A 132685-nucleotide genomic window follows, 5' to 3' on the forward strand; every position below is an offset into this window, starting at 1 on the left:
ACCTCCACCAGAAACTGGTTATCTGGGTCCGGAACAATTAGAACGGGCGCAGCAGTGAAACTTGCCTTTAGTCTGCTGAAGGCCTCCTGGCAGATCCCGGACCACGAGAAAGTGGTGTGTGGAGAGGTGAGCACATCCAGAGGAGCGGCCACGGAACTGAAGTTCCTTATGAACTCCCTATAAAAATTAGCAAATCCCAAAAACCTCTGTACTTCCTTCCTGTTGGCGGGGGTGGGCCAACGCCGCACCGCGTCGACCTTCCCGGGGTCCATGCGCATCTCTCCCTCGGCCAGGAGGAAGCCCAGGAAGGACACTGATGCCCGATGGAACTCACACTTCTCCACATTAACGTACAATTGGTGCTGTAGAAGACGCTGGAGCACTTTCTGACCTGTCGAATGTGAGAGGTTAGATCTGCCGAGAAGATGAGAATGTCATCCAGGTATACAAAGACTGATCAATTCAAAAACTCCCGAAGCACGTCATTAATGAAGTTTTGAAACACAGCCGGGGCGTTGGTCAGTCCGAAGGGCATCACGAGATACTCGTAATGCCCCGTGGGAGTGTTGAAAGCAGTCTTCCATTCGTCACCCTCCCGAATCCGCACCAGATGATACGCGCTGCGCAAGTCCAACTTGGTGAAGATCCAGGCTCATTGAAGGAGTTCGAAGGCTGTAGCTATCAAGGGCAAGGGATACCTGTTCTTGACCGTGATGTCATTCAATCCCCTGTAGTCGATGCAGGGTCGCAAGGTGGAATCCTTCTTCTTAATGAAAAGGAACCCCGCGCCGGCTGGTGAGGATGACGGTCGAATAAGTCCTGTTGCCATGGACTTCTTGATGTACTCCCTCATTGCCTGGTGCTCCGGTCCTGTCAACGAGAACAGTTTCCCTCTGGGGGGTGGGGTACCCGGGAGGAGTTCGATGGCACAGTCGTAAGGCCGATGCGGCGGCAGACCTCGTGCTCTAGACTCCGAGAAAACCTCCCTCAAATCATGATAGCATGAGGGTACTGTGACTAATTCGGCCGCGGTGCTAAGCTCGGCCACTTGGATCGCTCTATCCTCCCCGGCGACGCCACACTGCTTGTGACAGTCCTCACTCCAAGCCCTAATCCGACCCGTGACCCAATCAATGTGCGGATTGTGTCTCTTGAGCCACGGGCTCCCCAAGATTATGTCACAGTTACATGAATTGAAGACGTGGAAACTTATACGCTCTGTGTGCCCCTCCGGAAAGTCCATACGTATAGTTTGCGTGCGGTGTGTTACACGGCAGAGGAACTTGCCGTTGGCGGCGTACGCAACCAGAGGACGCTGCGTGGGGAAGGTTGCCACCCGCAACGCTTCGACTATCCGCGGATGTATGAGGTTCGCCTCCGAACCAGAGTCAATGAACACGGTCACTTCGCAGGAATAAGCCTATGTCCCGACTGTGAGGTGCAACAGTGATCGCTCCGTCTTAGCGCCAGTATACCGCACACTCACCGGCGTCGAGATCCCACTGTTGGAGCGCTTCGGCCGCGTCGGACAGCGGCCGATTAGATGTCCCAAACGACCACAGTAAAAACAGCGTCCCTCTCGTCGCCGACGTAAGCGCTCTTCCGCTGAGCCGCCAAGCCCCTCCACTTGCATGGATTCCGATGAAGCCGACAACACGGGTGGCCGGGAAGCGGAAGCAACCGGACTGAGACTCTCCCTCTCCTCCTCCCTCAGGCCCTCCATCTGCCTCTGCACGGTGAGGCGCTGGTCCACCTTGAGGGCCAATGTGATGAGGGAGTTAAGCGAAGGCGGAAGATCCATGGCAACGAGGTGGCTGCGGATCTGTGGGGACAGTCCCTCGTAAAATGCGTCATGGAGGGCTTCCTCATTCCAACGGCTCTCGGCAGCCTGAATCCGGAACTCAATGGCGTAGTCGGACACGCGGCGACGTCCCTGGCGAATTGTCATGAGCGAGGACGCTGCCTGGCGTTCCGGAGCCGCGTACTGGAACACCTGGGTGAGCGCGCAGACGAAGCTCGCCCATGAGCGGCAGGTCTCCGAGTTACGGCTCCACTCGGCGGTGGCCCATGCCTCCGCCCTCCCTGTCATGTGGGAAATGACGAAGGCGATCCGGGAGCGGTCCGTGGGAAATGCGGACGCTTTCAGCTCAGTGGAGATCGCACTGTGCCAGGAAGGGCTTGACGTTACCGGAGTTGCCTGAGAACCGCTCTGGTCAAGAGAGTGGAGTGATGGCGGCACGGGGAGGCACAGGAGCGGCCGTGCTAGCTTGGGAGGCTAGCCACGGTTCCAGCTGGGTGCAGAGCTCCTGGATCTGGTGAGTCATACCCTGGAGAGCAGCCTCTTGCTCACCCAGGCGTTTGCCCTGCACTTGCAGTGCACGGCGAATGGCTTCAGAGTCGGCAGGGTCCATGTTCTTGGCTAGATCGTTCTGTCACGGACGAGACTCGGGGGTGGACCCAAATGCACGACTCAGGTGAGAGGTAAGCAGTGCGGAATAAGCCTTTATTCGTTCCAATGTCGGTTACCAGGGAGTCAGTCCAAACAAGCAGCAAGATCAGTAACGGCAGGCTTACGGGGTAGGTCGGGAGACAGGCGTTGGTCGGTACACGGGAGGTAGACGTCAGGAGTACGGTAGTGCGGGAACGAGGCATGAGAGGCAACGATCTAGCAGAGTCTCTGTCGTCCCCCGGGTCCTATATGTACTGGGTCTAATCGGAGGTCATGAGGCGCAGGTGTGACCCTTCCGATTAGACGGCCACGCCCAGCCCTGGCTGGAATCCAGCACACGGCGAATGGCTTCAGAGTCGGCTGGGTCCATGTTCTGGCTAGATCGTTCTGTCACGATACGGGGCTCAAGGGTGGACCCAAATGCACGACTCCAGAGACAGCAGACAGTACAGAGGAAACCTTTATTCGGTCCGAGGTCTGAGATCAGGTAGACAGTCCAAACAATCCGAAGTACCAGTACGGATGGGCTTACGAGGGTGGTCAGTGGACAGGCGTGGGTCGGAGCACGGAGATCAGAAGTCAGGCAAGCAGGAGTGCGGGAACGAGGCATCAGGAGCAACGATCTAGCGGAGTATTAGTCGTCCCCCGGGTCCTATATGTACTGGGTCTAATCAGTGGTCATGAGGCGCAGGTGTGCGCCTTCTGATTAGCTGGCCACGCCCAGCCCGGGGTGGAATCCAGGAGCATGACAGTCTCATATAAATGAATTAGCAGTTCTTCGCTTGCATAACATAGCTAAGTGTGAATGATTGTCACACTTGATCTGTGTTGAGCGATATTTTGCGATGATCTGACTGCACAAATGTGTCCCATTGTTCGCGGCTAATTAGCTAAGCTAAACCGGACTAGCAGTCCTAAAAGCCTTCGACGCGCACGGAGACACCAAGACTGAAGGAAGGATGTTTGAGGACACTAAAGTAGTGATCGTCGTACTCGGTCGGGACTTGCGTAGGTTCGGCACTAATTCAAGAATAATTATTGAGGGGACCGCGTGACGTTAAACAAAGAAAACGAGAGAAAGAACTCGTAAATCAAGCCTCACCTTCTTTTCCTTCATACGGTGGTTCACAAACGGCTATACAGATACATATACAGATTCTGCACACAAGTGTGATATGTAACACGAAAATAGGAAACTGTCAATGACGAATTCGTCTTTGGGTTATAATATATTATATTATGTGGCTTCTCGGTCTTCCTCTGACTCCGGAAAGATCTCGTGCTAATATCAATGGTTTCTCCGTCGATATGCATGTAAATACCATTGAAATACCACTCGCTGAAATACTTGAAGCCCTGCTGTATGCTTTTCAACGATATTTCACTGTTAGCTAAGAATGCGAGTGAGAAATCAGCTGGTAAATCGGACAGTTTCGCTCTATTCCTTTCTTGCTGCGCCGATATTTTTCCTAGTTGTTTGTCTGATGTCAGCACACGTGGCGTGACGTCACTTCAGGAGGCGTGGCTAAGTGCCCTGTACGGAGGGGTCAATTAATAAACGTATCTCTAGTATGTACCACTTCACAGAACTGATAACATACCCGTTCCAGTTTTGGGACACTGCCTTAACCATAAACAAAAAAGAAGTGTTATTTCCTTGATTGTGGCCTGTTAGGAGAATTTTATCTCTATAAGGCAAAAAATTGCCACTTTGCCCAAGAATGGGTTAATGTGACAAAACCTAATGTGTTTTTTCAATGAAATTAGCACATTTATGCTGAGTCCATGTTAGAGACTCCCTGTCTATATTGGCCAAATGTGACCCCCTTAAGTTACACACCCTCCTGGCCTGTCTGCTTCCCGTCCACCAGCCTTCACATCACTCTACTTTGTCATACCCAGACAAAACGTGACCCATCAGTAAATTGTTCAATAAAAAATACTTCAAAAACTGTAAAGGAAACTAAGAATAGCCAATATTCAATTATTGCTAAAACAAGTACTTAGTCTTTTGCCGCGTTTGTCATTTTTAACAGATAAATAATTAACTTCATGAAATGAATTTTAATGCAATATTTTGCCCAGGGGTATGAATAGTCACGGCCTATATGCATCATATGCAGTAGGTTGTGGTAGTTGGGGGGCGAGGGCGATTTGTTTCAGTGCACTAGACAGCACCATGCTGTGCGTGTCACAACAATGAGGCAGCTTCCGTCCTGATGCGTGTGCTGCTGTCGGTGGGTTGTGGAAAACATGCTAGACCTTTTTAGGGCACACCCTCAACCATAAGCACCCTTACCCCGTCCCAAGCAGACACCCCCGACATGACCCCCGGGCTCACAGCTTGTAAACACTGAAGTAGTCATAGCCAGACACCAGGAGGAATTGAATTGCACTACAGTAAAAATAACAACACGAGGGGGTCGGTCAGTCTGTGAATAACCTAATTGGACCAACAACACACAAGCTTGCTTGCCTGTAATCACACCACAAACAAGGCGACGGACATTTTACGTATTGCAGTGGTGGGCGGTGCATTCCGGAACTGGGCCTTCGCTCAGCAGACAATGTCACTGCCCCACCCTGACCATGGAAATGACTGAACTGTTTACTGCTACATAACATTATGATTAATTTTTTTCATGTATGTACTTTTTGTTTAAAAAACTTGAGTAGGAATGAAATAAAAAAACATATGGATGCTCCCAACCCCAGCATGGTGAGGTAGTGGTCGGCACATCTGTCTCACAGTTCTGAGGTTCTCGGTTTGTGGTTTGCATTTTATCCCCATGTTTACAGTATGTAGATTTTTGCTGGGTCTGTTCAATATCCCTAAAATATGTTTTTTCTTTAACTGAAGATATTATCCTTTGGCGTGAACAGTTCTTTGACAATACGTGTCCACCGATTGGCCGGCGACCAGTCCAGTGGTTCCCACCTATTGCTCAAATTCAGCTGGGATCGGCTGAAGCCCATAATTCTATAAAAAATGGATGAAGTGCTTCCACACCTGTTTTAGTGAAATAAAATGCAAGTCACATGATGTTTTTTCATCATTCCTCCTCCCTCTTGCTCGGTAGTCATTTTTTTTTTTTTTTTTTGTATTCAAGGACAGAGACACAATGAAGTCCAGAACAAAAGTGTGATGGTGGAAGGAACAAGCCGGTGATGGATCGGTCTGCGGCGTGCGCTCCAGAGTTGGCTGGGAGAGTCAGAATGCATTCAGAGGCAGCAACATGAGGAAATAATTGAACTCTCTTCATCTTTTATACACACCGCAGACGCTCTTTGACTTGCTAGACACGGTACAAACACCAGTAGAGTTTACAGAATTTGTGAAACAATAGATTATAATGTTCATGCTCTGCACAGGGCAACACAATGCATCGATAATAAAAGCCTCAAAGCTTTTATTTTCTCCAGGAAGGCGTAGGTCAGTCACGCACAGCACAGTACAATAAATAGTACCCCATGGCATACTATTGTCGTGTAACATGATATAAGTACTGTATGATGCATTTGAGTCTCCTGTCCATTTATTAGACAAATGCATCTGTTTTTTTTTTTTTCTTCAAAAAAGTAGTGCATCATATCATAAATCTGTAGGCCTGCTAGTTCAAATCTATCCTGGTCTGGGGTTGCTAGTCATAAATCTATTTTTCATAACTCCTCAAATCTGCAAAAGGCCCGAGGACAAATAGTGGCACTGGGTAGTGGAAGGTGTAGATTAGTTGTGTCACTGGCAGAAAGGATTGTTAATCTAAAGACATGGACACCATGTTGATTGAGGGGTTAGCACATTTGCCTCACAGTTGTGGGGTTCTTGGTTTGAATCTCAACTTCCTATTTCACCTTTGCATATTATTTGTGTGTGTGTAGGTTTACTCCGAGTAGTATGGCTACCTCCCCAGGAAGCCTAGTGATTTGAAACAACAACTAAAACAAAACACATTTTTGCTAAGGGATTATATCCCCAAACAAAGATTATCCTACAATTTTACTAGGCAGCAACATTTGTTATAGCACTATCAACACACTGATTTAGGATGAAGTTATTTCTAGCTAAAATGACATACTATTGAGAGGCAGGTTGCATTTGGAGCTGATGATCTCAAGTAAGCACAAATTGTTGGAAACACACAGTGACAGAACTACATCCATTCATCCATTTTCTAAGTCGCTTATCCTCACAAGGGTCATGGGAGTGCTGGAGCCTATCCCAGCTGTCAACGGGCAGGAGGCGGGGTACACCTTGAACTGGTCACCAGCCAATCGCAGGGCACATAGAGACATACAGCCACACTCACAATCACACCTAGGGGCAATTTAGAGTGTCCAATTAATGTTGCATGTTTTTGGGATGTGGGAGGAAACTGGAGTGCCGGGAGGAAACACACGCAGGAACAGGGAGAACATGCAAACTACACCAGGCGGGTCCGGGATTGAACCTGGGACCTCAGAACTGTGAGGCCAACGCTTTACCAGCTGCTCCACCATGCCGCCGACAGACTTACAATTAATAAAAAAAAAGACATGCATAAGTGTTAACTAAAACAAAGAGAGACTTTACAGGACTAGAAGACGAGAGCACCAGGGAGGTTCTGCCACATCACAACAGATGACAGACGTTTGACAATGACCACCAGAGAAGAAGCCAAAGTAAAGCAGACTTTGATGGTTTGGACATGTTCAGAGGCGAGAGAGTGAGTATACTGGTAGAAGGGTGCTGAGGATGGAACTGCCAGGCAAAAGAGCGAAACGAAGTCCAAAGAAAAGGTTGATGGATGTTGTGAGGGAGGACATGAGGACAGTGGGTGTTTGAGAAGAAGATGCACAAGATAGGCTGAGATGGAAAAAGATGACATGCTGTGGCAACCCCTCACGGGACAAGCCGAAAGAAAAAGAAGAAGAAGAAGAACTGTATTTAATACACGTGCAGAATCTACACAGATCTTATACAAGCACTAAATCTAATTTTACAAAGATAATAATGCTGACGTTTGATGAACAGAGGACTGCAATATTCATTTAACAATATGTTTATTATTATGGCGCTAGTTTTCAGCAGTCCAGAATTGCAGTATGACTTGTACATGTACTCTGTCTGTCATTGAGAATGGTTTTGAGCATTTAGATCGACACATTATAAATGTTATTACATAAATAACTCAGTGATTGTCAATCAAAGTGAGCATTATTATCATTGCAAAGGTAGACTTTTGTATATAGCTGTGGCATAAAGTTGTGAAGAACCTCCTAATTAAGTGTCCTTTGATGTAATTTAATGTAAAAAGAGTGTTCTAATTGAGAAGACTAATCTGACCTTTTGTCATAGTAAATTGCATCCACCGTGATGGACGTGATTAAAATTGGAGGTGTGCTACGACAATAGGTTTCTTTTTCTTTTTTTTCTGGCACAAAACCAATAAACAGCCATTTTCCATCCTTTCTATTATGTTTTCCTCCCACAACAACACACTAATGTAATGAAGCATTATTGATCTGGAACCAATTTTCTCCAAAGGGGGATCCATACTTTAATCTCTTTTATTGCTTTGTTTCCATATGCTGGTGTGAGATAATGATCACAAATCAGGTGAGCGCCCATTGAACGCACCGGAATCACCTTGATAGAGTGAAGAGCAGCTAATGTGTGTGAGTGTGTGTGTGTGTGTGTGTGTGTGTGTGTGTGTGTGTGTGGTGTGTGTGTGTGTGTGTGTGTGTGTGTGTGAGGCTGTCAGCAGCCGCCATCGACCTGATGGAACGAGCCGCAGTCCCGACATGCACAAAATGCTGCTGAGTCATGGGTTCTTTTTTTTTTTTTTTTTTTTTATTGTTTATATCAGGAGCTTTGCCAAATCAAGTGGCGAGGTGTCCAGGCTCGTAGGGTGTTGTAAATAATACACAGAAGAGACAGTCGTGATTCTTCACAAAGTCTTGACAAGAGAAATTGGGTCTGGTCCAGTTCATGTTCTCACTCCCTCTTTGACGCCTTTCTAATGGGGCCGCAGCGGATTTAAGTTTCTGCCTTAACTTTCCGCATACTGCCAACCGGAAAATAACCTTTTGGCTCATGCTTGTGCCGGACGACATAATTTTTTCGTCTCATACATGTGAGATAGCAACATTCTAAAGTGCAACCTGTAAAGTAAGATAAAATATGCTCAGAAATGCCTTGGGTTTTGGCCTAGTTGGTCACCAAACACAGTGCACATTAGTTCTGGCTAGCGGACATCTTGATTATTGGCCTGCTTTTGGCAAAATATAAAACATTCGTTCATTTGAAACAGCATGACTAAACTGTCATTTTCGGCATACCATTACTGCACACCCCTAGTGCTTATACATTCATGTAATGCCACCGTTATAACTGAAATCCTGGGATGAAAACAAGTGTGACTCCATTAGATCTAGTAATATTATGAGAATAAAGTTGTAACATTACAAGAAAAAAGGTCACTGAGTCATAATGTAGAAAATGAGGGAGGGGCAAATTACAAGAAACCCACATTATGAGAAAACATTTGTAATGACAGTAAAATTGCAATGCAATACAGTATAACAAACAATTTTTTAGTTATTTTAAACAAATAAAATACAACAAGAGTCACAATCATACTGTGCATATTACATATAAGGTGTTGACTTACAGTACATAAATATTGTATATAGCATAATACAAGCTAATATTAAATTGTAACGTGAGAACATCTCCAACTGTTCTCACACAGATTTACATTCATCCCCTAAGTATCATGACTTTTCAATCAACATTTTTCCCCTTTTCTATGCTTTTCATCACACTCCAATCGTTTTATTATGTAGAAAAGATTCTATAGCCGTGCCTAAACTATTACGGTCATCAAGAATATTTCGGCAAGGTTACAACAAGTCATTTGGATTCACATTTTGAGCGGGTGCCAATGCAGTCAAGGCACACTGGTTGTGCAAAACCAAGTCATGCAGCCGTTGAGTAGTAGCACAGAACTGCACAGGGGTGAGGGCCGATCTTTGGAAGTCTGTGTTGGCCTTTCAAGGGCACGGAAATATATTTGGAAACTTCCAGCAGACAAAATAGTCAATATTACAATAAAGTGCCTCTTAGACGTCTCCATTTCACACACATACAAATGAGATTTTCCATTGAATGTTGTTATCGTATATAAAACTATTACCTACTTAGTATCGTCCTGGTATGGTTGCATATGTTCGGCTACTCATAGTAAGACATTTTCAAGACAATGAATGAGTCTAAGTCACGTCGTTGTTATATTGGCCCTAACACGAATGAAATGGTGCAAAGCGGCTGTGCAGATTTAACGACGTTTATTTTGAAACCACATGCAATTATGTGGAGGGCAACGAAGGGTGTGCAAGTCTCCCATGATATTGTCAAGGCCTCTCTTCTCATGGCTTTGGTATTCCTGTCAAGACCGTCTAGATTTCCTGTGCCAGTTATTGTCATTCTCCCATTGTTTGTTATTAGTTGGACTCAACCTTTGAACGCTCAACACAAGTATATGCATTCCCATCCAAGACAAATAAAAAGAACCAGTTATTTTCCAGTTCACAATAGACCAAGTCCAATTTTTAGCCCTACAATGAATAACTGAACTGCGCACTTTTACAACTGGTGCAGAAGAACATGATTGTGTATGGATTATGAGGTGGATGCAGAAAAAGATGAGAATGACCTTTCATTTAGGTAAAATACAGTTTATTTGTGAATGTACACTGATTAGCGATACTTCTGAAAGCAAACTCCATTAAATTAGCTTTTCCATGAGGGGGTGTTCACAGGTTACAAAGTCGCTTGGCTCATTGTGGCACGCCAGAGCAAACTTTTTGTAAAACAGAATGTGGATTAGGAGGCATTAGTAACGCAAGGTGCAAGGAAACCAAAGTCAAAATGAAGCACATTCAGTTCATCTGGGAGCAATTGGTGCTCATAAAATGCTTAAAGAGCAAATGAAAAAAAAAAGCCATACAAATGCAAGATGTCAAAGGTGAGGGATGCAATAAAGAAAAAATGCTGATGCATGCCGGTGTTCGCTTGTGCAAGAATCACTTCCTCCCTTCTCCTTCTTTCACATGCATGCGCTCCAGCCAGCTGCTGGCCAAAACCAAGAACTGTACTGGACACGACTAAACATGGAGCCGTCCCTCCATATCTACTTGTTTACAATGATGGTTCTGGTGCTAGTACATGTTGCGTCCTGGCAGGGAAGGGGCTAAGGGGAGGGCATCTGACAGATATTACATTTGCCTAAAATGTTGCACGAGGGGGAGTTACAGAGGGATTGAATGTGCACCTGAAAAGCTGCGTTGGAAGGAGTAAAGCAGGGTGCTCTCATTGAGCCTGAGAGCGAGGGCCATGCAGTGATTAGGGGGGGTTCAAAAAGAGGTCCTGTCAGGGTCATTGAAGCCACACTTTGGATCACAACACATTGTCCATAAACAGTACAATATGGCTTTATATCATACACACTCTCACACAAACATATCAACACTATACAAAAGTCAGCCGGACATACTTCTCTCTAGACTGGAGTATTAGGGCCACACTCAACAAGAAAAAAAAAAAAAAAAAAAAAAAAAAGAAGAGTTTGCAGTCTGTGTGGAGTTTGCATGCTCTCCCCGTGCCTGCGTGGGTTTTTGCCGGGCACTCCGGTTTCCTCCCACATTCCAAAAACATGCATTCATTAGACACTCTAAATTGCCCCTAGGTGGGAATGGTGCCCTGCAATTAGCTGGCGACCAGTTCAGGGTGCGCCTGAAGATAGCTGGCATAGGCACCAGCATGCCGGTGACCCTAATGAGGATCAGCAGTATAGAAAATCAATGGGTGGATGAAAAAAAAAACATGAAGGAAGTTGAAATGTACAAGAATAAGATGTTTTTTAGTTTTACAAGAATAGATCTTTTTTATTTGACCAGAATAAAGTTGAATACTATGAGTTGACTTTACAAGTACAGGGAAAAATTATAGTATTTACAAAATGAAGTTTTTCCAGAAAAACTTCACTTTATGACGTCAAAGGTGGGAAAAAAAATCCTCTGACTCAGATCAAGTCAAACATGTAGATCAATTGCACATGATTAAAATGTGTTATGCTAACATACTTGCATATTATTGTATAATTTTTGAGATGAGTGGAAAGTGAGATCATTTTTACACATTTTAATCATCTGCAGCTGATATGAAAAATCAGTACTTTTTTCAGTGCAGGTGAAAAAAAATAAAATTTTCGATGAACTGATTTATTATATGACTTGAAATGTTTTGAACAATTATTAAGTCCTTCCGATGCCAACATTTGTGTGAAAATATGGCCATTTTTCTAAAATTAGAGCTTTTTATCTCCCGTGCATGACCCTAATACTCCTGTTATTCTCAAATCAGCTGGCAACTGCAGAAATGACACATATCAGCACTACACATCCTGTTTTTGAACGTATATTTTTGCTGAGTGCAGAAAGAATTTTGCACATGAAAAGCCTTTGTTTTGTTTTCCTTCATCAAATAATTTCACTTTCTGGGTCTCCACTTGGCTCAGTCGTACAAAGTTTTGCTCTGTTACCTGCTCAATTTTGACCAAATTCGACTTCACAATCTCCCTCACCGGTGAAACCATCCCACACTGCAGCAGAAGGAAAGTGCAGCACAATGAAATAAAAAAATATATAGTTACAAATCTAGAGCTGATATATCCAGTTGTCATATATATCTGTTATATTTATGCACTCTACTTCAGAATATAGCGTGAGCGATCACTTCCCCTCCTAAAAAAAAAACAAAAAAAGGTGCCTGGAAAAGGCTTAGAAACGAGTACAAAAGGAAGTTGAGTAAAAGCACGTTCAATTAAAAAAAAAAAGGTCAAATTTCATGCGATGACTTCAACTACACTAAAAATTCCGGTTTGTCCCAAAAAGTAAGTAGGAAAATGCTACATAAATATACAGTGTCCTGGTGGCTCTGTTGAGATGAAAATGCTAAATGGTGCAGACTCCAGTTTGGTCAGTAAACATATCGTATGTTGGTGATGTCGAAGCGCGAGAACAAGAAGAGGAGTACACAAACGGGTGGGAGCAGCTGTCCAGTGTGACGTCATCTATCATGCAGCCTCTCACCTCAGATGAGATTTCCTCTTTTTTTTTTTTTTTTTTTAAATGTGCAGCTTTGTACTCTCAACCTGGTCATTTCATTTTTTTTTAAACATGAAAAAATGCACGGTACTTTTAAAAGTTCTAATTTCAGCACAGGATAATCCATTTGTTGAGGATGTCGATAAGCCTAGTCGGAAGGGCTGCATCCGTGTTTCACATTAATGCCACCTATTCACCTGCCGAGGAAGATTTTTGTTGTTGTTGTTGTTACATATCAACTCTTTTTTCATTTCTTTTGTATATAAAACTCTGAAAAGGATTATAAACAAAAAAATAAGGAAAACAAGGACAAGAAAAAAGACCAAACTCCTCCCTTTCTATCATCTTGGTGCCCTTCAGGCCTCCATTTTCTCTTTCTTTTTGTTCTTCTTGAGGAAGGACGGCGTGCGGAACTTCTTCTTCTTCTTGGTGCTGGGCGACTTGGAGGGCGAGCTCTCCTGGGACAAGATCTCCTCAATCTTGTCGCCCGAGTGCATCGTGACCGCCACACTCTCTGCGCTGGTGTCCAGCTGGCTGAGCCGCTTGCAGAGCTCGTCGTCCACGTCGCGGTGGTTGTCCTTGCCATTCATCAGGCCCGAGTGGTTGACTGCGGGGAGAAGACGCCACGGCACATTATGTTTCATCCAAATTGATTCAAACGATACAGATCCAAACCTAAACACATTTCTTGTGCAGGAGGCATGGTCAACTTTGGACCACTAATATGTATTTTATTTCCACATATATTTGCTCCACGCTGATACTCAACTTCACTGCCAAGTGCATAGTCTATGAGCACGGAGAATCAGTAAAGCACTGCCTTGCTAAAAACAGGTTACGATAATTCTGGTGCATTGCTTCTCAACTGCTGTCACCCCGGGACCTTCATTTTTTTCCAAACGCTGTAGGTCGTGACCCACTTTTATAGAAGGGAAGAACAACAACAAAAACATCCATCCATCCATTTTCAGAGCCGCTCATCCTCACAAAGGTCCCATGAGTGCTGGAGCCAATCCCAGCAAACTTCTGGGAGGAGGCAGGGTACACCCTGAACTGGATGCCAGCCAATCAGTGGGCACGGATAAACATTAAGAAACTCAGGGTTGACATGAAGTTAATATTTCTGCACTTATCTCTTCTTTTTAGGAAAGTGGAACATCAACAGTTTGTCATTTTTTTAAACAAAGGATGCAGATCAAAGCAACCGTATTATAGCAATAAAAACACCAATGGGATTTTTATGTGAGAGATAGTTTAAATGCCGCTGGAAGTTGTGCTTTCACATACCTGTCAAAATGTAATTTTCTAAATAAAAGGAAAATACCACCTAGGGTGCATATTCACTGCTCCGACCACAGCAAGGCAGCCTGAATTAGTATGCAAATTGGAACAAGTCATGTTCTAACACTAACCTACACTAATGCGATAGTAAAGTCATAGATAGAGTGAAAAAAATATTTTAAAAACAAAGTCAACAGTGTAGAAATAACAGTGTGCCTTCATGTACGATGTTAATACGCATTCCTAAGGTGTCTGTAACCTTGAAATGTTGTCAGTACCATCATATACCAAATATCCCATTTTATCATCCAAACCTAACATAATAATGCGTACAAAAACGATTTGTTATTTAACTGCGAAGAATAAAGTAACTCAAGTTAATTGGCCCCACAGAGGTCAAACGAGGTCACAGGCTCATTAAATCTGACTTCATTAGGATTTACCGTGCATGCTTTTAACAGCGTACACTCCGCTCGTAAAGTAAACGTGTCATTCTGCTGGCTCGGGAACACAAACACCATTTCATGTGTGTGCTGCTCTACATATTTCATAACGTGAGAGTGTAAAACCCATAGACCTGAGAGCCTAAAGAGCTGGCCCTCCTCTCATGTTAACAAACCAAGACTCAGCTCGAAAAAGCGGGCTAGTTCCTCTGTTGACGGAACAGTTAGAGAAAGCACTGCACCAGTATTAGATAACTGTAATGAAACATTATCGCCACTTCTCAAGTTTTCTTGGCATACATACACAAAAAGCAACCAACAAGTTAAGGTCGACCTGAAAATGAACCGTCACAACTGAGCCGATTTCAAGCACAACTGTCTGACCTCACAGCAGCGCCATCATAAAAGATGGCTCCCGTGAGCCTGAGCAGCGCTGCAGGTCAATTGTTACATGGTGCGTCTTTGTGTATCCAGCGGAACCTCCATAAAATGGACCCTGGTATAATGGATAGAGGATAAAACAAATCGTCCGGACTGAACAGCATGGTGTCATGTTCCAGAAGTGGCCGCTGTTGTTTACAGGCACTGTGGCGCAATCCAGGCAGAGAATGGAACTGACACATTTCCAGGTCACACAAATACAATTTAACTCATTACTTTAGTCAAGCTGTTCGCCATTGGTGATAGATTTTGAACGAGGGAGTTTATTAATTCCTCGCAGCTCATTAAAACAACTTGGCTACGGTGAATACTGTTTGGCAACAATGTCACCATGATGACCAAGCAAACCGGCGAGGCAAGTTTAGATCAAATTTGAAACTTGAATATATTCAATTTAAAATCACATTACATTACAGATGTCCCAGTATCCAGCCTGCTATTTACAGTATGTATTTATTACACATGGCAACAAAACAGAAATGAGTGCAGGAGCGCGACTGATAAAATGATTGATACCTTTAGCTGGAGTGTCTTGTGGTGACTGGGTGAGAGACTGAGACTGAGATTGAGAGAGTGTGGAGCCGTCATCTGAGGTTAGCTCCTGTTCACCATCTGCAGGGGGAAAGGGTTGGGATGAGTAGATTGTGGGGTGGTGGAGCAGGTAGGGGGTGGGTGGGGGAGTCAATGGTGGCAAACGGGTCGGGAAAGCGTGCGGGGATTGGGACGAAGGGTCAGCAGGGTAGCCGGGGGGAGGCCAAGTCATGAGATTAGTGACAACACACACAATTTAGGATTCAGACATGGACAGGTGGTCTTCTGAAAACATCGTCATTGGATTCCTTTCAGGCTTTTTTGTTTCTCTTTCTGCGACGTTATTATCTTGACAGGCTCGTACTAAAGGTTCTATCAGGGAGTATGTTCATCGTTATTTTTGAAAAATGTGTTATGAAGGCCAACTCCACTCTTTATTCCGGCTCAAAATTGACTGTCTTCAAAATACTTCATTTTTAGTTTATTCTTAAAAAATAATTTTACAATACTACATTTTTAAATTTACATGATTACAAAGTGGTTAAACTTCATCCATTTTTTGATTATTAAAATATACTATATGGCAAACATTTTTTACCTTATCTATGGGTGGCCTGTCTCATCTGTCCCGATAAAAAAAAAAAAAATCCAACTTGGCCATTAAGTAATCAGTTTTAAAATATAATCACGCCTCAAAGGGCATTTTCATGATTTTCATCTCCTTGGAGTAGTTACGACCATTAAGAATTTTTAAAAACTTGTTAAGCCTACCATAGTTCACAACGCAATATGCAATACAATAAAATGTTTTTCACTCCAGCATTCGTTAGTATCGTTAATGTGCCTTGGGTAATTATTTAACCGTGCACAAAAGACGCTCCAGATTCGCAACGAAACGCTAATTAGAATGTTCAGGGTTCCACATGGAGATGGCTGGGGCCTCACTCACAACACAACAGGCTGTGAAAGCACTAATTTGCTTTTTGTTTGTGTTTATGAATGAATGCCATTTATTGTCATCTTACTCTGTACAATGAAAATGGAGAGCTTCTTTTGTGTCAATGCATACTTAAAAGCATGGTCACAAATAAATAAAATTAGTTGTGTAACATGGATTATGGATAAAATGTATTGCTCAAGGTGTTGAAATCAGTGTGGCGAGAGGAAAGATAAGCGTTCAGGGTGGTGATGTTCCTTAGTCTGTTATGTGCTTCTGGAAAACTTACAAGCATACAAATGAGATTTCAACAGTGCAAATATCTTGCTTTATTTACTCTTTTGACATTTATGGACTGATCATTTTTTTCTTTTTCTGATTGATAACTACGTGGGCCTTGTGTGTGCATGTAGCCATGTCATGTTTTTGGCCAGTCCAGACGGTCTCCAACTGGCATCCAGATTGGTCACTGGGAATTCAACGACCACCGGCCATGAGGTGGTATGAAGACCTGCTGTTTGTTCGTTCTGCCATCTTACACACATTGGCCTCCTGTGCCCCCCGCCCCCCCCCCCCCCCCCCCCCCACACACACTGATACATGCATTAATGTATACTTGTATTAAATCTTTATCTGTTCACTATTAATTTTTCCCAATTCCTTTCAAAAAGGCGCAGACCTAATATGATTAGCATTCGCAGCTGCGTTTGTGCGCACAAAAAAGTTTGTTGGGTGCAAAAAGTCCATGTTGTTCGTGTTTCTGATGACTGATGCTAAGCGACATACCAGAAATACGCAACAACCGGAACCACAAATACAACTGCACAGACATGAGATTTAATGCAAGAAATTAATCAAAAATATTATCGAATAATAGTAATCAGCATGATCACTATTGACAGACAGTTGTAATATAATACTATATAATACAATATAACATTATAGTATTTATTGAATTTTATTATATTGCAATTAGCTGGCGACCAGTTCAGGCTGTACTCTCGCCCAGAATCAGCTGGGAAAGGATCCAGCACACCCGCAATCCATGAGAGGACAAGCGGTATGAAAAAAGATGAATATATTTTGTAATACTGTACAAATAAGGACAGTTATAATAAAACCCTTCGGATTATGTCTCTGGTTTAAATTGTATAAAGACAGAAAATAGAGCTAGAATAATCTACATCTACATGTGCAGAACATTTTCCAACGAGCACGCTGAGTATCTCTTGCATATTGTGTTAGGAAGTCTGTCGAGTGTCTTTAACCATTTGGCATGAATAATTTCAACACGGAATGTCACGGAAAATAAATAGAAGACTGGCAGATACGCGTGGCCGTCCACCACCTACCGAGACCGAGTTGCCTCCTTTCCACATTTTTGCAATACTCCTGCAAGTCTTTCTCTGACAGCTCACTGAAAGGGTTGGGAGGCAGGGGGGCCATCTGGTCCTCCTCTGTGGGCACGTAAGGCTGCAGTGGACACACACAAACACAAATAGACACAGCCACAACAACATTGAATATAAATAGAAACCTAAACACAAAAGAGCATAAAAAACCCAAAACAAAACAGATAAACATCCACTGCAGTCTTATAAAAAATCCTTTATCATAACCACTGGACCAGAGCGGGAAAATTCAAAACTGCCCAGACAAGACACTAAAACAAATGCACATTGGCACTGTGTTTAGTAACATGCATGCACACAAACCATGACACAACATCAGTGTAAAAAAATCCGTCCAAACACACCATCAACATGTAATGAGGAATACTGAATAATGATTTGATGCAAAGATGCAAAATAGAGTTATGTGAATGTGTTTTCGTGATCATTCTAAGACAGTAAAACAGGGCTGTTGTGGTGTGATACAAAACTGTACAAAAGTGAGGTAAAACTGAAAACTCTGTGAACAACCATTCAAAAGTATTTGTGGGTATTTACCAGAAACTGCACTTGCGCCTTCAACACAAAATACCAACCGCACTCAAGTCAGCATCAAAAAGTTGAATGATTCTTTAAATTCACATGTATTTCTTACAAATATTCATCATTGAAGTAACTCTTATCACACTAAATGAACACATTGAAAGATAGAAATGCAAAGAAATTCAACATTGCACTGTGCCGGTTAGTATTTGAAGTGAGACACGGTCACTTGGCTCTCCCTTGTGGCTATGAGGTGTTACTAACTGGCCATGTTTGACAAAATTTTAAAGGACAATTGTCATTTTCAGCCAATTACAGAGTGAATACAATTGGAATATTTAGTCCCACACCTGCCTTATACAGCTATGTGAACCACTGTATGGCCCTTGACAACTTCAAAGTAAAATCTACTTAAGCCTACAGTAAAAAGTCATGTTAATGTGTCTGGTCTTTATTCATACTTCTTAATCATTATACACTGGCATAAATGTTTTTCCTTTCCATCTTACCCGCCGTGGTTGATCAACTGGGATGCCAGCAAGGTGGTGAGAGCGCGGCCCTGATGTCATGACATCACAGCGATTCTGCTCTCTAATCTGTAAAACAACATTATTAATTAAGAACAAATACATCACTGAACTGCTGGGACAATTTTGAGCAGGAGTCTGTCCTCAGTTAAAAGCTAAAGAGGTGCTGTTGAAAAAAAAATCATGTAGTATTGCATGTATTTATTATATTTCATTATTTTGTTGTCTCCAAATGACAGTTAAGAAAATAACATAACAAAAACAATCAAAATATGTCCCAAAATGTATTATTTGACTTTTAAACGTTTCTTAAATTTGTGACATTAAACATCAAATAGAAAATGCTTGTGAATAAGGTGTCCCTCAAATATCTAATTAAAAAAAAAAAGAAATAAGACAGACAACATGATCTACATATTTTGTCTGTGGATATTTTTATTATTGTAAGGACTAGAAAAGCTGACAAAAAGTTGTGCTGTTTGAGATAAGGGTACCCCAAACTCCCCAAAATTTGTGCTGGTTAAATTACAAGGGTTTGTCAAAATAAACACCCCCCCCCCCGAAAAAAAAATGAACGGATGTCAAAACTAGCAGTCATCAACAAAAGTGCATCGATTATTTTGCACTTAATCATCTTGTTGCCAAGTCTTTGAATCTCAGCTGTTAAAAGGTCTCAACATCATAGATGATTGTGCAACATCAGACTCACCTTGTTCCTCTTCTGCAGCACCTCCTTGGGGTCTGTGTTGAGAGGGACAAACTGGTTGGGGTCCTCAATTCGGATCGGCGTTCCAGTCTCCTCTGCTTTCATCCACTGTGAATGGAAATAATCATCGTCATAATCCATCCATCCCCCCATCCATCCATTTTCTGACCCGATTATCCTCATGAGGGACGCAGGAGTGCTGGAGCCTATCCCAGCTGTCAACGGGCAGGAGGTGGGGTATACCCTGAAATGGTTGCTAGCCAATTGCAGGGCACATGGAGACAGACAACAGTTCCACTCACAATTACACCTAGGGGCAATTTAGAGTGTCCAATTAATGTTGCATGTTTTTGGGATGCAGGTGGAAGCCTGGAGAAAACCCATGCAGGCACGGGCTGGGATTTGAACCCTGGTCCTCAGAACTGTGAGGTCAATGCTCTAACTTGTGCCACCTTGCCACCCCAGTAATAAAACAAGTGGAATGAAGCATTTTTTGGGGAAAAAAAAAAAAAACTAATACAAGTAAAGAAACATGCTCTAAAAATGATATAAAACCGTTTGAATATGAAAACGAAAAGTCAAAATGAAATTATGACTGACAATAATGGAAAATCCCAAATTATTATAACCTTGGTGGGCAATGGTGAGTGAGCAGCGAGTCACTGAATGTGAGTGTAAAAGTGGCTGCTGTGAATTCAGAATCGCAGGTGTCTTTAACTGGCTAACTGTGAAGGCCTTTGCAGTGTGCCGTCAACTCACCCACTCATTGTGTTGCACGGCTTGCTGATGGAAGACCGTGTGGTGCAAGGGAAGAAAAAACAAAACTTCACAAAGCAAAGCCAAGATTCAAACCTCTACCTCGTGAGGCTGATAAGAACAGTAATGATTGCATAAAAATAATCAGGGCACCATCGTGGACAACAGGTTAGCACATCAGCTTCACAGTTCTGAGGACTCACAAATCCGGCCTCCCCTAAGTGGAATTTGTATGTTCTCCCTACGACTGCGTGGGTTTTCTCAAAGTACTCCAGATTCCTGCTAAAATCCAAAAACATGCACACTAGGTTAACTGAACACTCTAAATTTCCTAAAAGTGTGAATGTTACTCCCAGTGATTATTTATAAAGTGTGTGCTGTGCAGTTGGCTAGAGATCTGTTCAGGCTGTACCTAGCCCACAGTGAGCTGGGAAAGGCTCGAGCACAACCCTGGTGAGGATAGGCACTACAGATATTGAATAGATGATCATGATAATAATAATAACTTGAATATATATACCATATCTTCTAGACTATAAGCGGGTACTTTTTATGTGCGCGCTGAACCCTGCGGCCTACTTATCGATGCGGCTAAAATCTAGTTGTTTTTCTTCATTAGCGGCTATTAGTTTCAGTCAGACGTAATGCTTAAAACATGACCATACTCCATAAGCACCAGTGTTTGGGTGTGCAGAGATGCCTCCAGCAGTAGAAGAAAAGACGCTACCTCCAGCATGTAGAAGAAGACGGTGTTACCTCCAGCGCGTAGATGAGATGGCGCTAGTTAAAATACAGTAGGCGTCCGGGAGGGTTTTTTTTTTTGGTTGCATATAACAGATTCTGTAAAAACAGCCATTAAGAGATCAAACTCAATTCCAGTTGTGATTCCTACCATCTACCATCACCAATTTCAAAAGGTTGGACTGCTCCGTGAGCAGAACAGCACAACTTCAGTGGTAACTGAGTCTTGAAAATGACACTGAGAGACTGAAATGGTGTGTGCCGGAGACTTTCTGAGGCTCTTCAACTCCAATAATGAAGACAACGACTTGGGTGGTTTCAGTGAACAGGAGGAGGTTAAATAGAAGCAATGACTTTTCTGTTATTCGCGCTGTTTTACTGCCACGTTATGGTCACTGTTTGGTAAAAAGTCATTCTGTGTAAATATCTAATTTCACAACGTAAGTGTATATCCGCAGTGTATAGTCTGGTGGGGTTGTGTAAAAAATTCTCCATAAAGTATATTAGAATCTGATGTGTTCTGTCGTCCGGAAAATGCAATATTGTCATTATAGGGTCCCAAGCAAGCTCAATAGATCCAAGCAAGGTTAATTAAGGTCAGATATTTGAGAATTATTTTTTTAATTCTAAAATTAAATTAGAATTAGGGCAGTAGGGTGGCATTTGCAGGTTTTCACATTCTCCCGCTCGTAAACTATGCCAATTTCCTTCCGCACTCTGAATAAAATGCTTTTCAGATGAACTAAAGATGAAATTATTTGTGAATGTGAACGGTTGAATGTGGATGCTGTACGTGCCCTGTGATTAACTGGTGACCACCAGTGCAAGGGGTGTACAAACATCAGCTGGGATAGACTCCAGCTCACCTGCAAGCCAAATGAAGCTAAGTGGTAGAAAAAAATGAATGGTTGGACAAAATTAAACACAGACAAACTTTGTATAAATAGGGAGCTATAAAACAAACACCCCTAATCCCTTATTCAACCAGCAGGCGGCGTAATAGGATCACAAGAGAGCACCATACTCGGAGCTTGACATCTTATTTATAAAAAATAGATCATAGATGAGGCCCCATAATTATGCGAACTGATACGGTTGTGAACCTTGTGAATATGAAGTCTGCGTGACCCCGAAGCAATCTGTACTCACTGTGGTTGTCCTGTTGTGGTTGTAACGCTCGTCCCCACCCTCCACGTTGACCTTGGTGTAGCTGTTGGGCGAGTTGAGCCAGCGCGTCTTCTCCCGCTGCTGCCGCTGCTGGAGGAACTTGAAGGGAAAGTGCGTGGCGTCCACGTCCTCTTCGAAAGTGAATGCTGTGACGGTGGCGGGGATCTCCACTTCGCTCTTGTGCCTCGGCTTTTCACGCATGATGGGATAGCGATAGGCGTAACCTGTCCTGTAGCCCTGTGAAAGAAACAAAGGTAGGCATAATCAACAATGAAAGCTAAGATAAGAGATAAACAGCATAAAGTAGTACATGGGTGTCATTTGACCCACCAGGTTGTCCAGCATCCTCATCAGAGACTCAAACGCGAGCTCGCCGACTTTCCACTTGTACGGACTGCTCATGTTTTCGGAAAATGTTGAGGCCACGTCGAACACACGTGATTTGCAAGCCTCCTGGTCGAGCACAATCAGGTTGTCGATGCTGCCAGCACAGGAGATGGCGTTCACCTAGACCCAGCCACAAAGTCAGAGGGGAGAAGGACGTAAGCTTATGCAAAACACTTGACAGATGGACTCTCTTTTATTATCAACAAACATCTGCCAAATGAATATTGCCACTAAAATCCTCCGTATGATGAATTTGTGCCAATAGCGTGCAAGCAATGCTCTTTCCTAATCTGCGCAGGGACAAAAATGTCATTGAGCAAAAGACACTGTACTGTACTTCAACAACACTACGGAATAAATCATGCAGAGCACAACAAACATGCTGAAGCGGATTTATTTATAGAAATTAAGCTGGGCTTTGCTGTTGGATTAATGTTCTTTTTTTTTTTTACTTTGACCAAGCATAAATCTGGGAGATTCAGAGACAACGACATCACAAACAAACAAAAACGAAGACTGGAAAAAAGGTGAAAATTTCCAAATTTAAATGCTTTATTATACCTGAATTTCACAGGCAGATTGTGTATTGTAGATGTAGTGAAAGGCCTCTTCCATACTTTCACCCAGAGCGACCATGCCATGATTCCGCAGCACCAAAACCTATGAAAGCAAACACACATTGTTTTGTTATATAGGAGCATTTGGTGGTCGATGAAAGTCAATTCCTGTTTATGTCGCAATACATTGTGCTGAGTTAAACCCACTGCAAAATGCAGATAGGAATGTTAATGTACTTACTCTCTCCAACCACACCTGAATAACCAGCTGTGAGGTTGACGTGTAAAAACCTACTGAATGTTTTTCATCTTGTGGGTCTAATAATACTTTCCCACCTTAGCGGTAGGCCCCAGAGCTTTCTGCAGCTCTCTGCGCTCCGCTGGCTCGTCCAGGCTGCCATGGTAGTTGAAGTAGGCGATGTCACCCAAGATGAGTGCCTCTTGAGAAATGGGCAGGATGCCGCACTTCATAGATGACACCTACAAACAGGTGAGAGAATCAAGCTATAAAGCTGTGATGTGATTCTCTACCGTGCAGTGTAAAAGTGTGCTGTGAGAAGTCGTCAGTTGTGCCATGGAACAGGATCCAATTTTGCTTAGTTGTCGGGAAAAGTATTAGTTACTCACTACAAATAATGTCTTGTTATTCTCCAATATATGCAAACGGGGGTAATGTGGCAAGCAGAATAAATTACACCATCAGATGGCAGAAGGGAACGAAGGGAGCCTGTGTATCCACCTGTTGTCCTTCACATGATAGAATACAGTAAGTCATGGCACTTACTGAGAAAGCTCGTGTGACTAAATTGAGACATGCTTACCGTTATTTCTATCTCCATACCTTTCGAGACATTTGTGTGTCGTGGTGTGTCATGAAGTTTGTCCAAGTTCTACTCTTGCCTTTACTCAATGAAGGTCAGGAAAACCTGACCTAAGGGACACATTACAGCCGTTTCTTTTATTCCGGTTGCAACAGCCAGTGTTGCCAGTTGAAAAAGTATACTACTTTATTGATTACTTGATTTCAAAAGTAACTGAGTTTGAAAAAAAAACAACTTTTTAGTTACTATCAGCAGCTGCCAATGTATGCCAATGTGCTAATGTACTACACACAAGTTACAGAAGGATGTCATCAACGTGAACCCATCATTTAAATGTTAGTGTAGTTGAAGCCACATTAAACAGGCAACCGAGTGCAGACATGATAGGCCAACATAGTACAGTACGTAACCAAACACAAACAAGCACACCAGGCTCAGTACACTTCTCTAAAGACTCTTAATTGATTACATAGCTAGATAGATGCTGATTGTGGTCCATGAAGGCACGTGCGTGAGCGTACGTGTAGGTAAAGGAAAGTGAGTGGCATGGAGGCATGCACCCCTCCACACGTATAAACAAACACAGACACCAACCCACCATCATAATTTTGATCCTAAGAATGAGAAAAGGTGACAAGATTAGGGAACTGTTTAACTAGCAAAGCTATGAGTGATTGATGGGGGGCACTCACATAAGTGATGCCAGCCCTGGAGTGTGCTAAACCAGCTAAGAGTCCGAACTACAGACCAACTTGAAAGTTCTCACTTTTCATTGTAAATATTAATACATAAATATTATTAAAGATAAGTATTGGAATTCATTCAGTGAGTGAGTAATTATTGTATGATGATTTATGACCATGCACTTTGGTAAGAACAACTAACACACAATGCAATGTGCACTGAACACAGTGATAAAACAGTATTCCAGGGTCGCCAAACTCATTTTTCTCCCAGGCCACAATGTTGTTCCAGTTTCCCTCATAGGGCCGTTATGACTGTGCAACAAAAATATTTAATCATATCATTATCAATTTATGAACTAGTTTTGGAATCAGAAATCAAGGGTAATGTGTTATTGAACTATTCATGTTTGGTAACACAAAAATGCTTGTAATATCTCAACTTGATCATTTATGATATATGACAATTTGAAATTTTGGTACAGATTTTTACAAGAATCATGGAAATTGACACTCTAGATCTGGCTTCGCGGATCACATAAAATCATGTGGTGGGCCAGATCTGGCCCCCGGGCCTTTAGTTTGACACCTGTGCTGTATTGGTAATGTTTAAGTTAAATCATTACAACAATCAGATACACTTTTTACTATGGGAAATGTAAAAAATAGTGTGGCAATAGTGAAATCCTATTTAACTTTGCACTTTTTTTGGACTGTACCGTCACTATGCATGGTGTAATAACCAATCACATCCCAATCGATTTCTTCTGATTGATGAGAAACGAGTGGTCTCCTTGAATGGTTGAATGCAATTGAATGGTTGGATTACGGCCTGCATGAATCGCTAGCCATGAATTTGAGATTTTGATGACTCAAAAGGAAGTATTGCTGGTTTGAAAAAGTAACTGTGGTCAAGTTACTTTCCGGGTAAGATTAATATGTTACTTTGCTAGTTACCCAAAAGTGGTGCATTTTCGTGTAACACAATTTTCAAACTGGCATCACTAGCAACTACATGAACAATCACAACCTTGTTCAGCAGGTGCACTATAAACAGTCATGTCAAGTTGAGTATAGGGTCAGTTAAAAAGTGGCACAAAGAAAAAAATCCATTTTTTTTTCTATATACATTCAATTTGAGGATAAGAGCTGGAAACATGGAAAGACCTGTACCAATATAGTGCTTAACTGTTGAGATGTACTGTAGTTTAAGCATCTTTTTCACCATTTGGATTTTCCTGATTTTGTGGTTGTAGTTAAAAAAACAGTGCTATGATGTGTACTTTCTAGCGTGAGTTCCCTTCCTAACTATATAAGGACAAGGTGACATTTCGTTTGGCTGTGCTGCTCAGTTGTGATTTAGCTGTGCCTCGCTTCCATTACAAGGCCTATTTACCTCTCCGCAGTGCAATTAGCAAATTCATTCTTTGTGGATGCCTCAATTTACAGATCAGATAAGTGACGTTTTTTAAGATATAAAAAAAATCTGAAATAAAAACAACTTGACTTTTTGAAGACACACGATGTCAGATCTGGGATGAATATCTATACCATTACCCAACTCTGTAGTGCACATTTTTGTGATGTTTTTTTTAACCGTTCATCAGACAAAATGCTTTGTGTGTCATGTGATATGACTATTTTTATATTATTATTTATTCAAATTTGGCAAGCTTGTTGACATCACTCTTCACTCTGTTGTGTTGAATTTCCATGACATTTTTGGGGCCTGTTTAGTGCCACTTTAAGCACTGCTACAGTATGTCCATAGCTGTATCCATAGCTGCTTCTAATTTTTGTTCCTTTTTTCCTAACACTGGATGGAATGTAGGCAGCAGCTGACTTCCTAACTTGATCACCAATTAGACTGACTGAATATGACTGATCGCAGGACTGCCTATTGTGTTTGTGTCTGGCTTCCGAATAATGGTTATTAGTTCCCATCATCATCCTCTGTCTTGTCAGGGCACATTACAGAAAATATGGTGACAAGCAAAGAACTGAATGACCCCCCACCCCACTACCCACGCCCACCCTCCACCCTCACTTTTGTAAACATTTTATCCTTGGCAGAGGTCTGTGCACTGAGTGCACTTCCAGTTAGCATTATTTGATTGGTTTCTTTGTGTTCCTGCTTTACATGTGATCTTTTTCTCAACTACTGAGCAACTTTACCACACTGTGTTGTTTCTAAAGAAATACGTGAGGCCAAATGTTTAACGAAGAGCTCTCCTAATCACAACTTTTAACCAAATGATATAATTGCCTCGGAATCACGGTTTTGGTTTTGAGTCATTTGTTAATTACATAGGCGTATAAGAAACTTACGGCAGCCGTGGCGGGAGTATGAACATGTATGACACAGCGAATGTCTGGACGCATGGAGTATATGGCAGCGTGGGGGCTGAAACCCACTGAGTCCATGCTCAGGTTGGTGGAGCCCTGCTCGATCACCTCGCCGATGATGTTGACCTTCATCTGGGGAAGCAAGGAGATGAGCTGGAATCAGCACAACCTTTTTTGTCATCATCTTGGAGGCAACTATATTTAATGCAGGCAGTATTAACATGGCTGAACATCACAAGCAGTAGATGATTACAGCTTACCCAACAATGCTAAATCTTAATTTTTTATCTTACTGAATCATATTTGACCATATTGGTCATTTTCTGATACCGGTGCACTAAGCAAGGTCGACGAAGACGTGCTTGGATGAGTTAGGTGTGGAAGACTGTTCATAAAACCCCAACTTCAACCCCATCAAACACCATTGGGATGAACCACAACATATATTGTGAGCTTCTTAAGTCCGACATCATGGACTCTGAAACTCAGGAGGAAAAGACAAAAATAGACACGTTTAAGTCTTCCAAAAAGCTGTGACAGAGCCAACATGCGATCAGCTCCACTGATAACCTTTGAAACATCTATCCCAGCTACAAAATCAATAAAAACAACACTATCCATCACATTATCAACCATACCTTATTTACAAGCTCCTACTCAGGAAATGAACAAGAGTGTTATCTGCAATATGATATACTTGTATGCCAACTTTATTACCATTGAGTTATTGGATAACTGGGAGTGATGTGGGATTAAACAGAAAGCTCCAAGGCTGAATGTTAACAATGACAAAAGAGAAAGAATACAGTACATTCCTGGTCATAAAGAGAAATACATGAAGCGGAAGAATCGCAATGACCAAAGTGTGTGCAGATGTCAAGGTCTGGCTAAAAGTTAATCACAAAAAGAAACCCTCTCGGGCCTTCAGGCATTACGCACTGATACCACATGTTGTTTTAATATGAAACAGAAAACCACAAAATCACGTTTCTCTTTGTCAACACAAGCTGTGAGTGTGAGTTGTAGCAACAGAAAAGGGAACAAATCTTGCAGTTCGATGCAGACGAATTATATTCACTTCAGTTTGTTGAACACACACAGACTCCGGGCTCTATTTTCTTTTTAGACGGCGTACTGTGGCTGGGTAGAAATGCCAGCGTGTCCTGATATTCGTGCAAGTGCAAGGCTTGCTTTGTGTGTTTTCCAATTTGGCAGACCAGGGAAGCCCGAGTTGGGCATTCTGGTGCAGAAGAGAGAGTGTCCTTGGACATGCGCCCAACGGAGTGACAATTTGGTGGCAGAAAGTTGATCCAAATCAGATATGTCAGGGTCCCGGCCCATGGGCCACTTCCAGAACCATGACATGTCTGGTTTAGCAGCAATTCTGTCCGGCCCACACATTTCAAATCTGACTTCAAAAAGTGAAAGTTACTGGGGAAAGACAGTGACAAAAAGAACACGGACGGACCTCTTAATTGAGCAAAGGCAATGACATCTACAAGAATACTTTTCGGATTCTTATGGGGTGAGTTTTCATGAACATTATCTACCTTACGTTAGTGTTTATTCAAACTTTTGACTGATGAAATGTTCCTTGTGGTTGTTACTGTGGAAATTTGATTGAAAACTGTTTTTTTTTTCCATTGAAAATGACATATTTACAGAATTTGGATCACAACATGCATTATGTACAACTAGTAAATGGTATTTGTAGTTCTTTGATGAGCTTGTCCACTATCATTTTAAAATGTTGCACTAACTGCACTAACGTTTGACTGTGCTTTGCACTATGCTTCAGTAGCAGCTGCTCAGTCACACAACTGTACAGCTGAAAGGCCCCCTGCGACATGTGCAGAATGTCTAAATATAAAGAAAGATGTCAAAGGACGTGTCAGAAAGATGTTAAATGTGACACGGTTAAATGATGATGATAAGAAACATCTAAAAATGGCAATGGCACTTGAGAGCATGGGGCAGTTGGGTGGTTGTGAAACTGATAGGTGGGGTCAGGATCAAACAGCAACGATGCAACTTCATAGTTGACGCTGTTGCATTCTAAAATTCCAATATTATTTTTGCCTGGAAACTAAAGTCGTGACAGATGGAAACAAACTCTCAGTGCTGAGGTGAACTCTACTTGACATTGGATCTCAAACAGACAAGGGGAGGTGTGGCAGTTGGGAATCGACCAAAGCATCACTGATAACTTCATGTCAGCCTGCAACAAAAATGCAAGCAGAACTCACAGTTGCAGCAAACTATATCACGACAAACAGTCACATTGAATGATTTAACCATGCATGTTCCGCATGCATTTTTTTTTCTAATTTCTCTTAACTACAACAGTAGCACTTACCAAGCAAGTATGAGCATTGGTAATGATGGGCAAATGAGAATGTAGTAGTGTACTCTTGTTTTATTATGTTTTATTCCTATTCTTTTACACATGACATTAGAGAGACAAATGCAGTATCTTATAATACCGTACACAGTGAAGGATATACTCCATAAATCCTGGATATGATTCAGCTGCTACAGTTACAGTACAGCCAAGGTTCCTATAAAAAGTTAAAACAGATGTCGCAAAGACACTTTATTTTTTTATTTTTATTTTTTTTAAATTTCCCATTGTTTTAAGATAAAAGTGGTGGTGGTTCTTATTAATTAGCCACTGTCGCATTACTGTGACAAGCAGTGCTTGTAAATGTAATTTGCTAGAAAAATGACACTTTTATCTACCGGCAGTCCGACCTGTATATACTGTAATAAACAAATGCTATGCCATAATTATTTTGTGTCACTGATGCTGTAGTGTTATAACACTCACCTGACCTTTGTGCAGGCAGCGTGGGATTCATTCCCGCTAAGAGAGAGAGTAAATGTTTGTCTGTCTCTTTTTATGTGCCCTGTGACTGACTGCCAATGAGTCCAGGGTGCCTTTTGCCCAAAGTCAACTAGAATTGGCTTCAGTTCCCTGTAAAACTTAACAAGATAAGCGATGTATAAAGTAGATGGATGGATTGCTTTGTCTTTTACATAGTGAGCATATAGTATATTAATATTTTGAGTGAAAAAGATATCAACATGAAATAAGTCAACGGGGAAGGTTTGTGCAAGACTAAAACACCTGTTCACATTAGTCTGTGCTTGAACAATACGTGTAGTTTTGGAAGCAAAACCAGCAGACTAAACAACAAAACTACTTTATTGGTGGAACGCAAACAGAGCTTAGAGCAAGGCAGAGCAAGGTCGGTCACAGTGTCTGAAAAAGCATCAACAGTGAGTTGAAAAATATGAGAACGCTATGCTGTCTGCTATTTCCCATGCACTTTTAAAGCAAGTAATCAAGGCAGTGAAATCCTAATCCAGCAAAACAGCAATGCATAACACTGTTTTCAGTGAAGGTCAAATTCTATTCAACAATGTTAATTATTAACATAAACAGCCAGTTTTTATGTGCTTCGCTCATGCTGAAGGTTTGTTACAAGCAAAGTGCTGCCTAAGGACACTGCAAAAGGAATTGGTTCTGTTTTGTGTCCTTTAGTGTCATAATTCTGTTTTTCTTTTCTGAAAATAAGACATATGCCCACTTATTTGTGTGTTGCAACTTTATTCCATTAGCATAAAGTCACGCACATATCTACAGGTCCTTAAAACCACTTACCTTACATTATCATACTTGGCTAAATAGCACTTGATTCTGAAGCACACCTCAAAACGTAGAAAACAAGTGAGGCCCCTCAGCTTTAAGACAATAACAGCATGGTTGTGGTGCACGGACATATCTCCAAACACAAACAGCATCGTTCACCATCCGCCAATAATGTAATGGGGCAGTCATTGAAGTATTTCGTAGACGCAGCATTTTATCACCAACCACTTAGTTAACTTAAAGGTTAAGTGTCGTCAAACGGATGATTTTTGGCACATTATTCATGAAAAACCCACAGCCAATATGGTCCCATGTGTTTTTTCACCACAAAACATGATTTTGACAAATACAGCTTTTTGTAACTCCCGCCATGAAAATCCTCCCAGGGATTTGTTCTCGAGAAGATGCAGGAAGTGACCAAAAAGTACAGCGGCGCTCTCTCGTGGACTCGTTTGTTTCCATTAGTTTTACCTCCTGGAAAATAGCTCGTTGTTCCTTCGTGTTAGCCAAAATGCCGGCTCATTGCATTGCTAGACATTGCTTGAAAACTCAGGAGAATGGAATTACCCTTCATAAGTTTGAAAGAGACCCTGTTCGTTGTGAAAAATGGATTGCACGGTTGCAGAGCACGAGAGCTTTGTGGGTTTCAGATAACAGGTAGGTGTGTATACAGCTACTAAAAAAAAACAATAGTTTGGGGCGGACCACGTAATCGGTCTCTCTCATAAAGCAGCAAAAGATCCGGGTATGAAATGTGTTGATGTGCGCATACAGCTACTAAAAAAAAATAATAGTTTGGGGCGGACCACGTAATCGGTCTCTCTCATAATGTAACGAAAGATCCGCATATGAAATGTCGATGTGCGTGTCGCCTACCCAACAATGTCTCGATAGTGTTCATCGCATACCCCTAAAAGCAACATAGCTCGACTCCACCACCTCCTTATATGCCACCACAGATGCTGAAACTCAGCCACACCGGCGGTCACAGCTTCTGCGAAGGCTGCGCGTCGGGCTTTGCGACAGTGGCGGCTTTGAAGAATCCAGCCGAGAATGCCTTACTCAGTCGCGTGGGCGCATAAAGTGCCCTGGCTCGACTGCAAGCACCCCCCTAAAACAGCACCGCTCAGCTCTGTCATAAGCCACACCAGCCGGCTGCAATGAGCCGCGATGGCTCATCTCTGCCGCGGGAGTGGATCGGACGGGATGCGGTTTGGCCGTGATCGGATATCATCTGAATATGCCTCGAGGGCTTGAAACAGTAGTGTAATATTGCCCTGGTAACTTCACTCGGTTGTGTGGTGTTGTCCTTTTCGAAAAGAGCTTTGGTGTCAGAAGGGGCGTCGGAAAAATGCGAATATCTCTGTTTTTCGGCTTCCATAGTAGCAGGCACTGCGCGTTTATAACGGCGGAATTGACGATGACGTCAAGGACAGAGGACGCGACTAATATGGCGACCATTTGGATGTTGAGGGACACTCAATTGCGCAAATTTTCTCCGCTCACTTTTTTTTTTCTCGTATAGACATTGACGTGAATACTGTTATATGTATTTTTCATTACAATATCTATTTGAGAATGTTTATAGGGATGTCAGTCCCACTTTAAACATAAACAGTTTTCACACTTGAAGGCTTTGTTAAGCACTCATGAGATGCAACATTTTGGATACAAAAATACGGTAGATCACAAAATACTGCTAAACAGGTTGGAAACGTGGGTAGGACTAAATGGAATGGTCCTTAAATGGTTTAGGTCCTACCTAGAGGAAAGGAGCTACTTTGTGACCATTGCAAACTGGAAAAAAATGTGGCACCAGGTCCTGTCGAGTCTTACCAGGTTTGATGCAGATGCCTCAGCAAAAGAAAGTCCTCTGGGGATGATAAGGATGTGATCTTGCTCTTTGCTGACTCGACCCTTTCGAGTAGGAAAATACACATTGCAGAATGTAGTGACAAATTCACACAGACAACACAATAAATAGCAACTATGAATCAATACTTTCCTTCTTTACGGTCAGGAAATATAATTTGATGCTGCTTAACTGCACAGTATTACACTACTGCAGAGTCTAAAGCAGGGTTGGGCAAACCTATTTGCTTAAGGGGCACATTTTAAAAATGCACAGATGGGTCAGGCCATTTGTAGATCAGGTGAGAAAAATTTTGACATGTATCAGTGCTCCCAAAATTCTGATTTCGACACTATACCTACATAAGGTACCTCGATAGCAGTACTGAAATGATACTATGGCAACAATCTAAAACATCAGTAAAAGCAGTTGAGTGAAACAACTTCAAATACTTTTCTATTTAGTTTTGTTAATTCAAAATGTTATGACAAACTTGAAAAAAATGTGTAATAATGGAATAAGTGCATTGTTAACATTTTAAAAATGATAGAAATAATGAAAATTTGATTAATACCTGCACCCACTCACTGCAGTGGTTTTCTGAATGGAAGAGGATTTAATTGTTCTGCATTTCACTCTACTCTGCACTTGCATAGATAGAGGAACAAAAATGGATCTTTAAATTATAAATACTAATTTTCAGGCAAATTAAGTGAAATGATATTAATATACTTCCAGCAGAATTGTTGTTGGGAATCACTGCCCAAAACAGTCATCCAACTTTGCTTTTGAATTGTACTTGCTTTCTCGCATAGGCCAGATCCAGATGAGCCTAATGTGGAAAATGTCAGTTCTTCAAGCAGACAGACTGTACTGACTACTACTAAGCTCATGCTGGGGATATCAGATAACATAAAAGGAGTCAGTTGCAAGAGCAAAAGAGTCTGTCTGCCATTGGCAGAGAAGATGTGGCTCATTTTTAATGGGGTGCAAACGACATACACTAAAGCTCATCACATAAATGCAGGTTCCTTCCAAATGTGGCTCAATTTCAAAGGGCAATAAACATTTCGTACCAAAAAGCATGATCACAACAACGAAATAATCTACTAAACACGAAGGTCTTTAGTTTTTGTGCTGTTTTTAGTTCCTCTGCGCACGTGTCACTCAAAACTGGACATTCCCCCTGCCAAGTGTGAATTTTATGGGAGGTTTGTATTTTCACCTTTTAATGGGTTATTAAAAAAAAATCAAAAACGACAATCAAATTTGATACAGAGACACAAATTAAGGAATTTATTTCCACCGACAATGTATTTGCGTTGGAATATTGGAACAAAACTCTTATGTATTGTGCAAGTATACCTGACAAAAAATAAGTGACCTGCCCATCTGCACTCTCAATCTGTGCTTCCAACCATTGGTCCATTGCTTATGGCTGCTATTTGCAAGGTATAGCACTTGACCTACAAATCCCTCCAACGTATTTGTCCATTGGTACCTGTCAGACCTCCTCCACCTATCCACTCATCCCATCCCAGGACCTGAGGACTTCCAACTTTCCTCTCCTCCCCATCCCCTACACCCTCCAGCGAACCTTTGGGGACAGAGCCTTCAGCATGGCAGCCCCCACCCTCTGGAACTGTCTCCTCCTCTGAAACCTGCAACCCCCAATTGCCGGAGATTACTATATAAATCTAAGTAATTATGATTGTGACTATACTCCCCGGCGAAATACTGAGGGGTTGTGTCAGAAAGGACATCCGGCGTAAATCTGTGCCAAACAAATATGCGTGCATCAAAGATGACGCGCTATGGAGACCCCTGATGGGACAAGCCGAAAGAAAAAAAAGACTATAATTATTATTATTAAAGAGAGAGGGCCAGATGGCTAATAGCAAAAATTCACCCATTAAAATTGCATTGGGAAAGTTATTTGTTATTACTCCCCAAAAGGTCTTGAAGAATTAGGGGTATACCTCCAATACGCGTTTTTGGAGCTGGTTCCCCATCCCCAAGGAGCAGGAGGTGCCCCTCGCTCCATCCCACCATATCCTGTCAGTAATTACAGCGCAGTGAAAAAATATTTGTCCCCCTCCTGATTTCTTTTTTTTGCACATCTATCAAATCATCAAACCAATTTTAATATCCCTCAGAGACAACCTAAGGAAATGAGAAAATTTATTTTTTAAATGGCAATTCTATTTATCAATGCACAAAAAAATCCAATCCTTTCCTACACTCTGTGAAAAGGTAATCCCCTCTTCCTACCAATTAAGGTAAAATAAAGTCACTACCTAACTACAAATTTGGGAAAGGTGAGTTCAATTTCATAAGCCACACCCAAACCTGATTACCACCATACTCTGTGAATCAATAAATCAATTAAATAGAATTTGTCAGAGAACGTGAAGTACGCTACGAGATCTCCAGAACCAATGCATCATGCCACAATCAAAAGAATTTCAAGAAAAAATGAGAAAAATATAATTTATATCAATCAGTCTGGAAAAGGTTCCAAACACATTTCCAAGGCTTTGTTGGTCTAGCAAAAAAAAAAATGTCAAAGCCATTATACACTTATGGAGAAAACTGGGAACATTGGCAAACGTTCCCACGACTGGGCCACCAACTAAAATTACTCCAAGAGTGCGACGACGACGACTCATCCAGCAGGTCAAAAAAGAACCTCGAACATCATCTAAAGACCTGCAGACCTCGCTCCCCTCAGTTAAGGTCAGTGTTCATGACTCTACCATAAGAAAGACACTTAAAAATGGCATCCATGGGAGATTTCCCAGGCAAAAACACCTGAAAAAAAAATAGAAAGGCTTATCTCACATTTGCCAAAAATCCTCAAAACATTTGGAGAAACATTCTGTGGACTGATGAGTCAAAAACTGAACTTTTTGGAAGATGTGCAGCCCATTAGATCTGGCATAAAAACGGCACATCATTTGATAAAAAGAACATTACGCCAAAAGTGAACCACGGTGGAGGCAGCGTGATGGTCTGGGGCTGCTTTGCTTACTCAGGACCAGCACAACTTGCTGTGATTGATGGAACAATGAATTCTGTTGTGTACCAGAAAATCCTGAAGGCAAGCATCAGGCCATCAGTTTATGTCCTCAAACGCAAGCGGTCTTAGATCATGCACCAGGACAAAGATCCGAAACACACCAGTAAATCCACCTCTGAATAGTTTGAGAATAAAAAAGAAAAGGTTTTGGAGTGGCCAAGTTAAAGTCCGAATTTAAATCCAATTAAAATGCTGTGGTGTGACCTTATGGGGGGAGTTCATGCTAGAAAACCCTCCAATACGGCAGAGTTCAGAAACAATTCTGCAAAGAAGAGTGGGACAAAATTCTTCCAAAGCTATATGAAAAACTTATCGCCAATTATTGCAAATTCTTGATTTCAGTTATTGCTGCCAAGGGTGGCAGAACCCATTATTTGGTTCAGGTTTGAATTTATTTTGTGTGCCTTAAGAAATTTAATTTTAATTTAAAAATTGCATTTCTTTGGGTTGTCTCTGAGTGACAGTGAAATTGGTCTGATGATTTGAAACCTTTGTGTGTGATAGAATAAACACAAACCGGCAGGGGAGGAAATACTTTTTCACGGCACTGTAACTTCCCACTGGGACACGCCATCATCATAAACTGCACGCTCGCTGTTGGCCCGTTGGCAATTAGCTTCTGATCAGTAAAGTCCATCAGCACCCTGGCTATCCCAAACCCATCGGCGACTGTTTGCTGGTCTGCAATAAATGTGTACTTGCACGAAGCTGAACCAATTGTGACAGATAAAAGTTTGAGAACACTGAATCTAAATTAAGTTTTGAAGATTCTTACAGTAATGTAGGAGCTGGCAAAGCGGGCCCAGTTGAAAAGGTCCACCAGTCTGTAGAGGCTAGCCAGTTTACAACGTGTAAGCTTCTCTCCTTTCACCATGGTGCTTGCTTCGACGTTGTACAAGTCATTAATGGGCGTAACCATCCCCAAACCTGTTCAGGAAAATCCAGAGCAAAACACAAGCAAAAAAAAAAAAAACAGTTTTAGGCTGAGGGAAGTACTTTCACTGATATATTGGACATATCATTTACTACTCCAGTTACCGCTGTACCCTTGTTTGATAGATTGAGTGAAAAACAAGTGGTGGAATGAACTGTTGTGATCCCATAAATATATGATTCAGCATTTAGCTGTACATTCCACACGTGTGATTAGAAGCAGTTTGCAATTCATAACTCAACAAGGATCAAAATTGAGAATAAAATCCATGGCTCTTCCGGAGTCTTGGCCCAGATCAGTACATCAACCTTCAAGAGGGAAAAGCGTCTTTGACTAAGCTTTGTTTATGGGAAAATGCCATTGGATTCTGGGTGTGGGCAACTTGTGGTTTATATTGTTGTCTGGTCGCCACGGTGACGTGTCACACGGTGATGAGTACTCACTGAGTGGGGAAGTGTTGTAACCGGCCATTGAACTCGCCATGAAGAAGTCAGCAATCTGCCTGAGCGCCAACAAACCGGTGGGGTTGTTCCCTTTGCGCTGCTGCTCTAGAATTAGACTCTCCAACTCTTCCTTGAAGGCCTGGGGACGGAAGTTAAGAAAGCAAGACGTTAAATGTTGAGATGTGACAATGCCCAGATTTAACAGAACTTCAGGATGAATGATGGCACATGTGCGCACACTTGCGAGAAGCGATGGTGAGGCATGTCGGATTAGAGCACATGCAGAGACGACAGTGAAATAATAACTGTGGGAATGTGAAGTGAGACAAAAGCAGCACTTAATCAGAGATTAGTCAAGCTCCTGAGGCTCCTCAGACATGGAGAAAGGCAGCATCAGGGAAGCTAATTCGCTGTTTGGGCAACAAACATACGATTGGATGAATGGCAAATACCATGTGCCTCTTATACATGTACAAGTGCATATTCCTAGATTATTTTATATTTGACAATACGTGGATGAATACATCATGGAAATAATAAGACCCAACTCGGGAAAAATGAGTTCCTGCAACTTATCATCACAGAATACAGATACAGTAGTCCTAGTATATCACAGTTCTTGCTTTGTGGTCCCGCTATATTGCAGATTTGGATAACAGTTATTATATTATTTATACCATTGCTCTTGGTTTAGGCCTGTCATGATACCATTTTTAGGATGATATTGTTTCCATGAGCAACACTGAAGTGACTGGTTAGCACATCTGCCTCACAGTTCCGAGGACTCGTGTTCAGATCCCGGCCCCGCACGTGTAGTTTTCATGTTCCCTCCGTGCCTGCATGGGTTTTCTCACAGTACACCGGCTTCCTCTCACATCCCCAAAACGTGTGATAGGTAGATTGAAAACTCTAAATTGCCCGTAGGTGTGAATGTGGGTGCTCATTTGCCCACCAAGCAAACACGACAAAAGATTCATCCCTGAAAGATACTTCATTTGTCCTACAAAGAAATAAAATGTCAATAAGATTGCCACCTCCTTTTGATGTATATTTGTCAGTTAGATTAATTGTTGAGGATCTGTCTGGTTGGGTGTGAGATGGGTGGAGTTGTTTTTTTTCCATCAATTTTATTTTGTGAACAAATGCTGTTACCAAAGAAAATCAAATCAATTCAAGGAACTATGTTCAAAAGTACTACAAATCTTTAAAAGGCACTTAAATGTTGTGTAACTTGAATTTGTATATACGGTAATTTTAACAGAAATGATTCTCGATTGAAAACATGGCATTCATTTACATTTATAAGAGAAGATCCCATTTTATTCTCATTCTATGATCTTATAATTTGTTGCCATTATACAGTACTTTATATTCTGTTGGGCTTGGATCCAGCTGCAATTCAAGATCAAGCTTTTCGTACCTCAGTGATTGAGTCTGCGCTGAGGTCACTAGCAGTGTATACAAGCTAGGTCTACGTTAAGAGACACATTTTCAATAAAACTGGACAAAATGTCTCAAATGCTTTTGTGAAAAAAAAATTTCTGGATCAAATTCAGGTCCACTCTTCTTTGACTGCAAAATATGGGTTGTGCATAAACTGTTTTGTATAATTTTAAAAATGGGTCATGGCACCATTTCTAAAAAAAAAAAGTAATAAGCGTATACTAGCTGCTTTGTTTATCACATCTTTTCTGAAGTGTGTCTGCAGCCAAGACGATCACATCTCTATCACTTTGTCGCTGCACCCAGCAAACCAACCACAGGATTATCCACTTCTGGCCTACCAACAGAACAGGCCCATGCGAGTGTGTTTCGTGCAAACTGGAGCAACCCACCCTATTGAAACACCTACAGTCGCAGTGCACAGGTGGGTGTGACCCACGGCCAAACATTCCTTCGTCCCTGGTGGTGTTTTTGCTATGGTGACTGGCCCAGAGCGGATGTCTGAGTGTGGCGACACAGGGTTTTGTTCCAGACGGTTCTCTTTAAGAGACTCCTTTGCCATCACATTGACATTACAATCGGTGTCCTAAAGGCAGAATCAAAGCTCAGCTGTAAAGTCTGACATTTTGGGTTTGTGTTGGAGGACTCCTGCTAGTTAATCCGGATAACAATCATTTCGATTAAACCTGCACACGTTCTGATACAGCATGCTTTTAAATTTCTGTTTCTATTGACATTGTTGTAACTATTTATTTAACAGTGTTTGTTATTGTGGTCCAGTGCGGCAGACGAGTGCTTAGGATGCCTGTCTCAGAGTTATGAGGTTTAGGGTTTCGATTCAGGACTGTAGAGTTTGCATCTTCTCCACATGCTTCCTCCCACATTCCTATTTCTTCCAACATTATTGGATTCATCACAGTAGATTGTGCAAGTATATTTAATGCTATGTCCAGTCAGACAATTTCATCAGTTCTAGGCACTGAGGATTCAAAGCTGCTTGAAACCTTTCAAAAGGCACACGCATGTCAGAAAGACACTCGGACGCACACATACACCAGCAAGCATCTGCTCAACAGTTTGTGTGAGTACTGCATTCTCAAGAAGATTATGACAGCTGGGATTTGACTGCATGATGCAAATAGATTAACTCCAGAGCTGAAAGTGGATCTATCATTAATGTTGGGGCAACCTTCCCGACCACTGCGCCAACAAAAACAACATCAAGAAAGTTGTTTATGCTGATGACGTTTGCAATAATCATAAAAAAAGCATCAGGTGAATCTACATCACGTTGTGACATCTCTGCTTGGAGTTAATGGGAACTGAAGTGTTTTCCCAATGTATTACATGAATTATGGCAATACCTTGGTCACTAAGAGCTCACAAACAGCTTTGCACTGAATGTAAGGTGTCTGACATCAGTTTTGCTCGTATTGTAACATTCCAGTCTTGGTCTGAAGACCACATTTTGAAGGACTTGCTCCTGTCTCATACGCGACACCCAAAAGTCTTGGTCTTGTCTGAGTCTTGGATCGGCAAGGTTTTCCATTTAGGTGAGCATCAATTTGAGATCCCCCAATTTTGTTCATGTGATAATAAAGAAAAGCTTTTGGTAAAACAAGCAATACCTTCAATTCGTGTGTTACCAATCCCCCTCATAAAAATCCTAACAATGGCTGTAATATTCGTATTGTTTTTGACTCAAGTGAAGTGAAAGACGCAAGATGAAAGTACAAAATGAAGTGAGGAGGAGTCCGGAGCAAATCGTCTGCTACATCAATGGTAATAAAATCTGGCTTTGGCTCAACCACAAATACTTTATGTGTAAAACAATATGCAAAGGAAAATGCTCTGCGGTGTGCAAGTTCTGAGGTCTTTAACTCACTGAAACGGCAGAAACAATGGTGGACGTTAGCTGGTATCTCAAAAGGAAAAAAAAAACATAGCTAAGTTGCAGTTGTAACACCAACAAATCAAATTTTCTCTGAGGTATTTCTGCAAAGGTTATTCAGCTTGTGCAAAATTAACTTTTTTTTTGCTCTTTGTACCGTTAGCTCCACTTGTAAACTAGCTTCACACTTGCACTTCATTTTTAAATACTAAGAACTTGTTTTTTTCCAATCTATTGAAAAAACATCACGATTTGAAATTCTTCCATGTTGTGCTCTGAAAGAGTTGCAGGCATTGTATTTATAGCTAACAAACGTATTTAAAAGAATATAAAAATTTGTTCAACTTTGTCAAAGTTAAAACTGATTTTCTGGTCTTTGTCTCGTTTGGATCTCTGCTTGTCTCAGTCTTGGTCTTGAATGGGTCTCGACTCAAATAAGTCTTGGTCTTGTACTTGTACAGGGAGTTCTGGTCCTGGCCAAGTCTCAGATATCAGATAGTGTGCGTGGTGTTGAGAATTAAACTAACTTTTGCCTCTAGTAATGACTACTAATACTACTAAACATACAATTTTCCTATCCCATTTATTATGACAAACATGACTAACTAGAATGTGATGAGCTGTGTTTTAAGTAAACATCAATGTTAATATTTCAGAAGTCCCCCACCCAGCAAAAAAAAAAAAAAAAAAAGAAGAATAAAACAGTTTTTCCCTAATACTTGCTGAGACCTAGTTCAGCCTGTTATGTAAGCAGCACAATTGCTACGCAAAAGCCAACAACGTGACAGGGTTACAGAGAAGGGTAGTGTCTGCCTGTAGGCTTGGCAGCACAATCGATTACGCCAATTTGAACACTATGAACGCATCTATGAAACCGGTTCTCATGCCTGTTTTTAAATGCACTTTGGTGGAAATGAACTCTTGTATTACTACAACACTTTCAGTTAAGTTTAGTCATTTACTTGATGACAATAATCATTGGCAAAATATTGCATTTCTCCTGGTATGATATTTTTAGTGCACCTATGAGCCATTTATTTTTGAGTAAAATATTATATAATATTGCTTTCTACCATCCTAAATTAAAAGCTTGTACATCAAATCAGCGATAACTTTCATTTGGGCTGAGAATTACTGGAAAGTGGTTGAGTTCTATGGTATATAAACATATACAGTTTGGCTGTGTATTTTGAGAATAAACTGGCAAGGTAAGATGCGACTAATATCTGCTGTAACAACCAAAACAATTTGATTGAGTCTTGGCCTGTGGGGTTGCACATTAGCAGATTTCAATGAAATTATCCTAGCCACTAATCTGTTACCACTGTGGAACTTTCACAAAGTTCATCGTCAAAGAGATGCTGAGAAATGCCTGAGGTAAAAAACAGCTCGCTCTGCGGGAACGAGTGGATTTAAAAAGATATCGCTGGAGTAAGTTCAACTGCTAATGTTTTAGCAAAGAGGCCACGGGGACTTGAAAAAAGAAAAAGAAGAACCCTAATAGAGAGCTGACATTTTATGAAGCCTCACGCAATGGAAAAGCTGCCAAATCATCAATTATCCACTTGTGCTTGCCTCCAAGTGGCAGAGGAAATGGACAAGATTCACGCTCCTTTTTATTAAAATAGAATAAAGCAAATTTGGATAGATAATTCACCTTGAGGTATGGGTAAATAAACAAACTTCCTCATACTAGAATAGTGCAGAATTGACAAACCACTGAGATGGTCAGATAAAGATGTTCACAGATGCAGAAAAAAAGACAGCGTGAGAAACTGTGACTCAAAGTCAATTTCAAGCACTCTAATCTTTTGACCTTTTGGATCACAGAGCAAGTCATGGCTAGCTACTTCCTAGAACCCCCCCCCCCCCAAAAAAAAGAAAAAAACATATCTCAGTTCAGCAAGTCAGCTGCCAATGTCTGCATCTAGCTGAATTAATACATTTATACTCTTTGACAGCGTAAATAAAAAAGAACATTATTGCCTTTGTAAGGGAAGAAGATATTCTACACCTCTTGACTATATTGTGTAACTGTTCATAATGTTGTAACTAGTCAGTGTATTTCTGTTGTCTATAAATTCAGACAGTGCGTCAATGGATGGATTCAACATTATAGCCTTAAACTTCCAAAAACTAAACAGACTTGCATGAAGGGTAAGGGTGATTCCGTCCAAGCCTGGTCTATATTGGTCTGACTTTAAACGCAACCTGCAATCTGAGCACCAGAAGCATGTAATCTACGAGTCCACTAGTCCTGGAAGACTGCAATGAAAGCAAACATAACGAGAAGGAGAAACTGAGAAAGGAAGACAAGTCGTGAGAAGGAGGCCACTGAGCTACTGACGCGTACACCATGTTGTTCTTATGCTGTTGCTTAAGATGACTGTGAGTATAAGAGACTGATCACTTTGGGACACATGACCTATTCTAGATCAGACATTAAAAACATTGACCGACTATACAAACATCCGAGTTCATGTCCATTCAGTCACAAAAGCTGTGTCAGGACACAGAAAAACAATGCTAATGCTAACCAATGATGGCATTGGGCACAGTGCATTATGCATTTGGAGAAATGGGTCTGGATACTCATCGTGGTCATAACCGCATTTTTGATACAACACTTGCATCAGATTTCACTTGCCAAAGCATACCAAATGTGCAATGATTGCATTGATATGGCAGCTACACACTAGTAACGGGTAAAATAGTAAGCTTTAAATCTTCTCTCACTTCACTAATCCTTCCACTCTCTCAAGTCTTTGACCAAAGCCGTGAACCTCACAAAAACTAACATGCACAAGACGTGCTGTAAGGAACTTGCACACCCAAAAAGCTATGGTTATTCTTAATTGAGTGTTTACCAGTTTGAAGTTGTATTTTTGCTTTGTACAACTAAAAAACAAATGCCCAATTGTTAGAAAATTAGTGACATGCACTTTATTTTGTAGAAGTGCATATAAAAAAAATATATATTGTTTTTTACCATTAATCTTTGCCATGCCTCAGAAACCCAAGTTGCACATTCGTAAAGGAAACACACACACACAAAACTTGGAGCATTATGGCTACATTCAGACTTGCGAGGACAAACACCCAGGAGGCCTTCCGTTGAACAACAGCCTAGAGTCAACAGCACTAAACAAATATTACAAACACTATTAGGTATAATATGACAGGTCAGGTTTGCTCTATCAGCCATAAAATGTGGTGTGAAGTGTTCAACGAGCAAGTTACAAAGCACAATGCAAAGACACAACACCAAACTAGGTTTAAATTACTTCCGAAGTGTTGCCATGGAGTTCCTGCCTGGGATCTGTAAAATCCGGGGACAACAGGGAGATAAAACTAGTATCTAGGACCTTGTGTACATGGTCTGCTGTTTATGAAATGTAAACTGTTGGAATTGAAGCATTCATCTACACAGCACCCCCAAACTGTGTCCTTACACATCTTTGTGTGCCTAGATTGAAAATTTATCTCCTTGGAGTTTCAAAATCACAAACTGCAGTATACCTCCAGTCCTTGTCTGAGTTTGCCTGGTACAAAGCATGTAATTCTCAAGAATCTGGACCTCCACGGATAGAAAAGCAAACAACATCATTAGAAGCGTTGGCAAGAATATCCCCGGCGCTCACTAATCTGTTGACGGCAGCAAAACCTGACCCCACATGAGGGTTGCTCCCCACTTGAAGAATTCTGGAGGGAAAGCTGACCAAGGGTGTTGTATATTATGGTGGCTCTTTTAGGGTCTTAGCCTTGACACTGACATTCTGTTTTCACTTTAAAAAAAAAAAAATCTGAAAATGCTACAACCTACCTGTTAAACCTTTGGCTTACAGAAAAGGGGCAAAGTCCATAGCAAGTGCTTATCAAAACTATTGTTTGGGTTTTGAAAGAGTTCATTTGGTTTTCCATTAAATCTTCCTGGATTCTTTTTCTCTTCAGTTATTTAATGGTTCTGAACCCAGACACCAGCACCGATTAAGGTTTTTTTTTTTCCATATAAGAGTAGGTACTTCTACAATTATGGCGTCTATATTACTGTATGTCTCAAGCCACCAAACAGTACATTGAAAGGAGTCATTTTAATGTAACAAGTATATAATTTAACAAGGAAAATGAAAACAATGGTCCAATGCTCTCTCTAGAAACAAGAAAGAAATGCAGCTTTAAAGCTCTCTTAATTGTAAGATAATTGTAACTAATCACTGCTAACCATATGGAAATACTTTGAAATGGAAAATCACATTTGTATAGCAGTGTACTTTTTTTTGTGTCATGATAAATATCAATGGTGGAAATAAGGCAATTTTTGAGTTGTCAGTTAGCACCTAACATTGCGACCTCTTCCCAATAAAGTTGTCACATCATTTTGAATGCCTTACAATACATCCAAGGGGCACAAATTTAAAAAACAACAACTGTTGAAGGGGGTTCAACCGCTTTGACTAACAATTGGTGAAAAAAAAAGCTTCTTTCTATGGCCCAATCGTTGACATGACAATGGTGCTTTAAAGCCCCCAAAAGCAAACATTTGAAAGCAGTGGACAACAGTGTTATCATTTGCATGTAAACAATGAAAGCAGTCGATTGTAGAAATCAACAACATACGTGTGTGCATGAATGTTACATTACAAGTTTGTTCCAGCCAAAATAACATGGTCTGCCATGAGAGTTTTTATTTTTTCTTCTTTTATTGACCATAGGCTCAGTAAAGGCTGGGAAACACTGGTGTACTGTGGTCTGTTTTTAATTACTGTAACAGTTTTCATGTAAAATTTGAGATGCATGTTGAACAGTCCGTTTTGAGAAAACGTCAAAGATATTGGGCTTGATTCACCAATATGTACATAGTAATTTTGTTGAATTTGTCTATGGATGTACTCACACAAGCAATTCAGACAGTGTCGAACTTGACCCGAAATTTTCCTTCTCGATCCTATCTCCCTCAGGCCTCGAATATGTTACCATGTGTATTTATTTCTATAGCACTATTTCATCATAAATATTAGATACCAACACAGCACACTTTCACATGTGTGTGGATGGTCAATCATGCCGGACCCTGGCCTACCACATCTAAGGGTACCAGTTGAGTGGAAGTGTACTGTACTTGGACACGTATCAGTGCACTCACACAAGACTACCAGACTTGAAGTGTCAAGTGAGCTGAAGCGGGATTGAGGTAAGGTCATCTTAACTTACAGGGCTTTGTAAAATCTGCGTGACCCGTTTCTTCTGTTCCAAAACGTTGAAGTCTTGGCGGAGGTCGGCCGACATGTTCCTCGCTCTGCGGTACTCCGGATCATTGACGTTGACTCGATCAAAGTAGCGCTCTTTCGTCCCACCACTGGGTGGGGGAGGAGTGGTCACGACTCCCTGGTGGCTGTCCACACTCATTACTGTTTGGCCTCACGTCTTCACTGACGGGCTGCTGCTCTGAATTAAACCTGAGGAAATCAAGAGAGGTGGACTGCTTAGACTACAAATGCAGTTTATAATCATTCGAGTTTAATACAGTATAAGCATGAAAATTGTGTTCTACGGAATTCCAAGCCAAACAAGCACTGAAAACAATATTAAAAAGAATTTAATGGTTTTTTTTTCCAAACAACTGTCAACACAAAGTAAATCTAAAACTGTAAAATGAAATCAAAACTATTCTATTTTAATTTTCTTCATTTATATTGGCATCTTCAGTTATACATGGCATTACCAAATCAAATCTCCACTCATTTGATTAACTTATCAAGCATACAAACAGAATTGTGTCACTGCAGGGACACGAAACACACCCACTGGTACACCCTACCGCAACGCTGAGCATGCTCATTATTTGTATACCCATTGTTTATTCACAAATTATCACTAAATAAACTATCATTCAAGAAAATGGGGAAAAAAGGTAAAAAAAGAAATACAGTAAATGAAAGTGCTTGTCATGTCAAACAATGCTGTTGGAAGTTGTCTAATTTTGAGTTAACTGAAAGAAAGCAACAGGAAAATTGGTGTCGCTCACATTTGCCTCCTTAACAAGCAAAAGGAGATGAACAGTCATTGATGGGGAGGACCAGACAGAATATACAAAATTGCATCAGTGACTACTGTAGCTGAGGATAAGCTGCTAGTGTATTAGTGAAGGGTGGGTGGGGCCTATGTGAGCTCTGCCAGATGGCATCTTGGTTCAAAATGTGAAGGAAAGAGAGGAAGAAATTTAGGAAAGGAATCCATTTGGGGGGAATTGACTGAAATGAATACAAGCTGACCACTTTCCCTCTTAAACCAAAGGTGAAGGGATGACATGGTTATATAATCTAAACCTGATATTAAATTCACCCCCATACACCGTATATATATCCCCCCTGCCTATGGAGGAGACTTTTGGGAAAACATTCTGACATGAATATACATTTGAATACAAATTACAAAGTGAAAATACTAAATAATGACAATTTGGCATTTTAGGTTTTCTAGACCCAGCAAAGATCTAGAGACATTTATCTTGTCTTGTCTAGAATAAAGTGTGCTAAAAATTTGGCATTTGAAAGACATGCTGTGGCATTGCATCAGTTTTGTATTATTTGGAAATTAATCTATCCAGTTTTGGTCATCGCAGTGTGACAACAGTCATTCATCCAATAATTATTATACAGTAAATACTATTCTATTAGTAGTAGTAACTGAAAAAAATGGGGTCTGCATCAGTTAAATACTAGTTAGGTGCCTTGAACAACTTTTCATAAAAGAAAATAAGAAAAAAATAAATACAGCAAACTACATCCTGTATTTATCTCAAGAATGAAAACCATCCCATTTTCTTGAGATTTTTTTTCAAGGAATCTGCTTAACTTCTTTTGATAGTTGTAATATCAAATAATTCATCCTTCCATTTTCTTAGCCGCTTACCCTCACAAGGGTTACGGGGAGTGCTGGAGACTATCCCAGCTGTCAACGGGAACTGAACTGTTTGAACTGGTTGCCAGTCAATAGCAGGGCACATATAGATAGACAGTCGCACTCACAATTACACCTAGGGGCAGTTTAGACCAATTACATTGTCCAATTAATGTTGCATGTTTTTGGGATGTGGGAGGGAATCGGAGTGCCCGGAGGAAACCCACGCAGGCATGGGGAGAACATGCAAACTTCACACAGGCGGGTCTGGGATTGAACCCGGGACTTCAGAACTTTGAGTCCAACGCTTTACCAGCTGAACCACCGTGCCGCCTAATATCAAATAATGACCATGAATAATTTTTATTTGTACATTATTTCAGCAGCTTTTAAAAAAACAGTCTGAACTATATTGTAATTACACACATTTGTCACACATTGACTAATTAAACATATTTTACTTTTGAGTTCAGATGGACTGGATTACTTCTAGTCCGTAAAAGACTAATAGACACATTCCAACAATAAAATGATTGTGATGGAAATTAAAGTATACCTGAGTGAGTTATTTGACCAATTTCCAGGAATTATGTGAGTGAAATTGTGCATGTCAAAATACAGTTGTCAAAATACAGCAACTGTTGCCTCACCGAAATATTGCGAGCCCCCTAAACTCTCCAAGTCATAACGGACAAACACGCATTACATAGTTGTGTAAGAAATCTGGCAGCAGGAGTTGCCCCCTCATCTTGCTTTGACATTCTCTCTTCAACGTCTCCCAATAGATCGTTGTCCTCACCGTGAACTCAATCTGCTCACATCCAGACCCAATGTGACTTGTTTGAAGTGGTAGGGGGTGGGTAGCTTTAGAGAGGTACCGGATACGGTGGTTCTAAGTGTTACAGATTGTTGTGTTTACATGGGTCAACTGGATAAACTGCGCCATAAACAATATGGTGTGGCAGCGCAATGCTGCATTCTGACTGAAGCTGAAGCTTCATTCAATTTCTGGCAGATTAATGGCTCTGACAGTGTATATTCAAGATGAGCTTGACCACGATCTGCACCCCTATGCAAAGTGACCACGGCCTCTAACCCCGTGACATTTTGTGTATGGCACCAGTCACCCCGCTCATTGATTTTCAGCAGCTCTGCCTGACATAAACCATTTTCAGCTAAGGGGAAGCCGTCCATGAAAATGTTCTCAGTGGAGAATCTCGTTTTTTTTTTTTTGTTTTTTTTTTGTCCGGCCACCTGTCATTGTTGCTGCCCTTTGTCACAGTTGGGGGCTACAACGAGAAAAAAATTTCTGAATGTATGAGTGTAAAAATGTCCAATTAACAGAATGCTGGTATTGAATCAGTGTTTGGTCCATTTTAATGAAACTGGGATGACAAAACCAGACCAGCTCAGCACCGCTTATTGCTGCCTCCAAAATAATTTAAACGGAAAAATACTTCTCATAAACATCCTTGTGGCAAACCTGCTGCACTATTGTATTATATTATGCTTGTTCACTGTAAAAGACATTTACACGACTGCATTCCATCTTTATTTGCTTTTCGTTTACAGAATAAGTTCCCTCTTCGATCTCATTTATAGCAGCTTACTGTTTATTAGCAGGAATGTTCACCCATCATGCATCAGTGCTCCAATGACATTTGAGGCTGGCCATGGGCCAGCAGCTCAGACAACACACAACACTCTATCTCCCACATAAAATAAGAAGCCATATACAGTACCTGCTTCTACAGACCTCAGTTCTGGGAGCTCCATTGTGAAAGTTTCCACAAAGAAAACAGGCCACTGCAGCCAAGTAGAGACTGATGTGTATACTATAGAGCCTAATACTGCACTGTCAAATGCTATGATGAACCAAGAGTAAGAATTTCCATTTGTTTTTTGGGGGGTCATTTCTAAGGTCACAGTAACACAGCGATGGCAAATGTGCTTGGAAAAACAAGACCAATAGACCATATAGTTATCAGGTCAGAACACTTGGAACATGGACTGGAAACATTGAACAGCAGTACATGCTTTTGACAACTGTCAATAGTGATTAGGTAGTGTATACTGGAAATTTTGGGAGATCCTGGAAACGTTCCCTCAGGGAACAATCCATTGCATTTTGGAGATGAAATGGAAAGTGTTGGTTGAACATTATTTAAAAGAATAATGTGAAATGCATAACCACTTTAACACACACAAACGCAGCTGGACCAAAATTTCTGGAGGGGCGAGATACTGCCCATGGGGGAAACAATTATATTTTCAACCAGATCTGTGTAAAGATGCAGTTTCAATACTTTTTTCCACTGTTGGATTGGGAATATTTCTTATTTCCTCATTTGTTTTTGTCCATCTACAACTTTCTATAGTGCTTAACCTCTTTTGTCTATGGGTGAGACAGCTGATTTTGAGAGAGGAGAGAGTATACCTTGGACCAATTGCCAACCATTTGCAAGGCACATAGCAAAAATCACCAATTACAAGCTAGATATGGAGTGTGAGCCTTGCTAACTGGTGTGCCCATGTCGCAGCCATATTGGGGTGATCGTGATTTCCATGGATATTTAAATTAAGCTGTAACTTGCTTATTTCTCAACCGATTTTCACAATTTTCACAGTTTTTTTCAATGCCGCCGTGTAAGCTAACAATGCACATCATTTGAAAAAAATGTTTTTTTTGCATGTGAAAGATATTCCAATTTCCCTTTTTGCAAGAGTACAGCGTTTAGGCAACCATATGCGGCACAACATGCCGACATCCTTGGTTTTTTGTTTTCTTGCCGTCCACACACATGGAATGTACTGATGACTTCGACCTCCCTGGTTTAATGTTGCCATAGGCACTGAGCGCAAAATGGGTATGTTATATCTATAAATATCTGTGTTCACACCTATGAACAAGAGTCTTCAATGAACTGAAAATGTTTTTGAAATGTGGGAGGAAGCCAGAGCACCTGAAGAAAACCCATGCACAGTGATTTTCATCAGTCAATATTAAGAAAATGACATAAGCAGAATGTGGTTATGTCTGACGGTATAAAATCTGATGCTGAGCTAAATAACGACCATGTCTGCCTTTGCTCTTGTGAGTCCCATTCTAGCTGTCACTAGAGGCACTGGGCAGTACCACTGACAACTTCCAGATACCATTTTCATGCTTGAGGGGCACACCAAAGTGTGACACCTGCGTTTGTATCTTCTGGCTGCCACCGCTAAATATAGACAGCCTTGTGGGTTACATTACAACCCCAACAGTAACAATACCAGGAAAGAAACTCTCAGGAAGCTAATTATATCCACACATGCAAAATCCACACAGATTTACAGTCCACATATACAAACATGCAGAGGGGGGCGTGTTTCTACATTTAAGAATGCCAACATGACAGAGCTCGCAGTGAAACTGGAGGACAGCCTGTGGGCCAAAATCTCAACATCTTAACTCAAGAAAAGCCACACACATACACATACACACACAAACACGTTGCATGCAGGTCTGTTTTTCCACTTGGATAAGGAATTCCACGTGCAACAAGCACGTCTGTCTCAGTCATTTATTTGTATTTCGGGAAATAATGCTCGGGTGGTGCTGTGAATCCAAGGTATCCCGTCTGTAAAGCCCTTCACATAAAGACTTCACACATGAGATAATAAATACCGCTAATCTGCCCTGGCACTCACGCTCACTGCACAGTTAGCACCAAGTGTGTTTATAGTGCAGCACTGAGGGCGCAAGCAATCATGCTAGCATGGAATTCCCCTAAAATTGATCATCAGTCACAGGGATGACATGAAGGTTCAGTGAGAGACAACATGATTAGGTAAAATAAACTCTAGCATACAGTTTTAGGACAGTCTGGTGGGAAAGTCAAAGCAGGTTGAAATATGGAAACCCAACCAACCTTTTACTTCCTCCTTGGTCAGTGAATGAAAGAGAATCGCCTGTGGTGGTAGATGGCAAAACAAAGAGAAAAGCACATGTCTCTTTTCCCTCGCTGACTTGCTGTCAGGAATCTCACATAAACTCCCACTGATTCAGTGTAAGAGCAACAGAGATGCTGTGAGATAAAAAACCGGGATATGAACCAAGGGAAAACAAGGAAGTAACTGTAAAAACAAATAAGTGCACTTGTCAATCCAGATCCTCGATTTAGATGCTTTCTGGTGGAGTCGCGTGCAAATTGCAGAGCTGCTTTCTCCCTCAACTTCCTACAGGGATCCTCGCCGTTCATCAGAGAGAGAGAAGAATCAACAGCTGTGAGTGTGGATGTGAGAGGATCAGTTTGTGTGTGTGCGCTCTACAAACGAGGGTGTGCGTTAGTGTGTGGAAAAGAAGCTAAAGGAAACACGTGATTCAGGCTTAATCTCCCCGCCCAGTGTGTCTCAAACACACGCACATCCACGCAAACGCTTGCTAACTCGTCCGACCAATCGGAAGCATGCTCACACAATAATCGCCCTTTCTCCTCCTCCCTTGCCTTCTCCTCCTCTCCCTCACTTTATCCCTGCTCTTTTTTTCTCTTATTTTCTTTGAACAATTAAAAACCTGGTCTCCCTTACACATTCCACAATCCTCACTCTCGATACATTTGTCATTCACATAACCTCAGATAGGCCACAACCGTCTCTGGGCAACTGTTCATAGAGGTCGTGGATTATAACGCGGTCAGGGCGCAGACCACCACGCAACCTGCTGCAGACTGATTTATATAGCTGCCTGTTTATAAAAGACACACAGAAGATAAGACTCAAATGGTCCCTCAGGAGACTTGGAAAAAAAAACGTATTTCTGATTTTGAAATTGAAGCAGTATAATGCAATGGTGCTCGATCAGGTCACAGGTTAGGTTCAGGCTCTGCTAAACAGCAGCTCTTTTTTTATTCCGTTTGTTATCTGGGGGAAAAGAAGCTGTATGTACCTGATTTCTGCTCAAGTTTCACATTCAATTCGAAACTGCTGTCGTCTTAATATTGTTACACTTTAAGACAGACTGTTCTCCAACGTCATTCTGCTCGTGAGGTGTTGTTACTCTGTTATACTCTATAAATTGGCACATGGTCCCAATATAATGTAAATTAAGTATGAATGAGGCTCTATTTTTTTTGTTGACATATGTTGCACCAATGAAATTAGAAAAATTCCAAGTTGTGAATGTAATTTTGACTGACAATGGGTGGCTTAAAGCAGATCGTAAGTGTAAATGTTTCAACCGCTGGTTTGTATCCCTGCCTGAGTGCATGTTGTCGTTGTGTCTCTGGGCAAAAAAAGCTATCCCAAATTGCCTATGAATGAATGTGGTCTAATGTTCGGTGGTGTTCAAAGGGGCCGTAGGCGCAGAATGATAGTCACGCTTCCATCAGACTGGCCCAAGACAGCCATGACTACACAAGTAGCCTGCCACCACTCGCGTGTTACTATGGAATGAATGAATGTGTGCAATTGTGAAGTGTCTTTGAGTATGGTTTAAAAAAAAAGTGCTATATACATTAAGTGCCTTATTATTAATAATACATTTATTCTAATTCTGATAGTTTATGAAATGGTGAAATAACTTTAACAATGTGTTAGTTATTGAGGTTGTAGTTTACTGTAGTGTAGAGCGTCACCGCACAACACCCAGATATCTTTCTAATACAGTACATTAATTACTTTATTCACCCACACAACACAGGCAGAGACCAGAAACACCTTGCACGATAAATATGAGCTGAGGCTGCCCACAGTATTCTTTTACTTCTCTGTCTTCAAATAAATGCTGTCAATGATAAAAGGTTTAACTTGATTGAATACCAAGATGACATGATTTTAGTTGGCCTGCTTCAACAATCTGGTGAGTCCTCCTATCTCGCCCATACCTGGGCCCTTCAAACATTGTATCGTGACAGCTATGTAGAAAGCAACATGTCTGAAACAAATGAGCTTGTCATTTACAAAAAACAAGAACTTACAGCTGACCGACCCAGTTTACCTTGATGGGCAGCTAGTTGAAACTGTGCAAAAGTTCAAAGATCTTGGTACGGTCCCTAACAGTCACTTGAAGTTATCGGAAAATGCAGACTTAAATGTTGGGTTTCTCCTTTTTTTTTCTTCTTTGAGTTTTACTGAGAACGCTACACCTAGTTAATGTTTAGCCTGAGTGTTAGCTTCTCCCCTGTCCTTACTGTTCTCACTGCCATCCCAACATGTACACATATAGGCATCTGTCCACACACATCTATTGTGACACCGACACCAGAATGAACACCTTGAGAAGAAGTTGTCATGGACAACTGTTATAGCCATAAAGGGGTGATACACACTCATTTTGTACTTTGGTAACTGTGTAATTGTAATTGTGTAATCCTGCCAACCTTTGCTGTGTTTCCAAGACGTCGCCTAGGTCCGCTATCGAGTGGAATCATGGAGACGAATGGGAGGATATTTAGTGAGTATGCCCTGATGGATCAAATGGCACCCATGGCACAGGAATTTCCACTGTCTGACTGACCTGCATACCTGCCTCTGCAGCCCTGCTGAGTCATCTGTGTACACAAGACATCTAAGGGAGAACTGAGTCACTTATCAAAGGAGAGGCACAGGAAAACTGGCTTCTCACATGCACACTAAATTAATTACCTGCCAGTCTAAAGAATCGCACCATCAAAGGAGAGGCACAGGACAGCTGGTGTCTCATTCAGACACGAAGTTAACTAACTTCCACCCCTAGCTGCTCTGACGGGGCTCACCAACAAAAACTTTTCTCTGGAGGTCTGGTGGCCTTTCTGCTCTGAAACAATTCGTGGAATGCAAGAGACACCCACTGACTATTAAAAGATACTGTAACGTTATCATCAAATTTTCTGCTTCAATATTTTACGAACCTTGTATGAATGCTCCCAGTGCCTACCACCACCCCATTGTCACTTGTGATTGTATTTCTTTAAATTTGAATATCTACTGGTTAAATTTGTTTACCAACCGAATATGTTTGTGTTTATCTCAAAACAAACACATAAATGTTATATAAACAAACTAACTGTGATTATCCGCCACATAAGTTTGAAACACTCATTACATGTATGTACAGTAGTGTTCAAAATAATAGCAGTCCAATGTGACTAACCAGATTCAGAACCCTGAAGGGCATCTCCTCTTCAGCATAAGGCAACATGACCTCTTCAAGTATTTTGACAAATGCAAACCAATCCATGATCCCTTTATCCCGATAAATAGCCCCAACACCATTGTAGGAGAAAGATGGCCACCATACTTCACTGTGTACTGTGACTTGAATTCAGACTTTAGGGGTCGTCTCAAACTGTCCGCAGCCCCTCGATCCACAAAGAACAGTTTTATTCTGATCAGTCCACAAAATGTTCCTCCATTTCTTTTTAGGCCAGTTGTTCCTTTTTTAAACAAAGGGACTTTGCAAGGGATTCTTGCAAATAGATTAGCTTCAGACAGACGTCTTCTCACTGTCACAGTACTTACAGGTAATTCCAAACTGTCTTTGATCATCCTGGAGCTGTTAATTGGCTTAGCCTTTGCCATTCTGGTTATTTTGTGATCCATTTTGATGGTTGTGTTCCGTTTTCTGCCACGTCTCCTTTTTTGCTCTCCATTTTAAGGCATCAGAGATCATTCTATCTGAAAAGCCTATAATTTTTTGCACATCTCACTAAGGTTTCCCCTCTCCAAACTTCAAATCAAAGTATGCTGTTCTTCTAAACAATGTGTTGAATGGCCCATTTTCCTTGGGCTTTCAAGGAGAAATGCATGTTCAACTATATGTTTGTGATCCTGCATTTTCTCTTTCTATAATTTACTATTTTTATATACTGCAGTGAGTAGTGACATTGCAGTTGTGTTACTTGAATAGGTGTTCACAAGTTCTGGCTGTCTGTGCGGCCATTAAGGTATCTGAATGTGATTGAATGACTACTGTGTGTCTATAGTGATTGGATGTCAGATGTCAGAAGAGTCAGGTGTCGGGCCTATGCAACCAAGGACAGCGAGGGAATGAGTGAGGGAGCTTGTATTTGGATGAATGAACACCTAGTTGACGACATTGATTCGTTGAAGTTGACACAACTATCACCACCACTTTATCACCAAAACCTCAAACAAAAAATCTCAAGTCATTCAAACCCTACATCATAGTCAGTCAAATACACTGGATCCACAGAAATGAAATAGTCTTTCTCTGGTTGAGGCTGGAGCCAGTGACTCATCAGCAAAACAGATGTTATTTATCAGAACACCTAGTGTGATCATAAACACAAGTGTTTTAACTACAAAACAGTGGCTTTTAAGACCAAAGGAATATGGCAACCAGTTCATGGTGTACCGTGCCTCCTGCCTGAAGATAGCTGGCATAGGGTCCAGCATTCCTGCGATCTTTGTGAGGATAAGAGATTCAGAAAATGGATGGATGGATGGATGGATGGATGTGTATATCAGAATCAGAATCACTTGGTTGAGCAGCAGGTTTTTGTGCTAAAGGTGTAATGAAGACATTTGTTTGCTGTTAGTTATATAATTAAAGGGGGCACAGTGGAGCAACTGGTTAGAGCGTTGGCTTCATAGACTGAGGACTGGGGTACAAATCCCGGCCCCGCCTGTGTGGAGTTTGCATGTATTCCCCGTGCCTGCGTGGGTCTTCTCCGGGCACTCTGGTTTCCTCCCACACCCCAAAAACATGCATTAATTGGATAAATCTGAGAAATCAGCGCTCGGCATAATGGTGTCCCATGTAATCAAGCGTTTGGAACAGCACGTAACACGTCACATCCACCCTTGTAGGTCATGTCACTCGTGAAAATGGCAGGGCCCCTGATAATTCGTAATTGTCTATAAAAATATTCTGAAAAAACACTATTAAATGAGAGAGGATTTAACATCACATTGTCATGATAGAGTACATATAAGATGACCTATTGGATACATTGTTAATACAAACCACCGGAGAGAGTTTTAATTTGGAAGAGTTTCTGCTGTGTGATAGTGCTCTATCCTGTTGGACGTTAACTTCCACAACATTATTACTGTGGGGTCAAAGATATTTCTTCTTTACTATGATAAAGGATGCATGGGATAATAGTATTTTTAACGTTTGGATGGCAGTCACCAAATTCCAGAAACCTGAAAGTCAGTTTGATCTTGAATTTTATAGGCCCAACATTACCTCTGCTCCCATTTAATTGATTTTAGCAGAAAACATCAACACAACTATAGCAGTTGGGAGGAGGTGAAAGCCACGACTCACTGATAGCCATCACTCTATCTTCTCTAGATAGCTAATCACAGAGTGGAGTCGACCAAAACCAGTGCTTTACGTCAACTTACAACATATCGCAGATGATGTCAAACTAAATGCAGGCACCACAATGCTTCCTCTTCTCTGCAAACCTTTAGAAAAGTCTGGTTAATGAATCATCTCTCCACCCCTGCACTTTTAAATAATCCCGTACTGTGGTGAAGTCAGTCATCCCCTCCATGACCCCACCAATAAGATGTGGACAAAAACAAAACCCAACTGAGGGGGACTCAGTCTCTTGGTATCCATAGACAGGCATGCAAAAAAAAAAAAAAAAAACACGTGCTGTCAACAGGGACTTCAGCAGGATATTGGCACAAAATGGTCCATAAAAACAAAAAACACACACACACACCAAGGGCATGTCGATTTCTTCCCAAAGTACTTTTCACTTGGACAGGAATGACTTGAATCTATCTATTTTAAAAAAATGATGAAGAAATACTAGCATTCCACTTTATATAAAGAAGCAACACCAGCAGGTCTGCAGCCTCGTTGTGCTCATATCAGCCTTAATGAATCATCAGGAAAAGGTCAGAACCACGTGGGTTGTAACCTTGAAAGCTTTAGGCCTGGAGATCTGAAAAGGCCCAGTTACTACATTACCTGGTGTGGATATCTAAACACACACCGACGTGTACACCCACACACAGAGCTATCACTCTAGCCATTTATCCTGTTTGCCTGGCTACTTTTACGCGACTGTGGGCGTGATCTTATGTCACCACTAATCCAGTTTTGAGGGCTAAGGAGGCATTTACAGTATCTGGGTGCTAATGTTGAATACACTCAGCTGCAGTTACATTTCCTTATGGAGGTAATTGACCCCTCCGTACAGGGCACTTAACCACGCCTCCTGAAGTGACGTCACGCCACGTGCGCTGACATAAGACAAACAGTAAAAATGGCAAATACAATACAATACATTCTGAACGGAGACAGACTCCATGCTTCTGATTTCATTCAAATCAACGATATATTATAGATTCTAAATACAATACATTCTTAACTGAGAGAGACGCCATGCTTCTGATTTCATTCAATCATTCACACGTAGCAATGTTATGCTAGCGCAGAACGTCTCATTCATTTATACAAGACGTGTATTAAAAATCAAATTTAGGGCATATCTTCGTGCAAACACAGTCTGGTTAAGCTTCGGCCGCGAGCCAGCAAGAAATCGATACGTTTGTGCAATCCGATCATCGCTAAATATCGCTCAACAAAGAATAAGTGTGTCAATCGTTCACACGCAGCAGTGTTATGCTGTATTGAAAATCAAATATAGGGCATACCTTCGTGCAAACATATGTTCCGGTTGATATTAGATGGATTTAGTTGATGATGCGGTCTTCCACAAAGTTTGATCCATCGAAGGCATTTTTCGTACTGGGTCTTCGGTTTTGGAAAGGGTACGAATCGAACTCCACCAACTAGCCTTTCAGGATACCTGTCGTCACTATTATAAAGTCCGTGACTACACCTCTTAACCATATTTTTTGTTAAATAACCCAAATACGCAATAAAACGCTAACTAAACCTATACTGGACCATGCAATGTTGTCTGAGAAAATGGCGGCAGCAAAAACTGGCTTTGGTTTATACAGATCTCTGGCCTCTGATTGGTCAGTGACGCAGATTGCGCAATATCCACGGAGGGGTCAGTTGAAGTGAACAGTGTTATTATCTGGGGTGCTGTGTTTACCAGCAAGCCAGAGAAAACAAAGAGACAAGGAGGATGGTCTCGAGCTTTGTGGGTGGGGGTGGGGGTTCCTCCTTGGCCCTGTGACTTAAACACTGCCAGCAGACCGCAGAGAAGTGCTGCGGCAGTGTGTCTGTCTTGATCTGCAAAGAGGTCATTATCGGTTCAGTTCCTTCATTGATGGTGATTTAATGAGTTGTGGAAATGATTTAAAGAAGTCATCTCATTAGATGTTCTGCTCTTGGTCAAGTTGAACTCAACTGACAAATTAGTGAGCAGTTATAACAGAAGTGCATATACTGCATCTGCACGTTTAGGAAGGAAAGATGCAACATGTTCATATTTTCAGCTGGTCCCACTTTTTATTTGCTGCAACCTTTTCGTCCTTTTAAGTGCCAGATCTATGTTGACACAAGGCATACTATAATTATATCAATATGAGATGGCTCCTATATATATTTAATGTCATCATAAAGGCTCCACGCAGATGTGAACATTCATGTTAATCAAATCCATGTTTGGGGATTCTTTGGATTTGGACTTTGACACAAAAGGGCAAAGAACGTCAGATTATGTTCACGTTCCATAAGCGCCTGTTACACTAAAACAAATTCACAAAAGGAGGATGCCGCCTCTTTTTATTTATGCAGCTCTAGTCCCCCACAGTGCTAAAAAGTTACCCTGCAATGCCTCAAACCTGATGAATGCTTGTGCACGTGTGTTGTCCTTGTACTCACACTGAAAACAGTGTGAGAATTATTTCTTTCAATTGTCAAAGATTTATCATTGATAAAGCTTGGTTTTGTGAAAAGTCAAAGACATGTGGTGAGATGAAAATAGACCAGTTTTGTTACACGGTAATGTCTGAGAACATTAAGGCCATCCATCCATTTTCTGGGCCACATATCCTCATGAATGGTGCAGGAGTGCTGGAGCCAATCCCAGCCGTCATCGGCAGGAGATGGAGTACATCCTGAACTGGTTGCCACCCAATTGCAGGGCACACAGAGACAGACAACAGTCACACTCACAATCACACCTAGGGGCATTTTAGAGTCCCCAATTAATGCATGCTTTAGGAATGTGGGAGGAAACCGGAGTGGCCAGAGAAAACCCACGCAGGCATGAGGAGCACATGCAAACTCCACAGAGGCGGGACCGGGATTTGAACCCCGGTCCTCAGAACTGTGAGGCCAACGCTCTCAACAATTGTTCCACCATTCCACCCACCCAAAAACATACAGTACAAAAACTTGGACCCTAATTAGAAAATTTGATGAATACCAACATGAAGTCACTGACAAAAAAGCATCTTTATAAAACAATTAATTCATTTGATTTATTAATAAATATGCAAAAAATTCACTGGCCTTACGATCAAGCATACTGTGAATTGTTGAACAACAATGGCACCCCCATGAATTTGCAACACAATAAGGAGCTGAGTGCAGAATTAGCTCCTGTTTGAGTTATTTGGTTTACTTGAAAGCTCTTGTTGAAATCGATGTCTGGTTTCACAAGACTTTTAAGGAACACTGAACCTTTTATGCAGACTCCACTGCTCTGGTATGAAAGTATCTTTGATGTTTCCTAAAAGCACCTTCCAGTTTGTATCCTGTGGACAGACTTGCGTTTCATCCAGGCAGTAGAGTTTCTGTGTCCAGTTTATTATGGTACGCACTGAAATAACTGACCCATGCCACCGATTGATGAACCAGCAGCAGCGGTACATAACTGTAGCAGTGGCCCGATGGACACATAGCAGGTCAATAAATTGTTCGAATTGACAGCTCTGTGCGACAATGGGAATGGAAGCCACACAAACCTTTTCTCCTAGGTAAGTACAGGGGAATCTCATGAAGGCTGCTCAACTTCAAATTTGCTTGGAAGTTAAAGCTATTTGTTTCTACAGGAAATGCCATTCATCCATTTTCTGAGTCGGTTATCGTCACAAGGGTTGCGGGGAGTGCTGGAGTGCTCTCAACAGGCAGGAGGCAGGCCAGGGTACACCCTGAACTGGTTGCCTGCCAATCGCAGGGCACATCTAGACGAACAGCCACACTCACAATCACACCTAGGGGCAATATAGAGTATCCAATTAAGGTTGCATGTTTTTGGGATGTGGGAGGAAACCGGAGTCCCCGGAGGAAACCCACGGAGTCACTGGGAGAACATGCAAACTCCACGCAGGAAGGTCTGGGATTGAACCCGGGACCTCAGAAGTGTGAGGCCAACGCTTTCCAGCTGACTCACCGTGCTTTTCTACAGGAAATGTTTCAATAAAAATAGTCAGTTTGATGGTGAACTTCAATTTCCTTTTCTTAACTTTGACAATGTGAGTGCCTCTACTTCATTCATCTCCTGGCATATAGTTCGTATTTTTGAGGCTACTCCTACTACTGCAAAGTGTCACGAAAAAAAAACCAAAGACACGATGTATGCTGACATCTTACATGATGCAATGCATTGCAGTTTTTCCTCAAACTCTAAATTTTAAAATACGAGCTTGGATTCAGCTGCAATGTATTTGTTTTGTACATGTTAGGAGGTATGGGATTTAATGCCTTTCAATTTTTCTTTTTCATGTGATGTGTGTACTAAGCTCTACATCTTCCTAGTGACAGACTTGCAACTTAAGAGTAGGACAGATTTTGGTCAATGACGATCCAGTACAATGTAGCACATACAGCACACAAACAACGAAGTCCATTGTCAGCCCATGAACTCTTTTTCCCCTTTTCTTCTTTTCCCGGTATCTGAATATGTTTCCAGTGAACGTCATGTTGCCCTATTAAGAAATGCAATTCTAAATTAGTTATGCTTTGTTCCTTGTGTCAGAAAGCAATGTACTGGTCTCTGGTCACCATCTCGCACAAACATGCATACACACACACACACACGCACACAAATGAAATTGAGGGGCCATAGTGCTGGCATGTGTTCCGGGACTATCCATTACGCAATATGATGGAGTAGACAGATTTGATAATTTGGGGTCTGTGTCTAAGTGAGGTCATTATTTGTGAGCTACAGCTGTGGTCTAATCAAACACATTCACACATGGGGCCGCTCGCTTGCAGTCACAATCACATGTTTCCATGGCGATGGCAAACAAACAGCCCGAGCAAGTGGTGACCCCACCCGAGCAGGAATCAGGGCAAGATATTAGGAGAGTGAGACAAAAAGAAAGTGGAGAGAAGTTGTGTAGGACCTCATACAGACTGCAAATGGTTCACTTTTAAGATAAAATCAATGTACTGTACCAAAAGAAAATACTTTTTCCCCCAAAAAAGATTCACCTGTTACATCACAATCAGTCCCATCAGTTTCCAGTGAACTTTAACAAGGTTTGTGCTTATTCCTCCAAACCTTGTAGGAGCTATTCAACAAAAACACCAAAAAGAGGTATTTTACTCTCCCGAGGAAGATAGTATGAGGAATAAAGTTGATGAGCCACACAAAAAAGTTATGGGAAAGAGTAGTGGAGGCTAGACTCAGGACAGAAGTAAGTATCTGCGAGCAACAGTATGGTTTCATGCCTAAAAAGAGTACCACAGATGCATTATTTGCCTTGAGGATGCTAGCGGAAAAGTACAGAGAAGGTCAGAAGGAGCTACATTGTGTCTTTGTGGATCTAGAGAAAGCCTATGACAGAGTACCAAGAGAGGAACTGTGGTACTGCATGCGTAAGTCTGGTGTGGCAGAGAAGTATGTTAAAATAGTACAGGACATGTATGATGGCAGCAGAACAATGGTGAGGTGTGCCTTAGGTGTGACAGAAGAATTTAAGGTGGAGGTGGGACTGCATCAGGCATCAGCTCTGAGCCCCTTCTGTTTGTAGTGTTAATGGATAGGCTGACAGATTAGGTTAGACTGGAATCCCCTTGGACCATGATGTTCGCAAATGATATTGTGATATGCAGTGAAAGCAGGGAGCATGCAGAGGAACAATTAGAAAGATGGAGACATGCACTGGAAAGGAGAGGAATGAAGATTAGCCGAAGTAAAACAGAGTATATGTGCGTGAATGAGAAAGGTGGAGGGGGAAGAGTGAGGCTACAGGGAGAAGAGATAGTGAGGGTGGAGGACTTCAAATATTTAGGGTCAACAATCCAGAGCAATGGTGAGTGTGGTAAGGAAGTGAAGAAAGGGGTCCAAGCAGGTTGAAACAGCTGGCAGAAGGTGTCTGGTGTTCTATGTGACAGAAGAAGGCAAAGTTTATAAAAGAGCGCTGAGACCAGCCATGTTATTCGGATTATAGACAGTGCCACATTTGAGACTACAGGAAGCAGAGCTGGAGGTGGCAGAAAGGAAGATGTTGAGGTTCTCGCTCGGAGTGAGCAGGTTGGATAGGTTTAGAAATGAGCTCATTAGAGGGACAGCCAAAGTTGGATTTTTTGGAGACAAGATTCAAGAGAGCAGACTTGGATGGTTTAGACATATTCAGAGGCGAGAGAGTGAGTATGTTGGTAGAAGGGTGCTGAGGATGGAGCTGCCAGGCAAAAGAGTGAGAGGAAGACCAAAGAAAAGATTCATGGATGTTGTGAGGGAAGACATGAGGGCAGTAGATGTTAGAGAGGAAGATGCAGGAGATAGGCTTAGATGGAAAAAGATGACACGCTGTGGCGACCCCTAATGGGACAAGCCAAAAGGAAAAGAAGAAGGAACATAGTGCAGGTGAATAAATCCCCAAGCAGTTTCATATCAAGGAAAGATGATCTTTATATAGCTTAACATTCTCCAACACCCTCATGCACTCTTTAAGAAAGAGATTTGGAATTTAGATGCAAGATCAAACAGAGGCACTGCATTTATATTCATCAAGCAGGTGGAAACAGAAGAATCCATCTGATTTCACTTGAATGTGCATTGTAAACACAACACAAACCAGGCATGGAGAGCCACTGATGTCACCAGGCCTGGTTGTCATCCTTCTATTTGCTGTTTGCACAAGCAGCCTTGTAGCTATCCTGATTTACTATAATTGTGCTCGTAGAAGATCACCAGCTGCTCTAACGGCAGTGTGTGTGTGTGCGCATACCTGTGTGTACTGTTATAGCACCATTCACCACACTAGTCTGAAAGGGACTTGAATGGAAAGTACAGTGGCCAATACTTTATTAGCTATACTTACAGTATATACTGTAATCAAAAGACATCTAAAGTAATGAAAAGGTATTCCTTTACCAAGATACATAAAAATGCCCAGATGAACATATTTTGGTGTAGTGAAGTGGTTGTGTTGTTGTTCAACTCACATCTGCGTATATCTTTAAAAAGTCAATCCATCGCTTTTTTATTTCCTTTTGAGTGGGGGTTTTGGAGCTTAAAAAAACATCACCGAACTGTTCTGGATAAGATGTCTTTTCTAGATGTAGTCGGAGTTAAATTGCTAACTGCATGCTGGAGTGGTAAAAGGGCCTAGTTATGCGAACTCACAAGTGAGCACAGCCAAACAACATTCGTCACTTGGAGGAGGGAACTCACCCTAAATGTATACGGCTGAGCCCCCTTAACATCATGGGGGACATCACACCTTAGCCTCACCCATAAAATCCCGACATTTCAAATGGTGAAAAGATGCTTAAAGAGAGATCTCAACAATTCAGAAATATATTATGTTTACATGTTTTCAGCACTTATCGCCAAACAGTTTTTAGAAAGAAAACACACATATCTGCTCAGAACTTCTTTAAATCTAAAAAGGTTTGCTAAAAAAAATAATAAAAAATAAAATTAAAAAAGGCAATACAACTGTAGTATTATTTGAGAGCCCTATGTGGTATAGAAGTTCTGTTCCATCTTGGACCCATGTGTGCTGGATTGTGGATCAAAAGGGTGGTCTTGACACGCTGGAATTCGACCAGGGGGCTTGGAAGAGTTTTTGTTTTGTATGAAAGAGAATTTCAGCATGTCTGTCCCATGACAGGAAGGGAAAGAAGAGCAAGTGTTCTTCTCTGAGTCACTGTCCCTCCTCTGTGCTTTGACCCCTTCAACCACATCTGACTGCTCAATAACATGCTGTCAGAGCAGAGAGGCAAAGAGGGTGGCGTGTCCGCCAATGTCAGCCTAAAGCTTTTCGGGGGTGGGTGCACAATTCAAAACAAAGCATCCGTCAATGAGAGGGAAAGCCAATGATGACACGGAGAAGGTCAAGCACCCTGATGCAGACTCTTCCTCATCAACAATTCATTGAGCATTTTTGTCACAGCACACGTCAAGTCTGTCAGATGGAGAAAAGAGCGCTGGGATAGGCATAGTGTGCCATACAGATTCCACTGACCTAGTTAAGAAGCTGTAGCAAAAGTGCATATAGCATCATGTATGTAGTTGAGACATTTGTTTTTGTTTTTTCTTCTAAAGTTAGCAAAAAGGTTCCATCTCCCTCCTGTAAGCAGCAATAATGAGCAAAGAATTAATTGTCAGCTAAAGCAAAAGAACCTGGAACTACCATAAACCAGACTGGAATTTTCACAATGATAAATGATATTGCCAAACAGCATAATCCTCATTCTGCCAACACTTGAAACAATTAGTTGATTTTGCATCATGTTTTCTCCACATAAGGTTATTTGTCAACATTTCATTTCTTCAGCATTTCTGATAGAGTGTAAATGTAACCATGATTCTCCGTTTCAGCAGAAATGAAAAAAGGTTGGTGCATTGGAAGCATGTGCATAATTTTGCTCGGGAAACTGACAGCAGTATCAAAAGTTTCTTGAGGTCCAGCACCCATCGGCTATAGTGAAATCTGGTAATATTGGAGGGAATATTTAGGGCGACGTGCTGAAGGAAGCATTTATGCAAGAGCTGATGCTGACATTCTGCCTGCCTTTTCCCATTTTTAGAAGCCACAATTACTTTAACTCCTTTGCAACCGTGCACACCATAAACAAAAAAACTTGAAAACTTGGCCAACAAGTGAAGAAAACTCGCATGTGACTTCTTAAATGCAGTGGAAAATAGTAAAATACTGTATGTAAATACAACTTAGTCAGGAATGACAATAAAAGTAAGATTTTTTTGGATTGATGTATGCATTTAATTTTTTAAAATAATGAAATTGACATTTGCCTGTGGATAGAGTTTTTGGATTCCTGACACTCAAAGAAGGCAAAACTTGACTGTAGTTGAACCATCATTTCCTGAGCTTATCTGTGTGTGTGCTTTTTCATCTGTGTCTCCTTATCGCATGTTATTTGATGGTTGCCTAAGTGAGGGTCCGGCTCATTTTCACTGCCTGTTCCCACTTTCCAAAACACCCACGCATGTAAGTGTGTATGGGCATGCATGTACGTGTGAGTGAGCATTAAGGAAGGACATGCTTCCTGTGAGGATGTGGGGTCCAGTAGAGGGACAGTGTCAGAAGTCACAAGTTCGTGGTCTGGGGGACACTCAGTGGGATTCCATAACCTTTTGAGTGCACATTCACCCATGTGAAATGTGTGCATATCACTCTTTCTGACAAACACTGAGTGTGCATTTCACTGAAGTTTGGAAGCATTTCCCCAATGTGATGAGAGACTTCCAACTCATGGTACAGGAGAAATAAAGGAATCATCCATGATATCGCAGAACGTAGCCTTCCATTTCAACCAAAATGGCCACTTATCAGCATTTCTCTGTGGGCCTCGATAGCAACCACACACAATGAGACCACCATCGAGGAGACCTAGGGCTCGTAGATGTCCTTTCATAGACTCTTTTCATGTCCTTTCAGGTCTCCATCCATCTCCACGAACTTGCATGTTTTTGGAATGTGGGAGTCAGCTGGAATACTGGGAAAAACCCTTACAAGGAAAACACAAACTCCAGACAGGGAGGCCAGAGCAAAGATTCAAAACCTTAACCTCAAAACTATGAGGTAGGCATACGAATCACTTGTTCACCAGGCAATGCTTGGTGAACAAACAATGCCACAATCACATTGATGTTTCACAAAACCTTCAGCCTTGTTCAGAATGTTGATACGAATATCCATCCATCCATTTTTTGTACCTCTTGCGATGTTACTTTTAAAAAGTGTGAAAATAGGTTAAGCTCTGCACAAGCAAACTACAGCAATACGGCAATATTTTGTATTTATGGCGGCACGGTGGGTCAGCTGTTAAAGCATTGGCCTCACAGTTCTGATGTCACGGGTTCAATCCTGGACCCACCTGTGTGGAGTTTGCATGTTCTCCCCGTGCCTGCGTGGGTTTTCTCCGGGCACTCCCACATCCCAAAAACATGCAACATTAATTGGAGACTCTAAATTGCCCCAAGGTGTGATTCTGAGTGCGACTGTTGTCTGTCTCCATGTGCCCTGCGATTGGCTGGCAACCAATTCAGGGTGTACCCTGGCTCCTGGGATAGCCTCCAGCACTCCTGCAAACCTTGTGAGGATAAGCAGCTCAGAAAATGAATGGATGGATGGATGGATGGATGGATGATGGATGGATGGATGATGGATGGATGGATGGATGGATGGATGGATGATGGATGGATGGATGGGTTGCGGTCAGGGGTTTGTGTAGGCCACTCAGGTTCATCCCTACCACATTCTTTCAACCACGTCTTTATGGACATGGCTTTGTGGAGTGGTGCACAGAAATTTTGAAACTGGAAAGTGAAAGCCCAAAATGTTTGACTGTCCAAAATCTCTTAGTATGCTGAAGCACTCACAGTTCCTTTCAGCAGAGGTCAGCGCAACTCCACCAGCTGCCAGTGGTAATGACGCAACATTCTTAACAGAAAGTGGAGTCTATGTTCACTGAACTAAAATGTTCAAAATTGATTTACAAGGTGGCGAATGGAGCATACAGACTGCTCTTCCAAAGCCAGACATTAATATATCCCTCAAAAGCTGCTGTCTGTTTTATCAATCAGGGAAAATGCCTGCTGGGACTCTGGAATTCTCTTGTTTTGTTTAAGGATGCACTGGAGAGCTTTTTATATAAAGAAAAAAAATCAAACAAAGTGAGCTTTATGGCTGGTATGTGATGTAAAGAACTAATCATGATGCATTTGGAAGTGCCTTCTAAAAGGGCTCAATAGCGGATGAATTTAAAGGAGACAAAAGTATAAGTACATATAGTATGAATATGAGGAAATGGGATGTAAATGTTTTGACATGACAGGGGCATGACGCTGTAGCACACTGATTATTTACAGTAAACATTCATCCATTTTCTGAACCACTTATCCTTACAAGTGTTGCAGGAGTGCTGGAACCTATCCAAGCACTCTTTGGGCAGGAGGCTCTGTAACACCCTAACTATTAAAACTAAGAAATTCATTAATGTAACACATTTAAAATGGGGCATATAGTGTTTGTTCCATTTGATCACTACTGGCGCACAAAAGTGATGATTGCCAGCCATTAAAGAGACATCAGCAGATAACTAGCCAGTCATACATACCACAAAAGTTCCAACACTGTTATTTTAGGCACTTTTGAGTTCTGACAATGAAATGGAAAAAACAAAAAGTTTGTATCTCAACTGGAGCCTGAGTGAGTCGAATTCATTTGAAATCCAGCTCATTGAAAGACATTCATTTTGACTGTCATAAAAGTAGACACTGTCTGTTGTGTTCAGCCTTCCATATTCATTCTCCGTCGATCTATCATTCATAATAGTCATTCTTGCTCCCACCTCTCTTTCTGTCGCTCCACTTTCAATCTCCTCTGAGAACAAGGATGGAGAATGCATTACCCTGGCATCTTGCCAATCTCAAGGCTTGGTTGGAAAATAAACAAGTGTCCACATGTTCCCATGGAATTCTAATTACTTCCATAGGCCTGATCAATTTACCTGCCAAACTCCAGGCAGCATGAGGCAAGCAATAGACTGAGAATGAGCTGCTTTCGATGCACTGATGAGGGCTGTTGTGGACCAAAGCCATGGTGTATGCTTTGACGTGTTCAATTGCATTAGGAGATTTGGCTCAGTGGCACGGTGACCAATTTTGGATCTCTGAAAGATTTTCATATGAAACAAGACACCCACGTTAACCTTAACCCAGTTTAAACAACTTTAAACCTAATTCTTGCCCTAATACTCAACATGACATTTTTGTTTTCATTTCGTACAAATGTGACACATGTCGGATGTTCATCCCTTTACATCTGTGTAGCCTGCCCATCCAGCAATATGGGACCCAATCATGTTGGGGGAAGGAGTGGAGTTTTGCTGGTGTACACCATCGTAAGCTAAAGCCACAAAAAATGTACAGAAGTGCTACATTTCAGGTTTACCTGAACAAAATAACAACCAGCAGCCATGGCACCCTCAATAAATAGATTGTTTAAACCATCCAATATTGTGTTGTACATCAGTACTTAACAATATTTATCATTTCTGATGTGCCTGTGGGTAAAAAAAGACAAGCTTGTGGCCAAAATGTACGTTTGCAGTACGTACAGCAGTAAATAGTATAAATGACTGAGTCAGCCAGATGCTTTTAAAATGTCCACACTCGCCAGTTTAATCTTGCCCACGTTCTCTGTCTTTAGCAACCTGCTTCTTCCTTAACAATTAACATATCTTTTTATGGTTTAATGAATGAATAAAACAACATCTACTGTATGAACAGCATCAAACGCCTACACAGGTTTGCGTCTCAGGGTGTCCGTATGGCCAATTGCTCATTGCGTGGGCTCAATCGGTAATAGTCCAGTCCACTTGGACTCCATGCCCTGTTTTTCTATCTTCCACCAAAGAAGAATAATGTGAGATCCGACTAAATGCTTTTACAGTATATTCATATCCAAAACGCCCAAATGACTGGAAGGCTTCATAATACTGAATCATCTAAAATAAGATTCAATATTTGCTGATGATAGCTGCTCATTTCTGAACAGTTTGCTTTTCACACTTTTGTTTTCTTGAAGCAGTTAGTCTTCCTTGTACAAGAATATGTTCTTCTCCAGTTGCTAATTTTTCTCATCTCTCCATATTTACAGTAAGGATATGAAAAAGTGACAGTGTGAATGTGAGTCCTGAGTGTGTGTCTGTATCTACATGTGCCCTGCAGCTGACTGGTGAGCAGTTCAGGGTGTGTTTGGAGTGATCAGTAAAAGCAGGTTGCTGTGAGGTGTGAAAACCTCCCAACCCCCGCTAACAGTATGCTTTATTGGGACCATGGCCTACTGAATGTTAAGTGGAACCTTTGTGACCTCAGTGGAGATTTAGGTTTGATAGAAATCTCTGTTGAAGGTCACGGATGAAGAATACATCTCTGGAATTGCTTGTCAGGACAAATTGAGAAACCGATTTAAGACACTTGAACAAATAACCACCTCTCCTCCTACCATGTTTAAGAGGTGCTTTGGTGGACCATGGCCGACCGCAGTGTGCTGTACCAGAAAGTAGTTATCCATCAATTTATCCATCCATTTTCTTTGCCGCTTATCCTCACAAGGGTCGCGGGAGTGCTGAAGCCTATCCCAGCTGTCAACGAGCAGGATGCAGGGTACACCCTGAACTGGTTGCCAGCCAATCACAGGGCATATGGAAACAGACAAAAGTCACACTCACAATCACAACTAGAGGCAATTTAGCGTGTCCAATTAATGATGCATGTTTTTGGGATGTGGGAGGAAACCAGAGTGCCCGGAGAAAACCCACGCAGGCAGGGGGAGAACATGCAAACTCCACACAGGGAGGGCTGGGATTGAACGCAGGTCCTCAGAACTCTGAAGCCAACGCTTTCCAGCTGAGTCACCGTGCCGCCCAAAGTAGTTATGACATACAATTACTTCAAATAAATTCATATCAACAGAGCAACTTCATTTTTTGTCCAACTGTGCCTGACGATCAAATTAAACTTAAACACCTGCCTAAAAAACCTTTTACTAACATAAAGCAGCTTTTGCTTGCATCTGTGTCTTTTCGGACCTGCCTTCTCAGCACCGTCATTAGCTCCAAATTAGAAATAAGTCGATCCGGTTCAATGCACATGTCTTAGCAGTGGTGAACGCCCAGCCCACTGGCAAGACTGTTGTTTAGAATTCTCATCTCTTAGGTTCTGTTTTTCTGTGATGAAACCAGCTGCACAGGAAATGACAACAGAGTAAGAAAACAGAAATGATCCGTTCATTCTCATTGGATCATTTCTTGCTTTAGTCACATAGAATTTCACATGGCTTCAATTTCTCTGTGCTTCCAGTTGTTTCACCAACAAATCTGAAATTGATATTCGACTATGTCTTGTTGAACTATCACATAGTATTTTCCAATACTAGTCTGGTCTTCTCTCATGGAAAGAATTTGAAAACAATCAATATCACATTACAATGCTCTCCCATTCATCCATATGATGTTGAGGTGAGCTGGAGACAATGCCAGCTGACATTGGGTGGTAGGATTAAAGATGGCTGGGTCACTCGTCAAAGGCAAAAATCTCATAGCACATACTGTACAGAATTGACAGACAATAATTCGCCCTCACATTCACATCTATGGATAATTAAAGAACTCATTTAATTTAGCATGCATGTTTTCGGAGTGTGGGATTAAACCAGAGTACAAGGAGAAATCACATGTAATCGCAGAGAGAAGATGTAAACTCCACACAGATGAGATTATAAACCACATTTGACTGTCAGGCACGCCCGCTATCCAAACATTATACTGTGATACTGACAAGAACTTCCAAGAATAACAAAAAAAAAAAAGACAGAATATCCACCTAGTTTTTGAATGCAAAAAAAACATCAAATCAGAAAGTCTACAAGCTTTTGAAACCTTGGCAGTTGTAAATCTATCCATCCATCCATTTTCTTAGCCGGTTATTCTCACGAGGGTCGGGGGAGTACTTGAGCCTGTCCCAGCTGTCAACAGGCAGGGTTCAACCTGAAGTGGTTGCCAGCCAATCGCAGGCCACATGGAGACTGACACACTCGCAGTCAGGCACACCAGGGGCAATTTAAAGTGTTCAATTAATGTTGCATGTTTTTTGGATGTGGGAGGAAACCTAAGTACCCGGAGAGAACATGCAAACTCAACATAGGCGGGGCCGGGATTGAACCTCTGAACTGTGAGGCCAACACTTTACAGCTGCTCCACCTTTCCACCCTGTCTATTATATATGTTTAAAAAAAATATCCTTCTCTCAATATTACGGCATTTGGAAAATAGAAATAATGTTGGTCATCCTAATTGCCTTAAACTGCGAAACATTTCATCTGATTTGATGTCAGACGTAGTTTGTCATTTTTGTCTATGACTGTATGCATCGTTCCTGCTGTACGTGCCTCAGCCTGTTGTGGGCAATGTGGTGCCATATTACAGTAAGCTAAAACAGAGTAGAAGAAGACAGTCACAATAAAACCTTATTCAACTTGTTCTTCACAAATTTCAATTTGAAGTGTTGGTTTTATTTCAGACAGCAAACTAGAACTCATGATGACAAAGGCTGTGTCAGGGCTCCAGTTGAGGTTTACTACTTGTGGCATAATTAAGACATTTTAATCTATATTTATACATGATTGATTGAGTATGATGCAACATTACAAAGTAATTCGTTTAGATTTTTTTTCCACAAACATTAAATGACTGAATTTCACCCCCCAAAAATTGCAGTTTTCTCTTACTAAATGGGAAACCCAAGCCCAATTTGTCCACGGAAATCCAACCCCGAGCAAGCTCAGCAAAAATAAAACAAGGTGATCTTGAGTGTTAGAAAAGAAACTTGATCACAGTGATTTGGGTGCCCTGTGTGCAAACTGCACAAACGCTAATAGGGTTAGTTTTTCGGTCAAAGCCCACATGTAAGCCCCGCTTAGCCCTTTTCAATTATGGTAGTTTCAGTGGTTATGCTGGATACATTCCGGAAATGTCACCATTTTTATTATCATTATTTTTTTTTGTTTATGATCGTCACCAAGAGGTGCTCATGTGTCTCCAGGAAATTGCTGGGCCAGACTTCTGAATCACTTTAATGTGAAAGGGTCTCTTCTACAATCAAGAGGTTTAAAACCCTCGAAAAGTTAATTGATATATTTACTTTACTTTGTTTAGGGAATCATTTTTGATTTGAATCAAGATGAGTAAATATACAATACTGGATAAGAGCCACAGATACAGTGAAACGTAATTAGATCTGCAAAAATGGCCAAAATCCGATTTGCTCACATTCGTTCAAACTTTGTCTTTTTATGTCACGTCAGAGGCAGACAAAATGCTGGTCAAACCCAGAATCACTTTGGCTTACAGTAACAACTGAACAGTTACGGTAAGAAGTGAACTACAATGTTCTGTTGCATTAACTATGAAGAGATTTGAAACCAGGACAGCAATTTATTTTACCAGATTACTGCCTTCATAAACTGGATTGACAAACCCTGCCTTAACAAGAGAAACCCTGCAGTATAGTTAAGTGATGAAAACAGGATTTTCAAAAACAGACTTTTTTTTTTTGTTTAAAAAACGAGCTTTGTCATGTAAATTAGTGTGTCTCTTTTTATTTAAAAGTGATCCTGTGTAAAAGGGAAATGTGTCCTCAAATAGCATCCATACTTTATAACTAGTATTGTGATAATCTGAGAATTAAAGTCTATTGCAATATCCCGGTACGAGATCACAGTAGTAGCCCAGCCATCAATGATTAATGTTTTATAGCATGTAGGTGCATGCGTGAATGAGGTCAGACAGTGTAGAAAGCCAGTGCCAACACCATAGACCAGTATAAAATGCTTCTTATCTTAAAATCAGTTGCAGCACAAGACTCAACTTGAACCCTAATCCCTCCCCAATCCTGTTGAAAGTAACTGTTGGCTCCCAAACAAAATGCAACAGCAAAAATTATCCCATTGTGTTACAGGAGGAAAAAAAGTCTCTATCTGAAGAAAGGATGCATTTTCTTATTAAACAGGTTGAAAGTGTAACATATCTGAATTACACTTTCGTCAAACTCCCCAAAAGATCAAGAATTACTACGCCAGTATTTTTATTGAAATCATTTTAGTATTTATAATCCTGCAAGGGATATTGCAATTTACACTTTGTTGTATAGTTTGTGGGCAACACAGTGGGACAGGTGTAAAGCATTGGCGTCACAGTTCTGAGGACCGGAGTTTAATTCCCGGCCCTGCCTGAGTGGAGTTTGCATGTTCTCCTCGTGCCTGTCTGGGTTTTCTCTGGGCATTCCAGTTTCCTCACACATTCCCAAAACATGCATTATTTGGAGACTCAAAATTACCCTTAAGTGTGATTATGAGTGCGAATGCTGTTTGTCTCCGTGTGCCTTGCAATGGACCTTTCCGACTGCTGATCTTCAGCTACAGTTCCCATGCTCCACAATCTTCTAAAATGGCAACTGAACATAACAGGTTTGAACTGGATTCTCTATTGCATATTCCAGATAATATTGGGGTATGTTTTTTTGCCAAATACGTCACATTTGTCCAAGAGAGTTCTACAGAGAGGTCTCAACTTTTTCACGCAAGGATATGTACACAGAATTAAGATTTTGGACGGAGCAGGACGCAATGTCAGAGTTACAGTGAAACATTGGCGATCGATGCAAAAAAGTTTGACGCCTCACAAACTTCATATTGAAATCCAACAGGATAAAATAGTGGAATCGTACTGTGCATGTAAAGCAGGGTGAGTACTTTTTACTTTGAAAGATTATGAGTAATATCATTGTAGTTTGTATAACTGAGTGGGTGTATTCATTTGACTTGGCTCGTAATGGAACCCTGTGCCCTGTCTTAAAAGTCCGATGTGATACAAATGAGCAAATAGACATTCCTCTTGCATGACATGGCGCATTTACGTAACCCTAACCCTAACCCGACTCTTCGGCATAAAACATGACGCACTTCAATCAGCAGGTCAGTGATACACTAACAAAGTGAAAGTTGTTCTCCTGCAATGTATAAAGCACTGATAACAATTCAATCAAACTCAGAGAAGATACTCCTCCCTCACTTACCTTCGAACATACAGCCTTGTGTTTGTTGATATTGTTCACATTTACTTGTACGTGTGGTCTTCAGCAAGCCTTAATCCATCGTAGACACTTCGTCAACTGTGTTTTAGGCTTTGGAAAATGAATCAACCGGGCTCCTTGTAACCTAGCCGAATTGCACGTTCCCCAAGCATATCTGAGGACCATTTTGTTCGTAACATTAACTTTTCCAAGCGCAAGCAACCGATAACCAGCATTGCTTGTGGGATGTGACAAGAGAGGCGTGTCAAGCCAGGGGTTAAGACAATGCGGCTATCTGATTGGCTATTATTGTACGAGTGATTGACAGGTCGGAAAGGTCCATTGGCTGGCAACCAGTTCCAAGTGTACCCCGCCTCTTGCCCGATGACAGCTGGAGGAGATCAGGATGGATGGATGGATCTTTTGGAGGCAAGTTTTGTCTCATGCTGATGAATCATTGCTAACATAACCACCCTCTACTGAGGGGAATACCAAAGTGAGGGGACTGTTTTATGTTACCATGACAAGCAGGAAGGGAGAAGTTTGAGCACCAAATTTGACTTCTAAAGTAAAAAAAAAAAAAAAAGTGAGTGCGAAGTGCACCCAAGCTCACAAAGATGCAAAAGCCCAGCCCCCATCTGCAAACTACAAACACATGTGACACCCCCCTCCCCACCACACACACACGCACGCACACACACACGCACATACGCATACACTACATAGCATCCCCTGGCTAAGCATGGTGACACTGCAGAGGACGGCACCTCTTGTGCACACACAAAGCCATGTTGTGCCCATTCACTTCCAATTCTATTCTTCCCTGTCGTAAAAACGAAACAAGAAAAAAAAAGCCCCGGAATGGAGGGAAGAGGGGCCTCTGCTATTTCATTTAGTGTGGTGCACACTAGAACCGGCCTCAATGAAATGACTACCTTCTTCTAAACTTCTGTAGCGAATCTCGAGCTTTGTAGCATATGCAAAATCAGCAACAACACAAATCTTAAAAGTCACAAATGCAGTTCATAGTTCCCTTGCATTGGTAGCCCTGGGAACATCCCAACTGCACATTCTACACTAATGGAGTACAGTGAGATAACAGCCCTGTTAGTGGAGAACACTGTGCTCATTATGTCTAACACAGAACACAAACCGGGCTACTACCACCGGTTGGTTACACAGCCAATTTACCTCCGAATGTTCCTCTTGCAGCAGAAGGATGTTATCCACCTGCACTGCAGTAAATCCGGTGCCGGCACTACTCCTCGGTCTCTCTCTCTAGCACGCCTCTCTCATTCTGGCCCAGCACAGTCAAAGTACTGCTCCCGCTGCCCTCCTTCTTTCATGCTCCTCCCATCACCCCCATCCCCTTTCCCTCGCTACCCCCCGTGCTCTTCCGTCTTCCCACTAAAGCAGCAACAATCAGTGTTGAATGTTCTAGCACACATATGAGCGTTTGGGTAAAGCACAGAGTAAAAATTGTGATGCTGAAAAACAGTTACGACGCGAAACTGAAGAAACCACTTTTCATTGAACAAACCAGTAGGGATGAGATCTGCGCACAAAAAAAAAAAAAAACGAGGGAGGACTATGAGCTAATTTCCCCCCCAACGCACATTTGTATGACGCCAGCATGTTGGCAAGCGAAAACACATTTTCTCTATGGGAATCAAAGGGCAAGTGTTTGAAATATTACTCTTTGATCTTTTTTCTTGGGGGTGAGGGGGTTTCGCGTGTGTGGTATTGGCACGGGTTGCAAATTAGAGTGAATATCATGATTTCATTTCTAATGCATCTTGAATGTAAGCATCCCCTCTTACCTTTTTCTAATATTGTCTTTTGTGTGGCTAATGAGTCAAATAAATTAGAGACACAACCGTGCATAATCTTAGAAGGAAGAGATGTATCCATTAGTGAAGAAAATGTTTTCAGTCAGCAGGAAACAGCACAATATGTAGCTTTAAAGGAGCTTGGAGAGTAAACGGAAAATATTAATGTTCATGTCAAATTTGACCTCTCCAGGTTGAATGGACATTTTATATAAAACTTTATAAAACATTCATTCATTCAATAATTCCGCTTATAATCACGAGAGTCGCGAGGAGTGCTGGAGCCTATCCCATTTGTCAACGGGCAGTACTGAACTGGTTGCCAAGCAATCACAGGGCACATGGAGACAAACAGCCGCACCCAAAATTACACCTCGGGCCAATTTAGAGTGTCAAATTAATGTTGCATGTTTTTGGGATGTTGGAGGAAACCGAAGTGCCCAGAGAAACCCCACACAGGCACAGGGAGAACATGCAAACACCACAGAGGCGGGTCTGGGATCGAAACCCGACCTCAGAACTGTGAGGCCAACGCTTTGCAGCTGAACCACTGTGGTGCCACATTTTAAAACATTTAATTGTATTCCTTATGTTTATGTTTGCAACATATTTTTGTTCTATATTTGACATAACTTGCTAGCCTACTTGTTCTATCGTGCTCGGTGTTATGTGAATAAAGAATTGTCTCCATTTGCATTTACAGAAGGAAATGTGTGGATAGAACGGAAGTTGGTCTACCTCAAGCGTCACATTCCACCAAAGTCATTTAAAAGCAATTAGAATTATATGCGGTTGTAAGTTAGGAATAAGGATCGGTACTTCGTTGGGGGAGAGCAGCAAAGACAGAGAAAAGTAACGAGGTGACACCGGTAAATAAATCAAACTCAGAGCAAGTTGAAATTCTCATTGACAAAGTTCTGCTAGCCATCAACAAGAATGCATCTCTGCTATTAGTTTAACAAATTCACCATCACATGGCAAAGTGCCTGAGTACTGCACGTCTTCCAGAAAGCTGACGTAGCAAAAGTTATGCCTTTATTTTTTTTTTATTTCAATCAATCAATTTAATATATCATTTAATCAATCAGTTAGTAATGTTAAAGTTCCACCTTGGCACACCTTCATAATGGCTGAAATCACAGAATCCAGTGCACAAAAAGCTAGTTCTTGTATTTTAAATACAGGGAGCAAAATAACATTTGGCGTCAAATTGTTTGGGAGCATCATTCAGCTGTCAGCAGGCACTGCAAAAGAATATTGTGCAAGCAATAATTCACTTATACACCAAAAGAAAAAAAATGCAGACAGGATATGATTGTGAATCAAAATAAATAAATGTGGAATGAGGCTTTCGAATGTATAACTTGTGGTTTTCTTGGTTTGGTTGGTAATGTATTTTTTGTGTAGTTAAAAGAACAAGTTCGTTGACATTTTTATTGTAAGTGTGCAAAAATTTGAATAAAATTGTTCTTAATAAAAGCGTCCTAATGGGAATGTAAATTCTGCAATCTGATTCTCTTAATAAGACATGTAAATTCAATGGATGGCACGTATGATGTTGTTCACAGTGATCCAAGGGAACGCTCAGGGGCTTAGTGTGTTTGCTCAGATACATAAATCAGATACATCTTTCTGTTCCAAACCATACTGTGGTGGGCTGAAATGTCCAGTTTCGGTTCACATAGCTTTACCTCTCTTTTGCTTATCTGTTTTTCTCTCATCTTGTCAGACCAAACTATTGCACATCCTCTTCATCTCTTTTCCTTCCTCATTGTTGCTCAGCCCCACAGAGTCCTTGATGCGGGATAAAAATGCACGAAAATTTCATTCATCAATGACAACAATCATTTACTGTACTTTACCACTTACCACTTAAAGCTACAACCCGCAAATTGTTTTTGTTTAAGAAAAGAAAAAAAAAGTCGTTTTCATGCAAGGCACTATTGGAGGAAATGACACAATGCTGATGACGCCATCCAGCCAGCCATTTGTCAGTATCATATTTTGCAATATTTAGCAAATGCCATACTCGCTGGCTCTGTCTGCAGTGCACCGCAAATCCTTAAATCCTTTAAAAAAAATTTTACAAATGCTGTAGAATATAGGAATAGAACATACTAAGAATAGAATCACACTATTTTGTTGTTTGTCACGAACAGGGCACAAGGGTAAGACCCAAATGCAGGACTTCAAGGCAAGGACGTGGTTTTATAAGGGTGGTTTAATTCCAAGCAAAGGTCATACACATGAAGGCAGTCCAAACAGCTGAAAGCACAAAAACACGTGACAAAACGCAAGGTCCAAAAACAAGAAACAAGGCCAGATTACTCAAAGGCAAAAACTTGAAACATGAACAAGACTAGATGTGACTATGGTGGCACATGAACGCTGGGACGTGGTAACGAGGCACACAGACACATGCAAACAACTGGATTATCATCATTATCAAAGAGGCCAAGGGAACATTAGCATCACATGTTAATTTCAATGTTTGTGTCTATTTTTTTTTTTTTTTTTTTGTGGAACATCTTTTTTTCCCCTCATTTTGTTAATATGGCCAAAGAAAAGACTTCTCCTGAAAACAAATGTAAGGTTATTCAGGTTATTTTGGAAGACAATATTTTCAAGAACATAAAGATTTCAAAGAATGACCTGACATTTAGGATGGCAATTTGTTGTTATCATAATTTGTGTTCTTTGTGAACTTTTCAACCTAAAATCCATTTTTAATTGCTGCTTTTCTGAACATGTCAGATGGCGGGCAAGAAATCTCGGCAATGTTGCTGACATGCATAGAAACAAATCCGACAGTATTTATTGGGGTGGCAGGAAATACGAGTGAGCCAGCTGAGCCCGAATCAATTCAAAATCAATTATTCAAACACCAGCAGAGGGATTAAAAAGGAACAGTTCAGCACAGATACTGCACCCTGTTGTAAATCCTCAATTGGCAGGGATACCCTGCTTGCACTCATTCTGCATGCAGCTGCTATCAGTCCTTGTTTTTTTTAAATTAATCTTGTCAGGACTGCAAGTTATAATTATCTGGGAAATCTGTTGTGTCATGTATTATTTATGAAACGTTTCATCAAAATAACATGAGCTGAGGCTGCAGATTATTTTTTGGTCTTTGGTCCCGTGAAGATAAACACATGGCAGGCCTAAGTCTGAACAAGTTTGGGACTTCTGCTTGCCAAATAAAAATGCACAGCGAAGCAAATGCCCAAAAGCTTCCCGTACACTGATATCTCTCATGTGCATCATTTAATTTAAAAGACGCTACCATGCATGCAGCAAACTACTTTTTTTGTAGGTTGTGCCCACAGTCTCCCTGAAGAAGCACATACCTGTCCTTGAATAAATTTGCACCACTCAGATGCCATAGTCAGAGCTGGAAGGAAGCCTGGTCTCACAAAATGTTTGCGGCAAATCTGCAGAAGGTCAAAACCCTCTGTGTGGGTTAAAAAAGGCATGTGGATCTTGATTATTTATGACCACCAAGTTCTTTCCTGCATGCCTACTTTGAGGAGAGGAAGAGCATCATGTTAGTGTAATTTGAAATCAGCAGATGGAGCCATTATAACCACCTCAAATTAGCGCAATGTAAGACAACTATGATTGATCTGCATTACAAATATTTAATAACCTGTCCATCCATCCATTTTCCATTAACAATCAATATTATTCACTTGCAACTATGCTTCAATAAACATTACATAACATTAATGTCTCAACAATAATCTATCCATTTCCCAAGCCGCTTATCCTCATAGGGGTAACATGAGTGCTAGAGCCTATCCCGGCTAACTTCGGCCAAAAGGCGGATTACACCTTGAACAGCAACAATAAATACATGGATTATCATACTGTAATGTAGGGCTACTCCTGTAATGTGCCATTTGCTGTTTTACGTTCGAAATGAATGACATGAAAATTGCTAATGATCTTAAATACTTTGCCATAATTTTTTTTATTAATAATTGTTATTACCAGTAACATTCTTAAATGAAAAAAAAAAGAATACTTTGATCTCAATGACTAGATAATATAAAGTGGTGCAGTGGGGGCTGCAAGAAGATCAGCAGACAGACTTTAAGACTTTGCGATAACTTTCAAAAATGGATGGGATTCATATTTGATTTATTGATCGTGAAGTATTTGGTCGATTGTGTGGAATTTACAATTGATTGAAATGGGCGTTGAGAACATCCATCCATGCATTTTCTGAGACACTTATCCTCACAAGGGTCGCAGGAGTGCTGGAGCCTTTCAGGCAGAAGGTGGGGTACTCCCTGAACTGGTCGTCAACCAATCACAGAGCACATAGAAGCAAACAACATCCGTACTCACAATCACACCGAAGGGCAATTTAGAGTGTCCGAATAGTGCACGATTTTGGGATGTGGGAGGAAACCGTAGTGCCAGGAGAAAACCCACACACGAACAAAGAGAACAAGCAAACTTCATCCAGGAGGGGGCAGGATTTGAGCCTCAGTCGTGCCATCGTGCTGCCCGTGTTCACAACATTCAGATATATTCTTCCATCAGGTCAAACTTTATTTACCGTCACTCTTAGTCAAATGTGATATTTTGCAATTCCCCATGAAAATGAACAGGGATATTTTCTGTTTGAAAAAAAAAAAAAGGGACCGATTGACATTTTATTTCTCAGTTTATCAAATCGAATAACAAACTTATTAATTGTAATATATATATATATATATATATATATATATATATATATATATATATGTTTTTCCATAATATTTGAAGGGATTGGGCTACTCTTACCCTATGCGTATTAGAGGGAAGGGCGGGTGCTGAAGGGTGGTTGGGTGGTTGGGTGGGGGTTAGTCTCTTTAATTCCCAAGTCGAGTGTAACCTCATGTGACAGAAGCAAACCTGGCACTTCATGTAACAAGCCCATGTCTGGCACAAAGTCAGGAGGAGCTCATTAGGGTGTAAATGCACACTGTGACATGGACTTTAATCAAATTACCACCATGTGATAGCACGTTTAAACTAAAAATAACTTCAGTCTTCATGCTAGAAGTCACAAAGCATCACAGACTAATCCCCGATGTGTTACTGCAAAAAATACACCCTCACCTTTGCACGCAGCAGTACTAATATCAGTTCTCTGAAAACAGTGAAATTTTGCAATGTTACATTTATCTGTGCAATTCGTAGCTACAAAACATATTAATTGACCTGTAATGTGCATTGCATAAAAATTCATGCTCTTCCACAGTCTTGTGTCCTATGTCTGTCTGTCTCTGGGGGGTGTTTGGGTTTCTGCCTGAGAGCAGTGGAGACAGTGGGAGAGAGATCCCACTGCCAAATACGCCTCATGGCACCCATTCCACTTCCGAGCATGTTTCCAGTGCAGACAGCCAGAGTAATTAATGACTATATTATTACAAGTTTATCGCAGGGTTGTCAAAATGATTTTAGTATGTGGGCCACATTCTTGATCTCATGTGGACTGGGCCCGTATATTTGTGGCCTAATAAGATATAAATAATAAATGTTCCCATTTTTTCTCACTTTTTAATGCGCAAATAATTACGAGTACATTTATTTGACATTATCTTGCTACAAATGCTGCAAATCGTGTGAGCAATCTGAAATATCCTAACAGAGCGATTACAATTCCAACAATATGAATCTTTTTTTTTTTTTTTTTTTTTACAAATGTGCACCTTACAAATTACTGTAATAGATCATTTTAAAGTGCCACTGACACAAAAATCTAAACTTAAAATACATATTGTTATCAAAAACACAGATAATATGAATCACTTCGATGATGGTTTATAAAAGCGTAGAGTTGTGTCAGTCCGAATCAATGCAATGCACATCACAGTGGCGGCCATATTTGTCTGAGACGTCATAGCAGACATTAATGACAGATGAACAAGAGAGATTTTCAGATTTTTCTGACGCCCCCTGAGAGTGAAGCTCTTTTTGAGGAAGAAAACGTCTCAGAAGCGAGTGAAGCGACTGGGGCCATTATACCATATCGTTTCGAGCCATATTTAGACGACATGCGCATCACTTCTCCACTAACAACAGACTCCCTGACAGGCACAGATGAGGAGGACGAGGGACCCGATGAAATATTTTAAATGACTGGCCCATAATTGTCCGATTTTGTAACCCTTTTACAAATCTTCTGTATGTAGCGTACTGAGGAGGACCCATGTCAGGCGAAGTAAATATCATGGATGTTTTCAAAATAAACCTAGAGTTATGTGTTGTGTGTGTCTGTATTTTTATTTTAGTTGTTCATTCTTTATTCTTCTCTTTATTTTCCTTTCTTACATACTTTATTACTTACATACTTTTATTAAGTTATTATGACGCAGATCTTTTGTTATGTTCTGAGAGAAGGACTCCATTACGTCGTCGGACGCCGATGACTGGAATGATCGGGAGGGTGGCTGTTGACGGGAGCTTCTTACTACCACTGCTGTTTTGGACAAGTACACAAGTACACGGTTGCCACAGTGTGTTCTGCCTTTTGTTTTTTTGGACATTTCCGGAACATTCGCCTATTTTGAACATTCAGTGGAAATAACATTCGCCTATTTGGAACATTCGTTCCGACTTTGGTGACTATACGTCATTTGACTAGTTAGCTCGTTTTACATGCTACTAAACTGTCTTTGTACTTCTATTTTGTGTTTGTTATTGTTTTGTGTTGTATTGTGTTGTGTGTGACTAAATTGTCTTAAACGCAATACAAGTGCAAAGCTTTTATATTTTGCTGGTTTGACCAAGGGGATTTACTCTAAATTCACACCTAACATATGCTATAAATTAGTCTCCCCCCCCCACTATTATATTGTTTTTTACTAGCTCTATACACACCTGTCATTTGGAATCAACTAAGCTCTTGTCCTTTGCACCTGTGCAATCCATTTTCACGACGAATCGGGTCTTTTGGAAACGTGTGAAGAGTGAATCCATCCTTCCGAGTATTCAAGCAAAATCCAGCACCACAATGAGCTTGCATTTTGGCAAAAACTCAGAAAAAACAGATAATTTCCTGCCTGTACAGGAGGTAAATACACTCAATTCTTACTTCCGGCTTCCTCTTCAACCCCCAACAGTCCACAGATTTTTCATGGCATGAGATGAAAAAATCTATATATGGCAAGATTGTGACATGCTGTGAACAAACAGATGATTCTGATTAGGATTTTTGGTAAAAAAAAAAAAAAAACATACTAATTTTCATGTTTTTTGTGTCAGTGGCACCTTACATTTACATTACAAATTGATAAATTTCCTTTGTCACCGATTCTCTTCATAACTTTTATGGACATAATCTCTCGGGCGCAGCAGAGATGTAGAGGTGGTCCAGTTTGGTGACCTCAGCATTGCGTCTCTGCATTTTGCAGATGATGTGGTTCTGTTGGCATCATCATGTTGTGCTACAAACAGCAGGTTTGTTCATTTATTTAGTGCCCTATGTACTGCAAAGACTATTCCTAAAAGACATCCCAGAAGAAAACATCAGAGTGGTTTGTTTTATAGCCATTCTGATGACTATTTTACTGTTGAGAACAGAGATTCTCAAACTCTGGATCTATGTCGGGAAACGTTAAATTAGAGACATCTTTCCCCAAGAACCCTCCTCAATTAAACATCTCTTTTGTAGAAGGAAAAAAAGAGCACAACAATACATTCACAGCTGAAATAATATAAATAGCAGCACGCTTTTGTTTTGACCTTCGTTTTCATTGCAAAGAAATACATTCGGTCAAACAGACTCATAGTTCATAAGAAAAGACACGCAAAAGCAAAAGACATCAGGAAAGTCTTTATATTTAATGACCATGATTAGTTTTTGAATGATTCCCTTACAAGAACCCCCCCCAAGAATCTATGACTTTTCACTTGTACTGTTCATCATGCAGGCATTTATGGGACACATTTTTGGTTAAACAGTTAATTAAAAGATTTTCAGGTGCTGAATCGTTTCAGACAGTATCCTTATAAATGAAACTTGAATCAAACCGTCAACCACAAATAGTGATAAGAATTAAATTGTTGCTAAAATTGATTGTTACACCCCTATGAAATAGGCTCATTTGCTCCATAATCTTGGTATCTTTTAGGGTTCAAAAACGCATAAATAAATACGTATGAAATTGTAGCAGCCAATTTCAGGGTATCATTTGTGTTAAGTGGTTGTCAGGGTTGGCACGGGGCACTGTTAATGCAGCATCTGACTGTGGTGCGGGCAGCGTGGGATCAATTCCTGCTCTGTGATGGTGTCGATATGTGTCCTGTGGCAGACTCCTGACTAGTTCAGGGTGTAGTCTACCTTTCACCCAATGTTAGCTGGCTCCGGCACTCTTGTGACCCTTGCGGGGATGAGCAGCTTGGACAATGAACTATGTCGGCATGGTGAAGTGACTGGTTAGAGCAGAGGTGTCAAAATCATTTTTGCCTCGGGTCGCATTAAAGTTATGATTTCCCTCAGAGGGCTTTTAGAATAGTGAAACCATATAAATTATTATCACCATTACTCAACACATTTAGGGATAATTACTTTTGAAATCAGAAGACAAGGATAATAGTTTACTGTAGAAACAGTAAAATGCAGTTTGTTATGATGACAATGTGGAATTTGGGTACAGATTTTAGCAAAAATCACGGAATGTGACGAACATGATTTGCTTTCGTGGGCCACATAAAAGGATATAGCGGGCCGCATCTGGCCCCCCGGGCCTTGAGTTTGACACCTATGAGTTAGCGCGTTGAAAGTGTGTTCTCTACACTTTGAGAAAAAGATTCTGGCCCACGGGCCGCACATTTGACATCAGTGGTTTATTGTATCCCAGCACAATTCATTTGTCCAGCACAGGTCATTTTTGCCTGTAGAATATTCCAACTTTTTTTAAACAGTACTTGGGATCTTTTTTTCTTCATTTTTTTAAAGCAAATGTAGGACATGTTCAATTAGATGAAAGCTTTGCAGTTCATGGAGCTGTAATTTTTCAACTTGTACACATTGCAAGTAGTCAAACAAACAAACAAAAAAAAAAACACTATTTGTGGTTTCATGCAATTGTTCCTCAGATTCCAGAATATACTTGAATGAAAACATTGTGAGCATCTGTGGTATCCAAAAAAACAGAAGAAAACAAAAGAACAAAGAAAAACAACAAAAAAACTTACTACAGGTGAATGTTGGAATGACACATTTTACACCAATGTACAAAATTCATATAGGTGCACGATAAAATTATTTCTCAGAATACTGTGTAAGAATCAGTTAATGCTAAAGGAAAACACATCACAAATTTGAATATACAGTGCTGAGTGTAACTTGGACACACAACAGTACTGTGTGTGTACTTTTTTGACCTGTGTCGGGTCACTCACTGATTTGACGGAGAGCTGAGTTTCTGCTACTCCCGCTCCCTTGTTCTCCCCTGTCACTTTTCTCCTTCTGACAGGAGGAGGCACTATTGAATCATCCAACAGAGAAGTTCAGGACTGTACACTCTCTTGCCCAAGTGAGTATATGAATGAAAGTTTATTTTAGTCTGTGCGTGTGTGTATTGCGACATAATTTTTCCAGCCTTTGATCATACAAAGCTGTTTGTGGTGTCTTTGTTATGCATGACGTTATGAGTATTCAAGTCAAAAGTAAACATGTGAGATGTCTCAAAAATCACAATGATTCTGTCAAAGTTGAATATGAGCATGTGATTTTTACATTAAGAGGATCAAAAAAAAAGTTGCCACAATATGTCATCATTTAGATTTCTGGTGCAACGTGGCTGCATGTACGGTGACTTAAACTCCATATAATATACATATTAATAACACTCCACAACACACACAAAATGAAAAAGAATAACGCTTTGAACTTTGAAACAAAGCTTCAACAAAACCTTAACTGAGTCTACTAAAGTATATAAAAAAGCAAAAAATAAAAAGTCACATCCTAAATCCGTACAACTGGAAAGACGGCACTTGAAGATAATTAATTGGCAATCATGTGTTTTGGCAAGAACAAAGACACTTCACAGAAACAGAAATCAACAGGCGGTGGGTTCACGCAACAAACTAGCAACAGTGTCTCAAGTGTGTGGAAGCATTTGACTAAAAGTGAGCTCGCTAGTATGGTCATCTGCAAAATATACAATATATAAAATGTGCTACTGAAGTGTATTATCGATGTGTATCTCTGTATTGATCCATATCTTTTGCTCACAAATGCCAAATCATCAGTTAACCTTAATGGAGAGACCAGGGCGTAGGAATGTGCCAGTTATTACCAGCTTAGTTATTATGATGAAGATAGTTTGTGATGCTCTTATTTTATGATGCGGTTCTCTTGTGATGCTCTTTGTGATGCTCTTTATTTTCCTTTCATACATTTGTGATGCGGACCCTGCTGATAGTAGGAGAATGCTGTAAGTCCGCTGTATCTTTGCACTTGTGATCTGCTACAGCCTTTGTCTGTCACTCATTTGTGCCCAGAATATTCTGTAAGTAAAAGCTGCGAAGAAACTGTTCATCATCTCCAGCCTGTATTTGGATAACCAACATTCTCACTACCTGGCCGAAGGGGCCAGGGGCGAAGGAAGATCCAGGCGTAGTCTGCTGACATGGAACGTAGGGTCCACCCTCATGGACCTGGGCAGTCTGAGTGATACGGTGACCGGGTTACTGATTTTGGTGATTGGGAACGGACCAACGAACCTGGGAGCAAGTTTGCGGGATTCCATCCGCAGCGGGAGATCCTTGGTGGAGAGTCACACTCGCTGCCCCACCCTGAGTTCTGTTGCGGCTCTCCTCTTGCGGTCAACATGGACTTGTAGATGTTGCCCATGTGCAGCAGCGTCCTGCGGGCTGCCTCCCAGGTCCGTTTGCAGCACCCTACCACTGCCAGAGCCGACGGCACCGCGGAGTCTTTGGCCAAGAGGGGAAACAGAGAGGGAGGATAGCCGTGGACAACGTGGAGTAGAGCCATACCTGTTGAGGCGGAGGGTAGGGAGTTGTGGGCGTACTCAACCCATTTGAGGTGCTGGCTCCACGTGCTCTGGTCCCTAGACGACCACAGTAGAAACAACGCCCTTCTTGTCGGCGGCGTAAGCGCTCCTCCGCTGAGCTGCCGAGCCCCTCCACTTGCATGGGTTCCGACGTAGTAAGCAGCATGGTCGGCTGGGAAGCGACTGGGCTGAGCCTCTCCGTCTCCTCCTCGGTCATGCCATCCATCTGCCCCTGCACGGCCAAGCGCTGATTCACCTTGAGGGCAAGTGCGATGAGAGCGTCCAGCGAAGGCGGAAGATCCACGGCAATGACGTGGCCACTGATGGGGAAAAGTCCCTGGTAGAAGGCGTCATGGAGAGCCTCCTCGTTCCAACGGCTCTCGGCGGCCCGGATCTGGAATTCGATAGCGTAGTCCGACACGCGGCGACGGCCTTGGCGAATTGTCATGAGTGAGACCGCCGCCTTGCGTTCCAGAGCCGCGTACTGGAATACTTGGCTGAGTGCGCAGACGTACGTCGTCCATGAACGCCAGATCTCCGAGTCACGACTCCACTCTGCAGTGGCCCACGCTTCCGCCCTCCCTGTCATTTGGAAAATGACGAAGGCGATCCGGGAGTGGTCCGTGGGGAAAGCCTGCAGTTCGAAATGGAGGTCGCACTGCACAACGAAGGGCTTGACGTCGCCTGAGTCGCCTGAGAAACGTTCAGGTCGGGAGAGCAGAGTTATGCTGGCATGGGAGGGCTCCGTAACAGGCGGAACGGGTGGACTCGGAGCGACAGGCGGAGTGACCATCGTCGGCGTAGCACCCCCCCAACCCTCCAATGCCATTGATTGTTCACCAAAAAATGTTTTACCTGGCCAAAGCAGAGATATTTGTTTAAAAAATGTATATATATTTACCTTCCACCTTTAACTATACTGAAAATGTATCATCCATCCAATCATCCATCCATCTATCCATCCATCCATCCATCCATCCATTTTCTTAGCCGCTTATCCTCACAAGGGTCGTGAGGAGTGCTGGAGCCTATCCCAGCTGTCATCAGGCAGGAGGCGGGGTACACCCTGAGATGGTTGCCAGCCAATCGCAGGGCACATTGAGACAAACAGCCACACTCACAATCACATCTCGGGGCAATTTAGTGTCCAATTAATGTTGCATGTTTTTGGGATGTGGGAGGAAACCGGAGTGCCCGGAGAAAACCCACGCAGGCATTGGGAGAACATGCAAACTCCACACAGGCGGGTCTGGGATTGAACTGTGAGGCATATGCTTTCCAGCTGTATCACTGTGCCACCTAACTGTTGCCTGGTGTGAGGGTCGAAATCACGACCATTAGATTGTGAGACTGATGCACTGCCTCCTGTGCCAACGAAGCCAGAATTGACCAGTAAGTAATAATTAAAGTCTGCTATTCCAACAAGTAATGTCATGATTGGTTCAGAATAGGAAAGGGTGAAGAACCCAGTAGAGAACTGAATACAGACAAACACTGTGGATCATCAAAATATAAGTAGACTTCAAATTACGTTGACAGGAAGGTTGCTGAGTTGAGGACAGCTCATTTAACAAAACATGAAGAAGTGGAGGGAGAAAAGGAAAGAAAAGAAGACAAACAGTCACAGAAGGGGAAACAGAAACAACCTGGACATGAAAATGTGGAAAAACAACAGCATGAAGTGGAGGGAGAAAAGGAAAGAAAAGAAGACAGTCACAGAAGGGTAAACAGAAACAACCTGGACATGAAAATGTGGAAAAACAACAGCATGATCTTGGTGACTTCATTTTACAGTTATGCGGTTCAGTAATTTTTTGTTGTTCTTTTTAATGTGCCTTCCACCATGTTATCTTTTAGGGGAAATAGATTCATTTGAAGGGAGCCTTTTATCTGTACAAATGGATTTTTACAGTATTAATACATGGTTTTTAATACAATAACTAGTTTTTTTGAGAGAAAAGAACAACAGGGAAAATTGTCTTAGAAAATATTTTCACTCTTTTCCTGACAGCGGTGAAATATGTTGACTTCTTGTCAGTCTGACATCACCCCTTTTGAATGATTTACAATGCCAAGCAAAAGTTCTTAATTATCATTCTTATATATTTGCATAGTTTCCCCACTTTGTTTAAGATCATCACATAAATATCAGACAAATCTAACCCAAGTGAATTGAAAATGGTGTTTTTACATGGTGATTTAATTTCATTAACGGGGGAAAAACTAATCAAAGTGACGCGGCCCAGTGTAAAGAAGTAATGGCCTAAATTTAAGAACGAGTTGGGCCCTTCTCAGAAAGCAATAAGAAAAATTAAGCGTTTTCTGTAACTGGCAGAGTCAATCACATAGCAGTGGAGAGATTTTGGCCCACTCTGTCATGGTACGGGTTTGAGAATCCAAGGAAACCAAGGCAAGGCAGACCCAGGTTCAGGGAAGCAGGGAGACAAGGCAGGAGTCCAAGAATTTCAAAAAAATTATTTAATTTGAAAGAACAGCAACTCAAAAGTCCAACGACCAAATAAAGTAACAAAGAAAATCTCAAATAATCTGTAAACAAAACATGACTTGTGAGTGACATAACTGATGTGCACAAACTGGATCAAACAGAACTCAAAGAAACTTGTGACGAGTGACGAGACAACAAGGAACACCTGGACAAGACACAAGTGGCTGGAGGAAGCTGATTGGTCAACACAAGGGAGGAGGTTGTAGCGCCGGAGAAAAGGAGTCGGACACAGGAACAAAATTTGTTTTATTGCTAGACATCAAATCACTACTCGCATAACGGCGGAATCTCTGTGAACCTACACTCCGGAAGAGCAACAACAAACAACAAAAACAGTCCGTGCGGAACCCCGCACCCCAACTCGAGCTCCCGCGGGTGAATTATGTAAACACCACAGGTGAACATGAACAGGTGGACACACAACATGAGCACACGAGACATGGAAAACATGGAACACAGGAACATTAAACAAAATAGACAATGACAGTACCCCCCCCCCCCTTTCAAGGAACGGGTTACAGATGCTCCAAAAAAGCAAAAAAAAAAAAGCCACCATTCCAGGGCTGGCAGAAGGGGGCCAGGAGGAGGGCACAAAGTCCCCCATCAAAGTCAGTCTGGTTGCCATCCAGGCCACTAGAAATTGAGGGGCTTTGCTGCGCAGTTCAGGAAGTCAGTCAGTACACCAAGCACCAACACCACTGTAAAACTTTTTGTTTTTAATAAGCCATACAGAAGTTGAAATAGTGATGTGTTCCGTTTGAGTTCATGTTTTCTCGTGATCCATGCTTTTCATGTCTTGTGTGTTCATTTAGGTATTGTGTCCACCTGTTCTCATCAACCTTCTACCTTGTATAGACCTTGTCTTGTTAGGTATTCCTTGTTGTCTTGTTAATTTATTTTCCCTTTTTATTTCAGTCCTTGTCAGTTCATTGTCAGGTGCCATTGTCTCTCTGCCACGTCTTAGTCACTAGTCATGTTTTCTTTCCTTTTTTTAGGTTTATTCAAGTGTGAATTTTTCATCTGTTGTGGGACTTTGTTTAGGGTTTTTTTTTCTTTCACATGAGGTTTGGAAATAGCTTTTGTAATCCTTTTCAGACTCAGACTCGTTTCCGGTGAGAGTTGGACTCCGCCAAGGCTGCCCTTTGTCACGGATTTTGTTCATAACTTTTATGGACAGAATTTCTATGCGCAGCCGAGGCGTAGAGGGTGTTTGGTGGCCTCAACATCGCACCTCTGCTCTTCGCAGATGATGTGGTTCTGTTGGCTTCATCAAGCCGTGATCTCCAGCTCTCACTTGAGCGATTCACAGCAGAGTGTGAAGCAGATGTGATGAGGATCTGCACCCCCAAATCCGAGAATATGGTCCTTAGTTGGAAAAGGGTGGCGTTCCCTCTCCAGGTCGGGGATGAGATCCTTCCCAAAGTGGGGGAGTTCAAGTATCTTGAGGTCTTGTTCAAGAGTGAGGGAAGAATGGAGCAGGAGATCGACAGAGGAGTCGGTGCATCGTCTTCAGTGATGCAGACTTTGTATCGGTCCGTTGTGTTGCGCCAGATGTTCCAACCTGCTTGGACCTGTTGCTTCACTTCCTTACCACACTCACCATTGCTCTGTATTGATGACCCCAAGTATTTGATGGTGAGGCCATTAAATTGCTACTTGTTAATGTCACGGTTGCATTTTTGTTGTGTTGCAGTCAAGCCTAAACCTGGAGGACCCAAGAGCAGGGAGGCAAGGCAGGAGTGCATGAATCTTCAAAAAAAAAAAAAAAAAAAAACATTTAAAAACAAAGAGAGAAAACTAGGATCATGGCGCGAATGCTAAATAGTTTTTATCTTAAGTCCAAAAATTTTGATTCAAAGTAACAAAAAACATGACAGGATAAGGAAACATGGCAATGACAACTGCTGACATTTGACTTTTGACAGCAAACCAATAAGCACTGAAAGAAATGAGGGAACTAAATACAAATAAATTAAGAAAACAACGAGGGCTACCAGAATAAGCTCATTGGTTGACACAAGGTAGACAGTTGATGAGAACAGGTGGACACAATAACCAAATGAGCACAGATAAACAACATGGGACACAGGAAAATATGAAACATGATGAAACAATTTAAAGTTACACTGACAATAACAGTTAATTCCCTTTTGATTCTGGTCCAATATATAAATAGGACATAAACAGCTCAGCCAAAGACCTCAACTATTCATTCAAATGACAAACATTTCAAATTCATAAAACCCAATAAGAATCCTAGCCTGTAGTAAAAAAATAAAATGAAAAATAATTAAAATAGTAATAAGTCAGAGCTAATCAAATCCCACTTGACACATTCAACATCAATATGTATAGAAAGTCATTAGTACAGTTGGCTTCAATTGAAATAGATGTATTTTCAACATGGAACGACTTGCACAACAGACAATGACTTGCAGATTTTAAGTCTCAAAAATGTGCCAGTGCAATTGTAAAGACACAATTGTACAAGCATGTACTCTATAATTATCCTCAGCTTCACCACTAAGGAAGACAATAGTACTCTCATGTCGAAAAATGCCAATCTAATAACACAACTGTGAAATCTATGGACACAACTAGTCACAAAAGTAAACACACATAAAGTAAAACCTGTAAGTGTTGAGTGAAACATAATGAGAAACGTCAGCATGCCAATGTGTTTCAATCAACCACCTTTACTGATCTTGCAAGACTGGCACTGAATAAAAATGATCTAAGTATAAGAAAACTACCTTTTGAGAGTATTTAGACCTAAAACTAGTAAACTACAGTACCTTAAAAGTGCAGTAAGAAAACGACACTTCATAAGATTTCCTGAAATACAAAGTAAGTACTAAAAATATCCCGGCTCTCTAGAAGGGATTCCAAGTACTACATGAATAAAGATAAACTCTCAACGTGTATGTATTTTTGGATGTTCTTCAACTGACTTATTCAAGAGTTACTAGTATGTTTGAAATCTGCAAACTCATGTAGAATGTGTGGCAATCAAACCAGATTAAGTAAAGAAAATAATAATAATTTGGAATGGTGGAAGAGGATACAAGGTGGACTGACTGGTAAGAGCATGTACTTCACAGTTCTGAGGACTGGGGTTCAAATCCCCGCCCTCTCTGCGTGGCGTTTGCATGTTCTCCCCATGCCTGAGTGGGTTTTCTCCGGGCACTCCGATTTCCTCCTACATCCCCAAAAAATTGCAAAATGAATTGGACACTCTAAATTGCCGCGAGGTGTGAGTGTGAGTGTGGCTGTTTGCCTCTATATGCTATATGATAAGTTTTGTTGTTGTTTTATAAATCTCTGCACCTTTTTGAGTTTACGATATGAGACAACAGCAACGCATAGTCCATCGGTGAATGTGCTGAGTCGCTTTCATTTCTTGTTTCTCATGGTTTCTCCCTTCAGCCTACTCTTCAAAAGGCAAAATACATGCTCTATTGGGTCAAGGTCCTGTGATTGACTGCAATACCTCCCACTTGTTCTACCTTTATCTTTGATGGGTTGCCACTGTGTGTTAGGTTTTTGTCTTGTGGCATACTAAGGCTTTTCCTGATTAGTTTGGATGCATCTTTCTGTAAATTGCCTGACAAAATTCTTTAGCGTGTGATTGCAGGGGTGCAGTCCTGATAAAATGTTTGTGCAAAACCTTGCTACTTCCTTGTGCTGATGACTCAACTGAAGGAAAGTATGCATCGGAGGAAAGTGCAGTAAAGTCAAGCCTGGGAAAATACATTTTCATGCTTGATTGACAAAACATCAGACGGATACTCTTGAGTCAATCTGCTGTCAAAGTGATCACTGTTTTCCATTTAGAAGAAAACATTTTTGCTCATGAAGGGGTTCAGATGACCTACCCTATCCTTGCTAACCATCTATGCCACCTGCACAGCTGTGTCAAGAGCAGGAATCCTGGATCACAGCCAGAGAACAAATGCTAGTGAGAGAATGTGTGACGTTATTTTGAAGGGTGCCGCACCTGCATTCCTTTCTGACAAGAAAAGCTAACTGGTAATTGGTGCTTGATACTCAAACAATATTGTAAATCTCGACAGTAATCTGGAAACAATGTGTTTGGCAGAAAGTTATGCACACGTAGCCAGCTTTGTGTGGCTCTGCTGACAAAATAAAATCTCAAGATCATCATCCATGCATTTTCTGGACCGCTTATCGTTACTACAGTTCTCAACTATCATCGGGCGAGAGGCAGGGTACACCCTGATCAGGGTCGCTAGCCAATCACTCTGCACATATAAACAAACAACCATTCAGATGCACATGCACACTTCAAGCAATTCTTCATCCAACTTACCATCCGAACCAAACCACTGAACATAACACCAATGTGATGTAATATTTTGCAACTGCACTTTTGTGCATTTATTTATGTTAGAAACAACTCTGCCTTGATGTTTTATCAATTGTTTTTTTTTTACCTGAGATGTTTGATTTTTATTCTATTTTATTGCACCTTGTGGAGAAGCACTCATCATTTCATTGTATGCACGGCATATAATGACATAAATAATGACAATAAAGGCTTTGGATTTGATGTTTTCGGAATGTGTGATGAAACCGGAGTACCCAGACAAAACCTTCCTTGTTTCGTGTCAGACGGGGCGCGTTTGTCTCCCATAGTTAGGGTGCACCCCGTGTTTTCATTTGCGAATGTCCGGGTGACATCACGGACGGAGGACGCAGCCAATATGGCGACCACTTGGATATCGTAGAATGACACTTCTGCAACTTTGTGCATGGATGACGCGCTCTCCGCTTACATTTATTTTTTCGTATAGACATTGAAGTGAATAATGTTATTTGTATTTTTCATTACAATATCTATTTTAGAATGTTTATAGGGATGACACCCGGGCTTTAAGTACATCATAGCAAAGTTTCCATGGCACCCAATGGGCCTCTCGATTCGTTCACATCACATAAGCGACGAAGCATTAAAAACCAAGAAAGCAAATATGAGATAATTTTATTTCCAATTAATCCAACAATCAAATATTGTAAATGTAAATATCAGACAAGTATAACCTGAGTGAAATTGAAATGCTGTTTAAAAATGGTGATTTCATTTCTTAAGGAAAAAAAAATACAATGTTACCTCCCCCTATGTGAAAAGGTAATGGCCCACTAAACCTAAGAACTGGTTGGGCCATTCTCAGGAGCAACAACTGAAATCAAGCATGTTTTGAAACTGGCAATAAGTCTTCACCTCACAAAACATTAAGGATGTTCATCTTTTAGGTGACTTTAGGATGAAAATTAAAATGCGGAGTATATTGTATGTGGATTAAATAAAAATAAAAATTAATTTAGGGGAAAAGAAAAAGCCGGAAGGGATGCCTGTGTTACTTCTTGATTAGCATAATTTTAAGTTACAGGGTTATAAATCAAGCTATCTTATCTTGTGAAGACCCCCCTCGCCGCTTTTTAGATGTACGGGTATATAACGTCAAGACAAAGTGACAATGAACCTTTTTTTCCACTGTCGCGAAATTTGAAGGTTGCTACATGAATTAGAGACAAGTTGTTGATAAACAGGTCTTTTTTTCAATCCTCAACACGCACAACTGATGCAGGCAGTGAAATTTTTATCCAATACCAATTCCAATGAAGATGGGATGTTGTGTTAGAGAATGAATGAGAGGGGCGGGGGATGAGCGAAGCTCCAGGGAGAAGAGATAGCGAGGGTGGAGGACTTAAAATATTTAGGGTCAACAATCAAGAGCAATGGTGAGTGTGGTAAGGAAGTGAAGAAACGGGTCTAAGCAGGTTGAAACAGCTGGCGGAAGGTGTCTGGTGTGTTATGTGACAGAAGAGTCTCTGCTAGGATGAAGGGCAAAGTTTACAAAACAGTGGTGAGGCCGGCCATGATGTACAGACTAGAGACGGTGGCACTGAAGAAACAACAAGAAGCAGAACTGGAGGTAGCAGAAATGAAGATGTTGAGGTTCTCGCTCGGAGTGAGCAGGTTGGATAGGATTAGAAATGAGCTCATTAGAGGGACAGCCAAAGTTGGATGTTTTGCTGACAAGGTTCGAGAGAGCAGACTTTGATGGTTTGGACATGTTCAGAGGCGACAGAGTGAGTATATTGGTGGAAGGGTGCTGAGAATGGAGATGCCAGGCAAAAGAGTGAGAGGAAGACCAAAGAAAAGATTCATGGATGTTGTGAGGGAAGACATGAGGGCAGTAGACGTTAGAGAGGAAGATGCAGGAGATAGGCTAAGATGGCAAAAGATGACACGCTGTGGCGACCCCTAACGGGACAAGCCGAAAGGAAAAGAAGAAGAAGAAGAAGATGACCCAGTTAACCAAAAGGCAACTGAGTAGCAAACAGTACTGTGTGTACCCATGGTGAGACAGGGTCACTGCTGCCAAAAGTGATTTATCACTGCGAGTGTGTTATGATGTGTGTACAGACAGAAATCAAATCATTGTGCTCCCTTTAAAAAAAAAAAAAAAATGGCAAATGATGTTTGGTTAAAGAATGAAGTGTTTCCTTATACAATAATGACTACAACCAGTGGGATAAATAATATAATTCGCATTACAAGTTTCAATTTAGCTTGAACAAGATAACTTCCGAGAACATAAATACATACATTGTGTTCCACAACTTAATTTTAACAATGGTCCAAAGTGTCCTGGACTATTTTTAATCATATTTGTTGAATTGTTTTCAAGATAAATTGTATATAACCCTATTTGTTGTCCTCCAAAAACACCAAAATTCATAACAGGTGTTGGATCCATGAGTGAGCCAATAATTTTCCTGCTTCAATTTGAACTATTTAAACTGTTCATCACTGGTTGAAAAACTTTATGATCCATCTCGGCGCGTCCTGACATTCTCTAGTGGGCTCACACATCAAAACTCCACTGTCACCCCGGAATCACCCACACCATCCAATTCATGGAATGAAATGTCTGGTGTCATAGCCTGGTGAAAGACAACCAAGAGTTCGTCCATGCCTGCTGCATCTGTGCCCAAAGGAAGACTTCACATCTGCACCCAGCTGGTCTGCTGTGTCCCTTACCTCTCCCGAGCTGCCCTTGGTCCCCATCACCTTGGACGTTACCAGCCTATCACTGCTCTAAAGGTAATAATTATTTTTACGCTTATCGATTTTCCAAATACATCCATTATATAACCCTCCCCAAGCTACCATCTGCCTTTAAAACTGCTACCCAACTTGTAAATCATGTCTTAAAACTTCACGAAATCCCCATTGAGATAGTCTTGGACCAAGGTCCTTAGTTCTCTTCCCTTGTTGAGAAGTAGTTCTGTAAAGTGACTGGTGCAGCAACCAACTTGTCTTCTGAATACCATCCACTAACCGATGGCCAGAAGGAGCAGGCAAATCAGTTCCTGGAAACTTTCCTTTACTGCGTTGGCGCACATAACCACACCTCCTGGAGCTCATTCCTTCCAAGGGTAGAATGCCCCTACAGCTCCCTTGCCAGCTCCTCCACTGGTATGTCTCTCGTCATAGCCTGCAATGGTTTCCGACCACTATGAGTTTGGGAAGAAGAGCATGCGATGGCGATTCCTGAAGTCAGGATCACACAAAGAGGCTTTTAATTCATTTGGAAGGAGATTAGGATGGCCTTATTTCGGTCCGCAGAGGGAAATAAACATCTTGGAGACCTTCATCGCTCCGCTACATCTGAGTACAACGTGGGTCAGACTTTTGGCATTCCTCCCATGACTGACCACTCCAGACAGAATCCCGCAAACTCACTCTGTGTTGTTTTTTTTTTGGTCCATTTCCAATCACTAAAATCATCACACCCACATTAGTTTAAATGAAATGTTCGTAATCTCACCCTGGTTAGCTGGGCTGTATGCCAGGAGGCATTTACTGTTATGAACTGTTGTTGGAGTTTTGACGGGGATTTGCACCCCTCTCACAATCTCTCTCTCCTCCGAGTAATCAGCCCTACCTTGGTTGCACACCTGTTGTCAATCAGCCTACATCATCACCTGCATTTAAGCCTGCCAGGTCAAAGCTCCACCTTCGGAATATTAACATTCACCAGTGGTACATCCATCCATCCATCCATCCATTTACTGAGCCGCTTGTCCTCACAAGGGTTGCGGGAGTGCTGGAGCCTATCCCACCTCTCATCAGGCAGGAGGTAACCCTGAACTGGTTACCAGCCAATCGCAGCGCACCTAGAGATAGACAATACTCACAATTACACGTAGGGGCAATTAAGAGTCTCGAATTAATGCATGTTTTAGGGCTGTGGAAGGAAACTGGACTACCTGGAGAAAACCCACACAGCACAGGGAGGACATAGAAACTCCACAAAGGTGGGGCTGGGATTGAAACCCAGGTCCTCAGAACTGTGAGGCCAATGCTTTACAGCTGCCCCACTGTGCCACCCCTGTGGTACAAACGTTCTCAAATGATACGTAAGCTTTATGTTATGACCTCCATGTTCTTCCTTGTCCTTAGGGCTCCTTCTGTGTTTCTCATCTTGCTGACCTCTCCTACCACACCGTGAAGTAATCACCTGCTTATGCCACCACCTGCTGCATTATCCCTGTATTGATGACCAGCCAGTACACCTAAACGATCCACCTCCGAATCCCTTCACAGTAAACCATTCTCTCCAGACTTCATCAGCTTTGGCTTGCCTCTGGGTCCAGTCAAAATTATTACCATTGCATCACAACACGAATGCTGATTTGTGTATAGTTCACTCTAAAAACAAAAGCTACAAAACATGTCCTATAATGAACAAACTAATTCAGACATTTGTGCAAATTTGTTCAACAAAATGTAAACATCCAAACATAATAGGGAGATCAGTATTCACGCCCTTTGCTGTAACACTCAAACTTAAGCTCAGGTGTACCTGACTTCCACTGATCATCCTTGAGGTGCTTCTATAACTTGAAAGGAGTCCACATGTGGTAAATTCAGTTGATTGAACATCATTTGGAATGGCACACACCTGTCTCTATAATGTCTCATTTTTTGCAGTGCATATGAGTGGAAAATGTAGCAATGAGGTCTAACAAATTGTCTGCAGAACTCCGAGATCAGAATGTGTCAAGGCAGAAATCTGGGAAAGATACAAAATAATTTAATCTGCATTGAAGGTCCTGAAAAGCAATGTGGTGTCGATTAATTGGAAACAAAAGATGTTTGGAGCCATCAGAACTGTTTGGCATTTGGGGTGGCATTTGTTCCTCACGCCCCCCGCTGGATGGCCAGTTGGCGTGCCGCCTCGGTGGCACCGATAGACCGCCCTGGGTCCCTCGGCATTGAATGCATCCTATCCATGGGATTAGGTTGGGTCCTTAGCCTCAGCGGTACATTATGGGACAGTTTTGTCAGTCATATTACATCTAAAACGGTGTCAATTCACTTCCATGTGTCTGTAGGCACACACTCCTAGGACTCTTTCACTAGGTGTTCGACCACTCACTTATTGCAGAAAATAATTCATGAATACAGGGAGTCCTTGGTAAATCTTGGCCCCAGATGTGTGGAGGTTGCATGTTCTTCCCATGCCTTCATGATTTCCTCCCACATCCCAAAAAATGCATTAATTGGAGACTCTAAAATTGCCCTGAGGTGTGATTGTGTGTGCGCCTGTTGCCTGTCTTCATGTGCCTTACAATTGGCTGGCATACAATTCAGGGTGTACCCTGCCTCCTGCCCAACGACATCTGGGATTGGCTCCAACACTCTCGGGAAAATGGATGGATGTTGTAGGTATGTAATGGTTTACTTTTTTTCATCCCGTTTACAATTAGCACTGTCTTCGTTTCTCTCCCTCACTTGAAACTTTACTCTGTTTGAGTAATCACCTCTGAATCTAAATAAACTTCATTCATAATATTAAGAAACCACAGAGGAAGCTTAAAGATTCCACTGTGACACTGTAAAACCTTTCTGGCATAAAAGGAACATAGATCCTCGATTCTGGTTGACCAAACAGCCAAATAGGAAAAAAAAATTACTTAGCTAACACCATTCTTATTGTGAAGCATGGTGGTGGCAGCATCATGCCCTGGGGCTAGTTTGGTGCTGCAAAAACTGGTTGACTAGTCCACGTAGAGGGTAAGATGCCAAATCTCTCCATCCATTAATTTTCAAAGCTGTTTATCCTCACAAGAGTCATGGGAGTGCTGGAGCCTATCCCAGTGATTATCGGGCAGGAGGTGGGGTACACCCTGAACTGGGTACCAGCCAATCACAGACAGCTGACAAATATAAATGGTAAATGGACTGGACTTATAAAGTGATTCAATTACATTACCATAGTGCCCAAAGTGCTTTACAAAGCCTCACATTCACTCTTTCACACAGACATTTATACACCAACGGGTGGCTGCTGCCATGTAAGATGCTGCCAGGCCCACTTGGTCCAAATTAGGGTTCAGTGTGTTGTCCAATGACACTGCAACATATCGACAGTCAGAGCCGGGATTTGAACTATCTCTCCTGATCGTCTGTGGTCATAAAGTCACTTGAACACCTTGTGCGTCGCAGGTCCCCAGCTGGATCCAATGCAGTTTGCCTACCAAACTAACAGGTCTGCGGATGATGCAGTCAAAATGGGTTTGTACTTCATCCTTGAACGTTTTGACAGTGTGGGAACCTATGATCACGTTTGTGGACTTCAGCTCTGCGTTTAATACCATTATCCCCAAACTCCTCTCCTCCAAGCTTCTGCAGCCCAGCGTCTCCCCTGCCATCTACAAGTGGATCAATAATTTCCTCACGGGGAGGACACAGCAGGTGAGATTGGGGGACACCACTTCATCCACATGCACTATCAGCACCAAGGTGGTGTTCTCTCCCTGGTGCTCTTTTCGTTCTACACGGACGACTGCACCTCAAGGCACCGGGCTCTCAAACTCCCAAAGTTTACAAATGACACCACAGTAATCAGGCTCATCAAAGATGGCGAGAAGTCTGCGTATTGACAGGAAGTGAAGAGAATGGTGGTTCGGTGTGGCCATCACAACCTGGAGCTGAACACACAAAGACTGTAGAAATGACTGTGGACTTCAGGTGGCATCCTTCACCACAGCTACCCCTCACGCTGTCCAACTGTCTTGTGTCAACTGTCAAGACCTTCAAGTTCTTGGGAATTACAGGCTCACAAGACCTGAATTACGAGACAAACCTCAATTCCATCCTTAACAAAAAAATCCAGCAAAGGATATACTTCTGAGGAAGCACAGCCTGCCACAACATCTGCTAAGACAGTTCTACACAATGGTCATCGAATCAGTACCATGTACCACCATTACAGTCCGGTTTGGGGCTGCCACAAAAAAAGGAGCTTCTCTAAATGCAACAGACACTCAAAACTGCTGGACAGATTGTTGGCACCACCCTGCCCACCCTTGAGGACTTGCACGCCACCCGAACTAGGACATGAGTATTGCATCACTTCATAGCAGTACCACGGCTCCTCAGTCTCCATGTAAGCCTATTCAATTCCTCATGTTCCACTCTGACCTCTGTGACTCTCCTTATCCTCAGAGCTCCATGTTCCTTACACTGACAAGAAATTTACCCACATGTCGCAGGCCTTCCGGTCAACAGCTTGTTGCGCAAAACCTCTGATGGAGACACCAGGGATGTAACTCAGGTCAGCACTTTCTAATACACACTGGTGTGGTGTGGTGAGGAACATAAAAAGATGAGCGTGCTCACGAAATTCTCCAAAGCGCACTTTGAATGACTGCAGAAGATTAGACGTATAGCCCGCTAGCTGTTGAAGATCAAAATCTTGAACAGGTTCACTTCCTCCATGTGGATCTTTAAACTTTCCAAGTTAGTCAAAGCACACTAAATCAGTGAGTCCCAAACAGTGTGCCGGGGTACATTAGTGTGCCGCGAGCGCTCTTCAGGTGTGGTGTGGGAATTTATCCAATTTTATGTAATTGCCAAAAAAAAAAAAAAACATTTATTTCCAAGAAATAATGTATCTTTATTCACCTATTTTTGCCAGCGAGGCACAATGACTGAGAGAACAAAAAAATCATCTTCTATTAAATGGCAGGAAGTACATACAGTAATTAATCTATCCATTTTTGGTGACATTTACTTTTGTTGGTGTGCCGTGGGATTTTTCAATTGTAAAATATGTGCCTTGGCTCTATAAAGGTTGGAAATGACTGCACTAAATGATCTATTTCAATGTCAATGATGAAGAATTCTAGCTTCTTCTCAAATCCAAACAATGCTTGTTGGAGGGATAAGACCATTTTTCACATTGAGTTGTGTGAGATGTTCACTCATGTATAGGAAATAGTACAATTTCAAGAGCCACTCAGTGTTAACTAACTCAATATGCTTGAGATCTTTCATTTGGAGAAAAGTCCAGATTTAACTCAAACAAGCCGCAAAACGGCTAAGCACCTTCCCTCTTGACAACCAGCACCAGAATAATCCCAACTTCATCCAGCAATGTTTTAAACTGGCAATCATTTAAAGCTCGTGCAACAATAAAGTTGACCAAATGAATGACCAGCTGTCACGAATGGGGCTTGAGGGCGGACCCAAATGCTTGACTTCAGAGACAAGCGGGCAATACAGAGGAAACCTTTATTCGTTCCAAGGTCAGGGATCAGGCAGACAGTCCAAACAAGCAAAGGTAATAGTAACGGCAGGCTTACGAGAGTGGTCAGGGGACAGGCATGGGTCGGTACACGGAAGGTAGACGTCAGGCAAAGGGGAGTGCGGGAACGAAGCATTAAAGGCAACGATCTGGCGGAAGACTCGTCGTCCCCCAGGTCCTATATGTACTGAGTGTCATTAACGTTCATGAGGTGCAGGTGTGTGTCTACTGATTGGCTGGCCAGGAGTATGACAGTCCCCCCCCCCTCCCCCCTTAACGGCTGGCTCCGGACGGGCCCAGGAGGATCCGGATGGGCCGCGTGAAAGTCCCTGATGAGGGAGAGGTCCACGATGAAACGCGAAGGGATCCAGGAGCGCTTCTCTGATCCATATCCCTCCCAGTCTACGAGGTACTGGACCTCTCTTCCTCTGCAGCGGGAGGAGAGCAGCCGGCGCACAGTATACACCGGGCCACCGTCCACCATGCATGGGGTTGGGGGAGGCTTGGCCGGAGGAACCAGTGGAGATGGATGAGTCGGGCGCAGTCTGCTAATGTGGAATGTTGGTGAACCCTTATTGACCTGGGTAACTTGAGTGATACAGCAAGTGGGTTAATAATCTTGCTGACGGGAATGGACCAACGAACCTGGGAGCGAGTTTGCGAGTTTGCGAGATTCCATCCGCAGCGGCAGATCTTTGGTGGAGAGCCACACTTGCGGTCCCACCTTGAGCTCTGGTGCAACTCTCTTCTTGCGGTCCGCTGCGGACTTGTGTGCCCTGCCCATGCGCAGCAGCGTCCTCCGAGCTGTCTCCCAGGTTTGTTTGCAGTGTCATACCACCACCAGGGCTGACGGCACCGCGGAGTCCGTGGCCAATGAAGGGAACAGAGAGGGAGAATGGCTGTGCACGCCGTGGAATGGACCCATACCTGTCAAAGCGGAAGGCAGAGAATTATGAGCATGCTCTACCCATTTAAGGTGCTGGCTCCATGTGCTATGGTCCCTGGACGCAAAGCAGCGAAGTCCGGTCTCCAGGTCTTCAGTGACCCTCTCTGTCTGGCCGTTGGACTCCGGGTGATGGCTCGATGTCAGACTCGCTGAGGCACCGAGGAGGGTGCAGAATTCCTTCCAGAAGCGAGCGACAAATTGCGGTCCACTGTCCGAAACGATGTCCCAGGGATGACCTCATCTAATAACAACTGGGCTGTCTGCTTGGGCGAAGGGATCTTCAGGACCGGGATGAAGTGGACCATTTTCGAGAACTGGTCCACTATAGACAGCACCACTGTGTTCCCTTGGGAGGGCGGTAAGCCGGTGACAAAGTCCAGGGCGATGTGCGACCATGGGCGGGAGGGAACAGACAGAGGCCGCAACTTCCCAACTGGCCGCAGGCGAGATGTCTTATTGGCCCCACACACTGGGCGGGCGTCGATGAATTCCGTCACATCAATTGCTGAGGATGGGCCACCAGAATCGTTCGATAACCGAATGAGTCTTTGCCATGCCCGGGTGGCAGACCGTCCTGTTTTGGTGTTGGCCCAGTTGATGACGTCTCCCTGCAGCGACAGTGCGACGAAGAGGCGATCAAACGGACAACCAGCAGGAGGCGGTGTTTCCCTCAAGGCGTGAGAAGGCGTCCGGTTTGCCATTCTTAGAGCCTGGGCGGGAAGACAAGGTAAAACGGAAGTGGCTGAAGAATAAGGCCCACCTGACCTGACGAGCGTTCAGCCGCTTCGTGGTCCTCAGGTACTCGAGGTTCTTGTGGTTGGTGAGGACCACGAACGGGACTTGCAAACCTTCCAGCCAGTGCCGCCACTCCTCCATCACTGTCTTGAGTTTCAACAGCTCGCGGTCTCCGATGTCGTAGTTTCGTTCAGCCAGGGACAGCTTCTTTGACAAGAAGGCACACGGGTGGATCCTTCCATCCTTGGGACCCCTTTGTGACAGGATGGCCCCGATCCCTGAGTCTGACGCGTCGACCTCAACCACGAATTGGTGCTCCCGATCCGGCACGATGAGGACAGGCACAGCAGTGAAACTGGCCTTGAGTCTGTCAAAAGCCTCCTGGCATGTCCTGGTCCACTCAAAGGTGTTGTGTGTAAGAGCGTGCAGAGGGGCGGCAACGGAACTAAAGTTTCGTATGAATTTCCGGTAAAAGTTCGCGAAGCCGATAAACCTCTGCACATCCTTCATATTGGCAGGAGTGGGCCACCGTACCACCACGTCGACCTTCCCAGGATCCATAAGTATCTTCCCCTCCGCAAGAATGAAGCCCAGGAAGGACATGGATGCTCGGTGGAATTCACACTTCTCCATCTTGACGAACAGTTGATGCTGTAACAGACGCTGGGGCACCGCACTGACCTGTCAGATGTTGGAGGTCAGGTCTGATGAGAAAATCAGAATGTCATCCAAATACACAAAAACATTCTTGTTCAGAAACTCCCGAAGTACATAGTTAATAAAGTTCTGAAAGATGGCCGGGGCATTCGTTAGTCCGAATAGCATCACCAGATATTCATAGCGTCCTGTGGGAGTGTTGAACGCCGTCTTCTATTCGTCCCCCTCCCGGATCTGCACCAGGTGGTAGGCACTGCGGAGGTCCAACTTGGTGAAGATCCGGGCTCCCTGAAGAAGTTCAAATGCCGTGGCTATCAGAGGCAGAGGATACCTGTTCTTGACTGTGACCTCATTAAGTCCTCGGTAGTCGATGCGTAGTGTCCTTCTTCTTGAAGAAGAAGAACCCTGCACCGGCTGGTGAGGACGACGGACAGATGAGGCCGGCGGCCAGCGACTCCTCCACGTATTTCCTCATGGGCTGGTGCTCCGGTCCTGTTAAGGAAAACAATTTCCCTCTAGGCGGTGAGGTGCCTGGGAGGAGCTCAGTAGCGCAGTCATACAGCCGATGTGGCGGCAGGGATTTCGCCCTTGTCTCCAAAAACACCTCCTTCCAGTCGTGATAGCATTTTTTTTCATTTACAGTATCTTTTTTTTTCATTTCTTATGTATGTTTTAAGGCTTCTAAACTCCAAACCACACACTTTAGAAACCTTTCTCAGAGGCATTACCATTTTCTCACATTTCTCTTGTTTAAATACTCTCAAAGTTCAAATCTTTGTAGATAAAAAAAAAGTACACTATTGTATTCTGGAATGAAAGCAAAGATCAAAACTGTTTGAGGCAAAATAATTTATTTGACAAATGCACGTCTAAATATTACTCATTTCACTTTCCTCTCCTTTATCCATGATGTGTTTTCCTCTGAAAAGAGGAATATTATAGTTTTTAGAAAAAAAAAAAAGAAATTTTATGATCAATCTATGAGGTTTCACACACAACAAATTATTAATAATAACTCGGGCCTGCTTTCCAATTACACTGGCCATGACTTTTCCTGTCATGCTCCTGGGTTCCTGCTCAGATTGGGCGTGGCCAGCCAATTAGTCAGCACACACCTGCACCTTGTCCCGGCTGATTACTCTCAGTATATATAGGACCTGGGGGATGACTAGTCCTCTGCCAGATCGTTGCCCTTGATGCCTCGTTCCTGCACTCCCGTTTGCCTGACTTCTGCTCTCCATGTAGCGACCCACGCCTGTCCCTTGACTACCCTCGTCAGCCTGCCGTTACTATTACCTCTGCTTATTTGGGCTGTCTGCCTGATCCCTGACCTTGGACCGAATAAAGGTTACCTCTGTACTGCCCGCTTGTCTCGGGAGTCGTGCATTTCGGTCCGCCCTTGAGCCCCGTTTGTGACAGAACGATCATGCCATAACATGGACCCAGCCGACAGAGAAGCTATCCGTCGCTCCGTGCAAGTCCAGGGCAGACGCCTGGTGGAACAGGAGGCTGCTCTCCAGGTAACCAACCAGAGGCTCCAAGAGATCTGCGCCCGGCTGGAGCCGTGGCTAGAATCCCAGGCTAGTGTGGCTGCCACACCAACGGTGGCCACTCCGCCGGTGCCACCTGTTCTGCCCGCACCACTCACCACGGAGCTCCCCCGTACCGGTGTAACCCCACCCTCCCGACCGGAACGATTCTCAGGCGACTCAGGGAACATCAAGCCTTTCCTTGCTCAGTGCAATCTCCATTTTGAACTGCAGGCGTCCGCCTTTCCCACGGACCGCCCCAGGATCTTCTTTGTCATTTCCCACATGACGGGAAGAGTGGAGGCATGGGCCACGGCTGAATGGAGTCGTAACTCAGAGACTTTTTATTCCTGGACGTCATTCATCTGCGCACTCACTCAGGTGTTCCAGTATGCGGCACCGAAGCGTAAAGCGGCGGCCTCCCTCATGACGCTTCACCAGGGCTGTCGTCGCGTCTCGGACTACTCGATCGAGTTCCGGATCCGCGCCGCCGAGAGTCGATGGAACGAGGACGCCCTGCACGATGCCTTTTTCCAGGGACTTTCCCCCCAAATCTGTGGTCTTCTCATCGCCGTGGATCTCCCTCCTTCGCTGGACGCGCTCATCGTGTTGGCCCTCAAGGTCGACCAGCGACTGGTAATGCAGGGTCAACTAGCCGCGATGACTGAAGGAGGGAGGGAGGGGCCCAGTCCAACCACCGCCCGGTCATCCACGCTGCCCTCCACAGCTAAACCCATGCAGGTGGAGGGTCTCGACGGGCCAGCGGAGGAACGTCTGCGCCGCTGACAGGAGCGTCGCTGTTTTTACTGTGGGTGTCTGGGACACTTGATCGCCCTCTTCTCGGTTTGACCAAAGCACCCCGACATCAGAATCTCCACTCCGGTGAGTGTGCAGTATACCGCGGCGGAGTCGGGGAGGTCACTTCTTCACCTCACCTTGAAAAAAGACTCCCGTTGATGCACTGTGACTGCGTTCATTGATTGCGGGTGGGATGCAAACCTAATAAACCCCTGTGTGGTCGAGGCGTTGGGGGCAGCAACCTTCCCCACGCAACGGCTTCGTAACGCCTATGCCGCCAACTGTAAACTCCTTTGTCAGGGTAAACACCGCACTCAAACGTTACGTATGGGCTTTCCAGACGCTCACTCTGAGCGTATTAGCTTTCTTGTGTTCGATGCACATTGCAGAGACATCATCTTGGGCAGCCTGTGGCTCAAAGAACCTAACCCGCACATAGATTGGGCCAAGGGTTAGATCAAGACATGGGGAGAGGACTATCACAGACGTTGTTTCGCTGTCCAGGAAAACAGGGGGATTCAAGTCGCGCCGGTTCGGCTAACAGAACCTAGTACTGCCTCGGAGCTGACCATGATGCCCTCCTGCTACCACGACTTGCAGGAGGTTTTCTCTGAATCTAAGGCAAAGTCTCTGTCGCCGCATCGGTCATAGGACTGCACGATTGAACTCCTGCCAGGCACCTCACCTCCCAGAGGGAAACTGTTCTCGTTAACAGGACCAGAGCATCAGGCCATGAGGGACTACTTCGAGGAGTCGCTGGCAGCCGGACTCATTCGCCCCTCATCCTCACCAGCCGGTGCGGGTTTTTTACAATATTGAGCGAGCTGTCGGCCGGTCCCAAACCCGGATAAATGCAGAGGGTTGCGTCAGGAAGGGCATCTGGCATAAAACTGTGCCAAACATATATGAGCATTCATCACACAAATTCCATAACGGTTAGGTTGTGGCTCAGGCTTCCTACGCCTGCCCCCAGAGCTGTTAATCTGTAAGGCGTAGGTAGAAATTAAGATAATGTAGGTCGAAGACAAAAAAAGAGGAGGAAAGCACCTTAGAGAGAAGAAGAAGAAGAGGAATGCACAAACCCTACAGCTGTGTGTAGGGACTTTGAATATCGAGACTATGACAGGAAAAGCTCAGGATTTAGTTGAGATGATGATTAGGAGAAAGGTTGATATATTGTGCATCCAAGACAGCAAGTGGAAAGGAAGTAAGGCTGGAAGTTTAGGTGCAGGGTTTAAATTGTTTTGGGAAGAGAAATGGAGTAGGGGTTATTTTAAAAGAAGAACCGGCTAAGAATGTCTTGGAGGTGAAAAGAGTATCAGATCGAGTAATGAAGATGAAATTTGAAATTGAGGGTATTATGTACAATGTGATTATGCCCCAGAGGTAGCATGTGACCTTGAGTTGAAATTCTGGAAAGAACTAGAAGTAGTTCGAGCATCCCAGACAAAGAGTTGTGATTGGTGCAGATTTCAATAGGCATGTTGGTGAAGGAAAAAGGGGCGATGAAGAAGTGATGGGTAAGTACAGCATTCAGGAAAGGAACTTTGAGGGGCAGATGGTGGTGGACTTCCCAAAAAGGATGGAATTGGCAGTGGTGAACACTTATTTCCAGAAGAGACAGGAACATAGAGTGACCTACAAAAGTGGAGGTAGATACACGCAGGTGGATTATATTTTGTGCAGATGGTGTAACCTGAAGGTTACCGACTGTAAGGTAATGGTGGGGGAGAGTGTAGCTTAACAGCATAGGATGGTGGCGTGTAGGATCACTCTGGTAGCGGGTAGGAAGACTAAGAAGACAAAGGTAGAGCAGAAAATCAGGTGGTGGAAATTGAGAAAGGAAGAATGTTGTGTGGCCTTTCGGAAAGAGGTGAAACGGGCTCTAGATGAACAGGAAGAGCCCCCAGAAGACTGGAATACTACTGCCAAGGTATTCAGAGAGGCAGGCAGAAGAGTACTTGGGGTGTCTTCTGGTAGGAAAGAGGAGAAGGAGACTTGGTGGTGGAACCCCAAAATACAGGAAGTCATCCAAGAAAAGACATTAGAGAAGAATAAGTGGGACACGGAGAGGACTGAGGAGAGACGAAAGGAATACAGTGAAATGCGTCGTAGGACAAAGGTAGAGGTGGCGAAGGCTAAACAAGAGGAATATGACGACATGTACACCAGGTTAGATACGAAAGAAGGAGTAAAGGATGTCTACAGGTTGGCCAGACAAAGGGATAAAGATCAGAAGGATGTGCAGCAAGTAAAGGTGATTAAGGATAGCAATGGAAATATGTTGACTGGTGCCAGTAGAGTGCAAAGTAAATGGAAAGAGTGCCTTGAGAAGCTAATGAATGAAGAAAATAGGAGAGACGGTAGAGGAGAGGAGGCAAGCATGAATGACCGAAAAGTGGCAATGATGAGTAAGGGGCAAGTGAGAAAGGCACTGAACAGAATGAAAAATGGAAAGACAATTGGTCCCAATGACATACCAGTGGAGGTATGGAAAGAATTTGGTGAAGTGGCTGTAGAGTTTTTGACCAACTTATTCAACAGAATACTAGCGGGAGAGAAGATCCCAGAAGACTTGAGGAAAATTGTGCTAGTCTCCATTTTTAAGAACAAAGGCGATATTCAGAACTGTGGAAACTAGAGAGGAATAAAGATGATGAGCCACACAGTGAAATTATGGGAAAGAGTTGTGGAGGCCAGACTCAGGAAAGAAGTAAGGATCCGCGAGCAACAGTATGGTTTCATGCCTAGAAAGAGGACCACAGATGCATTATTTGCCTTGGGGATGCTCATGGAAAAGTAGAGAGAAGGTCAGAAGGAGCTACATTGTGTCTTTGTAGACCTAGAGAAAGCCTATGACAGAGTACCAAGAGAGGAACTATGGTACTGCATGCGCAGGTCTGGTGTGGCGGAGAAATGTGTTAGAATAGTACAGGACATGTATGAGGGCAGAAGAACAGCGGTGAGATTTGCCGTAGGTGTGTCAGAAGAATTTAAGGTGGAAGTGGGACTGCATCAAGGATCCGCGCTGAACCCCTTCCTGTTTGCGGTAGTAATTGATAGACTGACAGACTTGGTTAGACTGGAATCCCCATGGAGAATGATGTTCACAGATGATATTGTGATCTGCAGTGAAAGCAGGGAGCAGGCGGAAGAACAATTAGAAAGATGGAGGTACGCACTGGAAAGGAGAGGAATGAAGATTAGCCGAAGTAAAACAGAATATATGTTTGTGAATGAGAGGGGCGGAGGAGGAAGAGTGAAGCTCCAAGGAGAAGAGATAGCGAGGGTGGGTGACTTCAAATACTTGGGGTCAACAATACAGAGAGATGGTGAGTGCGGTAAAGAAGTGAAGAAACGGGTTCAAGCGGGATGGAACTGTTGGCGGAAGGTGTCTAGTGTTCTATGTGACAGAAGAGTCTCCGCTAGGATGAAGGCCAAAGTTTATAAAAAAGTGGTGAGGCCAGTCATGATATACGAATTAGAGACGGTGCCACTAAAGAGACAACAGGAAGCAGAATTAAAGGTAGCAGAAATGAAGATGTTGAGGTTCTCGCTCGGAGTGAGCAGGTTGGATAGGATTAGAAATGAGCTCATTCGAGGGACAGCCAAAGTTGGATGTTTTGGAGACAAGGTTCGAGAGAGCAGACTTCGATGGTTTGGACATGTTCAGAGGCGAGAGAGTGAGCATATTGGTAGAAGGGTGCTCAGGATGGATCTGCCAGGCAAAAGAGTGAGAGGAAGACCAAAGAAAAGGTTGATGAATGTTGTGTGGGAGGACATGAGGACAGTGGGTGTTAGAGAAGAGGATGCACGAGATAGGCTTAGATAGAAAAAGATGACACGCTATGGCGACCCCTAACGGGACAAGTGGAAAGAAAAAAAAGATAAGTGATTGCTTGACTGAACAATTTTAATGTAATCAGGTTTTGTGTAGTCAGTAAAAATGTGATTCTTCTATCATCATAGATCAAGTTCCATAACATAGGACGTCTTATATGACAGCAGTTACACAATTCTTGCATCTTTCGGACTTGTGGACCTTTGTAAAACGTGTGCTTGAATTTCTCTGCAGGATGTCAGAACAGCCTTCCAGAGCTACTGTTTGGATGTCAACAGTCTCTCACCCTCATAGATCTTTGGTTGATAATGCTCCCGAGGAGCTGGAGGATGGGGTAGCTGTAGAGGGTTGGCCTCACAGTGCTGAGGCCTGGGCTTTGAATCCCGGCTCGCCTTTATGGAGTTTCCATGTTCTCACTGTGAGGGTTTTCTCCGGGTACTTCGGTTTCCTCCTACGTCCCAAGGATGCAAAGATTTTTCTTGCAGCATGAGATGGTGCATTGTCATGCAACAAGATGACTTTGTTTTGGAAATCACAATTATTGTAATTTACCAAAATGCTCAGTCTCTAAACAACATGTACTTTTCAGATGTCAATTTTAAAAACTTGATGGATGAGCTGGCTTCGCATTTGGTTGTCACGCATTATTATCACACGGTGCACATGCACATAAGACAATGTCTTTAAGCAATCCTGCCTTTGTATGATTGTGGAAGAACAGGAATATCTGACTACATGAGCAATTTATTACTCCTTCCTTTAAAGTGGAAAAATAGCAAGTGCTCCAACAATGCTCTGATTGATGACTAGTAAAAGGAGAAACCAGGAAATCAAGAATAAAAATGGTACGTCCTGCATTTTATGTTGACCGCTTGCAATCAAACTAGCTAATTGATGCAAATGATAAAAAAAAGTAACTTATATCCTTAACAGATTCCTTTCCTAATGACAAAAATAGACATGTTACACATTCTACTTTTACCACTACTTTACATTTACCAACTGGTTTTGGGTCCATTAAAGTGTTGAGTCAGGACTCAGGACCCACAAGTGAGTCACAGAGCCATTTTGTTTGGGTCCCGGACAGGTAGTTAAAAAAAAAAAAAAAGCACAATTTAGACTGTTACGATAACTTTGGTCTGCAGACTTTGTTTCCTAAAATAAAAACAACCTACTGAAGTTAAACTTTCTAAAAAGAATAGTCCAATGTGAAAATAGAAAAAAATGTACAAGCAGTTATGTTCATGCTCAGTTTCTTCATAAGTTGATGACTGATATGATGATCCGATCACGTTTTCTTTTCTTTTTTTTTACAATACATGTTATTTAACTTAACTAACTTGTGTATTGGTGAGTTGCGACTTAGCAACAACTAAAAAAATGTGGGTCCCAGGGTGACAACAGTTGAGAACCACTGGGTGTTGCTGGATAACCTCCTCCAGATCAGGTTGTCACACTCACGTCTGATGACAGTGTACTGTCAAAAAAACAAGATTGCAGTATTTTGGCTGAGTATACTGTTATGGAAATGCTCAGCCATTTATCACACCTATCTACTTTTCAAATGAAATGATACTACTGAGTACTCCGCTACAAGAAATGTCGAGTTCTGTGTGTAGCTTGGATTTCCACCTGTTTCCCTCATGTTTGATCTCATAATATCTGCACGAGATGGGCTGTCTATACTTGTCACTGCATGCTTCGTATTACAATATAGCATCTTTGTACAGTGTCAAAAAATAGAGTGTCTGTAATATGACACAGGCATAGTTTTTTGTAATTGCAAAAAGTACTAAATGCATTTGACAATTGACACACCTGGATGTCTCCTAGATCTTTACGAAAAGTAAGTACACTTACTGTATCACTCTCTCCTATTTGTGTGATTAACCATGTCTTTTGGAATAATTTCCCCTACCTGAATAGCTGCGGGCTGAAAATGGCCAAATGGGCGGATGAATAACTTACAGTAAAACCCAAAAGAGGGATAACTACATTCCAGCATAACACACACAGGCATGTTCATCCTATAACAAAGAAAGAAAAAAAAAAAAAACAATTGGGTGCAAGTCTCAGTCTCTTTGCAGTGTGCATGGTTTTGATAAGGCAGCAAAGAAGAACAAAGTGAGGTCACGATGAAGTCATCTCTGTCCTCTAGATAAGTTCAGCTTGAAAACTACTGTGACCACTCTCCAGACCACAAACATCCGTGTCTTGTCCAAGCATTGAAAATCTTTGTAAAAAAAAAAATGAAAATGTATGTAAGTTTCAGTCAGCAAAATGACACGAGACACAGAATGAGCGCAATCTAGCAATCGTAGCATTTCTCCTATGTAAGATGATATGATCTACATATCATTCTACATCTGATATTCACTGTGGATCTTAATAGTTTATCTCAAGTTACACCAGCAAACCTTCCAATGATGGGAAAGTTGTTTTTTTAGGTTGTGAGCAGAAGTAAAAGGTGGATAAGTAAAGATAGCGTTAGGTAGACTGCAAGATTAAAGATTATAAAGAGTGAAAGGAAATCTTTTGTATGTTAGAGGCTGCAGTTTATTGGAAGACACTGCAGGAAACTATCATCAAAAAAGGCAAATGTAAATATCACATTAAGTAAGTATCTGTGGCAAAGATTTTAGAGCTACAGATTTGACAGATATAAAATGATTGTGCTTTGAGAGTAATTTATGTTCTTGGTGCAAAATACAATATTGAGAGGGAATATGGGGGAAGTGCTGTTGCCTGCCTACTACATACTGTACATTGCCTAAATAAAAACAGTGAAGAAAATGAGCATTTGAACATCCTGCTACATTGCAGGTTCTCCCAATTAGAAATCATGGAGGGCTCTGAAATTTTCATCGTAGGTGCATGTCCACTGTGAGAGAGATAATCTAAAAAGAAAAATCCAGAAATCACAATGTATGATATTTTAACAATTTATTTGTGTGATACAGTTGCAAGTAAGTATTTGAACACCCAAGAAAAACAATGTTAACATTTGGTACAGTGGCCTTTGTTTGCAATTACAGAGGTCAAACGTTTCCTGTAGTTGTTCACCAGGTTTGCACACACTGCAGGAAGCATTTTGGCCCACTCCTCCACACTGATCTTCTCAAGATCAGAAAGGTTTCTGGGCTGTTGCTGGGAAACACAGCGTTTCAGCTCCCTCCAAAGATTTTATATCGGGTTTAGGTCTGGAGACTGGTTAGGCCACACCAGAACCTTAATATGCTTCTTGCAGAGCTACTTCTTGGTTTTCCTGTGTGCTTTGGGTCATCACAATGTTGAAAGACCCAGCCACGCCAATTCTTCAATGCTCTGACTGAGGGAAAGTGGTTGTTCCCCCAAATCTCACAATACATGGCCGCAGTCATCCTCTTTAATACAGTGCGGTCTTCCTGTCCCACGTGCAGAAAAAAACACCCCCAAAGTGTGATGCTACCACCCTCATGCTTCACAGTGTGGATGGTGTTCTTGGGATGGAACTCATCATTCGTCGTTCTCCTAACACGGTTAGTGGAATTATGACCAAAAAGTTCAATTTTGGTCTTATCTGACCACAAAGCTTTCTCCCATGACTCCTCTGAATCATCCAAATGGTCATTGGAAAACTTAAGACGGGCCTTGACATGTGCTGGTTTAACCAGGGGAACCTTCCGTGCCATGCATGATTTCAAACCATGATGTTTTAATGTATTACCAACCGTCACCTTGGAAATTGTGATCCTAGCTCTTTTCAGGTCATTGACCAAGTCCTGTCGTGTAGTCCTGGACTGATTCCTCACCTTTCTAAGGATCATTGAAACCCCACGAGGTGATATCTTTGGACACCAGACAAGACCTTTGGACAATGTTGTATGAGGTGGACAGGCGTCTTTATGCAGCTAACGACCTCACACAGGTGCATCTGAATCAGGATAATATATGGAGTGGAGGTGGACTTTTAAAGGCGGACTAACAGGTCTTTGAGGGTCAGAATTCTAGCTGATAGACAGGTCTTCAAGTACTTATTTGCAGCTGGATCACACAAATGAATTGTTAAAAAAAATCATACATTATTATTTCTGGATTTTTCTTTTTAGATTATCTCTCACAGTGGGCATGCATCTACGGTGAAAATTTCAGACCCCTCCATGATTTCTCAGTGGAAGAACTTGCAATATAACAGGGTGTTCAAATACTTATTTTCTTCACTGTACATACACAGGTGAGTAGGAAAAAGATGGTAAGAGCATAACTTTTGCAACCCTCGCATATATTGCCATACCAATTTCCATTTTACTTCTAGAGAGCCACCAGCAGCCCCCACCTGTTGCCAAATGGCTTTCGAGGTGCATCGCTAAATGTCTGGCAAACCCCAATGAAAACTTTTTCGATGCTAGTGCCCCCAAGCACCCCGCTCCCTATCCACACCTTGCCCAAAATAGCATGATTTACAAGAATTCTAATCATCTCTGCCTGCTGGAGCAAAGTGAAAACTTAAATTTCCACATTCCATTCTGGATGATTAAATAGACGTTAAACTCGTTTCACGTGTTGAAGCCAACAAGTCTGCTTTTGCTTTCACTTTTCCCATTTAGATTCACAAACTAGAGGTCACTGAGCTTTCCTGTTGGGTGCATCTCAGGGTTCAGTAGACTTAAAGATACTTTAAAAAGATTAAATGCCATTCGAGAACGTTAGATCAGCTAGAGAATGGCCAAAGAAGTCATTGTAAACTATCATCACAATGTGTGTCCTTTAAAAGTATATGCTGGTTTAAAGATCAAATTTCATATTTTTAAACACCTGCTTCAAAGGTCACACAGATCAAATTTAAGACCTTGTATTCAATAAATGTGACCACAAGGCGTGGACATTAAGGGATCAATATTATATATATAATATTTAATTAATATTTTTATTATTTTATTCAACACAGACAACTGCCTCACATTTCTGAGCATTACAGAACAAATTACAGCTCTGACTTTCCTGGGTTGAGTTTGCATTTTCTCTGGCATTTTCCCACATTGCAAGCACATGCAAATTCGGCTTTTTTCAAACTTCTACAGACGACACCCCATGACAATGTGATTTTTGTTTCTCTAATTAACTATGAAAACCACTTGTAAATAAACTTCACAGCCTCCACGCACCGCTTTTTCGTTGCACCTTTGGCAGCAACCCCTGCCTCAAGTCTTTTTGAACAATATGCCACATTCTTGGCACAATTATCTTTGGGCAGTTTCACCCAGTTCTCTTTGCAGCACCTCTGGAGTTCCTCAAGCATCACTCCACAGCTATTTTCATTTCCCTTAAGAAACGTTTAACTGCATTCATGTCTGTGCTCTGATGGGTTAGCCTAACCCTAACCCTTAGCCAAACCGCGCACATCGACTCATTTCATACGCGGATCTTTTGTTACGTTATGATGGAGACCGATTACGTGGCCCACCCCAAACTATTATTTTTTTTCATAGCTGTATACACACCTACCTGTTATTTGGAACCCATGAAGCTCTCGTCCTCTGCACCCGTGGGGTGCCGCTGTCCTTTACGTCACTTCCTCCTTCTTCTCGAAAACAAATCCCTCGAGAGGATTTTCATAGCATAGTTACAAAAAGCTGTATACGTCAAAATCATGTTTTGTGGTGAAAAAACACATGGGACCATATTGGCTGTGGGTTTTTCATTAATAATATACCAAAAACCATCCATTTCATGAAAGTCCCACTTTAATGTCAATTGATAGAATTACAACATCCTTTGAGATGACCGGGTCTAAGATGTAACTTTGAGTCTGAGTTACACTCTTAATATGTTCGGAGAGGTCAAATCTGTATGGCAGCAAAATTTTTTTGATGTTTTTTTTTTCCATTTTATTGTCAACATGCATGTTAATGTCCCCCATTATGACAAAATAGCTGTACTCAGTACAAATAACTGACAGCAGTTCTGAAAAAAAAAAAACTTCATACATTTTTGGATCTTGGAGGTCTATAAATTATTAAAATGATAACATTTGGGTCACATTTGAATAAAAAAAAACCAAAAAACAAACAACAACGACAACGAAAAAAAAAAACAAATTCAAAAGAGCCAAAAGAACTAAAACCACCCTGTAACTCCCGTTCAGTCACTCAGGACAAGTTACTCTTTTTCACAGGCCAGTATACTTTCTTTACACTGTAATAATGACTTAATAATTAAAATTAGCTGATGTTGCCTCATTTAAAATGCTATTACAACTGCTTTCTGTTACCCGTGTTTCATTTAATAAAAAAAAAAAAAATCCAGATCATAGGTTTCGATGATATCATTAATCAACATTGATGTGTTACTCAGTGGCATGATATTAAAAAGTGCTACTCTCGCAGAGATAACTGGAGACAATGGTTTCACAGATTCACATTTTATCCTCACTAAGTTAGTAGTTCTGTAATGAAAGTAAATAAATACAAACTTTAAATGTGGTCAAAGTGAAGGGTTGTGACTTTCCAGGAACACCTTTTTTGAAAAACAATATCTAGATACGTCTCCTCGTAAGACTTTTTTTAGGTTGCAAAGCTGCTAGTTCAAACACTGCCGAGAACCTGTGCAAATTGTGATATAATTCACTGCAGGGTCATTCAGTCATAACAATGTAATTACTGTCACACACACCCACACACAGTTGACGCACATCATCATAAAATGACCGTCCCCATTGACGTTGGCGCTAATACCTGTCATTTGTCCCAGCGTATCATAACGGAGAGATGTAAATGTCGCATGATCTCGTTTGACATCAAAGTTGCTGAAGTAGAAGTCAGGCATGCAGATATGACAGGACGTGGGTTCCGTCCCATTCCATGGAAATGCCCACGCAACTTTCAAATCAATCCTTCCCTTCGCGTCAAACACGTAATTGAGGCGCTTTGTTTATAATGCATTACTCACGCTTACTATTCCACCATAACAACCATATAAAGGCTGTGCGACTTGTATCCCTACGGGCAGTATGTAGGCGATTAATGTGTACAATAAAGTGCATGGAGTACACTGTACTTTTGGAGTGCCGTCAACGCTTGAGAGCATGACGCAATCAAATATGCTGGACTGGCGCCCTCTAGAGGACAGGAGGGATTTCACTACTGCATGTCAAACTAAAACCAAAAGTGAGTTAGTAGCCTACTGTAGGCCCACACATTAAAAAAAAAAAAAAATCGAATGAACCTCCATTCCAAAACTGATGTTTTATTTTGTAAAATGGGATAAAACCTCTCAGAAGTGGTATTTATCATTTCCTCAATGAAAATGATTTCATGTTCAAACATTAAAAAAAAAAATCTATATAAGAAATTTACAGCAGGATCAGGCTTCCCATTCTCCCTGCTAAGCTCTACTGTGTGTTCGGGTGTTTTGGAGAGGAGCACCCGCAGTGATGCGGACTCTGTATCGCTTTATTGTGGTGAAGATGGACCTGAGCCAAAAGGTGAAGCTGTCAATTTACAGGTCGATCTACGTTCCTACCCTCATCTCTGGTCACAGGCTGTCGATTGTGACCGAAAGAAAAAAATCGCAGATACAAGAGGCTGAAATGAGTTGAGAGATAGGGCGAGAAACTAGATCATCCAGGAAGGGCTCAGAGTAGAGCATCGAGACAAATCACATAAGTTGGCTTGTGCATCTGCTTAGGATGTCAATTCCTTGCTTACTTACCTTGTGAGGTCTTCCGGGCACATCCCACTGTGAGGAGACCCCGAGGACAAGCCAGTACAGCTGGCCTGGAAACGCCTTGGGATCTCCCCGGTATGGACGGAGTGACCGGCTAACTGATGAATTTGTGGATGGATGAACAGTGAAAATAAAATAGCTGTCACTATTGCAAGAAAAAAATGTTTGCACCAAACAAACAAGCATTTTTTCAAAGTAAACAATTCAAAAGGAACAAAAGAGAAGATTTATTTGAAAAGAACATCCAACTGGGATACACTAAATAGGTATCTCGCGTTAAAGCTACCTAATGAAATTACATCGAAAACATCATATAATCGAAACACTTTAAATAGCATGTTCTTGGTAAGATTATTGTCTTGAATTAGTTATTCATCCAGTTTCTATTTCAAGAGGCCTGAGGGATGTGTGTCATCTCTATTGTTTCGTTTCAGTTGACTTTGGTCCACCCAGGCTTTCAAATGTTTCTTTGACTTAAACAACCAAAAGATTTTAATTACATGATTGTATAATTGCAGTACGTGTGCCCTTAACCCCTCCCGAGCGCCATAAAATTAGGACTCCACCCAGGTATCATCACCCACTCTTTTTCAGGCATATGAATGAACTCAATTTTACCATGTCTGATACATCACCCATTTACTTTATGTATTGCTGATCCTTTTCTCAGTTATGGGAAAGCAGAAAGCTATCTCGGCCAACCAGTCACGATCACGTTCACTTCTTCAGCTAATAAGACAATTTTTGGACTGTGGGACAAGGCTGCAGGGGATACTGAGCCCTTCACGAAGAAAAGAGCACAAGTTTGAGTCAAAATATTTAACTCAGAAAGGTAGATCCAACTGACACCACCGTTACATCTCTGCATACTTCACCCTCATAATTTGGTGTTGCAGTGCATATTTTCAAGTGTTAACCAAAATGAAAGCAGCAAATCTCCACTGTCCTTCCTGCAGAGACAAAAATAGTAACGTCACAATTGTAGCCTCTGCAGCAATCAGTGATCCAAACAAGGCAAATGAAGGATCTAATCCACTTCACATGCACTCTAGGATGTGTAAGTTATTAACTGTATGGCCAACCACAGTCTAAATCGGAGTCTATTCTTAGTACATGTTACTATTTTGACTTTTCCATAATTTTCTTTCCTCAGCCTGGTCACAAGGACACATGACGAGTTAGTTCAGAGGAGGAAGTGAAGAAGAAAAAATACCCTCAAAGGGCTATTAACTCCACACCTGCAGTATTTAACAAAAGATTTGCCTTTTTTTTCCTGTACCTGCGCTCATGAGGCAGAAGTTGGCATTTTTAATGTAAAACAGAGCCACACATTTGAATTGTAGCTTTTATATATTTCTGAAATAATTCCACTTTCTTGAAGCATAACAGCAAAACCACCAAAGGATGGCCAGGCAGATTTTTTTTTTTAGGGGGAGGTGGTTATTCTTTCCTTTGTGCCATTTTTATGTTTTACATTAACTTTTTGAGCATTTTCAAATGTTAAAAGTTTTCTTTTATTTGACTAATGCATTGGAAATATAACCTCGATCCTTACTGGTGACATTATAATCCTTCCTCCCCTCTCCTGACGAATACAGCAGAAGCATTCCTGATAGCCAATCACATGCTGACACAGACAGATGGCAGAATTATTGAAGTACAAGAGAACTCGCACAATTCTGCAAACCAGTCACACAGGACTCAATTTTAGACAACACACTTATGCACACACACTTCACACCAAAATATATTTCTTTACATTTGTCTTTAGTCCATCTGCCACAATGTGCCTTCTTATACTTCCCCTACTGATGAGCTTCATTGGTGAGTCTATTTCTCATTATTGTAAGTGTTCAGCAGTGTAAAGTTTAGAGTAGCTTTTCCAGAATATTACAACAGGTATACTATCTTTAGTCCCATATCATGTAACCGTTAATTGGTTGACTAATTGGTTTATGGGTCGTTTTACTTTCCCAAGCGGATGCTGCACATGAGCCAAAACGGCTTCCCTCTTTGAACTAAAACCCTAAGATTCTCATTAAGATATGGTAGCTTTCGTACTCCAGTCTTCATTTTTATGTCAACTGTATCAAAAAAATGTTTTTAAGATGAGTTAACAAATTATTTTGTGTAATGTGTGTAAAAAAAATTTTTTTTAAGTATCTTATATTCCAGACACGCACAGCTAAGCAGAAATTATAAATTTAAGTCAATACTGAAAATGTTCATAAAGTTTTATTAACTACTTGTCCCCACTGATATTCTCAACTTTGTCCATTTTACTGAAGACAGTTACTGTACAGATTTGGGGACATTAAATTAAAATTTGACATTGTAACTGAAAGTATTGTTCAAAGATGCGATATTTAATTTGGGAATGTATTTTGTTATTTTACAATCATGCGTATATTACTGCTTGTGTTCCAGTGCAACATTTAAAGCTCCGTCTCTCACTTGGAATAGGATTCATCCCAATTAGACCCATCTGATGAGCAAAATTATTTTCCAAAATTCCAAACTGTATATTAAAGTAAAAAAGGCCATTTGTTTTGGCAGCACAAAACAGTAAATTTAATGGTGCTACTGCCCAAGTCTTTGCACAGTGCATGTGCATATATATAGTATTTGAAGATAATATGATGACAGAGACGTCATCCAGTCCATCCATACAATTTATCTCAAACGCCCCAAAAAAATTCTGATTGTTAAACTGTGAGAGGAAGAATACAGTATATGTATAATATGATAAACCTGCAAAACCTGTAAGTCAAACGATCACACATATACAGTATGGAATGAAATTCAATCAAATTTACAGTGTACCTCATTACTAGCATTAATTATCCAAAGAAGAAACGCCTGCATGACTCATATTTTCACTTTCAGTCTAAGAAATATTTCAGATGGAGTACTACAAGAGAAAAATCTGCTAGTCTTTATAAAAGAATATTAAAATTTCTTTTAATTAGTATCATCTGTACTAATATAACAGTGCTGTAATAAATGTACTAAATGTCCAGTATCATTTCCAGTTAAGTTGTTAACAAGGGTATGTATGATGTCTTTGTTCAGATATCATAAATTAAGTCAAATAGATCCCACTATAAAATCATTTTTGCATGTGTTTCTGTTTTTTAGGTTCCATCTCCTGTCTTCAGTTTCTGGCACCATTCAACATGGGTGGAGTCATGGGTCAGGTCCAATTTAATGCTACATCCCAGACAGCAACAGTCAATGTTTCTGGTGCCGGATCGTGTGGTACCTTAAACTTTTCCCTCACTGAGTTTCCTGTCATGTACGGCCATTTTGATGATCCATGTTCTGTGGCAAACATTGGCTCTAGTGTTTTCACGTTCACTGCCGATCCCACATCAAGTGGCAACGTCAATGTATCAAGCCTGTTTGAACAGCGCTCAAACCTAGATGACCTCTCGCTCACTCTGCAGACCTGTAACAACACTCTTGTATGTACCGTTGTAAGTCGAGGTCAAACAGTCATGACAAATCAGGCCAGATTCACTGGTGAGATAGCAGGTAATGTTTATATCCGCCATAACGCTGGACTGAGCAACTTACGGCTCCTGATAGATCTTGTGACAATCGGTCAAGTCAATGCATCCTCGACCAGCATGACACTCTTTGGCTCAGCAAGCTCGGCCGGAAGCTGCAACGTTCTTCTTGGGAGTTTAGATGTCTCATCTTTAACAAATCTAAGTGTCATCAGGATTGGAACTCCTTTGCAACCAGAGAAATCTCGCCTGGACATAACTAACTACGAGAGCAGCACATCCTTTCTTATCCTTCGCCCAGGTTCAACCTTCATATGTGCTCAGATTTATAATGTGCCAGAGAAACAAGTGAGTGCTTTATTTGATATGAGAGGGATAAATGGATACATCAGCTTCCGCCAGGCTTCCCCTTTTGATCGGACAGAGTTGAAGCTCAACCTGAGTAACTTGCAGAGCAGGGTAGCAACTTTTCATGTCCACAATTTTCCCGTTCCTACAGGCAGGTCTTCTATCGCAAATCTATGTTCCAACGACAATCTGGGTGGCCACTGGAATCCATTTGGTGTCGACACAAGTGCCCCAACATACCCCTCTGGACCTGGATCAACACACGACCTATATGAGGTCGGAGACCTCAGTTCTAAACATATGTCTCTTGCCGGCCGAAACGAAGTGACTATGACATTTGAAGACTTCAACCTCCCTCTTTTCGGACGGAACAGCATTGTTGGTCGGTCCATTGTGATTCATCTAACAGACGATGGTGCCAGGTATGTCTGCGCCAGCATTGGCTATCCTGGTGAAGTAATTGTTGCCAGAGCCAGGTTTAGGAGCCCATTGGTTGGTGAAATGTGGTTCACCCAGCTGAAGGACCACCCCTTATCTGACGTATCAACCTTTGTGGATTTGTCATATGGAAACCCCACAATGGCCTCAACCATAAACCATAACTGGCATATCCACGTGTACCCCATCAGTTCTGAGAGGGATGATGATGAGACAAGGTGCAGCACAACAGGAGGCCATTGGAACCCTTTCAATATCGACACAGAAGACAGCAGCTATGATCTCCACTGTAGCCCACTTACTCCAGTAGCCTGTGAAGCTGGAGACTTTGCCAGTAAACACAGTCTTCTCAACCTTAGCGCCACAGTAGGAGGAGTGGAAGCCAAAAGTTTCTTTACTGATGTCACTTCCTGGTTACAAGAGTCAGGCATTATTGATCGCTCTGTGGTCATACATGAAGCAGACAGAGGAGGGCCTAGGATTGCATGTGCAAATATTACTATGGTGCATGTACCCAGAGCAAGTCTGGGATCTTTTTTTGGCCCTGGCATGTTAACTGGACAAATTCAGTTCTCCCAGTCTATCCCAAATGGCCCCACAAATGTATCTGTGTCCTTGTCCAACCTGAATGCCATGGCTGGTGGCTACCATGTTCATGTTTTGCCCATCAAACCAAACAGTACAGAACCATGCTCAGCTGCAAACATTATGGGACACTACAACCCGCTGTCCGTCAACATAACACAGTCCCCTCCGCCTGGAAATGGTACTGTTGACCAGTATGAGATAGGTGATATTAGTGGAAAATTTGGGCTGCTGACTGGCCTCAGCGAATCACAGCAGATGTATGTAGACAGCAATCTACCATTGTCAGGGCCTCACAGCATCGTGGGAAGATCTGTGGTGATCCACTACACCAATGGTTCAAGGTGAGAACAATGTATTAATGTGTATCCATTAAAGGGCCAAAACCACCATAGTCAATAAAGGGTGGGGCAAGCTAAAACGGTGCTCCCAAAATAGAAATTGAACAGGAGGCATTACAACTACAATCGGAAGTAACAGGAGATGTTTTTCTACCATGCCTGAGTTTTATGCATACATTATATTAATATAATAGCCACCATAAAATCCTTTTTTCTTTTTTTTTTCTTTTGACAGCATTCTGGCTTTTGTACAAGTTGTGGGGAGGAGGCAATTACTATAAATTTGCCCCATAGGCAAACCTACTGGGAGAGAAATAGATCTGATCTTTTGAAGGCAGTCAGAGGTGTTGAATGACATGTACTTTATTGTACTGTAACAGATCACACTTTTTTTAAAATATAATTCATAATCTACATTCAGTGAAGGTTCATCAAAAAAGATTATGCGTGGAAAGACCCTGGACATTCTCAATGATTTATATGCATGTACGTGCACCTTTTGACAGATTGCAATGTGCTGACATAACTGCTGACAGAAATACAGATGGACAATGGACACTTGCCAACGCGGTGTTTAATGGCTCTGTGAATGGGACAATCAGATTGGTAAGCATTGCACATCTTCAACTACCTCTTGTCTGACTGGTTTAACTGACAACTTTCATGTCTATGTCTTTTTTCCAAGCCGCTAATACTTACAAGAGTCACGGGAGTTCTGGAGCCTATCCCAGCTAACTTGGGGCTATTTAAAAAAAAATATTCTCAGTGCAAATGATCAGAAATGGTGGCCTTTTTATATCCTTGACTACATGCATAGCATACAGTAGACTCACCCCATTAGGAGCTCCTGTTGAGCAGTGAAAATATATAAAATTCAGTCCTCTTTAGATGTACTAATTTAACATCAGGCAAGCTGCCACAAAAACATGACACTGAATTTATTATGCCTGTGGTACAGTAGGGTGCACAGGGGAGGTAAAGGAGAACGATCATAGTTTACCTTACCATCCTTCTGCTGGAAGAAGAACCTTCATGCCCTGTGAACTATGAAGCTCAGAAAGAGAACAGCTGTGTCTGTCAGCCATCTTCCAGTGGCACCATACTGAGCCCTACAACATTGATAGAAAAGAGCTGACAATTTAGTAGCATTGCATGTAATGTGATACCTTGGAGAAGATAAAATGATTTAAACTATCTTTTTCAATCCAGGATTCATTCTGCTTTGGCTAGCTTGTTAAACCATGCCCAGCACAGAATGGGGGGGGGGGTGGCATGTTGAAATGCTTTCCTAAGTAAGCGATGAATTTAAAGCAATTATCCTTCCCTGGTTGACCTCTTTCAGTTCCAGCAAAGTTTTCCTGATGGAAGTAGCGGTGATACCACCCTGGAAGTGAATCTACGATCTTTAAATGTAAGCATTGCATATTTGTGCAGACGTTTTGTTTGTTACACTCACCATAGTATGAGAACCAGTCACAAGAAGACAAAGTTTGTAAGTGAAAAAGAATGGTTTTAACCACATTAAACATTTGGCTCTGCCATGAACAAGTTCAAGTTCAAATAACTGTATTGTCAGATGTCTTAAAAATACATGACATACAACATACCTGAGCTATCCTCTGAGGTAAACAAGTAGGTTACGAACAATTAAAAAAACAGGTGCACTGCAGCATTACACATTATGATTGTTGCCAAATGATCAAAAAGGGTATTTTACAATTTATAATTAGTAGCAAAACTTTGTTTTTACTTTTATGTGTAGAATCAGTATCAGCTTTATGGCCCAAGTGTGTAAAAACACACAAGGAATTTTTCTCTGGCAGTCGGTGCTGCCCTGGTATGACATTCAGAACAGAGAACAAAGAACAACAACGAACAAGAGACGAGAGTACATTTAAGACTCAATGCTTACTTACCTTGACTTCAGTTCTTGTGTGGAATTTGTACTGATACTTTGACATTTTACTGTCTTTTTTTTTTCAACTCAAGTATCTTATTCAGGGCTCAGTGCATCATACAGTGATTCAATTAATCACTGTGACCAGAAAAATAGGCGGACGATACATTCACTGACTGAATCATCAGCGTATATTTGTGGGTCAAGAAATAGATCTTGGAATGGCTCCAAATATGACATTCATGCCTCAGAACTCTCAACAAAAATCTCGAAATGTGGGAATTGTTATTTTACTAAAAAAAAATATGTAGATAAAATTGCTAATAATAATCATGGTAGACATGAGGAGCAGTGGGGAAAATGCAGTGGTCATTTTATGCCAAATTCTTCTTCCATAGATGTGCTTGCTGAACTGTGAGGAGATCCAAAAATAAAAAAAAATTTAAAAAAACATCCTCGCTTTTCATTGTTTTGTGAAACTCAATGGGATTCCCCACAAAGGACTGTGTTGGAAAAGGCCAACTGTCAAAATCATCAGTTTCCAGGGATAAACTGATTTGATCTTGGTTATTTTTAAAAAGTGTCAGTTAATTAAATAAAAATATCTGTTATTACCTTGTTACTCAAAAAAGCTCAACCGGCTTTTCCAACTTTAACTTTTTTTCACACCCGCCTCCGTAACATTGCTTCTCATTTCTTAAACTGTCATCGACCTCTTTTTGACAATCATGGACTCACATTGTTTTGGTCATGAATAATTACCAAGCCACAGTTTGCTTTATGGTCACCTAATCCGGAGCTAATAAGTGGGTCGTTGGGGTTTAGTTTTCAGCATTCCTTTGGGCCCCATTCGTTTTGAGCTTTATGATACAAGACAACATTTGGTAGAAATGAAAGTATTAGAGTTATCGGTGACCTACATACCTGCAGGTGTGAATAATAAGAGATTAGTCTGCCACACCAAGAATGATGTTTGCATAGCTTACCAAATCAAAACAGGTGCATTTCTTTCTGGAACTGCTGATTCAAAATAGATAGCGTGTTGTATCAACAAATTCATTGGAACACACTTTCCTGTAGTTCTAAAACTGGAAAGGTGTTGGTGTGAATCTGTGTAGGTTGACGGTGGTGACACAGAATTACTGGATTGGTGTGACCACTACAGGATTTCCAATTATTTTTGCAGGTCTGTGTAAATAGGAATGATGGTATATTATAAGTGAAGATAAAACTGAACCTGAAGGAAAAATATTCCTTTTATGTATTATTTTATTATTGTTTATTTGTTAATGCTTTTATGGGGTGGTATTTGAGCAGTTTTTTTCTGGGTTTCTGGAAGGGAGGGGCTGTGACTCTTATCAAATGGTGGCAGTTTGTGTCACATGACTTTAGCTTTCAGGAGGGCATTTAAGGAAATGAATGTGTGTATTTCCTCACCAGGAGAGTTATAGTCCAGTTATCCGTCAAGTGGATATATTTTTTTTCAGGGACCTCATTCACAAAGAAGTACGACTGACTATAGTACATTTGAAAATCTGATTGTTCAAAAAAGTGAAATGCTTAATGACCGAATGACTGGACAGAAAGCATACATCAGAGAGAAAGCTAACGTGCAATGTAATCAGGAGATAATACAACAGCAAAAATGAATTACTGAGTAAGGATTGGCCAACATACCTATATGCAATTACAGTAAATAACAAGGACTGATGTTCCGCCTTAAGAATGAAAGTTGTTTGAACTACAAAATCCTCAGTGAAAGAAGCATGCATTCATAACTGTGAGGGTGTGTCATTTCACGGGAATCAGAAAAAAAACGCAGCATACTAACTAATGTTTGCTTTACGTTTTAACATATCTTTCCAGCTCACAGAGGCTTCACTGTTCATATCAAGTAACCTTATCGGTGCTGGTAACAATTTCCTGGACATCTATAATCCTTTCAACATGACATTGATGGTAAGACTCAGGCAAGCTTGAGTTGCATGAGAAGCATCAATTATGATGACTAATCTCCAATTAATAGTAACAGTGAAATATTTTTTTCTCTATTTTTAGAGTTCTAGCTGCTCTCTTGACAACCCGCTGAGCTGTGTGGTTGGGGAGTTGTCTGGAAGACATGGCCCAGTCAGCCTAGAGGAGAGACAGCTCTACACTGACAGCATCATTCAGCTTTCTGGAGATCACACAGGTTGACGACAAACACCATTGTGGCACTTACCATTACTGGGAACTTGTTCAATATGCAAAATGGGAACACAGAGCAGAAAAAACAGAGCCAATAAAATTAGGACTGCCACTCTCTCCAAGTCAGCTAAGATAGGCACCAGCAGCATCTATGACCCTTGTGAGGATATGCTGTTCAGGGACTGGATGGATGAATCTTACTAGTCACTCCAAAGGGGAAAAAAACTGTTCTGTGTTGACATGGCAATAGTGTCTTTGCAAGAAATGACAAATGGAAATAGGAACAGGTCACATCACATAACCATTTTCACCATGCTCATGTCGCTTTGTTGTCCAACTCAAGCCTGCTTTTACACACACATTAAATACATTTGCGGGTTTTAGACTCACGATTGCTGGATAAAGATAGACTCAACTGCCATGCCACCGACAAACCAAGAAATAGTTTATCCAGTATACATCTATTATGTTTAATAAGAACACTTTAGCAAAATACAGACCCAAACTCTGTTATTTATTCACCTTGTTAAAGCCATTCCTTATGAGAAAGATCTGTCCTTGCACCTGATAAACCAAAAATCCATCCAAGTCGGTAAATGACTTAGATATGAAGTGGATAAACCTCAAAATGTTTAGCGAGAAAATGTTTCTCATTCTACTTCACAAAATGTGTTTCTGTTTGCTTGTTTTCACAGTTGTCAACAGATCTTTGGTACTGATGGATGGTGAGGACTTCATTGCAAGTGCTGACATTGTTGCTGAATCTCCCTCAGCAGATCAGACTTTCCCCATGGTAACGGACTTCAACAGGTGAGTTTAAAAACATACTTTTATCCATCCGACCATCCATCAATTTTCTTTGCCACTTATCCTCACAAGGGTCGTGGGGAGTGCTGGAGCCTATCCCAGCTGTCAACGGGCAGGAGGCGGAGTACACCCTGAACTGGTTGTCAGCCAATCGCATGTCATATAGAGACAAACAGCCACACTCACAATCACGCCGATGGGGCAATTTATAGTGTCCAATTAATGTTGCATGTTTTTGGGATGTGGGAGGAAACCTGAGAAAACCCATGCAGGCACAGGGAGAACATGCAAACTCCACACAGACGTGATCAAACCCGGGACTTCAGAACTGTGAGGCCAATGCTTTATCAGCTGACCCACCGTGCTGCCAACATATACTATACTTTTAATAAAAAATTAAAAATATAATTTTCACTTATGCGACAGATCTGCCTGATTCGCATGCTATATACTCTTTGATGAACTTTTCATGTTCTTTTTTTAAATATTATAGTAGGATATTATCTGTGTTTAAATTGAATGACCCTAACCCTAACCCTAAACAGATTGTCAAGTGTTCATGTGCCGCTGTTGCCGTAAACAAACATTATTTTTAGTAATGAAAGGGTGACTGTCATTAATTCTTTTTTTGTTCTTTTCCTTTTTTTTCCCCAGATATAACTTCCGCAGTCTTGTTGCAAACGTCCTGGATATAGAAACAGCAAGAGTAACCATCTTGGGCTCCTCTCCCACATCTGTAGTTGAAGGCCAGTGCCAACGAGTAAGCTTCATGGTATCAGGTATGCTGCTATGCTTCACATGATAAAACAAAAACACATGAAAAAAGTAGGTTCTTGATCAATGTTTGAAAATACAGTTCTTCCTTAGAACAAAAATCTCACACAAAGTACCAAGTTTATTTGCATTCTAATTCTCAAAAAGTCCTATACTGCCGCTCTAATGCTGAACATAACTAATGATAGCTTTCTCCATGGGATTACATCTGATGAGTTATAATGCATCAGTAAGGAACATCTATGTGTGACTCAACATTGTCTTTTCCTCTAAGGTGATGTCAGTCCAGAACTTCTGAGCTCTGTCAGAACCAGTGAGGAGATGGGGAGGTTCAGAGAGTCAGATGAATGCAACCCTAGTAAGTGTGGTTTATTGAAATTATTATTAAATTATTTAAAGATTCAGTGTTGATGTTCAGTAATGAAATGGCTGTCCAAAATGGTTTGGGTAAACACATCTCTCAACTTAACCAAACAAACTCTATTAATCAAACTCCAAAAACATTGTCACAATCTCCCAGAAAATTCTTTCAGACAACACAATACACAATGCATACACACTACAAATACTAAATTAATAAATTTAGAAGACACTCCTGTGGACATGAAAAGTTCTTGTCACTTTTCTTTTTTTTTTGCGAGTGGTACATGGTAAGAGGTGCCTGAGGGGAGGAACTGAAAGGAATGATGAAATGGGTGTGACAAGTCCTTGATGATGCAGACTGGTTTCCTTTGTAATTTTGAAAATGTACAGGTCGAAGAATGAGGGAGGAGAGAAAATTCTTCATATTATCATTGTGATGACTTGCTATAAAGCCAGATAATCAGGTATTTTGTTTAGCAGGTCATGTTTGTCCATACATCCATCCATTTTATGTACTGTTTATCCACAATAAGATTGCGGGCGTGCTGGAATCAATCCCAATTTCTTCTTGGCAGTTCATCCTGAATTGGTCGACAGTCATCGTAGGGCACATATGTAGACAAACAAGACTTTGCACTCACATTCAGACCCACTGGCAATTATTCTGGAATGAACATCCCGCGCATGTTTTTGAGTTGTGGGACTACTTGGATGGGGAGAACATGCAAAGTCCACACAGGCGAGTGTCAACTCCAAGTGTCGTCAGAAGACTGGTTAACACATCTACTTCACAATTCTGAGGACCCGGGTTGGAATCCAGCCTCGCCTGTGTGGACTTTGCATGACCTCCCGATGTCAGCATGAGTTTTCTCCGGGTGCTACATTTTTCTCCCACATTCCAAACATGCATGGTAGGTTAATTGAAGACCAAATTCTCCATTGATGTGAATGTGACTGGTTGGCTATGGCAACCCTACGAGTAGGTGGCGACCGGGTGTGCCCTGCCTCTTGCCTAGAGTTAGCCGACACAAGCACCAGCACTCTCATAAACTTTATAAGAATAAGCAGTATGGATGGATGGTTGGATGGATGGGTAATAATAGTCTGTAGTGTGATGGGCTCCATCTGATCCTACTGATGATCAGTGTTATTGAAAGAATAAGAAAGAAGAAATGAATTGATGATAATAATAGTTTAGATTTGTGGTGATTTTGGGGGGGAAAAAGTTGAATCCTATTTCTGAAAAAGCTGATCTGATGTTTCCAGGAAGTGGAGGTGGACTGCTGGCACCCACAAAAATCCTCGTCATCTTGTTTGTTGCATGTGGTCTACTTCCTTTTACAACTTGAGTTTTTTCACACCCACTGCCATTGGCACAAAAGGGATCATTTGCTCCTTAAATCCTAGATTGAATGTGTTCATGGAATGAAGTGCACCACCGCATGACGTGGTCATCTGACATGTACAAGTTATGTATTACCAACATACTTATCCGATACTTATACTTATTTGACAAAGCTCTAAAGTATCTAACCTGAATTTCCAATGTCATTTGCACTATTACAGTATCGGCTGGTATTTGTTTTAATATTCTTCAGACTCCTGCCTTAATGTATGCAATATGCATTTTTCTGTAAATCTGTGTACACACACACACACACACATACGCACGCACACAAGTGTGTGTGTGTGTGCTTTTGCGAACGGCAGGTCTGCAATTTGTTGCTTTACAGCCGATGATAGCCCAAGGAGACTCGATTCAGAATGCAGAAATATTGTGAGGTAGCTTTATCGATTAAACTGCTGTAAAATTGCGATATAATAACCTCTAAATGGCAATTATGGTTTGCGAAAGGGTTCTAGACGTATCAGGAGCATTTTTTTTAATCTGATCTTTGAACATAATTCCTGATTAAAGAACACTTGAATTTCCTTTTTTACAGCTGCAGCCAATGAGGTATTTATCTATGTTTGGATGTCATTTTCACCATGGGAAACTGTTTATTGTGACTTCATTTGTCTCTTCCCAATTGTATCATTATTTGTATAGTTTTCACTGTAATGTGGAGATTAGATATTAAACACATTTCTAAAAAGCAACTTTTTGTGTTTGTTATGCTTATGGGGGAATTCACAGAAGCAAGAACAAAATTGTATACGTATTAGAAGGAGTGCGGCCAAGAGAAATGCTATGAAATAATGAGAATGATGACTACATATATTGGCTGAATTATTTACACTAGTGTTCAAATAGCAGACCAATATGACTAACCAGATTAATGCACTCTTTCAGTATATTTCTTTCGTGCTACATGTCAAATAAATTACCAGTAGGTGCAGTAGACTCTCAGAAAACAAACACAAACAAGCACTCATGATATGCACACTCTTAAACCTGTGCAATTGGGCAATTTGTCGAAAAGGGTAAAAAATAGCAGAGTGGCATTCGATCAGTGAGGTCATCAATTTTGTGAAAAACAGGCGTGAAACAAGTGGCCCCTATTTAAGGATGAAGCCAGCACCTGTTGAACATGCGTTTCTCCTTGAAAGCCTGAAAAAACTGGGTCGTTCAGCACATTGTTCAGAAGAGCAGCATGCTTTTATTAAAAGTTTGATTGGAGAGGGAAAACCTTATAAATCCATCTACCCATCCATTTTCCAAGCCGCTCATCCTCACAAGGGTCGTGGTGGTTCTGGCACCTATCCCGCTATGATCGGGTAGGAGGCAGGCTACACCCTGGATGGGTTGCCAGCCAATCACAGGCCACATGGAGACAGACAACAGTCGCACCCACAATCCCACCTTGGGGCTTGAGTCTCCAATTAATGCATGTTTTGGGGATGTGGAAGGAAACCGGAGTGCCTGGAGAAAACCCATGCAGGCATGGGGAGAACACAGCAAACTCCACACAGGGGGAGGCCAGGATTTGAATTGTGGTCCTCAGAACTGTGAGGCCAACACTCTACAGCTGCGCCACCATGCCATCTTCTACTGTCAATTAAGGTTTTAGTTTTTAAATAATATCCAGTACAGTGCATTTAAGTGCAGTTTACTTGTATGTACCTCAATACGCCACTGACATGAAATGCATGAATTTTAGTATGTTTTTAATAATAAAAAAAAAAAGGCAGCCGGAATGGACCCATCTGTTTTTTCACCACAAAGCATGATTTTGACGTATATGGCTTTTTGTAATTCCCGTCACGAAAATCCTCTCGAGGGATTTGGTTTGGAGAAGAAGCAGGAAGTGACGTTATTAGCAGATGCCCACTCAG

The 132685-nt window shown here is 41.8% G+C and overlaps 2 protein-coding genes and 1 long non-coding RNA gene across 7 annotated transcripts; 2 read left to right on the top strand and 1 right to left on the bottom strand.

The window, feature by feature from the left end:
- Window positions 1-8301: 8301 nt before the first annotated feature.
- add3a (adducin 3 (gamma) a) lies at window positions 8302-75264 on the bottom strand. 4 transcript variants are annotated; one of them, XM_061830317.1, is made up of 15 exons: window positions 75163-75264; window positions 45359-45603; window positions 36814-36952; window positions 36212-36363; window positions 32342-32422; window positions 26836-26985; window positions 23340-23483; window positions 23008-23106; window positions 22390-22566; window positions 22042-22296; window positions 19399-19503; window positions 18672-18758; window positions 17581-17701; window positions 15277-15372; window positions 8302-13202 (listed from the first exon to the last, which is right to left on the bottom strand). In XM_061830317.1, exons 2-15 carry the CDS (start codon window positions 45551-45553, stop codon window positions 12952-12954), a joined length of 2052 nt encoding a protein of 683 aa, XP_061686301.1. In that variant the 5' UTR covers window positions 45554-45603; window positions 75163-75264; the 3' UTR covers window positions 8302-12951. The 4 variants fall into 4 exon arrangements, with proteins under 4 accessions (XP_061686301.1, XP_061686302.1, XP_061686303.1 ...); XM_061830318.1 differs by lacking the exon at window positions 75163-75264 and adding an exon at window positions 53407-53572; XM_061830319.1 differs by lacking the exon at window positions 75163-75264 and adding an exon at window positions 50959-51359 and having other exon boundaries at window positions 15283-15372.
- Window positions 75265-96079: 20815 nt separating this feature from the next.
- Window positions 96080-99896, top strand: LOC133506522 (uncharacterized). Of its 2 annotated transcripts, XR_009796511.1 has the most exons (4): window positions 96080-97495; window positions 97602-97673; window positions 97819-97961; window positions 99868-99896. It is a non-coding gene; the product is annotated as an uncharacterized LOC133506522 (long non-coding RNA). The 2 variants fall into 2 exon arrangements; XR_009796510.1 differs by lacking the exon at window positions 99868-99896 and having other exon boundaries at window positions 97819-98085.
- Window positions 99897-119916: 20020 nt separating this feature from the next.
- On the top strand, window positions 119917-131472 carry cusr (Copper-only SOD repeat protein). The gene is made up of 10 exons (XM_061830748.1): window positions 119917-119984; window positions 121299-123384; window positions 123888-123987; window positions 124724-124792; window positions 127145-127237; window positions 127337-127469; window positions 128161-128275; window positions 128927-129051; window positions 129321-129404; window positions 130676-131472. Exons 1-10 carry the CDS (start codon window positions 119945-119947, stop codon window positions 130756-130758), a joined length of 2928 nt encoding a protein of 975 aa, XP_061686732.1. The 5' UTR covers window positions 119917-119944; the 3' UTR covers window positions 130759-131472.
- Window positions 131473-132685: the final 1213 nt, after the last annotated feature.

This window comes from Syngnathoides biaculeatus, chromosome 9, assembly GCF_019802595.1.
Source record: "Syngnathoides biaculeatus isolate LvHL_M chromosome 9, ASM1980259v1, whole genome shotgun sequence".
NCBI lineage: Eukaryota > Metazoa > Chordata > Actinopteri > Syngnathiformes > Syngnathidae > Syngnathoides > Syngnathoides biaculeatus.

What these genes read in the sequence shown, in the direction of transcription:
- add3a (XM_061830317.1), bottom strand. Translation starts at nt 45,553, where the DNA reads ATGAGTGTGGACAGCCACCAGGGAGTCGTGACCACTCCTCCCCCACCC. An exon ending in TTACAACACTTCCCCACTCA is followed by an intron (nt 36,364 to 36,813) that starts GTGAGTACTCAT and finishes TTTCCTGAACAG; the next exon opens with GTTTGGGGATGGTTACGCCC. An exon ending in ATACTCCCGCCACGGCTGCC is followed by an intron (nt 23,484 to 26,835) that starts GTAAGTTTCTTA and finishes ACCTGTTTGTAG; the next exon opens with GTGTCATCTATGAAGTGCGG.
- cusr (XM_061830748.1), top strand. Translation starts at nt 119,945, where the DNA reads ATGTGCCTTCTTATACTTCCCCTACTGATGAGCTTCATTG. An exon ending in CACTACACCAATGGTTCAAG is followed by an intron (nt 123,385 to 123,887) that starts GTGAGAACAATG and finishes ACCTTTTGACAG; the next exon opens with ATTGCAATGTGCTGACATAA. An exon ending in ATGGTAACGGACTTCAACAG is followed by an intron (nt 128,276 to 128,926) that starts GTGAGTTTAAAA and finishes TTTTTTCCCCAG; the next exon opens with ATATAACTTCCGCAGTCTTG.